The sequence below is a fragment of the Moschus berezovskii genome, chromosome 19 (genome assembly GCF_049115385.1).
Source record: "Moschus berezovskii isolate FMDL1 chromosome 19, NW_MosBer_1.0, whole genome shotgun sequence".
NCBI lineage: Eukaryota > Metazoa > Chordata > Mammalia > Artiodactyla > Moschidae > Moschus > Moschus berezovskii.
In genome coordinates this window covers 13,431,732-13,575,910 of record NC_142478.1, presented here as the reverse complement: position 1 = coordinate 13,575,910, position 144,179 = coordinate 13,431,732, and the positions used below count along the sequence as shown (strand labels likewise).

Genomic DNA, 144,179 nt, shown 5'->3' with positions numbered 1-144,179 from the left:
CTACATTGTGTCCGTGATAAACTCCAGGGTATCCTGTCAACCTAATTTCTGTAACAACACGGCCTCTATGAGATGTTTCTGGGAAGAATGAAATCCTGAGAAATCAGCTTCAGTCCCTTTCCACTCCCTTCTGCCTCCCTACAGACACACCTTGCTCAGGCACCGCCAAGGCTTCACTCCTGAAGCCATCTGTACAGTACCAGAGGCTTTGACTCATGAGGGAGTTTCCTACCCAGTGTTCAAACGCTCCCTGGTCCTCAGGAAAAGCTTTCCTCTAGCTGATAGGGGAAAGAGCCAGGAATAAGGCCTGTTTTCTGATCCTACCTCTGTCCCTAACCACCTCCTTGGTCTTCATTAAATCTCTATTTCTGTGGGTTTACCTCTGTGTGCATGTTCACATTTACTTCATGGAGATGTTTCAAGACAAAAGAATTTATCTGCTCAAGAGGGAGGGGATATGTGTATATGTAAGGCTGATTCACTTTGCTGTACAGCAGAAACTAACACAACATTGCAAAGCAATCATACTCTAATTTTAAAAAATTTATCTGGGCATGAAAATACTTAAAACTAAACCAAATTGATTTAATACTGAAAATTCCTGAGAGTTGAGAGTCACTCGTGGGGATGTAAAAGTCATCTCACTGCTGTATTACATATCTAGATTACAGCCTCACATTACAGATGAGGCTCACCATCTACATTACAGATACACCCAGTCTCTTCTTGAGCAGAATCACTTTCACAGCTACAGGCATGCTGGCAGTGTGGCATGGTTTTCTTTTGGTAAATTTCCTCTGGCTCTCCAAGTGAGTCTGTTGAGTCCATCCATCAAAAAACTCTACATCCTCTGCCATAGATGGTAGACATATCACCCAAGATGACCAATCCAAAAAAATATATCTTCCTCACTGCTGAACAGCCCAAGAACGGTTCACCCGAGTCCTTTCTGATAGATTGACATGAATGTCTCTGTTGCACTTTGATTCCAGGCTGTAAAAATGCATGTGGCCACTGGGGATGTGTTGCCATAGAGAGAGCCTAAGAATAAAACAGAGTAGTGAAAAGTAATACTTATCACTGAGAGACATGCAAGACAGACAAACAGAGATTGTGACGGGAACAGCAACAGATAGCGCTGATGAGTTGGTTTGAACCCCTGGATTCAGCTATGTCTGAAACCAGATCTACCACTTGAAGTTCCCAGTTAAATAAACCAAAAATGCCCCCTTGTATATTTGGCTTGTACGGAATTGTGTCTCACTTGCAATATATTAATTCAGTCCTAACATACATTACAATGTCATTGATACCAAAGTCTCCTTCTAAGTCCTTTTCATTTGTTTTTAACTGTTGAGAAAGTAGAAAAGTATAAAATAGTAACTTTTCTCTTACAAAATGAGACTCATTATGTTTCATAGACTAGCAGTTCTAAAGCTGAACAGAAAAATTTTAGTAGTATGGTTGGGAAGTTAAAATAATAAGCTAAAAATGCCCAGATGTTGTTAGCTTCAGAAATAGTGAATAATTTTACACATAAATTAAATGTGCATATTAAAACCTCATTTAATCTAGAAAAGTGTGTGTGTGTGTGTGTTGTGTGTGTGAACGTGCTAAGTCGCTTCGGTCGTGTCTGACTCTTTGTAAATCTATTGACTGTAAACTGGCAGGCTCCTTTGTCCATGGGATTCTCCAGGCAAGGATACTGGAGTGGGTCGCCATGCCCTCCTCCAGGGGATCTTCCTGACCCAGGGATCAAACCCACGTCTCTTATGTCTCCTACACTAGCAGGTGTGTTCTTTACTACGAGCTTCATGTGGGAAGCCCATGTATGTGTCTATGTACCTATGAATGACTTCCAGAACCCCGCCCCTAAATGCAAGACTCATTTGTCCCTTTGCCAGCTGGATATCTCCTCTATGATGTCACTAGGCATCCAATGTCAAAAAAACAATTCTGGATCCCTCTGCAAAATCCGATCCTGTTCAGAGCTTTCTTTTTCAATAGAAATCTTCAGTTAACCTAAAGGCTAAGGTACAATCTTCAAGTTATTCTTGATTCCATTCCTTCTTTCACCTCACATCTAGTCAACCAACAAATTGTTGTTTCTGCTTGAAAACGTATCATGAATCCAACTACTATCTCCACCACTATGAGCGTGGCCCAACCCACACCATCTCTGCTGTGGGTCACTGCCACAGTCTTTTAACTGGGATTTCTGCCTTCACTCACAACCCTTTCAAGCTGCTTGCTCATACAGTAGCCAGAGGTATAATTTTTAAAATATAAATCTTATCATGTCACACCTGTTTAGAATCCCCCCCATAGCTTCCCATTACACTCAGAAGAAAAGCCCAAGTATTTATCATCATCTGCATGATGCTTTGGCCCACTGCAGCCTATGATGTCATCTTTATAACTGCTTACCTCATTCTTTCTGCTCGAGTAGCAATCACTACAATACAGCCAGCATGCACTCACTGTAGTGCCTTTGCACTTCCTATTTCTTCTGTCTAGAATGCTCTATCCCTCAGCTATCCTCACAGCTTGTTTCCTCTCTTCATTCAGGTCTTTACTCAAATGCCACCTCAACCAAGGAAACTTCTTGGCAGCCTGAGCAAATGCACTTCTTCTTTCAGAAGGAGCATTAAATTCCCCGACCTCCACCATAAGAGTGGGCTGAATGAATGACTTGTTCCTGAAGAACAGAGTATGGAAAGTGAAAAAATAATAATTTCACTGTGGAAAAACCTGGCAATCACCACCAGAACACAAAGATCAAGGTTAATATCCCAGCGCTAAGTCATGCTGACGGGCATGTGCCTCCTGATAGGATGTGATGAAAAAGGCACTTGGCCTCCGTGGTATTCTTCCCAAACACCCACCTTCCCAATCAAACCATGAGAAAACATCAGACAAACCCAAAGTGAGAGATATTCCACAAAATATCTGACCAGTACTCTTGAAAATGTCATGGTCATGAAAAAAGTAAAACTGAAAAACTGCTACAAATTACAGGCGACTAAAGATACATGAAGATTAAATGCAATGTGATACCCTGGACTGGATCCTAGAACAGAAAGAGGACATTTGTGGAAAAACTAGTGAAATCTAAATAAAGTCTGAAGTTTAGTTGACAGTAATGTACTAGTGTTAGTTTCTTAGTTGTTATACATGGACCACAATGAGGCGAAATGTTACATGGGAGACACGGGAACTTTCTGTACCACCTTTCCAACTTTTCTGTAAATGCAAAATTGTTCCAAAATAAACATCTATTTTCCTCTAAATGGACAAGGGGAATGAATAGGCAAATCATTAAAGAAATACATATGATCAGAAATCTATGGGGACTTCCCTGGTGGTCCAGGGCTTAAGACTTCTTTCAGTGTAGGTAGTACTGGTTCGATCCCTGGTTGGGGAGTTAAGACCTCACGTGGCTCCTAGCAAAAAAACCAAGACATGAAGCAGAAGCAACATTGTAACAAATTCAACAAAGACTTTTAAAATGGTCCACATTAAAAAAATATATTTTTTTAAAAACTATGAAAATTATGTACCAAAAATTACAGATAATCAAAAACATTTAAATGATAATAATGAGTTTTCACCCATCAGAATGATGATGATTTTCAAAAAGGATAATACCTAAAGTTCCTTAAAAGTGAGTGGATTATGAGTGACTTATTTTTCCCTCTACATAGTTTTTGCATTTTCTGATTTTCTGAAATGAAAATGTATAATTCTGATTATGGGAAGCATACAAATCTTTTTAAAGAAAAAATTCAATACCAAAAACGTAATTTGCCAACAGAATCTAACGTCTTTATCAAATACATACCCCAATTCATTTCCCAAGGAAAAAAGCAAGTACTCAATATAATAAATTATATTTATTGAACACTTACAATGTGCCAGACACTATGAAAAACAGTACATAGGCATGGGATCATTTGATTCTGCTGCTGCTGCTGCTACGTGGCTTCAGTCATGTCTGAATCTGTGCGACTCCACAGACGGCAGCCCACCAGGCTCCTCCGTCCATGGGATTCTCCAGGCAAGAGTACTGGAGTGGGTTGCCATTGCCTTCTGATGACAGTTCTATAAAGTAGGTACTCTTCTGATCATCGACATTTCAAGGAAGAGAAGCCTAAGCTTGCTAGATTATTAACTACAATGATGGCTGTTCCACTAACTATGCCTCCCTGTGTCTATGCCCTGGCACGGTCCCTCCCAAAGTGACTCTGGGTTTGGCCATCTCACTTGTTTAAGCCAACAAGATATAAAGCACACACTGCAAATAGAGAATCTCCCCCTTTCTGCTTTTGAAATCTTGCCTCAATGTTAAAAAAAAATTCTCAGCCACTGAAGATCCAAGGTCAGCCAACAACCACCACCAACCACCAGACATGGGAGAGAAGCCAGCTGAGACCATCCAGCTTCTGGTGAGCGCTCACGTGATTTTAGCCACGTTAAGGGACCCCAGGTGAGAGAAGCTGAAGATCCACCCAGCTGAGCCCAGAACACACTCATTCATGAGCAAATAAAATGCTTGTTTCAAACCACCAAGTTTGGGGATAGTTTGTTCTGCAGAAATAGATAACTAGTCACCTCATGAGAATTTGTTCTTTCTAGTTTATACCTGAAGAATCTAAGACTTAGTAATTTGTCTAGTATGTGGCAGAGCCAGGCTTCACAGAGACATAGTAATTCATTTTTTTTGTTTGTTTTTCGGCCACACCATGCAGCACCCAAGATATTAGTACCTCAACCAGGTATCGAATCCATATCCCCCGCATTGGAAAGGCAGAATCTAACCACTGGACTGCCAGAGAAGTCAGGGACATGCTGCTGCTAAGTCACTTCAGTTGTGTCCGACTCTGTGTGACCCCATAGACGGAAGCCCAACAGGCTCCCCTGTCCCTGGGATTCTCCATGCAAGAACACTGGAGTGGGTTGCCATTTCCTTCTCCAATGTGTGAAAGTGAAGTCGCTCAGTCGTGTCCGACCCTTAGCGACCCCACGGACTGCAGCCTACCAGGCTCCTCCATCCACGGGATTTTCTAGGCAAGAGTACTGGAGTGGCTTGCCATTGCCTTCTCCATATATCAACTATACTTCATTTAAAAAAAGAATATATGGTACAAACTAAAACAATCAAAGTAATTCATCAGTTACATTAATTAACTAATCTTTTTTCACCAAATGGGCATCTTTTAAATGTCAGTTCTAAGCGCATGCTAGGGTTCTGGATGGTATCTTCAGCTGCTGTCACTGGGAACATTAATTCCAGAACCTTTCTAGAATTAAATTTAGCAATATGTATCAAGAAATAATTCATATCACATCAAACAGTAGCAATGAAGTGCTACTTAAAAGGCAAAAAAATTGAATAGAACCTAAGTCTGAAGATAAGAGAATGGCTCAAAAGGTAACGCAACGTTCACCTAATAGGAAAGAATATAGCCATTAAAAATCTTGTTTTCAGAAAATATTTTATAACATTCATTATCCCATATTGCTTTACTTATCATATTAAAGAGTAGAATATTGGTAAATATCAATATAATTCACATGGAAGTGAATATGTGTATATGCATGTGGAAATGCCCTCCCAAAAAGACCTTTGAAATTAAATACACAAAATTTAAAGCATTATGTGTGATAGATAACTTCAATTTTCTGCTGCAGAGCTGTCAAGCACCCATGATAAGCCCACATTGAAAGCAGTGGATACTAAGAGGCACAGAGGTTACTTACATTCAAGGTCAGGCTCTCTGGGCCAGTTCTGGGTCTGGGCAGCCACTGCACATTTGAATCCTGGCACATGGAAGACCACCACAGGGGCAAGGGCTGGGAGAAACTTTGCGCGCTGAGTAGAGCCACGGTACAGTTAGAGAACCTACATCACTAAAATTCTCAAGAAAGGGAACTCACAAAGCTGCAGGTATTTCAGGGGAGTCAGATATACACTGATCCCCAGTCAGAGCACAGAGGGATCTTCTCAAGCTGCTTTGGCTTGTAAGTCATTTTGGAATTGCACCTGTTAAAGAATAGCACCCATAGCACCTACCACTGATATGTGGACCAGTTCACCCCAAATCATAACATGACACCTTGAATGTAGCCACAGTAATCAGAATCTTCCATTGTGAGTACTGCTAACTTGTCAAGCCGCCTCGTAGGAGGAGCAGAGGAGACCTCAGATCCTTCCTCAAAGACGGAGAGCTACCTCTGAGTCAGTGTTCTCATCTCATCCATACAGAGAAATGAACAAGCCAGGATTCAAACTGTCAGACTGCAAAGCCCAGGATAAATTTTAACCTGGGCTTCCAGCCTTCTCCCCAGCTGCTCCCTATTAAGATCATGGAAGGAAAGCACTGTACTAATACCTGCATACAGTGTGTGCTTAACCTAACAGAGTGGATGAACTCATGGGTCTGATGGCAATTCCCAAGTTTGATCCAAATTAACTAAACCTTGACTTGTAGTCCAAACTATTATTTGTTCATTTTTAGCCCCACTTCATTACCAAAACATAGCTTACAAAAATGCATAAAGTGTAGCCCAATAAAATGAATTCGAAGTAGATGAGAAAGAAAAGTGAACGCGGATAGGGGCACAAAAAGTGCCAAGATCAATGCTAAGACAAAATCACAGAACACAATGTCCTTCTGTATACTTGAGTATTCATTCTTTTGTAAACTTACATGGCACTTTAGAGTTCTGCCAATAAAACTCCAAGTCACATGATTTACCACCTAGTTACATCCTAAAAAGACATGTCAGCATTGGTATAAGTTGCTTTACATGAACACTCATCACAGGTCAGAAAAGTTTAGTAGTTCAGAACTGCTTTTAGAAACTAAGACATTACCATGGATTGTGGATCAAAAGACAGTGAGGGACTCAAAACATCCGTGTTCCGACTTCTCTATCATACAGGCTGTGGTTACCAGTGCCTAGAGGGGATAAAGATTTCATTTTAAATTGGGTAAATGCTAAATTCATCACCTACAGCCTCTATTATATGCTACAACTTTCATTCCCCAAAATAATGATAGATCTGTGCTATCTAGAACAATGATAGAACAGTATACAGCAGTCATAAACATAGAGCATTCAACATTCATGGTGTTTAGTGCTATGAGGATATTAATAATATCTTGAAAAGTGACTTAATTGATAGGAAACAGAAAAAAAATGCAGATGCTCACTTGTACTTTGAAGAGTTATCAGTGAACTACAGTGCATATCACAGAGCACAAGTAGGTACTTACTTGGAAGCAAAGATTTTGCACTTTAAGATAAAGTCCTAAGATTCAAACATGGCACCCTCTTACGCCAAGAGAGCAAGAAAAAAGGTTTACAGCAGATGTGTTGCTGTTGCTGTTTAGTCGCTCAGTTGTGTCAGATTCTTTGTGAGCTCATGGACTATATATAGCCCACCAGGCTCCTCTGTCCATGGGCTTTCCCCCACAAGAATACTGGACTGGATTGCCTTTGCCTCCTCCAGGGGGTCTTCCCAACCCGGGGATCAAATGTGCACTTCCTGCATTGGCAGGTGGATCCTTTACCGCTGAGCCACCTGGGAAGTCTGAAGGGATGTGTGAAGAGCTAGAAAAACATTACTCTGGGGTGTGTCTGTGAGCACTTTTTCCAGAAGTGATTATCATCTGAATCAGTAAAACTGAGTGATGATCACGTCTCACCCCTGCAGGTGGCCATTGCCCAATCTGTTGAGCACCTGGATAGAACAGAAAGGTGGAGGAAAGAAAAACTTGCTCTGCTTACGCCAAGACATTCATCTTCTCCTGCCCTCAAACATCAGTCTCCAGATTCCTGAGGCTTTGGTCCCAGACTGGATTCCAACATTGGCTTTCCTGGTTCTCCAGCTTGCAGACAGCAGATCATGAGACAGCCTCCATAACTGCCTGGGCCAGTTCCTACAAGAATCTTCTCTTATCTCTCTCCAGCTCGCTCGCTTATCTGTATTTCTCTCCCTTATTTCTATCTCAAGCTCTTAACTCCAATCTCTGTCTCTCTGTATCTCCATCTCTAATCTCTACTTCTTGTTGTTGCTATTCAGTTGCTAAGTCTTGTTCAGCTCTTTGTGACCCCGTGGACTGCAGCACGCCAGGCCTCCCTGTCCTTCACCATCTCCCAGAGTTTGCTCAAACTCATGTCCATCGAGTCGGTGATGCCATCCAACCATCTCATCCTCTGTTGCCCCCTTCTCCTCCTGCCCTCAATCTTTCCCAGCGTCAGGGTCTTTTCCTCTTTGCATCAGGTGACCAAAGTATTGGAGCTTCAGCATCAGTCCTTCCAATGAGTATTCCCGGTTGATCTCCTTTAGGATGGACTGGTTGGATCTCCCTGCAGTCCAAGGGACTCTCAAGAGTCTTCTCCAGCAGCACAGTTCAAAAGCATCAGTTCTTCGCTGCTGAGCCTTCTTTATGGTCCAACTCTCACCTCCGTACGTGACCACTGGAGAAACCACAGCCTTGACTCTCTCTTCCTCCAACTCGCTCTATCTCTGGGAGTCTCTATGTCTACTCTGACCTCACTCTGTATATCCGTATCTCCTATTGGTTCTATTTCTCTGGAGAGCCCTAACTGAAACACTTGAGTAAAAACAAACTGGATCCTGTATGCATAACGGACTCACTTTGCTGTACAGCAGAAACTAACACGTTATAAATCAACTATACTGCAATGAAAAATTTAAGTAAAAAAAAAAAAACTGGATTTCACAGATTTATCAGATGCTGTTCCCCAGTTATAATCCTCAAATTTGGCTCACGTAAAAATTTCCAATTCCTACTCAAAAAAAAAAACAAACCCATACTAGAAATTGATACTTGGAAACAGTTGGATCTGTACTATGCAATATGGTAAATTCGAGTCTTGTGTGACTATTTCAAGCGTATATGAATTTAGATGAAATAAAATTTAAAATTTAGTTCCTCAGCCACATTAGCCACATGTTCAAGTGCTTAACAGCCACATGTGTCTAGTGGCCACCATATTGGACAGCATGGAAGTATATTTCCACTACCACAGGAAGTTCTATGGAGCAGTGAGATGGTTCAGTTACCAAGCATGAATTTAAAGAATAAATTATCAAGTTTACTCCACTTCAAAACAAATAAAAAAGTGAAATCTTACACTGTCATCTGTAAAATTCCAGCCACCTTTGCTCAGGGGGAAAAAAATAAGCATGGGTCAGGACAACATGAAAGCCATTAATAAAAGCAGCTTACATTCCTTCTTCCCAGCAGAGAGCAGTACAGCTCAGCCTCAAATAGAACGTGACATTAATGGGCTAAAAGGGAGAGATAGGTAACAGAGAGCAACTGAAGCTAAACAGAACATGCCCCAGACTCTGCATGCTTCATTCCAAAGTCATTCTTAACTGTTATCAGTCTATCTCGTGACCTGATGAGGAAACTAATACCAGTGAGAAAGTGGCTAGGTAATGGGGAGCATCATCCTATGTCCGACTCTCTCTGGAATACTCAACTCTTATACAAGCAACAACAGCCAAAAAAAGAAAAAAGAACGTATTAGTCAGGGTTCTCTGGAAAAACAGAACCCACAGGAAACAGATAGGCAGACAGATATAAAGGTAAAAAGATAGATATAGACAGAATTACACATAATTCTAATTTTATATTATAATTTATTGTTAGAGAGAGAGGATTTCTTTCACAGAGTAGGGGCATGGGATTGTGAGGACTGGCACATCTGAATCCACAAGGCAGGCCCACAGACTGGAACCCCAGGGAAAGCTGATATTTACTTTTGAGTTGGCAGACAGTCTGAAGGCCAAATTCCTTCTTCTTTGTCAGGCCTCAGGCTTCTCATGTAAGACCTTCAACTTATTGGATGAGGCTTGCCCACATAGAGGAAATATCTACCTGACTCAAAGGCTACTGATTTAAATGTCACATCTGAAAAATACCTTCACAGAAATATCTAGACTGGTGCTTAACCCAACAGCTGGGCCTCACAGCCTAGCTAAGTTAACAAAGAAAATTAACCATTACAGGAGCAGAGGAGATAAAATCTTCGACTCCAGGCACCTAGTATTTGAAGGCTACCTACCAAGAGCCCCTGGTGGCTCAGCTGGTGAAGATTCTACCTTCAGTATTGGAGACTTGGGTTGGGAAGATCCCCTGGAGAAGGGAACAGCTACCCACTCCAGTTTTCTGGCCTGGAGAATTCCATGGAGTGTGTATAGTCCATGGGGTTGCAAAGAGTGGGACATGACTGAGTAACTTTCACTTCACTTTCTACCCAGATCCTTTCCTTGCTTCTTTCCTCCAACTCAACAGCCACATCAGTGAAAACTATAATGATACTGATGTTGTAATAAAGGCAGACTGAGCTGTGGGAACCACCTGTCACCAGTCCCACTGAAGTTTGCTGACAAAGTCACCATGAGCTTTCAGAATGGGACACCTGATGTCAACCCTGAAATTGTTCCAGGACAAGGGAAGAGTGGAAAGCGTTGGCATTTCTCTTCTCCCCAAACTCTCCCTTGCCAAGGGCCACCTAAGATACTGAAAATTGAACTGCATGTCACTTACTATATGATCACTTGGGAAATTTGGAAAATAAATGAGATGTTTGTCAACCACACTGAGTATTTCAAAAAACAAGCATGGCTCAAAGGGAAAAGGGGCTTTCATTAAAAGAGCCTTTCTAACCTGCTAAACACAACTTGAATTTTTCCTTGGATTTGGTAGGTGGAGAAGAAAATTTGCTCATCTTCTAGGAAAAGAAAAAAAAATATTCTTTCAGACCATGGACTTCATGGTCTATGAAAGTTATACTCCCACTAGAAAGTTCCTTCTGTGTTTCATTATTCCTAATTTTATATTCAGAACTGATGAATATATAGCCTGCAGTAGTGTTCTCTGAGTGAGGAGAAATCAAGTTATAAATCTATAGAAAGCCTTCCTCCTCACAATGATATTAAATATTGAGGGAGCAGGTTTATGGATTGATTTCTTTTAGCACTTATTTCAAAGTCTAACCATAAATTTTGCCAATCACAGGTACTAATATCCAACTATCCAACTTGGAATCCAACTACAGCTCTCTGCCATTGCCTTGGCATAATCCTTGGGGTGTTTTTTTCCTAAGCATTTTGGTCAGAGATTGAGCCCCCATTGGAATATCACAAGTCACATTATCTGCAGCTGCTTATTCCACAAGACACCACTAAAATCCATGATTAGCAGTTTCTCTCAGTTGTTGCTGAGAAAAGATTAGCAAAAACACAATTATTTAAATCCATAAAAGTATCGATTTATTTCCACTCCACGCAGACTTTGAAAGATTCCATGGACCAAATGCCACCATAATTGGGTTTCATAGGAAGTATAGGATTCTATATGATTAAAGGGACTTGGTTTCCACAGTCAACGTAAATTCAAGGAACCAGCAACTTCATTCACATGGGATGAAAACTTAGAGTGAGAATATGTCCCTTCTACAACTTGGCCTTCTACCCACCTTTCTACACTCTAGACTTACCTCTTGCTACCCTTACCTACCCTGTCTTAAATCCACCTTCTCAAATTCATCCTTCCCTTTGAATTAATCCAATCTATTCCCATTTATTAGACTCATCAAAAGTCTCATTTGGAAAAACTTAGAAAAACAGTATCAGTTCAGTTCAGTCGCTCAGTCGTGTCCGACTCTTTGGGACCCCATGAATCACAGCACGCCAGGCCTCCCTGTCCATCACCAACTCCCGGAGTTCACTCAAACTCATGTCCATCGAGTCAGTGATGCCATCCAGCCATCTCATTCTCTGTCGTCCCCTTCTCCTCCCGCCATCAGAGTCTTTTCCAGTGAGTCAACTTACTCCTTGGAAGGAAAGTTATGACCAGCCTAGATAGCATATTAAAAAGCAGAGACATTACTTTGCCAACAAGGTCCGTCTAGTCAAGGCTATGGTTTTTCCCGTGGTCATGTATGGATGTGAGAGTTGGACTGTGAAGAAAGCTGATTGCCGAAGAATTGATGCTTTTGAACTGTGGTGCTGGAGAAGACTCTTGAGAGTCCCTTGGACTGCAAGGAGATCCAACCAGTCCATTCTAGAGGAGATCAATCCTGGGTGTTCATTGGAAGGACTGATGCTAAAGCTGAAACTCCAATACTTTGACCACCTCATGCGACGAGTTGACTCACTGGAAAAGACTCTGATGCTGGGAGCAATTGGGGGTAGGAGGAGACAGGGACGACAGAGAATGAGGTGGCTGGATGGCATCACCGACTCGATGGACATGAGTTTGAGTGAACTCTGGGAGTTGGTGATGGACAGGGAGGCCTGGCGCGCTGTGGTTCATGGGGTCGCTAAGAGTCGGACACGACTGAGCGACTGAACTGAACTGAACTCTTCACATGAGGTGGCCAAAGTATTGGAGTTTCGGCTTTAGCACCAGTCCTTCCAATGAACACCCAGGATTCATCTACTCTAGAATGGACTGGTTGGATCTCCTTGCAGTCCAAGGGACTCTCAAGAGTCTTCTCCAGCACTACAGTTTCAAAAGCATCAATTCTTGGGTGATCAGCTTATAGATGATCCTATTTGCAAAGCAGAAATAGACAAAGATGTGGAGAACAAATATATGGATACCAAGGGGAGGGGAGAAGGAGGGTAGGAATTGGGAGGTTAGGATTGACACATATACACTATTAACACTATGTATAAAATAGGGGCTTCCCCAATGGCTCAGTGGGTACAGAATCCACCTGCAATGCAGGAAACACGGGAGATGCAAATTTGATCCCTGGGTTAGAAAGGTCATCTAGAGGAGGAAATGGCAACCTGCTCCAGGATTCTTGCCTGAGAAACCTCATGGACAGAGGAGCCTGGCAGGTTAGAGACCAAAGAGTTGCAAAGAGTCGGAAACAACTGAGCAACTAAGCACACACATAAAACAGACAACTAATGAGAACCTAAGATACAGCACAAGGAACTTGGCTGAATGCTCTGTGGTGACCTGAATGAGGAGGAGGTCCAAAAGGGAGGGGATATATGTGCGGCTGGTTCATTTTGCTGTACAGTAGAATCTAACACAACATCATAAAGCAAAGTTAGTTTTTTTTTAAATCCCATCTGCTAGGTATTTACCATTCAAATCTCACATCTTTCATAAGCCTTCTAGTTCACTTTTCTAAGCACTAAGAATTTAACCTCTTCGCCTCCATACCCTCAGAATGCACTGCCTCCACCAGAAGCCTTTAAACAACTCAGACTGGGGTTCCTCATGTATCGTTCTCATTATTTGTGAGCTCTGATTCAAAAATTTACTATGTATCAATTTTCCAGCATTTAACACAACCATCAGTTCAGTTCAGTTCAGTCGCTCAGTCGTGTCCGACTCTCCGCGACCCCATGAATCACAGCACACCAGGCCTCCCTGTCCATCACCAACTCCCAGAGTTCACTCAAACTCATGTCCACAGAGTCGGTGATGCCATCCAGCCATCTCATTCTCTGTCGTCCCCTTCTCCTCCCGCCCCCAACCTTTCCCAGCATCAGGCCCAAATAAATGGTGTGTTTATTTAAACAGAATGGGAGAGAAAGGAATGGAAGTAGTCCTAAGGGATAGCTTTGCAGGACCAGGTTAAGCTGCCAAAACAGCTTTTCTGAAGGTCCAGGAATTCTGTAAGATAATACAATGTCTTTAGGCCATGGGACCCTAAAACAGGGAACAAGATGTCCTTAGAGAAACTGACACAGAGAAGTAGAAAAGGACAGAGATTCCAGTAAAGGGGGTACTTGGCAAAAATAAAGGTGTACTCACTCTTCCAGAATTGCCTTAAATTCCTTCTTCTTCAAGAAGAATCTCCCAACTCTGCCACTGAACCTTCCCCCGTCAAGGTGAACTATGGCTCCCTGCCGCCACCCCAACAGCACAGACCACAGCAACAGAGTAAGTGCATTGGAAGCTCCTCCACACACACTTCCACCTTCCATCCTCTTGTGCCTTGTGAGGTCAGTTTTCCTCATTTGATAGATGAAGAAGGAGAATCACAGATTCAGTCATTTTCCTTAGGTCCCATAAGCAGTTTATGGCAGAGCTGGGACTGTCAGCCAGGTCTTTTTTAACTCTGTTTGAGAGCAGGAGTTGCCGTCTACCCTCCCACTTTGTAGGAGTAAGATTTCCAAGCCTTGACTACAGCTGAACCTCTGGGGGGTGCAGAGCGGAGAGTAGCAAGCAGTTCCAGCTGTGGAAGCAGGGGGCTCAGGCAAGGCAAGGCAAGGTGAGGAGGAAAGAGGGTGAGCCCTGAGGCTGCAGTTTATTGTATGCAGGAAGTTCAGAAGCAGAACCTTCTTCTAGCAGCATAAACTTTGTTCTATTCAGTTATGATAAACCCTTCCAAGAGAAGCAGTAATTCAAGTCAAGTTCAAGGAAAGGACTCTATTCCTGCTGGAAGGCTGGGATGAGAGTGCACTTGTGACCCACTCGGGTCGTAGGTCCAGTTAGGGTGGAAAGGATGAGAAAGGAAAAGTCAGGATCCTTTGAGCTCTGAAAATATGCAAACTTGAGACATCCGATCTTCAGAGACAGTGTAAATACCTCCTTGACTAAAGTCCGTGACATTCAGCCACAGGCTGAAGTAGCCACTTCTCATGGACAAGAGTTGCTGACAAGGATGCCGAATTCAATGTTGTGACATTTTATGGCAATTAACCCAACACCCATGGTTATATATTAATGATAGGCTGGACAGAAAAGATGGTCCACAACTCAGGGCAAGTTTCTTCAAGAAAACTTTTTGACTCTTTGACATTTGGTACAAAGCCAACATTAACATATTAAGTCAACATTGAACTAATGCAAAAGATACATCTAGTACTAAGAGAGGAAAAAAGCAAACCAAGATGATGGAAAGAGATGATTGAAAATGGAGACAGAAAATAAGCATACCTCTATAAATATGAACATCTACTCATCATAAAAAGATTTCACATTTTAACATAGGTTGTATGAGTACTAATTTATAAATTTAAGTATTGTTCCATCTTGCTTCAAGATGGAAAAATTGCAAAAAGAATTTGAAATTATAAAAGTGTATGTGCATATACACACACATATACATACATATATAGCTATACACACACACATATACATAAATACATACCTATACACACACACACATATATACACACACACATATACGTAAATACATACCTATATACACACACATATATACATATACAGACACACACACACATATATATATATATATATATATATATATATACACACAACCACATGTTACATGGCTTCCCTTGTAGCTCAGATTAGGTAAAGAATCTGCCTGCAGTGCAGGAGACCTGGATTCGATCCCTGGGTTGGGAAGATCCCCTGGAGAAGGAAACAGCAACCCACTCCAGTACCCTTGCCTGGAAAATCTCATGGACAGAGGAGCCTGGTGGGCTGCAGTCCATGGGATCACAAAGAGTCGGGCACGACTGAGCGACTAACACTTACTTACTTACACGCATATATACTTTCCTTTAAGATCCTGGCAAAGACTCAGAAATCTTAAGCAGGTTGTGAACTTTGGGTTCACTAGGCTAAACAGAATAATAATTTAGCTGCTGCTGCTGCTGCTGCTAAGTCACTTCAGTCGTGTCCGACTTTGTGTGGCCCCGCAGATGGAAGCCCAGCAGGCTTCCCCGTCCCTGGGATTCTCCAGGCAAGAACACTGGAGTGGGTTGCCATTTCCTTCTCCAATGTGTGAAAGTGAAAAGTAAAAGCAAAGTCGGACTTTGTTTTGTCAGTCTTGTCCGACCCTTAGCGACCCCACGGACTGCAGCCTACCAGGCTGTCCATCCATGGGATTTTCTAGGCAAGAGTACTGGAGTGGCTTGCCATTGCCTTCTCCGAATAATTTAGCTAAAGGAACAAATTTTAAATGTCCATCAACAAAGGAACAGATCAAGATGATGTGGTACATATATACAACAGAAGATTACTCGGCCATAAAAAGGAACGAAGTTGGGCCATTTGAAGAGCTATGGATGGATCCAGAGCCTGTCGTACAGAATGAAGTGAGTCATAAAAAGAGAAACAAATATTGTATATTAACTCATATATGTGGAATCTAGAAAAATGGTATAGATGATCTTACTTGCAAAGCAGAATAGAGACACATATGTAGAGATCAAACATATGGATACCAAAGGGGATAGAAAGGGGGGTGGGTTGGATGAATTGGGAGACTGGGATTGACATATATACACTACTTATACTATGTATAAAATAGAAACTTACACAACACTGTAGAGCAACTATACTCCAATAAAAATTAACTGTAAACAATAAATAAATTTTGAGAGGAATGAACGACTGTGCTGATCAGGGAATTTTCCCCTGGCTGGTCCACAAAGCTATAGGGGAAGACTGAAAGCGGGAGCTGTCCTCACTGCCCCCCACACCCACAGCTCCCAGGTGCCAGCCACCAGGAAGTGATGCAGGAAAGAGAAAGACTCAGTAGAGGGGTCTCTGGAGAGCTGGAAGCCATGAGTAATTCAAAGAACCAAACAGAAAAACCACTTCCTCCTTTCCTGATCTAGAGGAAGAAATGTAAGACTTGGTTACAGCATTGCTGTTGAATATGTGCGCATGTATGTCCTAATGCAAACTTAAATCAAGTTCTAAATGACTATCAAAGAAGCAGAACTTAGAAGCCTAGTTTTGACTCTGAGGAAAAATCCAAAAGAACTGTATTTTATCTGAAGAAGTAAATCCATTATTATTTATGTATTATGATTTCTTGCCTAATTAAGAGAGGACAGGGGGATTTGATATAACTTTTTGCTAAAGTCAGGCATAAATACTGTTTGAATAGAAATTAAAACCAGAAAAGGAGTAAGAAACAAATATCCTAACCACAAAGGATAATACGGTTACTGTGACTGAACTCCACGCCTGGCCCCAAGCTTCTTGGCAGTCAAGACCAAAAGGAAAACACAGTGAGTTATACAGTGCCAATGAAGGAAAGCATACAAATGCTTCAAGGGAGAAAACCTTTGTTTCTGGTAATAAATTTTCCAAAAAGCATTCATCACTAGATTAAACAATAATTGATAACAGTTGAGGTCTTGCGGAAGGAGCTTGCATTTGTATTTCTGAAAGACAGCTATTTTTTATTGTGGCATAAATGTATAATTCATCTCTTACTTATGAGAGTTTAATATGTCTGTGACTGATGCTACAATTAATTGTATAACTATACAAAAATGTCTAAGATCATGGGCAATATGTGAAAAGGCTCTTAGTTTTTTTAATAAGCAAACTTTACCATTTCAATCAAAGCCAAAAGCCAGTCCATGGTGGCACCCAGTAGAATTGGTTTCAATCTTCAAATCTACTAAGACATACAAGGCACCATCTCTAGCTTCATAAGTGAGTGAGCATTCTAGTCCCAATGGGATTTTTAAATAGCTTGGATATTTTACTATGGTCCAAAGTTTTTTTGAGTACAGTGGGTTTGTTCTCATTTTGATATCAGACGTGGCAGAATGGTTTTCTGCTTCTGCCTTGGAATGATGAAGACAAGGGTCTGCCTCAAAGCATAACACTGACACGTGAAAAAGGGTTATAAAAAAGATTAATAAGTGAAAAATAAAGTTTCAAAACAAGAGACAAAACAGGAAGTTCACATATCAAAGGAAAGAATGTCAGCTATGAAAGATGAAAGGAACATTTGCAGGTGGATTTTCAAGGTAAATTTTAGAAAGGATTGAAAGTCGCTGAAAACCTGCTTTAAAAGCAGAACTCATGACCTAATAGGAAGAAAAACTTACAAAGACTGTAGACATTTTGGAGATCCAAGGGGTTACTTAAGCATCTGAGGGGCCTTATTCTAGAATATATATCAAGTATAAGAACAGAAATAATCACATGCACATGGGGATTTAAAGCCTGTGACTATTGCTCGCAGAGTTGAACAAAGTGGAAAGAAGAGGGTAGACAGGATAGGAGACTCGGTACAGAAATAAGAAGAGAGAAAGACGACCTCCAGAGCAGCAGCATAGAAGGGCCGGTAGAAAGAGGCCGGACTGGGAGCTGGACGCACTTGGATGAGACCTCTCTTTTACAACTCACTGTCCTGTCATATGAGTCCCGTTACAAACCTTCTCCAAGCATCTCATTCTTCATTCATAAAAATAAAGATAAGGACAGAGTTATCAGGCAAGGTAAGTGGCATCATACAAAAAATACCGAGCACAGTGCCCTCCACAAAGACCACTGAGGCATTTACAGGGACTGGGGGTGGGGGCGAGAGAAAGAGTGAGAGGTAAAAAGGGAAGGATGGGGGAGAGAGAAGGGAAGGATGGGGGAGAGAGAAGGGAAGGATGGGGGAGAGAGAAGGGGAGGATGGGGGAGAGAGAAGGGAAGGATGGGGGAGAGAGAAGGGAAGGATGGGGGAGAGAGAAGGGGAGGATGGGGGAGAGAGAAGGGGAAGATGGGGGAGAGAGAAGGGAAGGATGGGGGAGAGAGAAGGGAAGGATGGGGGAGAGAGAAGGGGAGGATGGGGGAGAGAGAAGGGAAGGATGGGGGAGAGAGAAGGGGAGGATGGGGGGAGAGAAGGGGAGGATGGGGGAGAGAGAAGGGGAGGATGGGGGAGAGAGAAGGGGAGGATGGGGGAGAGAGAAGGGAAGGATGGGGGAGAGAGAAGGGGAGGATGGGGGAGAGAGAAGGAGAGGATGGGGAGAGAGAAGGGGAGGATGGGGGAGAGAGAAGGGGAGGATGGGGGAGGAGGATGGGGGAAAGAGAAGGGGAGGATAAGAGAGAAAGTAGGGAGGGAAGGGAGCAGGGGACAGGAAGGAGACCCGGAGGAAGAAACGAAGGATGGAAGGCAGGGAGGGAAGGAGGAAAGAGACAGAGGGAGGGAGGGAGAGAGAGAGAAAGAAAGGCGAGGGAAGAAGAAGAAGGAAGCCAAGAAAGAGAAGAATCTCTACTAAGGGAGCCTGGAAAGAAATACAGACAGCCAAGTAAAATAGAGAAGAAAGCCCATGCCGTTATACACTACTGGACAGAGTATATTGGAGCAGCTATGCCTCGGAGACCATGGTCCATGGGGTCGCATAGAGTCGGACACGACTGAAGTGACTGACCAAGCAAGGTGCCTCAGAGATGACTGAATTCAACTCCACTCTTATAGAGAGTTAAGTCATGTCCGACTCTTTGTGATCAAGTGGACTACACAGTCCATGGAATTCTCCAGCCAGAATACTAGAGTGGGAAACCATTCCCTTCACCAGGGGATCTTCCCAACCCAGGGATCGAACTCAGGTCTCCCACATGGCAAGCAGATTCTTTACCAGCTGAGCCACCACGGAAGCCTACAGATAGTTAAACTCATGCCCAAAGTGGTTCTATCTCAAGATCTCACTGTGAGTTTGCAATATATCTCTTCTCCGGGGGAAAAAAAATCTATTATACTCATTTTAGAAAATTAATGTCAGGCAAGGTTGGGTGATGATTTACAATCATAAACAGGGGATGAGCATAGCCCTGGCTGACCTACATTTCCAAAATCTATTGCCTGAATTTTTTTTACTTGCTTTTGGCCTAGTCACTTGAAGACATTCTCCTAAATTTACTGAACAGTGTCTCAGATTCTATTTAAGTATAAATCTAAAGAACCTATTGAACATTTTACTCATAAGACTGCCAAGACTGAGCATGTTGCTCTTTGGAGTAAATAATTATTACCTCTTTGTTACTGTAACCACTGTCTCTGAAGACAATTTAGCCCAGACATGTCAATTAATACCAGAATCATTAGTTCTTGGCAGCCAGTGCCCCTTGATACCTTCCCCCTTATTCGAGCCAAATCCGAGCAGCTATAATAACAGAGATCCTTTTCAGTGCCCTGTTCCCTAGGTTGTTATTTTTAAATTGTAGCTAGAAAGTGTATTTCTGAAAGAATTTTTAAAAAAGCCTTTTGTTTTGAGAAAAATTATATATTCCAGCTAATGAAGCCTATTGTTGAATACTTGTAGGGAATATAGGAACATGTTGCAGTTCTTTCTTTCATTGTTTCAAAGTCCAAACTAAAAAGTCACTAAAAAAATACTAATTGGAATGGGATTTTGGTTTATGTTTATTTTTGACATCAGCATATGCCCCAAGATCTACTCATGTTGAGTTCGTCTTAGGAAAATGGCAGAGGGACTTGGTTCTACCTTTTAATCAGATTTCACTTGATGACCGCTATCAATCTGCTTTCAGTGATCAGACATTAGCTACATTTTTAGACTCTTACATCTTTACAGAAAAGCATCCAGCAGATACCCTCATTTCCCAAAGAAGCTTAGCATCTAAAAGGGGAGATAATACTTAAAAAGTTTAAAAGATGATCCCACAAGCTGATAAACATATTAAAATTTTTATTGAATTCTAAAAACAAAGGTAATTATCAACACAAGAAAAGACATCATTCTGTCAGTTACTAAATGTGTGTGTGCATGCTCAGTCACTTCAATCATGTCTGACTCTTTGTGACCCCATGGACTGAAGTACACAAGGCTTCTCTGTCCATAGGATTTCCCAGGCAAGAAGTCTGGAACAGGTTGCCATCTCCTCCTCCAGAGGGTCTTCCCAACCCAGGGATCAAACCCGTGTCTCCTGAAGTTCCTGCATTGGCAGATGGATTATTTACCACTGAGCCACTTGGGAAGCCCAATTAATAAATGAGTAATTATTAAATGCATAATTTAGTCAATAAATGCTGAGTTGAGAGGGGTAAGATGCTCAAAGAAGACCTACTTTCTCATCATGTCATCATTATCAAAATCACCATCATCACCATGTATCGAACATGAAAATTGCTTATCATGTGCCACTGGCTAGTTTAAGTACTTTATGCACACTACTGCATTTAATTTTTACAACAACTTATGAGATCAGTGATATCGTCATGTACAGATGAAGAAAGTGAAGCTCAGAAAGGTTAAGTGACTTGTCCAAGACCACACAATGAGTAAGTACCAGAGCTGAGACTTGAATCCACACATTCTGGCTTCACAGTGTAAACCCAAAGGAAGTAAGGTTTGATCTCAGTCTTGAAGGACTGATAAGATTTCACTAAATGAGGAGAAGACTGAAGGGGGAAAGTTGTGCAAAATCAAAAAGGTGAGAAAACTCAGTCTGCCCAAGTGGAGAAATATGATTGGAGAGTTGTTGTTAACAACAACAAAACAACTGAGACTTCTGAGCAAGAAACAGAAAAACCAAAATGACATTTTAGGAAGATGACTCTGACAATAATGTGCTAGATGGATTCAAACAGCTAAAGGACTAGTTGACAGACCTTCATTATAAGTCAGGTTTGCAGGTATAAAGACTGGGACAAGCAGTAATGGGAAGAAAGAAATGAATGAGAAACGTTACAACAAGAAGTGTCAGATCTTAGTCCCTGAATGAGCCTAAGTAGTCAGAGAAAATAGAGACCCACAGATGGCTCTGAATTCAACCTGGACAAACAGGAATATGGTGTCATACTGACAAATTGGAGAGCTGATTTTACAAAGACAAGGATGGACTACATTGATAATTTCCCTGAAGTCTCTGGTTTTCCTACACAACTTATTTCTTCGTTGCATTACTTCTGTCTCTGACACGCCATGTTTCTATTTCCCAAGGCTTAGTCTTTGATCCTCTTGTCTTCTTTCCCATCCTTTACCCTACATTCTCACGATCACTCGGATAGAAGTGTGATAGAAGATCACCATGCTCACGATCACTCTGAAGGTTTGGATAGGTTTTCATAGGGACAGTGGTGATAAAAAGGATTGCCTAAAATATTTTGCTCCTCCTTTGCGTGAAGATGGTCTGAAAGTCTGGCATACCCTGTAGCCTGTACACTTCATGATAGCATCCTTGCTGAAATCTCTAATTGTACCCAGCTTTGAATTCAGAGGATTTGGGCTGGCTGAATGATGCCTCTAGAATATTGTCATGTTTGCCTTAATGATATTTCCAAACAAGCTGTGATCAGAATGCCTAAAAGTGCACAAAGATTTGAGATCTGTGTACCCTTGTGTGCCTGCTTGCTAGTAAATGTTGCACGTGTGTTCAGATGTGTTCTGAAACTTGCTTTCACTGTAACCTGGCAGTAAGGCGGTGAAGGAATGGCAAAACCTTTCTGGCCTCTCTTGATGACTGCACCCAAAGGAACAGAATAATCATACACAAACAATTAGTCTGGGCTAGTTCATATTCTGTGGGTTTAAGAGAGAACAAGGGAAAATAGAAATTGGAGACAGTAAGTACAGACAATTCTTTCAAGACATTTTGTAAATGAAACAGAGATTTAGGACCATGATGTGGTCAGGCTTGTGGAGGGTGGGGGCAGGGTAGTGAAGTCAAGAAGGATTATTGCATTCTTTCTGAGTAGTCAATAAAGTAATCCTCCTTTCTAACTTCTTAAAAAAATATTTTCCCAATACACGAAAAGTATCACAAAGAAAAATAATTGAGAGCTTGTGATGCTCAAAGGTGTTCTAAGTTAATTCACATCTTAATAATTATCGTCTATATTTGAATGGGCACATATGTGATCTATTTATTATCCCAACAAGTTTGGCAAATTAAGTAGTTTATTTAGACCAATAAAATCAGTTTTTAAGCTTTTAACATTTTAACCACTGAGAAAGAGGACAGTCTTGGGCTTTCCAGAAGGCATCTGTTATTCTGTTCCATTTCTGTGGAATGCCATTCCCCTTCAACCACCACAAACAAACTTTCAACAGTATTTGTTCTTTGGAGCATTTTGTTTCCATAACTTCAGGTCACAGGAAGGTTGGACAGAAGAGAGGGACTTCTTGTTAAAGAATCCTTCTCTTTTTCCAAAGGCTTAACCCTGATCCATTAGAATGCTTAATTTTCTTCTACAATAAATATACCCCAAGGTTATTTTCCTTGGTGAATTAGCTGGGCACAAATGAATCTTGAATTTTCATGGCCTGACTTCAAATTTTTTTTCTTTTACAATTCTCTGCCTGGCAGAATTCTCAGATTGAAGACTGACTCACACAGATGGCCAGATTGGGCATTCTGATTGAAAGAATGGGTCTCTTCAGCTGATGCTAGTTATTATAAGGAACTAACCAAGGAAAGGTGAGTCCTAAATATCTATTCTAGAGAAAAGACTTAGCCAGCCAAAATAAATTAAGTACATTTAGACAAGGCACATTCTAAACATTTCTAACCCACTATCCAGATGTTTCTATGAAAACATCTCCAAATTGGTTCCTTTTGGGAAGCATAATTTTGAAACACTGATGAAAACAAATGTCCATTTTTCAACAGATCTAATGAACTTTTCAACTTTATTAAACAGAGAACTTATTATCCTGCATTTTTCTTCCTATACAAAAGGTCTCATTTTCATAATTAAAAAATAATAAATACTTGAGTTCAAGTTGTCCTCCTCTTGAAGGAAGTCATAAATTCTATCAATCTTAAAAATCCATCTTTGAAGAGAGATCATTGGTAAGGTATGAGCACATTAATAACTGACACATTTAGTTAGCTTTGATTTCTTAAAGGAACTTCACGTTCATTCTCTCTCAGCCTCGCAATATAATAGAGATGGGCAGGCATTATCATTGCCATTTTGCAAATGGGTAAACTGAGGTTCAGAAATTTAAGGGACTTACTCGAGGTCCCAAAGCTTGGAATGCTAAAGGCAAAACACAATTATATGACTTCAAACTCCAACCCCACAGCTTTTCATGACATCACTTATGTCTTGTTTGAGTATCTGAGAAGACAGTGAATCTACCAGTACAGTTCCTATTTCCAACAGGTTTCATAACAACCATTTCTCAGCTGATTTAATGACTGAATTCTATATGGGCCTTTCTGAATAGATTACTATAAAGATCATAGCTCTTAGTTTAAAAAAATTTCAGCCACAAAACTTGTAATGCTCAAATAAGTTGATGGATCAAACATAATAAGGAGTCTAAAGATTCAGAAGTGATTAAAATAAATATTTCTAGTTAATACTGCATTCATACTATAATGTTAAAACTCTAATATTTTTTAAAACTCTAATATTAACTCCTCAACAGTTAGAGAGGGAAAAGGGAAAAGTGTATGTTTAAAAAGAGACTGAACAAGGTCTAATAAAGTCATAAACAATTGCTATACAGAGCTCACAAAGTTTTCAGTTCAAGGTGGCAGAAGAAACACATATGTTTACTTTTTATTCCTTCCCAAAATCCATTTGAAAATAAGAAGCTTTTTTTTTTTTTAAAGAATAAACCCCTAACAGCAATGGAAACAAGAAATAATATAATCAGTAGACCAGCAACTTTGAGGAAATAAAAAGCAGATGAGATCAGACTGATGGAAAATCCAAACCAGAGATAACTGCAACACACAGTAGGTGTGGGAAAAACAGCCGTGAAAGAGATATTCATCTCTAAGGACTTGTCACAGAGAAACTGCAAGTTCTGAATCCACAAATGAGAGGGGCAGAGTGATGAGGAGATTATCAAGATAAGCAATCAAAGAAACATAGGTGAGCCAGGGGTGGCCCTGAATCTCCCTATCTATGGAAATTTTCTGGACGGGTAATAGCTTCCAGAGGACCTGACTGAGAAGGGCTCCTAGCATAGGGCATAAAATGGAAGCATAGCCAGGGCTGGGTTGCCATTCCCTTCCCCAGCATATCTTCCTGATCCAGGGATCGAACCTGGGTCCCTGAATTGCAGGCAGAGTCTTTATAGCCTGAGCCACCAGGGAAGCCCAGAGCTAACTCCAGACACCCACAAATGAAAGGAAGCAACTTCCACACCCAAACATTTCTTGCACTGGAAATCCTGGGGTCTCAGCCTGAACAGCTGTTCCCAGTATGTAGTCTAGAAGAAAGTATGTCTGCTTACACAGAAATTTTAAAATTCTCAATGAAATGCTATGCTCCTAGAAAACATAAACATATACAGTTCCAGAAGAAATTGTAAACCCAAACTAGATAACAATTTGGGGGCAAATTAAGTACATATGTGTGATCCCAAAAGGGTACTGGGTCCAGACCATTTTATGGGTGAATTTGTAACCAAAAAAAAAAAATCAATAAATTCTATTTTATTTAAATTTTCCCTTGACATTTAAAAAGAGAATAACCTCTTAACTCATTCTCTAAGGCTGGCACAAATATACTAAATGGTACTAGCTGGGTTCTCTGGGCCATACCTATCTTGCCAATGATCATACTTAGCATTTTTTAATGCTGAATATACATGTTATAGGAGAAGGAAATGGCAACCTACTCCAGCACCCTTGTCTGGAAAATCCCATGGACGGCGGAGCCTGGTAGGTTACAGTCCATGGCATCGCAGAGTCGGACATGACTGAGCAACTGCTGCTGCTGCTAAGTCACTTCAGTCGTGTCCGACTCTGTGCAACCCCATAGACAGCAGCCCACCAGGCTCCACCGTCCCTGGGATTCTCCAGTCAAGAACAATGGAGTGGGTTGCCATTTCCTTCTCCAATGCATGAAAGTGAAAAGCGAAAGTGAAGTCACTCAGTCGTGTCCGACTCTTCGCGACCCCTTGGACCACAGCCCACCAGGCTCCTCCATCCATGGGATTTTCCAGGCAAGAGTACTGGAGTGGGTTGCCATTGCCTTCTCCGGACTGAGCAACTGAGCACACATATTAAGAGACCCAACGTCCATTCTCCTATTAGCACACTCTGCACTTCTCTTTGTGAACCTCATCTACTCCACTCAAACTTTTTAGACAAATTAGCTCCTCTAGGCATCCGAGTTTATAGTTCCTACCATAAACTAATTTCACATGTGAATGTATAATTTTAAATTCTTTCTAAAATATTAGCAAATTAAGACTATCTTAATTCTTTTACTAGAGTAAAAAGAATAGAGCCTTATAACTAACTACAGCTTTACAGGGCCTCGTTTATCATTGGAAACTTAATTCACAGAACTCACTATGTTAACATAATAAAGAACCATTTGATGCACGGACACACACGCACACACACTTGAACACTTTATGTCCATTCCTGAGTTTTTCATAATTCTTAGTAAGTTAAGAATAGAAGGAAACTATTTGAAAACCATTAAACTGATAGAATGTATCTGAAACAGGGAGCAAACAACCTTCTTAAGGGTAAAAGATAAGAAAGAATTAAGAAAAAGACAAATCACCACTATTACTCAAACTTATCTTGAAGTTACTAGACAGGAAAGGAAATGAAGCATAAATATTAGAAAGAAAATAGACAAGCTTATGAATAGTTATAGTTCAAGATAATCAATTGAAAATTACTGGAACTAACAGAGAGTTTCCTGAAGGATCAAGATGTAAGATACATCAAATAATTACATTACCATAAAGCAACAATACCATTAAATGAAATTTAAAAATCATATTTATAATAATTTAAATATTCATATATTTAAGAAAAACCAAAAGGTGTAAGAAAATGTTTAAATATTTCTGAGAGGGGAGGAACAAGATGGCGGAGGAATAGGACGGCGAGACCACTCTCTCCTCCACAAATTCATCAAAAGAACATTTGAACGCGGAGTAAAGTCCACAAAACAACTTCTGAATGCTGGCAGAGGACGTCAGGCACCCAGAAAAGCAGCCCATTGTCTTCGAAAGGAGGTAGGAAAAAACATAAAAGATAAAAAGCGAGACAAAAGAAGTAAGGACGGAGCTCCGTCCCGGGAAGGGAGGCTTTAAAAAGAGAGAAGTTTCCAAACACCAGGAAACACTCTCACTGGCGAATCTGTGGCGAGCCTTGGAATCTCAGAGGGCCACATAACCCTCTTTTTTTTTTAAGATTTTTTTAAAACCCACAGACTACCCGCCAAACGGTAACTCCCAGCGGAGACGCAGCGCAGACGCCTGCATACGCCATTAGCAAGCGGGGGCTGGGCAGGGAGGAGCCGGCTGAACTGCTTAGAGAGAGGACTGGGCTTGAATGCCGCGAGAACAATTTGAGAGAACTGGGGAGAGCAAAGCAGACTGTGGGATAGCTTCCCCACGAAAAGGCGGAAAGCTCTAACCTAAAACTCGGCCAGCCCCACTCACAGAATAAAGGACTGAGCAGAGTGAGCCGGCTGCGGTCGGCCCATCCCCCATCCCCCGCTGAGACAGGCAGGGAGCGCAGCCAGAGCCGGAGCGGGCAACTGCGGCCCCAGAAAGGCATCTGATACAAACTGCACACAGGCTTGTTGCTAATCAGGACTTCTTGGGCTCGGGCCAGTCGATATCCCCCTGAGAAGGTGCGCCGGTTGTACACCCAGAAAACTGAGTGGCGGGGACTGGGGAGGCGATAAGTCGCAGAGACAGCGCTCGCCAAACACCTGGTCCCCTGAACTTCTCAGACCAGGGAAGGCACAAAACACAGGCCCAACCAAGTCTGCGCCTTTGTGGAGTACCTGAGAACCTGAACTTGAGCCGCTCAGACCTGGGAAGTGCATACAACCCGGCGCCGGCCTCGGACAGTTCCCGGCAGAGCAACCTAGAGCCTGTGCAGTGTAGACTGGGACAGCATACGTGCTGTGAGTGGGAGCAAACCCAGTGTGGCCGAGACACTGCGAGCACTCCCCACAGACGCCAGAGATATTCGTCTGCAGCGTTCCTCCCTTCCCAGAACATGACTGAACAACTGAGCCTTAAAAAGTGTCCACCCACCCCCAAGTATCAGGGAGGAAATTAGACACTGAAGAGACCAGCAAACAGAAGCTAAAACAGAGGGAACCACCTTGGAAATGACAGATAGAGACGTCTAGAGGCTACTCCAAGAATAAGACCAAAAACCAGAGGCAAGAGGCTTAAGCCCGAATCCTGAGAACACCAGAGAACTCCTGACTCCAGGGAACATTAATCAATAGGAGCTCATCATACGTCTCCACACCTACACTAAAACCAAGCACCACCCAAGGGTCAACAAGTTCAGAGCAAGACATACCACGCAAATTCTCCAGTAACACAGGAAACTAGCCCTGAGCTTCAATATACAGGCTGCCCAAAGTCACTCCAAACCCACTGACATCTCATAACTCATTACTGTACACTTCATTGCACTCCAGAGAGAACAAATCCAGCTCCACCCACCAGAACACCGACACAAGCTTCCGTAACCAGGGAACCTTGACAAGTCACCTGTCCAACCCCACACACAACGAGGAAACTACATAATAAAGAGAACTCCACAAACGGCCAGAAGAGGGAAAGGCCACCCCAAGCAAAGCATTATAAGCAAGATGAAGAGGCAGAGAAATATTCAGCAAGTAAAGGAACAAGATAAATGCCCATCAACACAAACAAAAGAGGAAGATATAGGGAATCTACCTGATAAAGAATTTCGAATTTTGATGGTGAAAATGATTCAAAATCTTGAAAGCAAAATGGAGTTACAGACAAATAACCTGGAGAAAAAGATTGAGAAGATGGAAGAAAGGTTTAATAAGGACTTAGAGGAAATAAAAAAGAGTCAATATACAATGAATAATGCAATAGATGACATCAGAAACACTCTGGAAGGAACAAACAGTAGAATAACAGAGGCAGAAGACAGAATAAGCGAGTTAGAAGATAGAATTGTAGAAATAAATGAAACAGAGAGGAAAAAAGAAAAACAAATTAAAAGAAATGAGAACAATATTAGAGACCTCTGGGACAATGTTAAACGCTCCAACATTCGAATCATAGGAATCCCAGAAGAAGAAGACAAAAAGAAAGACCATGAAAGAATACTTGAGGAGATAATAGTTGAAAACTTCCCTAAAATAGGGAAAGAAATAATCACCCAAGTCCAAGAAACCCAGAGAGTCCCCAACAGGATAAACCCAAGGCGAAATACTCCAAGACACATATTAATCAAATTAACAAAGATCAAACACAAAGAACAAATATTAAAAGCAGCAAGGGAAAAACAGCAAATAACACACAAGGGGATTCCCATAAGGATAACAGCTGATCTTTCAACAGAAACTCTTAAGGCCAGGAGGGAATGGCAAGACATACTTAAAGTGATGAAAGAAAATAACCTACAGCCCAGACTACTGTACCCAGCAAGGATCTCATTCAAATATGAAGGAGAAATCAAAAGCTTTACAGACAGGCAAAAGCTGAGAGAATTCAGCATTACCAAACCAGCTCTCCAAAAAATGCTAAAGGATCTTTTCTAGACAGGAAACACAGAAAGGGTGTATAAACTCGAACCCAAAGCAATAAAGAAAATGGCTACAGGATCGTACTTATCAATAATTACCTTAAACATAAATGGGTTGAATGCTCCAACCAAAAGACAAAGGCTGGCTGAATGGATACAAAAACAAGACCCCCATATATGTTGTCTGCAAGAGACCCACCTCAAAACGAGGGACACACACAGACTGAAAGTGAAGGGCTGGAAAAAGATATTCCATGCAAATAGAGACCAAAAGAAAGCAGGAGTAGCAATACTCATATCAGATAAAATAGACTTTAAAACAACGCTGTGAAAAGAGACAAAGAAGGAAACTACATAATGATCAAAGGATCAATCCAAGATGAAGATATAACAATTATAAATATTTATGCACCCAACATAGGAGCACCGCAATATGTAAGACAATTACTAACAAGTATGAAAGGGGAAATTAACAATAATGCAATAATAGTGGGAGATTTTAACACCCCACTTACATCTATGGATAGATCAACTAAACAGAAAATTAACAAGGAAACACAAACTTTAAATGATACAATAGACCAGTTAGACCTAATAGATATCTATAGGACATTTCACCCCAAAACAATGAATTTCACCTTTTTCTCAAGCGCACACGGAACATTTTCCAGGATAGATCACATCCTGGGCCATAAATCTAGCCTTGGTAAATTCAAAAAAGTTGAAATCATTCCATGCATCTTTTCTGACCACAATGCAGTAAGATTAGATCTCAATTACAAGAGAAAAACTATTAAAAATGCCAACATATGGAGGCTGAACAACACGCTGCTGAATAATAAACAAATCATAGAAGAAATCAAAAGAGAAATCAAAATATGCATAGAAATGAATGAAAATGAAAACACAACAACCCAAAACCTCTGGGACACTGTAAAAGCAGTGCTAAGGGGGAAGTTCATAGCAATACAGGCACACATCAAGAAACAAGAAAAAAGTCAACTAAATAACCTAACTCTACATCTAAAGCAACTAGAAAAGGAAGAAATGAAGAACCCCAGGGTCAGTAGAAGGAAAGAAATTGTAAAAATTAGGGCAGAGATAAATGCAAAAGAAACAAAAGAGACCATAGCAAAAATCAACAAAGCCAAAAGCTGGTTCTTTGAGAAGGTAAATAAAATTGACAAACCGCTAGCCAGACTTATCAAGAAACAAAGGTAGAAGAACCAAATCAATAAAATTAGAAATGAAAATGGAGAGATCACAACCGACAACACAGAAATACAAAGGATTATTAGAGAATACTATCAGCAATTATATGGCAATAAAATGAATAACCTGGAAGAAATGGAAAAATTCCTAGAAAAGTACAACTTTCCAAAACTGAACCAGGAAGAAATAGAAAATCTGAACAGACCCATCACAAGCATGGAACTAGAGGCTGTAATCAGAAATCTTCCAGCAAACAAAAGCCCAGGTCCAGACGGCTTCACAGCTGAATTCTACCAAAAATTTAGAAAAGAGCTAACACCTATTCTACTCAAACTCTTCCAGAAAACTGCTGAGGAAGGGAAACTTCCAAACTCATTCTATGAGGCCACCATCACCCTAATCCCAAAACCTGGTAAAGACCCCCACAAAAAATGAAAACTACAGGCCAATATCACTGATGAACATAGATGCAAAAATCCTTAACAAAATTCTAGCAATCAGAATCCAACAACATATTAAGAAGATCATACATCATGACCAAGTGGGCTTTATCCCAGGAATGCAAGGATTCTTCAATATCCACAAATCAATCAACGTAATACACCACATTAACAAACTGAAAAATAAAAATCATATGATTATCTCAAAAGATGCAGAGAAAGCCTTCGACAAAATTCAACATCCATTTATGATAAAAACCCTCCAGAAAGTGGGAATAGAAGGGACATACCTCAACATAATAAAAGCTATATATGACAAACCCACAGCAAACATTATCCTCAATGGTGAAAAACTGAAAGCATTTCCCCTAAAGTCAGGAACAAGACAAGGGTGCCCACTCTCACCACTACTATTCAACATAGTTCTGGAAGTTTTGGCCACAGCAATCAGAGCAGAAAAAGACATAAAAGGAATACAAATTGGAAAAGAAGAAGTAAAACTTTCACTGTTCGCTGATGACATGATCCTCTACACAGAAAACCCTAGAGACTCTACCAGAAAACTACAAGAGCTAATCAATGATTACAGTAACGTTGCAGGATATAAAATCAATACACAGAAATCCCTTGCATTCCTATACACTAATAATGAGAAAATAGAAAGAGAAATTAAGGAAACTATTCCATTCACTGTTGCAACAAAAAGAATTAAATACTTAGGAATATATCTACCACAGGAAACAAAAGACTTGTACATAGAAAACTATAAAACACTACTGAAAGCAATCAAAGAGGACACTAATAGATGGAGAAATATACCATGCTCATGGATTGGAAGAATAAATATTATAAAAATGAGTATTCTACCCAAAGTAATTTATACATTCAATGCAATCCCTATCAAGCTACCAACGATATTTTCACAGAACTAGAACAAATAATCTCACAATTTGTATGGAAATACAAAAAACCTCGAATAGCCAAAGCAATCTTGAGGAAGAACAATGGAACTGGGGGAATTAACCTGCCAGACTTCAGGCCCTACTACAAAGCCACAGTCATCAAGACAGTATGGTACTGGCATAAAGACAGAAATATAGATCAATGGAACAAAATAGAAAGCCCAGAGATAAATCCACGCACCTATGGACACCTCATCTTTGACAAAGGAGGCAAGAATATAAAATGGAGAAAAGACAGTCTCTTTAACAAGTGGTGCTGGGAAAACTGGTCAGCCACTTGTAAAAGAATGAAACTAGAACACTTCCTAACACCATACACCAAAATAAACTCAAAATGAATTAGAGAGCTAAATGTAAGACCAGAAACTATAAAACTCCTAGAGGAGAACATAGGCAAAACACTCTCCGACATAAATCACAGCAGGATCCTCCATGACCCACCTCCCAGAATATTGGAAATAAAAGCAAAAATAAACAAATGGAACCTAATTAAAATCAAAAGCTTCTGCACAGCAAAGGAAACTATAAGCAAGGTGAAAAGACAGCCTTCAGAATGGGAGAAAATAATAGCAAATGAAGCAACTGATAAAGGATTAATCTCCAAAATATACAAGCAACTCCTGCAGCTCAATTCCAGAAAAATAAATGACCCAATCAAAAAATGGGCCAAAGAACTAAACAGACATTTCTCCAAAGAAGACATACAGATGGCTAACAAACACATGGAAAGATGCTCAACATCCCTCATAATCAGAGAGATGCAAATCAAAACCACAATGAGATACCATTTCACACCTGTCAGAATGGCTGCTACCCAAAAGTCTACATGCAATAAATGCTTGATGATGTGGAGAGAAAGGAACCCTCTTACACTGTTGGTGGAAATGCAAACTAGTACAGCCACTATGGAGAACAGTGTGGAGATTCCTCAAAAAACTGGAAATAGAACTGCCATATGATCCAGCAATCGCACTCCTGGGCATACACACCGAGGAAACCAGAATTGAAAGAGACACATGTACTCCAATGTTCATTGCAGCACTGTTTATAATAGCCAGGACATGGAAGCAACCTAGATGTCCATCTGCAGACGAATGGATAAGAGAGCTTTGGTATATATACACAATGGAGTATTATTCAGCCATTAAAAAGAATACATTTGAATCAGTTCTAATGAGGTGGATGAAACTGGAGCCTATTATACAGAGTGAAGTAAGCCAGAAAGAAAAACACCAATACAGCATACTAATGCATATATATGGAATTTAGGAAGATGCAAATGATAACCCTGTATACGAGACAGCAAAAGAGACACAGATGTATGGATCAGTCTTTGGGACTCTGTGGGAGAGGGTGAGGGTGGGATGATTTGGGAGAATGGCATTGAAACACGTATGTTGTCATATGTGAAACGAATCACTAGTTCAGGGTCAATGCATGTTATAGGATGCTCGGGGCTGGCATGCGGGGATGACCCAGAGGGAGGATAAACGGAGGAGGGAGGTGGGAGGGGGGTTCAGGAGGGGGAACTTATGTAAACCCGGGGCGAATTCATGTCAATGTATGGCAAAACCAACCAATATAATATTGTAAAATTAAAAAAAAATAAATAAATAAATAAAAATAAAAACAAATAAAATAAATAATAAAAAAAAATAAAATAAATAAATATTTCTGAGAAACTTTTTCAAAAGTCTGAATAAATATCAAAATGCATAAAAAACATCATTATTCTTTTAACATAGGACTATCCTATTGGTAAATGTATCGATTTTTGCCAAATCAATAGCTACAAATTCCATGTGACTCTGATAAAAATCCAAACTATTTTTAATGGAAATTGAAGGGCTGATTTTAAAGTTTATTTGTAAATGTGACCAGAAAAAGAGCTTAACATTGAAAAGAACAATTAAGACATTTTTCCCCAGCAAATAATAAAATGAACTATAAAATCATATGAACTAAAACAGAATTCATAATAAAAATATGTGGAGATGACACAGTAGTAAAGAAGCCTGCCAATGCAGGAGACCCAGCTTCAATCCCTGGGTCGGGAAGATCCCCTGGAGGAGGGAATGGCAACCCACTCTAGTTATTCTTGTCTGGAGAATCCCATGGACAGAGGGGCCTGGCGGGCTACAGTCCACAAGGTCGCAGAGTCCAACACAACTGAGCACATCATAGATACACACACACACAGACACACACATGAATCTCCAGAATATATCCAATATCCACAATAGTGAAGAAGACATACGAAACAAGGAAATAAATGAATCTTACTGAGCTCTGCCCTCTCAGTGCAGCAGGATCAGCCAGAGAAAAGTCTATGAGACTGTGCAGTTGATAAACACTTTAAATGCAGTATGAAATGGCTGTAAAGACAAAATGCCAATAACCTGTCAGTGATATTATATATAAATGTAACAGTGATAATCTGGTTAAGGGTGAGCATTTTATTTATTTTTAATCATGGGTCACAGTTGGCTTTTTCTTCAGAAATACATGAATTATGACCCAGTAGCCAAAGAAAACATATGTACTTGGAAATATGTGGACCAAGATTTCTCAGCTGACATTATGGAAATCTGCTGCATCTAATCCTTGGTTGTGGGCATGTCCCTGTGCATTTTAGGATGTTTAGCAGCATCCCTGGCTTCTACCTAGGCCAGAAAAAAATTTTTTATAAATAAATCTGAGCAACTTTCTCCCTTATTCTAAATTCCCTAATGACTTCCCATTCAGTTCAGCTGCTCAGTCATGTCCAACTCTTTGTGACCCCATGAACTGCAGCACGCCAGGTCTTCCTGTCCGTCACCAATTCCCGGGGTTCACCCAAACTAATGTCCATTGAGTAGGTGATGCCATCCAGCCATCTCATCATCTGTTGTCCGCTTCTCCTCCTGCCCTCAATCTTTCCCAACATCAGGGTCTTTTCAAATGAGTCAACTCTTCACATGAGGTGGCCAAAGTACTGGAGTTTCAGCTTCAACATCAGTCCTTCCAATGAACACCCAGGACTGATCTCCTTTAGGACGGACTGGTTGGATCTCCTTGCAGTCCAAGGGACTCAAGAGTCTTCTCCAACACCACAGTTCAAAAGCATCAATTCTTCCATACTCAGCTTTCTTCACAGTCCAACTCTCACATCCATACATGACCACTGGAAAAACCATAGCCTTGGCTAGACGGACCTTTCTTGGCAAAGTAATGTCTCTGCTTTTTAATATGCTATCTAGGCTGGTCATAACTTTCCTACCAAGGAGTAAGCGTCTTTTCATTTCATGGCTGCAATCACTATCTGCAGTGATTTTTAAGCCCCCCAAAAATAAAGTCTGACACTGTTTCCACTGCTTTCCCATCTATTTCCCATGAAGTGATGGGACTGGATGCCATGATCTTAGTTTTCTGAATGTTGAGCTTCAAGCCAACCTTTTCACTCTCTTCACCTTCATTAAGAGGCTCTTTAGTTCCTCTTCACTTTCTGCCATTACGGTGGTGTCATCTGCATATCTGAGGTTATTGATATTTGTCCCGGCAATCTTGATTCCAGCTTGTGCTTCTTCCAGCCCAGCGTTCCTCATGATGTACTCTGCATATAAGTTAAATAAGCAGGGTGACAATATACAGCCTTGACGTACTCCTTTTCCTATTTGGAACCAGTCTGTTGTTCCATGTCCAGTTCTAACTGTTGCTTCCTGACCTGCATACAGGTTTCTCAAGAGGCAGGTCAGGTGGTCTGGTATTCCCATCTCTTTCAGAATTTCCACAGTTTATTGTGATCCACACAGTCAAAGGTTTTGGCATAGTCAATAAAGCAGAAATAGATGTTTTTCTGGAACTCTCTTGCTTTTTCACTGACTTCCTACAGTAAATTCCAAGTTCTCCTCTTCTCCGTAGCTGCCGGAAGAATACACCACACAGGTCTCCAACCCTAGATGCCCACAGAACCCTGCTCCCCACTCACCCACCTTCACATTGGTGAAAACTAAAAGGTCTGCAGACACTGCCCAATGTCCCCTTGGGGGTAAAATTACCTCCAGTTGAGGACCACTATTGTGAACAATTGAAATCAAGTCTCTACCTCCTCAGGGTCTGAAGAACACCACCACCACCCCCCCCCCCCGTGGGTTTGGCGTCATCTCATGAGTATTGTTAACACTCATCTCTGACCATCCCTTTATATTGCCTGGACTTGTGACACTGCACCCTCATGGGTTACTCTCCCAAAGTCCAGGATCAGAAACAACAGCTTCATCCCTTCTCTTTTCCTCAAACCTCCATCAGTTCATTCTCCATCCTCGCATTCAACTAATGGCTTTACTTCCCATTTTACTGAGAAAATAGAGGCAATTTTAAAATACCTTTCTCATCTTTCTATTACAAATTCTACCAGCATTCATGTGGCTGTACCGCTATACTCAACCTTTCCTCTTATTAGAGTGGGTGATCCCTCCCTGCTCCTGCTGCCGCTGCTGCTAAGTCACTTCAGTCGTGTCCGACTCTGTGTGACCCCATAGACAGAAGCCCACCAGGCTCCCCCATCCCTGGGATTCTCCAGGCAAGAACACTGGAGTGGGTTTCCATTTCCTTCTCCAATAAGTGAAAAGTGAAAGTGAAGTTGCTCAGTCATTTCCTACCTTTAGTGACCCCACGGACTGCAGCCTACCAGGCTTCTCCATCCATGGGATTTTCTAGGCAAAAGTACTGGAGTGGCTTGCCATTGCCTTCTCCGCTCCCTGCTCCTAGCTACGCTCATATAATGAGAGGTAGCACACACATTCGGAGAAGGCAATGGCAAGCCACTCCAGTACTATTGCCTAGAAAATCCCATGGATGGAGGAGCCTGGTAGGCTGCAGTCCGTGGGGTCGCTAAGGGTTGGACACGACTGAGCGACTTCACTTTCACTTTTCACTTTCCACTTTCACACATTGGAGAAGGAAATGGCAACCCACTCCAGTGTTCTTGCCTGGAGAATCCCAGGGACGGGGGAGCCTGGTGGGCTTCCATCTATGGGGTCACACAGAGTCGGACACGACTGAAGTGACTTAGCAGCAGCAGCAGCACACACATTAATTTTATAGCCATTAATAATTCATATTTGCCACCATCCAAAGTATATGCAATACTAAAATCAAGATACTACCTTATTCCAGTTGTAGAACTATTGTGATAATGCTCCATTTTTTATATCTGATTTTATAGCCTGGTAACATTATCTGCTGCTGCTGCTGCTGCTAAGTCACTTCAGTCGTGTCCGACTCTGTGTGATCCCATAGACGGAAGCCCACCAGGCTCCCCCTTCCCTGGGATTCTCCAGGCAAGAACACTGGAGTGGGTTGCCATTTCCTTCTCCAATGTGTGAAAGTGAAAAGTGAAAGTAAAGTCGCTCAGTCGTGTCTGACCCTAAGCGACCCCACGGACTGCAGCTCACCAGGCTCCTCCATCCATGGGATTTTCTAGGCAAGAGTACTGGAGTGGCTTGCCATTGCCTTCTCCAACATTATCTATAAATATCAATAAAGTGTGAGGAAACTTGATATCTGATAGCTATTGACAAAGTGTTTGGAGGTCCAGCATCTTTCAAAGAATGGATGACTCCATCCATCTGGTATCAAGTAATCACATTTATAACTTTGAATAAACTGAGGATGTTGAAGAGAGTAAAGGTGAAAGTCATTGGGTGTTATTTTTAAGAACAATTCAGTGAGAAAAAATATGAAAGCATTTTGTCAGGTTTTTTACTGAGAACCTACTATACTGCTTTTAGACTAGCTCTGAGGTAAGTGGAGGTCTTTACTAAGGTAAATAACCTCAAAGGTTAACTTTTTCTATTTGGGGGGAACAGGATATCCTTACAATGATTCACCTTATGATGCAGTTTCCTGAGAAACTCTGGTAAGAAAATAAGATTTCCCTATTCCTGCCCCACTTTTCTTATAGGAATGCTATGAGGCTTCCAAAATGTTGGCTATACATGCAATTTGAAAAAGTTAAGTGAATTAAATGCAACCTATTACCGCCTTCAAAAAATTTCACTCCCAACCCTGGAAATATTCCATCCTAAGGTAGGCAGAATGATTGCTCTACATTGCTCTATAAGCTCCTTTCGGCTTATAAAATTTGCAGAACCAGGGACTATTATATTATTTTCCATTATAAAGCCTAAATAAGAGGGGGAAGGAATATAAGCATTTAAGTAATCTAGAAGACAGAGGAAATGGACACATTCTAACTCCTGGAGTGATGAGTTTAAGCGAACTCAGCTGGCCACGTCCGGAAAGAGCTCACAGGTGAGATGAGTCAGAGCTTGTGATGAAAGAATGAGTGTGTTTCTGAAAAGGACATGGGAGGGTGCTCTGGTCATGGTGGGTGGCAACTGCCAAGGCTAGACATCAGGACAGGGCGGAACTGGAGAGCCTTGCTGGAGAGCTGTCAAATATATTTGTCCAACTATATTCAGAGAACATGTAGGCTCTAAAGTTAGTGCCTATGGAGTAATGTATTAAGTGAAATAAGTCAAAGACAAATATCATGATATCACTTATATGTGAATTTTTAAAATGATACAAATGAACTTATTTATGGAAAAAAATAGACTCACAGACACAGAAAACAAACTTACGGTTACCAAAGGGGACACAGGGGGCAAGCGGGGAAAATGCATTAGGACTTAGGGATTGACCTGCTGCTGCTGCTGCTAAGTCGCGACAGTCGTGTCCAACTCTGTGCGACCCCATAGACAGCAGCCCACCAGGCTCCCCATCCCTGGGATTCTCCAGGCAAGAACATGGAATGGGTTGCCATTTCCCTCTCCAATGCATGAAAGTGAAAAGTGAAAGTGAAGTCGCTCAGTCGTGTCCGACTCTTAGCGACCCCACGGACTGCAGCCTACCAGGCTCCCCTGTCCATGGGATTTTCCAGGCAAGAGTACTGGAGTGGGGTGCCATTGCCTTCTCTGAAGTTAGTTCCTCCCAGGTATCAAAAAAAAAAAACTTTTTTTAATGTTTTGGGGAAATATTACCATGTCCCAAAAATGATAAAAAGAACATCTCCAATGATACAGTAGGCAATGGCTCAACATAAAAGAGCTTAAAATGCTCTTTTCTTTAATGTCTAAAATGTAATATCCTGGAGCCATGATTTATTTTTATTTCATATGGACAGAAATCACAAAACGAGAGCATGAATAAAGTCTCTCTGTAGTGACTAACAGCAACATAGCACCGCTAAAATGGTGACTAATGACATCACCACATCCTCGAGACTCGGCTAATACCAGCATTTCCTAACATTACTAAACCACAGAACACTTTGTCAATGATAAAATGGTGATGAAACACCAACCTAGAAGACAGTCTGCACACTTGACCAAAAGGAGACAGCAAAAAATAAGTGCTTCAGGAAGATCTCAAAATTGAAGTCATACATTTGAGAAGAAACATTTAATAAAATCACAAACGAATTCAACACAGACAGATTCTTATGGGACTTCCCTGGTGGTCTTGTGGTTGAGACTGTGCCTTCCATTGCAGGGGGTGTGGGTTTGATCCCTGGTCGGGGACCAAGATCCCACATGCCTCAGGGCAAAAAGAAACCCAAAAACATAAAACAGACGCAATACTGTAACAAATTCAATGAAGATTTTTAAAATGGTCCACATCAAAAAATCTTTAAAAGAAGAAAAAGTTCTCATGCTGGCGCTGCTGCTGCTAAGTCGCATCAGTCATGTCCGACTCTGTGTGACCCCATACACGGCAGCCCAACAGGCTCCTCTGTCCTTGGGATTCTCCAGGCAAGAATACTGGAGTGCGTTGCCATTGCCTTCTCCAAAAGTTCTTATAGTTGAGAAATAATCCAATATTTAGACATGAAGCTTATAATGTCTGTGATTTACTTTAAAATCTTTCCACAGAAGCACATACACTTGTGAAGCACATAAAGCGAAGGGCAGTACCTGAAGCAGCAAGTAGGAGCAGACCCTGGAGTGCGGGGTTCCATGCTGCCATTTTAGACGCAGAGTGCAAGTATTAGATGCAGTCATGGCAAATATCATATATTAATGCATATATATGGAATCTAGAAAGAGAGTACTGATGATCCCACTTGCCGGGCAGCAAAGGAAACACGTCTTGGACACAGTGGGGGAAGGAAAGGGTGGGATGATATGAGAGCATAGCACTGAAACATAATTACCATATGTAAATTAAGTAGCCAGTGGGAGTTTGCTGTACCATGCAGGGAACCAAATTCAGTGTTCTGTGACAACCTAGAGGGGTAGGATGGGGAGGGAAGAGTGTGGGGGTTCAAGAGGGAGGGGACATATGCATACCTGTGGCTGAATCATGTTGCTGTATGGCAGAAACCACCACAATATTGTAAAGTAATTATCCTCTAATTTAAAAATTATATATATAAAGTTGTAGTCATAGGGGAATTGTGTCCCCTCTAAAATGCCTATGTTAAACGCCTAACCCCAATAACTGCATTCAGAGACAGGGCTTTTAAAGTGCTAATTAAGGCAAAATGAAATCATACGGTGGGCCCTAAACAAATAGAATTAGTGTCCTTGTAGAACGTTAAGACAAACATGAACTCACATACGCAAAGACCATAAGAAGACACAGCAAGAAGGCTGCCATCTACAAGGCAGAGAGAGAGGAAATCTCAGAGCAAACCAAATCTACTAACACCTTGATCTCAGACTTACAGCTCCCAGAACTGTGAGAAATCGATTTCTGTTGCTGAAGTCACTCAGTCTGCAGTATTTTGTTACAGCACCCCTAGCAAACGAATACAAGTGTCTGCCCCAAAAATATTCAAATCCAAGAGCTGTCATCAAATGTCCTTGAGATGCTGTCTAATCCACCCATCCTCCTTTAGGCAAAGCCACCTCTAAGTCTTCCATTTGAGGGATAAAAAGTGCCTGGGAAGGAGACTTCATTCATGAAAGATGGCTGCGCTGTTGGTAATGGCACATTGAGAAAATTCTGAAATCTATATTTTAAGCTCTTTACAGCACAAAACCCATTATCAGTTTTGGACATCTAAGTTGTAGTCCTAAAGCCTTGGTTGACAAATTAATATGAAATACACTGAAAAGCTATGTTACACAACTCGGCATTAAACATTACTTAAAATCATCAATAAATATACATGAAAAGCCAGAAGTCTTGATTTTTTTTTCTTGTATTTTTTGCTTCATTCTTTACATTTAAATTCTTGATTCATGTTGTATTTATTTAACAAACAAAACAGAGGTAAAGCCCATTCCTAATGTCATTCCTCAGATAGTCTTTTTCCCACTGACCAATGATTTGTAACAGTCTATTGGTACCACTGAGACTTCTGCAATCAGACTGCTTGGCTTCAGCACTTACCACTGATGGCTTTAGGTAACACTGTAAGATCAAGTTAGTAGTCGCACCTACAGAGAGCCAGAAAAAAAATCTGAGAAAGGGCTCCAGTAGTTGACATGTGAGCCCTCAACAGACGTGAGCCACTATGATCATATTAAGCACTTACACATGCACAGAAGCTTATTTCTGGATTCTGTTCACTGGTAACTCTCCCACATCTAGTGATCCAGCCATCAAGACTCCATAACCCAACTCCCTGCCCCACCTAAAAGCTCCTCTTCCCTCATTTTGAAACCAAGGAGGACATGTGGGGCTGCTGGGCACAAAGGGTCTTTCTGTGACCCTCGTTTCTTTTTCAGACACACCGTGCAGCTTACAGGATCTTAGTTCCCCAACCAGGAGTTGAACCCAGGCCCTGCAGTGAAAGCACCAAGTCCTAACCACTGGTCCGCCAGAGAATTCCCTCCAATTTCTTGATTATAGGAAATAGGCGTCCTCCAGCCTCCATGACCTTCCCTGAGTTCCAGTGAGCAGGTTCAAACAGATGCTAATCAGGGAAGGGAGGAGATGAGGGGAGGAGGGAGGAACAATCAAGAAACAACGGCGCAGGACTTCCTCGGTGGCTCAGTGGATTCAGGTAAAGAATCCACCTGCCAATGCAGAGGACAGGGGTTCCATCCCTGCTCCGGGCAGATTCCACATTCCTCGGAGCAACTAAGTTCCCACACTGCGACGACTGAGCCCGCACTAGAGGCCACGCTCTGCAACAAGAGAACCCACTGCAATGAAACGCCTGAGCGCCACAGCTAGAGACCGCCCGAGTGTGGCAGCAAACCCGGGGCAGCCAAGAATAAAGAAAGAAACCACAGATCAGGCTTGGGGCAAGGCCCTGGTTCCCCCTCAAAGGATACGCAGAACTCTACCTTCCAGCTGTTTTGCAGACACTGAAACCCCCACCAGGTGGGAGAAGTTAACTAAGTGCCGCCTACAAGCTCAGAGACCCCAGACGAGTTGAAACCAGAGGCTGATGATGCCGACTCCCATTTACCGACCACCAACCAATCAGAAGAAGGTCCAGGAGCTGGTCTCAATTACGCCTTCTTTGATCCATTACAAAAAAGGCTCCTCACTACCCCTTCCAGGCCGGGACCCACAGTCTTGACAGTGTTAACCCGCTGTGGCTCATTTTGTCTGGCAAAGCAAAAAAAAAAAAAAAAAAGCTATTCTTTTCTACTTCACTCAAAACTCTGTCTCTGAGGTTTCATTCTGTGTCAGGGTACAGAAGTCAGATTCAGCATCCATTTCATCAAAAAATGTCTATCTCAACTGCTTTTCTAATTGTAATTAGAGCCTGAAAGTGCGAACCTTGGTGAGGTCTGGGTGGAAATAAGCCCCTGCTTCACAAGATAGCAAGAATCAAAACCCAATCAAGGAACCAAACACAGGTAGGGGAAGGAGCCGGGTTGGGGGCAGCAGACGGTGAGCAATTTCCCCTACCTCCTTTTCTGGAAGGTCTGAGCCCTCACCATATAACCAAGGTTCTCAAAAATCAGTACCTGTCTTCCTACTCTAGTTTGCAACTAGCGGCAGTCTTTGTACCCCGGTGGGCCCTAAACTTTGAGGTCACAAGTTTGAAGATTTGGAGCCACCGGTGTGGGGAAGGATTTCTACCTGGGCCCAGGTCCTGACCTGGCCGTTTCCCCCTTGGCTGATGGTGGGCAGGAGACTTCTGGACCTCTGAAATGTGCAGGATTCAGCACAGGGCAGGCAAGACAGGACCGCCAACAGAGCCCTCAGAGGTGGCAGGGAGGGTTAGAACCTTAGGACAGGGAAGAAACCCTGAGACCTTGTCTAGGGGTGGAGCCAAGGGAGAGCCGCTTCCTGCTCAACTGCGCAGGCGTGACTCTGGTGCCTGGAGGCCCGAGCGGTCCCTGGGCGGTGTGTGCTCTTCCAAGCATCCCTGTTGTGCCCCCAGTACCCCCATACTTCAGTGATCGCTTCTCCTGCCCTAACCTGCTCACTTCCTGCGCATGGGTGTTAAGTCGCTTCAGTCGTGTCCAACCCTTTGTAACCTTATGGACTGTAGCCCTCCAGGCTCCCCTGTCCATGAGTTTCCCCAGGCAAGAATACTGGAGTGGGCAGCCATTTCCTTTCCCAGGAGACCTTCCCGACCCAGGAATCAAACCTGGGTCTTTTCCATCTCCTGCACTGGCAGGCCGGTTCTTTACCACCAGCGCCACTTGGGAAGACCACTCGCCTCCTACCTCTCTCCAGGATTGTGTCTTTCCTTTTTTTACATTTTTAAATTTTATATTGGGGCGTCATTGATTTATGGGCTTCCCTGGTAGCTCAGTTGAAAAGAATCTACCTGAGATGCAGAAGACACGAATTTGATCCCTGGATCAGGAAGATCCCCTGGAGGAAGAAATGGCAACCCACTCCAGCATTCTTGCCTGGGAAATCCCATGGACAGAGGAGCCTGACAGGTTAAAGTTCATGGGGTCACAAAAGAATCCGACACTACTTGGCCACTATCCAACCACAACATAACTGATTTACTATATTGGGTTAGTTTCAGGTGTACAGTAAAGTGATTGTTAAACAAATACATACATCTATTCATTTTTAAATTCTTTTCCCACTTAGGTTTTTATAAAATATTCAGTTGGGTTCCCTGAACTACACAAGAAGGCCTTGTGATGATCTGTTTTATATATACTAGTATGTACATGTTCATGCTAAATTTCTAATTTATCTCTCCCCACAGCATTTTCCCTTTGGTAACCATGAATTTGTTTTCTTAGTCTGTGTTCTGTTGTGTGGATAAGTTCATGTGTATGCTTTTTTTTAGATTCCACACACATGCTGTCTTTCTCTGCCTGACTTCACTTAGTATGATAATCTCTAAGTCCATCCGTGTTGCTGCAAATGGCACAATTTCATTCGTTTTAATGGCTAATGTTCCATTGTGTGTGTGTGTGTATCATACATACATAATACATATAAATACACACTACATCTTCTTCATCCATTCATCTATTGATGGACGTTTAGGTTGCTTTAACTCAGCATTCAGATAAAGCCATGGAAAACATCTTCACTTTTTCAAAATGTAAATTAGAAATTAGGAAAAGGCTTTGCTTCAAGGCTTTACTTTACATGCAGACTTCCTTGTCACTTGTTCCCCTCCATATAAAAATAGAAATAGAACTATTTCCCAATAAAATTATTTTCCAGAAGTTACCAAGCAGTCTTGGAAAAAAAGCCTAAATTACCACATGCTAATTGTAGATGGTATTGATTTTTCTTCCACCTATAACAAAAATAAACAACAAAGAGTTATACTCGCTACTTAGCAATGTTTCTGCGTGTCTTTCTGCACTGTTTCTAATTACTAAGCTATTTTGAATGTGTGTAAAGCGGAAAAGTTTCCCTAAAGGCTCAACTTGGCAGCCTTAGAACAATATCCCCCTTATTGCCCATCTCCGTGACCCGTCTCCACTCTTCATTCCCTTTGACCTCTCTTGACCACTCGTTCATTCCTGAAACTCTCTTCTTTCTCCATGCCACCAACAGTGCCCTTCTCTGGTTCTTCCTCGGGTATTCTCTCCATTTGACAAGCTTCTTACTGAATGCTTGGTATGAAGCTCATCCTTGTTTCTTTGCCCTTTCCTTTTACACATTCTCCACATGAAATGCATCCAACTCTTGGCTTCAGTTGCTGATTACTATAGTTTTATTTCAAACCTGAAGCTCTCATATGCCCTTGGATTCAAGCTGTTTCAAAACTGAATTTCTCTTCTTCCCACATAAACACCACTTGGCCCCTTCCCTTTCCAGGCACCCTAATGGATTCACTGTCCATCTTTTTCACCTGGTCACTTTGCTTACATGTATTCCAGAGCTCCTTTAAAGTGATCACAGCAGAGTTCAGTGGTTGTGATAGAGGCTATTGGATTCACAGAGACAAAACTATTTACTAGACCTCACTTTACAGAGAAATGTTTCCCAGCCCCTTATCTAAGGATATCTAAGACCCAGATAGGTCTACCCTAACACTTACTGGGTTGTTTTTAAGCTGATTGCATAACTTTTCTCCATTAGACTCAAGGCTTCTTTAGGATAGGGTCCTATCTTATTTGCTGTTACTTTTTCAAATCTCTGTTCCTAGCTGAACCTCATACAGTTTGTGCTCAATAAATAGTGATGAACAGTTCTGAAGTCCCTCCAGGAAATTTTAGGGTCATTTTTTAGACTTTTCTCACTTCATGCCATAGATCCTATCTGCACTCCCTCATCAAAAAAAAAAAAAAAAAAAAATTCTGGGTTGCATTAGCTGGTTTGCACAAATGAATAGTATAATTTCCTTTCTCTTTTTTCATGTCATTGTCTAGTTTTCTTCAATACTGATTCTAGGGCTTGTGTCACTTGCTTTGGCCGATAGGATAGTAACAAATACGAAGTTCTTGAAAAGTACTTGTTCATTGGGGCTTGCCCTGCCTCGCTGCCCTGGGAACCCTGATACCACTAGATGAATGGGCCAGGAAAGCCAGTTGGATGATGAAAGACACATGACCCTGATAACTAACCCCTTACTCCAGCCAAGAGCCAAATATGTGAGCAAGGCCATCTAATGCTAGCTAATGGCAGATATGTGAGCACACTCTAATGCATGAAGGAGCCTAGGCAAGACCAACAAAAAGAACCACCCAGATGACCTAGCCCACATTTCTGATGTGCAAAATCTTGAGTTAGGAGACCACTGTTGCTTTCAGCCAATATGTCTTTGGTGGGGGTAGGGGGAAGGATTTGTTTATACAGCATAAGCAGCGTAAGCTAGCGGCTACACCAGTCTTCTTCGGTTTAAATGTCTCCAGGACTTTCGCCTTAAACATTACCTCCAAACCACCAAAGCAGTGTCCATTACCACTTTATTCTCTACCTCCAAGCTTCATACTAAGATACACCAACCTAACCTGTCTTCTTGCCCCTAGTTACTATTAAGACATGTAAAACACTTTTGCCAAATTAATCTTCCTGAAACTTTTCTTTCACATATCCTGATCAATGATAAATAAGGACATCTTTTTCCTAAACACAAGGTCCATTTTATCTCCTGAATATCTATTTTTATATTCAAAATATCCATTTTGATCCTAAAGCCAAGGAGCTTATATGATAAGCTCCATGCAAAAGGAATTGTAGAATTATAAAGCATAAAAAAGCCTAAAGTTAATATGATTTTACAACTTCCCGTTACATATGAGGAAACTGTCTATCCTATGACTATCTCACCATTGTTTTTGTAAGCATATAGCTTGTCTAGTTTCGCAGGTTCACAGCATGAGAGAAATTTTGTCTCAGGGTGAATCATACCTTGAGTCTACTTGTATCTAATCTAGATAATGTTTCAGTTCAGTTCAGTCACTCAGTCGTATCCAACTCTGTGCGACCCCATGAATCACAGCACACCAGGCCTCCCTGTCCATCACCAACTCCCAGAGTTCACTCAAACTCATGTCCATCGAGTTGCTGATGCCATCCATCCATCTCATTCTCTGTCATCCGCTTCTCCTCCCGCCCCCAATCCCTCCCAGCATCAGAGTCTTTTCCAGTGAGTCAACTCGTTGCATGAGGTGACCAAAGTATTGGAGTTTCAGCTCTAGCATCAGTCCTTCCGATGAACACCTACGATTGATCTCCTTTAGAATGGACTGGTTGAATCTCCTTGCAATCCAAGGGACTCTCAACAGTCTTCTCCAACACCACAGTTCAAAAGCATCAATTCTTCGGCAATCAGCTTTCTTCACAGTCCAACTCTCACATCCATACATGACCACTGGAAAAACCATAGCCTTGACTAGATGGACCTTGGTTGGCAAAGTGTTTAAGTGAAACTTTTGGACCTTAGACTTAAGAATTGATGCTGGAATCAGTTAAGATTTGGGAGCTGTTGGACCATAATGAATATATTTTGGGAGTTTTTGTTAATTTGTCTATTTATTCATTGGCCATACTGTGTGGCTTGTGGGATCTTAATTTCCCAACCAGGAATTGAACCTGGGCCCTTGGCAGTGAGAGCTCAGAGTCCTAACCACTGGACCACCAGGGAAGACCAATGAATGTATTTTGCGTGTGAGAAGGACATGAATTTTGCTGTGGAGTGATATGAACTGAATGTCTGTATCCTCCCCTCCATTCATATGTTAAAGACTTAGCCTCCAATGTGAGATGGGGCTTTGAGAGGTAATTCAGATTAGATGAGGTCATGAGAGTTGTGCCCTGAGGACAGGATTCAGTTCAGTTCAGTCCCTCAGTCCTGTCTGACTCTTTGCAACCCCATGGACTGCAACATGCCAGGCTTCCCTGTCCATCACCGATTCCCAGAGCTTACTCAAACTCATGTCCATTGAGTAGGTGATGCCATCCAACCATCTCATCCTCTATCGTCCCTTTTTCCTCCCACCTTCAATCTTTGCCAGCATCATAGTCTTTTCCAATGAGTCAGTTCTTCACATCAGGTGGCCAAAATATTGGAGTTTCAGCATCAGTCCTTCCAATAAATATTCAGGACTGATTTCCTTTAGGATTGACTGGTTGGATCACCTTGAAGTCCAAGGGACTCTCAAGAGTCTTCTCCAACACCACAGCTCAAAAGCATCAATTCTTCGGCATTCAGCTTTCTTTATAGTCCAACTCTCACATCCATACGTGACCACGGGAAAACCCATAGTTTTGACTAGACGGACCTTTGTTGGCAAAGTAATGTCTCTGCTTTTTAATGTGCTGTCTAGGTGGGTCATAGCTTTTCTATGGGATTAGTGCCCTCATAAGAAGACACCATAGTACTCTATCCATCATCTGTCATCTCATTCTTTCTCTCTGCCGTGAGCCAGGAAGAGAGGACTCTTACCACCCCCTGAGCGTAATAGTCCCTGATTTTGGAATTTCAGGCCTCCAAAACAACAAAATTTCTGTTGTTTTAGCCATCCAGTTTGTGTATTCCTTTGTGGCAGCCCCAGCTGACAATATCAGCATACACGAGGCACTAGTCAGGACACCTACCAATCTTTTCTGTCCAAGTCTACCATGTTTCCCCGATACATCTAAATAACACTTAAAACCTAATTGCCTTTCCCTCTCCTGATGTGAAGTTACTCCATATGAGACCTGCTGTTGCTTTGTATGGCCAGACCATTCAAGATGGTTGTTCTCTTGCTCTCCGCACGTTCCCTGCTTGCCCACAACCTACTCATGGAAGCGACCTTCTCACTTAATCGAGAGTCCAATCAGCAAATATTTGCCCCCTGCCTTCGTTGATGAGTTTTCTAATCTTTAGATCAGAACAGCTCCCCTACGACAGTTTATCAAATGGAAGACCTCTGCCCTTTAAAGGTACATAGATCAAGGGGCTAAGAGGGCTGTAACCCTCTGCTGGTTTCCTTGGCAACTGATGAGTCAGTTCCCCCCATAACTGGTAGTCTTCCTATTTGCCTCAGGGGTGAAGACGGCTGCTGTGTCCTGCAGGCTGTCTGCTGTCCACAGTGGGCTATCACTCCAGGACACTTTCGCTTCAGACGTATAAGAGCTCCCATCTAATAAAGCCCCAATGTCTGTCGCTGACTCTAGGCTCTTTCTTCAGTCTTAAGGCTGGGCAATACAGGGCCTGCAGGTCTGTGGGGATGCAGCCCAACACACCTCCTTTCACTAAATCTCCTTCATTCACAATCAGGCTTTTTGTTTGTCTTCTTTGATTACAAGTGCAACTCATAGTTCTCAAGCCCATTTCAGCCTAAGGATCATTCAAGAGCCAGAGACACAATGATGTCATGAGAGGACCCATCTTGGCCTGTCCTCACTAACAAACTCTGGAACACTTAGGCCTCTCCATCTTTTTTATTTTTAGTTTCTTTTGGCCACACCACACAGCATGTGGGATCTAAGTCCCCCAACCAGGGATCGAACCCTTAATCTCTGTCGTGGACCACCAGGGAAGTCCCAAGCCACTTGCATCTTGTTAAGGATTCCTGCTGCAGTGTTGACATCAGCTCTGCTGTGGATAACTATTCTCCTCCTGACCAACTCAAGGCAGCAGAGTGCCTGCCAGCTTTTACCCTGTGGCTCCTCAGATGCCTCTGGTCTCCCTGGCCTTAGTGCCTCTACTGTAACACCTTCCTGAAGTCACCAGGTCATCACACGATGCTGCTTATTCTGCTCTACCAGTCACTGCACAGACAAACCAGGAAGGAAACCATGAAAGTGAAAAAAGCTATCATTTATTGCCATTACTCCTGTTATGTGCCAAGGCTTCAGGTATTAATACTTTCTTCTTTTTTTTTTTTTTCTTAACTCTTATCTTTTTCATTTCTTCTTTGGTAGTTAAAAGTGAATTCTATCTCTCCTAAGAGAATCTTGAAAAGATAAGACAATTCTTCTATATGCCCCTCAAATAATACCACTGAACGAATTAAAATTTCTTAATAACATCTAATACCTTGTTGTCGTTCAGTCGCTAAGTTGTATCTGACTCTTTGCAGATCCCATGGGTTGCAGCACGCCAGGCCTCCCTGTCCTTCACCATCTCCTGGAGTTTGCCCAGGTGCATCTCCATTGAGTCAGTGATGCCATCCAACCATCTCATCTTCTTTCACCCTCTTCTGCTCCTGCCCTCAATCTTTCCCAGCAGCAGGGTCTTTTCCCATGAGTAGGCTCCTCACATCAGATGGCCAATATATTGGAGCTTCAGCTCTTCCCTGTTAGCTCAGAGAGTAAAGAATCTAATGCCTAGTCCAAATCTAAATTTTCCTAGTTCTCAAAAAAATGTCCTTTATAATTGGTTTATGAAAACCAGGATCTTCTTGAAAGCAAATTGGACTTACAGATAAATAATCTGGAGACAAGGATTGAGAAGATGCAAGAAAGGTTTAATAAGGATCTAGAAGAACTAAAAAAGAGTCAATATACAATGAATAATGCAATAGATGAGATCAAAAACACTCTGGAGGGAACCAACAGTAGAATAACAGAGGCAGAAGATAGAATAAGTGAGTTAGAAGATAGAATGGTAGTAATAAATGAAGCAGAGAGGAAAAAAGAAAAACGAATTAAAAGAAATGAGGACAAGCTCAGAGACCTCTGGGACGATTTTAAATGCCCCAACATCCGAATCATAGGAGTCCCAGAAGAAGAAGACAAGAAAAAAGACCATGAGAAAATACTTGAGGAGATAATAATTGAAAATTTCCCTAAAATGGGGAAGGAAATAATCACCCAAGTCCAAGAATCCCAGAGAGTCCCAAACAGGATAAACCCAAGGCGAAAAACCCCAAGACACATATTAATCAAATTAACAAAGATCAAACACAAAGAACAAATATTAAAAGCAGCAAGGGAAAAGCAACAAATAACACACAAGGGGATCCCCATAAGGATAACAGCTGACCTTTCAATAGAAACCCTTCAGGCCAGGAGGGAATGGCAGGGCATACTTAAAGTGATGAAAGAAAATAACCTACAGCCCAGATTACTGTACCCAGCAAGGATCTCATTCAAATATGAAGGAGAAATCAAAAGCTTTACAGACAGGCAAAAGCTGAGAGAATTCAGCATCTCCAAACCAGCTCTCCAACAAATGCTAAAGGACATTCTCTAGACAGGAAACACAGAATGAGTGTATAAACTTGAACCCAAAACAATAAAGAAAATGGCAACAGGATCACACTTATCAATAATCACCTTAAATGTAAATGGGTTGAATGCCCCAACCAAAAGACAAAGGCTGGCTGAATGGATACAAAAATAAGACCCCCATATATGTTGTCTACAGGAGACCCACCTCAAAACAAGGGACACATACAGACTGAAAGTGAAGGGCTGGAAAAAGATATTCCATGCGAATAGAGACCAAAAGAAAGCAGGAGTAGCAATACTCATATCAGATAAAATAGACTTTAAGACAAAGGCTGTGAAAAGAGACAACGAAGGACACTACATAATGATCAAAGGCTCAATCCCAGAAGAAGATATAACAATTATAAATATATATGCACCCAACATAGGAGCACCACAATATGTAAGACTAATGCTAACAAGTATGAAGGGGGAAATCAACAATAACACAATAATAGTGGGAGACTTTAACACCCCACTCACACCTATGGATAGATCAACTAAGCAGAAAATTAACAAGGAAACACAAAAGTTAAACGATACAATAGACCAGTTAGACCTAATAGATATCTATAGGACATTTCACCCCGAAACAATGAATTTCACCTTCTTCTCAAGCGCACACGGAACCTTCTCCAGGACAGATCACATCCTGGGCCATAAATCTAGCCTTGGTAAATTCAAAAAAATTGAAATCATTCCAAGCATCTTTTCTGACCACAATGCAGTAAGACTAGATCTCAATTACAGGAGAAAAACTATTAAAAATGCCAACATATGGAGGCTGAACAACATGCTGCTGAACAAATCATAGAAGAAATCAAAAAAGAAATCAAAATATGCATAGAAGTGAATGAAAATGAAAACACAACAACCCAAAATCTGTGGGACACTGTAAAAGCAGTGCTAAGGGGAAGGTTCATAGCAATACAGGCATACCTCAAGAAACAAGAAAAAAGCCAACTAAATAACCTAACTCTACAACTAAAGCAACTAGAAAAGGAAGAAATGAAGAACCCTAGGGTCAGTAGACGGAGAAGGCAATGGCAAACCACTCCAGTACTCTTGCCTAGAAAATCCCATGGATGGAGGAGCCTGGTGGGCTGCAGTCCGTGGGGTCGCTAAGAGTCGGACACGACTGAGCAACTTTACTTTCACTTTTCACTTTCACACATTGGAGAAGGAAATGGCAACCCACTCCAGTGTTCTTGCCTGGAGAATCCCAGGGACGGGGGAGCCTGGTGGGCTTCCGTCAATGGGGTCACACAGAGTCGGACACGACTGAAGTGACTTAGCAGCAGCAGCAGCAGCAACAGCAGCAGCAGGGTCAGTAGAAGGAAATAGATCTTAAAAATTAGGGCAGAAATAAATACAAAAGAAACAAAAGAGACCATAGCTAAAATCAACAAAGCCAAAAGCTGGTTCTTTGAGAGGGTAAATAAAATTGACAAACCACTAGCCAGAATCATCAAGAAACAAAGGGAGAAAAACCAAATCAATAAAATTAGAAATGAAAAGGGAGAGATCACAACAGACAACACAGAAATACAAAGAATCATAAGAGACTATTATCAGCAATTATTTGCCAATAAAATGGACAACTTGCAAGAAATGGACAAATTCTTAGAAAAGTATAACTGTCCAAAACTGAACCAGGAAGATATAGAAAATCTTAACAGACCCATCACAAGCATGGAAATTGAAACTGTAATCAGAAATCTTCCAGCAAACAAAAGCCCAGGTCCAGATGGCTTCACAGCTGAATTCTACCAAAAATTTAGAGAAGAACTAACACCTATCCTACTCAAAGTCTTCCAGAAAATTGCAGAGGAAGGTAAACTTCCTAACTCATTCTATGAGGCCACCATCACCCTAATATCAAAACCTGACAAAGATGCCACAAAAAAAGAGAACTAGAGGCCAATATCACTGATGAACATAGATGCAAAAATCCTTAACAAAATTCTAGCAATCAGAATCCAACAACACATTAAAAAGATCTTACATTATGACCAAGTGGGCTTTATCCCAGGGATGCAAGGATTCTTCAATATCCGCAAATCAATCAATGTAATACAGCACATTAACAAATTGAAAAATAAAACCATATGATTATTTCAATAGATGCAGAGAAAGCCTTTGACAAAATTCAACATTCATTTATGATAAAAACCCTCCAGAAGGCGGGAATAGAAGGAACATTCCTCAACGTAATAAAAGCTATATATGACAAACCCACAGCAAACATTATCCTCAATGGTGAAAAATTGAAAGCATTTCTCCTAAAGTCAGGAACAAGACAAGGGTGCCCACTCTCACCACTACTATTCAACATAGTTTTGGAAGTTTTGGCCACAGCAATCAGAGCAGAAAAAGAAATAAAAGGAATCCAAATTGGAAAAGAAGAAGTAAAACTCTCACTGTTTGCAGATGACATGATCCTCTACACAGAAAACCCTAAAGACTCTACCAGAAAATTACTAGAGCTAATCAGTGAATATAGTAAAGTTGCAGGATATAAAATCAACACACAGAAATCCCTTGCATTCCTATACACTAATAATGAGAAAATAGAAAGAGAAATTAAGGAAACAATTCCATTCACCGTTGCAACAAAAAGAATAAAATACTTAGGAATATATCTACCTAAAGAAACAAAAGACCTATATATAGAAAACTATAAAACATTGGTGAAAGAAATCAGAGAGGACACTAATAGGTGGAGAAATATACCATGTTCATGGATTGGTAGAATAAATATTGTGAAAATGAATATATTACCCAAAGTAATTTATAAGTTCAATGCAATCCCTATCATGCTACCAACAGTGTTTTTCACAGAGCTAGAACAAATAATTTCACAATTTGTATGGAAATACAAAAAACCTCACATAGCCAAAGCAATCTTGAGAAAGAAGAATGGAACTGGGAGAATCAACCTGCCTGACTTCAGGCTCTACTACAAAGCCACAGTCATCAAGACAGTATGGTACTGGCATAAAGACAGAAATATAGATCAGTGGAACAAAATAGAAAGCCCAGAGATAAATCCATGCACCTATGGACACCTAATCTTTGACAAGGGAGGCAAGAATGTTCAATGGAGAAAAGACAATCTCTTTAACAAGTGGTGCTGGGAAAACTGGTCAGCCACTTGTAAAAGAATGAAACTAGAACACTCCCTAACACCATATACAAAAATAAACTCAAAATGTATTAAAAATCTAAATGTAAGACCAGAAACTATAAAACTCCTAGAGGAGAACATAGGCAAAACACTCTCCGACATGAATCATAGCAGGATCCTCCGTGACCCACCTCCCAGAATATTGGAAATAAAAGCAAAAATAAACAAATGGGACCTAATTAAAATTAAAAACTTCTGCACAGCAAAGGAAACTATAAGCAAGGTGAAAAGACAGCCTGCAGAATGGGAGAAAATAATAGCAAATGAAGCAACTGATAAAGGATTAATCTCAAAAATATACAAGCAACTCCTGCAGCTCAATTCCAGAAAAATAAATGACCCAATCAAAAAATGGGCCAAAGAACTAAACAGACATTTCTCCAAAGAAGATATACAGATGGCTAACAAACACATGAAAAGATGCTCAACATCACTCATAATCAGAGAAATGCAAATTAAAACCACAATGAGGTACCATTTCACGCCAGTCAGAATGGCTGCTATCCAAAAGTCTACATGCAATAAATGCTGGAGAGGGTGTGGAGAGAAGGGAACCCTCTTACACTGTTGGGGGAAATGCAAACTAGTACAGCCACTATGGAGAACAGTGTGGAGATTCCTTTAAAAAATGGAAATAGAACTGCCATATGATCCAGCAATCGCACTCCTGGGCATACACACCAAGGAAACCAGAATTGAAAGAGACACATGTACTCCAGTGTTCATCGCAGCACTGTTTATAATAGCCAGGACATGGAAGCAACCTAGATGTCCATCTGCAGGCGAATGGATAAGAAAGCTGTGGTACATTTACACAATGGAGTATTACTCAGCAATTAAAAAGAATACATTTGAGTTGGTTCTAATGAGGTGGATGAAACTGGAGCCTATTATACAGAGTGAAGTAAGCCAGAAATAAAAACACCAATACAGTATATTAACACATATATATGGAATATAGCAAGAGGATAACGATAACCCTGTATACGAGACAACAGCAGAGACACAGATGTGTGGAGCTAGTCTTTTGGACTCTGTGGGAGAGGGCGAGGGTGGGATGATTCGGGAGAATGGATTGATACATGTATATTATCATATGTGAAACAAATCTGACGTGGTTGGGGGCTCCCCAGCTCAACACTCTGCGGATTTGAGGCCGTTCCTTCTGGAAGTGTATAAATTAGCCTGGGATAGAAACTGCATGATGAATTTACTAATTAAGAAATGAGAAACCAGAACTATAAAGGTGGCATAGAAATACAAGAAACTATTCTTAAGTAATCTTTTAAAACTTTGAACAGAGTTACAGATTTTACCATTTGTGATAAACTGGTATATATAATTTAACCAGAACCAAAAGAAAATTAATATTGTGTGAATTCTGAAGCACTTTCAACATGTTGTAGGAATAATGTGGACTTTCCTGAGTTTTACACATTCATAAGTGAATGGTCTGCATCTCGTGCCTTTGTTGGTTTTCTGCGAGCTGTAGTTTCTGGGAACTGAGCAGCTCTCATTCCTGTAACTCTTGTAATCCAGTCATTTGTGTGCCTCCTTCATGAGGATCCAGTGCGGCTGTGGTGCTGTTATCCCTCTGATAGGAACTCTAACTCAGTGTAAAGCCCCAAAGTTCTGCTATTTGTTTTTATTTTATATTGTACTATTTGGCCACCTCATGCGACGAGTTGACTCACTGGAAAAGACTCTGATGCTGGGAAAGGTTGGGGGCGGGAGGAGAAGGGGACGACGGAGAATGAGATGGCTGGATGGCATCACCGACTCTTTGGACATGAGTTTGAGTGTACTCCGGGAGTTGGTGATGGAAAGGGAGGCCTGGCGTGCTGTGATTCATGGGGTCGCGGAGAGTCGGACACGACTGAGCGACTGAACTGAACTGAACTGATATTTCATTTACAGTGTTGTGTTTGTTTCAGGTGTATAGCAAAGTGATACAGTCATATATATATATATATATAGATATATATATATATGTGAATTAACAAAAGCAGTTCCCGTCTTTTGATGGGGTGCTCATGTTTTATAACATAAAAGGCATTATTTTGAGAGAGGGATAACTTAGGTATGGCATTGGGTTTTTTTTCTTTTTGCAGCCTGAGGCAGTTGTGAAATAATGTAGCTTTTTCATTTGGTGAAATTTTAACTGTTAATGTTTTTGGCATTGTGCTTTGTACCATTTATTAAATAAAATTAAAAAAAATAAAATAAAACCAGGATCTAATCCAGGACAATGTAACTCCTTTAAGTTTCTAATCTAGAAAAAAAAATCCCTTTTTTAATTGATTAATTCATTGAAGAGACAGGGTTAGTTGTCCTGTAAAATGTCATAGTTTCTGGATTTATCTATCTGCTTCTCCATGGTATTTGTTTAACTTGTGTGTTCATCTTCCATATTTCCTGGGAACAAGAATAGCTAAAGTTTTGATTCAGGTTAAACACTTTGGGCCAGATGGAATATGTCATAAGAGGACACCTAATATCTGCTCAGCCAATCATGAGTGATGCTTGATTTTTCAGCCCTCCAATGAGGCCACCAGCAGTTGACAAAACACCTGGACTACATTCTACCTTCAGTATATTTTGATGAGATATCCTGCAGTCTTGACCACCAGGTGCAAAACACTGTTGCAGTGAGAAAACACTTTAGAGGGACTTTCCTGGTAATCTAATGGTTAAGAATCTGCCCTCCAAAGCAGGGGACAATCCCTAGTCAGGAACTAAGATCCCACATACTGCAGGGCGACTAAGCCTGAGCACTGCGGGAACCAAGATCTCACATACTGCCAGGCGACTAAGCCTGAGCACTGCGGGAACTAAGATCCCACATACTGCAGGGCGACTAAGCCTGAGCACTGCAACGCGTGAGCCCGCAACTCCTGAGCCCCCAAATGCAACAACTAGGAGCCCACAAGCTTCAACTAAGACCCAATGCGGAAAATTAAACCAATCAATTATTTATTTATTTGAAAAGCAACAGTTTAGAATACTTCCTTTTGTGAATTTAGATTAAAAATGGACCTTCAACTCCCAGGCTTGCTTTTTCGCCTCCAGACCAGTGATACTCACTGCCAACAGCAAGCCTCAGCTCTGATAATGCTTAGTGTTGCTGTAACAGGTTCAGGATCCCAATCTCTCAGTCTCTCTTCTCACAACCAGCTGTCCAGCCTTTATCTCTGTGGTTCTTCCCTGAACCCTTCGTGTTTTATTGCCCCCAGGGAGCCCTAAAGTGAACACAACATTCCTAGCAAACACTGCGAGATTCAGACCCTTTATTGCAGTTCAGATTTGAGGAGTTAAGGAATTAGCAAATGTGAAATAGATCTGCACATTTCAATCAAGGAACTTAAATAAAATTCATAAGAACATTTACCCCAAGGACACATGAAAAGTTGCTTTTTAAGTGCTAGGAGATCAATGATAATATGACGCTGAGAAAAACCATTGTAACTGCCAATACAGTAATTCTCCACTTAATGAGCAGCTTGAACCAGAAGTCAAGTGCGCCTGAGAAAGACTCCGTGCAACCTAGAAGATCTGCATATTGCATCCAATCCACCTTCCAGGGAAAACAAACAACCTTTGGGAGCTGAGTTGAAAAACTTGGTCAAAAATATAAATTATATGTTTGTTAAAACCAACCAATATAATATTGTAAAAGAAATGAAAATTTTAAAAAAAAGTACTAAGCAGAGAATACAGAAGTGGGGCAAGTATTTCAAGTCTTGGCTATGGGGAGAGGGTAGGTAATTTAAATAGCTGGTTTAAAATTGACTGAAGCCATTTTCCCAAAGTAAAGCAGAGAGGATGAGAAAATAAATCTCCAAAAACTAAGGAAGGTTTGGATTGTTCTCACCTAGAATGAGGCAACTCCAGTGTCTTACAAAGGCAGATCTATGCTGGTGATCCACATAAACATATTTGTTTGTATCTGAAGATCTTTCTCAGACAGACAGAAAGCTCTTTAATGAACTTATAGAGCAGGTCAAAAAATAATATTATAGGCAGGAAGATTTCATCTTAATGTCAGGAAGAACTTTTTTATTGTGGTAAAATATACGTAAAATCAATTTATCATTTTAACAATTTGTAAGTGTACAGTTGTGGCATTAAGTGCAAGCATCACCACTATCCACCTCCAGAGCATTTTCATCATCCTATACTGAAACTCTGGAGCCCATTAAATAATGAACCCTCCTTCCCAGAGTCTCTCTTAACCACCATTCTACTGTCTCCATGATATCAACTACCATTCCAACTACCTCGTATAACTACCACTTAAATGAGGTGTAATACCTCTCCTTTTGCATTTGGCATATTTCACTTAGCATAATGTCTTCAAGTTTCATCTATGTTGTAACATGTATCAGGATTGTATTCCTTTATAAGCCTGAATAATACTTAATTTACATATATATACTACTATTTGTCCATTCATCCATAGACGGACATTTGAATTGTTTCCATGGCTATTGTAAATTCCTGCTTTCAACTGGTTTGGGTATATATCCCAAAATGGAATTACAGTAATTTTATGTTTAAGTTTTTGAGGAACTGCTAAACTGTTTTCTACAACTGCTGTACTATTTACATTCCCACCAGCAATACACGGGTTCCGATTTTTCCACATTATTACCAACACTTGTTTTCCAGTCTTTGATAATACCTATCCTAATGAGTGTAAAGAAACAACTTTGAATAATTAGACCTGTACCACAGCAGGATGAGCTGTCCCGAAAGGTAGGGACTGACGGATGTGCTCTACCAGAGACTGAGCAGACTGACATGTTCAGCTGTGCAGGTCATGCACTATCCAAGGGCATCTGGTCACCGGATAAATAAAGGCTGAAAATCAACATGTTTCACATGCCACGGTTTGAACCCTGGATTAGGACATTTTCCTCCCTGAAAATATTGTCAGCTTGCTAAGCCATGTGCCTACAGCGGCACCTTTTTAAATACAAACAAAGGCACTTATAAAAGCTATTAATTATTCTGACTGACTGACTCTTCATCATGAGGAAGCTGTACATAGAACAGATTATTGCACAGGCTAATACCCAGACTGGATGACTATTAAGGCCCTTTCCAATGGTGGTATTCTGTGGATCTCTTTGACAGTATTACAAAATGAACCTTGATTCCTTTGACACACCTTGCCTTGACAGGTGAAGTCACTAACCCCTTGCCTTGAATCTGGGATGGGTGACTGCTTCACTAATAGGAGTAACTGGAATAAGAATAGGCATTCTGCAGGAGTAACACTGTATCAGTTTCTAAGCCCAGACTTTAAGAAACTGGCAGCTACCATTTCCTGTCTCTTGGGACACGCCTTCTTGGAACCCAGCCACCACTCTGTGAGGAAACATAAACCACTTTGTAGGGAGATACACATGGAGAAAACCCAACACTCATTACCAAGAAAGCAAACTATCTCGGAAGTGGAGCCTCCAGCCCCAATAAAGAGGATGATCTGTCCCAGCCAAACCCTGCCCAAATTGCAGATTGATGAGTAAGGTATGTTGTTTTAAACCACTACCATTTTAGGGTGATTTTTCTTTAGCTGCAGCTGATAATCAGAACAGTCTGGAATATAATGTGACCCGTGCTCCAAACTCACATTTCCACAACATGCCTCACACGAACAGTGCACTGAAGGATTCCCAGGTGAGGTCTTCCCTAAGGAGCCCTTGATTAATTTTTTTCCATAGAATGTTTTATTTTGATTATTTACTTGATGTTAAATAATCAGATTATTAAATATTCTCTCATATTGTTATTTTTATCAAGGTGTACTTGCTTTACAATATTACAAAAGTTACAAGTATATAACAGTGATTCACAATTTTTATAGATTATACTCCATTTAAAGTTATTATATTACCTACATTCCCTGTGCTATGTATCTTTGTAGATTATTTTATACATAGCAATTTATACTTCTTAATCCTCAACTCCTATCTTATCTCTCCCCTCTCTCTCCCCACTGGTAACCACTAATTCATTTTCTATATCTTGTGGTTTCTTTTTGTTATATTTATTGTTGTTTAGTCACTCAGTCATGTCTGACTCTTTGTGACACCATGGATTATAGCCCACCAGGCTCCTCTGTCCACAGAATTTTCCAGGCAAGATTACTGGGGTGGGTTGTCATTTCCTTCTAATATTTATTAGTTTTATTTTTTTAGATCCCACATATAAGTGATTACATACAGTACTTGTCTTTCTCTGCCTTATTTCACTAAACATAATATCCTTTGAATCCATCCATGTTGCAAATGGCAAATTTTTGGAGTTTTTTATGGCTCAGTAGTATTCCATAATATATAGATGTACTTTTTAAAAAAGCAGAGACATTACTTTGCCAACGAAGGTCCATCTAGTCAAAGCTATGGTTTTTCCAGTAGTCATGTATGAATGTGAGAGATGGAACATAAAGAAGGCTGAGCACTGAAGAACTGATGCTTTTGAACTGTGGTATTGGAGAAGACTCTTCAGAGTCCCTTGGCCTGTGAGGAGATCAGACCAGTCAATCCTAAAGGAAATCAGTCCTGAATAATCATTAGAAGGACTGACGTTGAAGCTGAAGCTCCAATACTTTGGTCACCTGATGTGAAGAGCTGACTCATTAGAAAAAAACCCTGATGCCAGGAAAGACTGAAGTCAGGAGGAGAAGGGGATGAATGAGGACGAGATGGTTGGATGGCATCACCGACTCGATGGACATGAGTTTGAGCAAACTCTGGGAGGTGGTAAAGGACAGGGGAGCCTGGTGTGCTGCAGTGCATGGGGTCACAAAGAGTTGGACATGACTGAGTGACTGAACAACAATTTCTTTATCCATTCATCTACTGATGCACACTTGGGTTGCTTCCAAATTTTTGGTGATTGTAAATAATGCACTGGGGTGCATGTATCTTTTTTAATTAGTGTTTTCCGTTTTCTTCAAAGATATACCTACGAGTGGAATTGCTGGATCACATGGTAGCTCTATTTTTAGTTTTTCAAGAAATCTCCCTGCAGGGTTCCACAGCGGCTGCACCAATTTACACACCCATCAAGAGCGTATAAGGGTTTCCTTTTCAAGGAGTTTTGATTTTTTTCCCTCATCTGCCTCATCTCCTCTCCCATATTCCCATTTAAAATAAAACTGTTGAAACCCACCTTCAGCAGCATCTGCACCCTCCCTGATTGGATTTCTCCAGGAATCATAGGTTTCTCAGAGCCACACACTGGACGCTTCCACAGTCTCTTCAGGAGCTCCTATTTTACCCTGAGCCAGTAGTATATAGCCTTCAAGGGACAAAATAGACACAAAACGGCAGCTGCTGTGCACATTGGCTCTCTGTTGCTGCTGTTCAGTTGCAAAGTTCTGTTGGACTCTTTGCCACCCCATGGACTGCAGCACACCAGGCTTCCCTGTCCTACACTCTCTTGGAGTTTGCTCAAATTTATGTCCACGGAATGGGTGATGCAACCTAACCATCTCATCTTCTGCCGCCCCCTTCTCCTTTTGCCTTCAATCTTGCCCAGCACTTTAACTTTCAACAAGCGGGAGCTTGGAAGCCAAGCAAAGGGGCAGGGAACGCAGAGCATAAACCGCTGGTTCCGGACCCTGACTCTCTGCAGTTGCTCCATGCAGCTCAAACTGCCTGCACTCACTGGGGAGGGAAAGGTTTCTCAGCAAGCCCTTCCTTAATTCTGGGTCTCGTTTGTTAAACTACCCTCCTCCCTGACGACCGCCCCCTCACCACCACCACTTTCATTTCAGGAAGGAAATAGTTAAAAAGACTCCTGCCCTTCAGGGCCTGGGAGGGGGCGGCCGCCTATTGCTTTATAGTGGCTGCAGCCCTGGAGGGCTGGAAGGCTGGGACTTTCTCGCCGCCCTAGAGTGGAGTAGATCTGGGAGCTTTGAGAGAAGGGGAGGACAGACGCGAGGCGCGTCCCTTCGGAGTTTTCTTTTTCTTGAGAACCCGCACGCGCGCGCACAGCCAGCCCTTTGGTCTGGCGATCGCGGACCAGAGGTGGAGAAGCTCCATCCCCGCGGTGGCTGAAGCCTGGCGGCTCGGGGAGGACCTCCCCAGAGAAGCCGTGCCCAGGAAGTTTTCCGAAGCGGAGGCAACGGTACAGCCGGGGCCGCCGCCGCGCCGGATCCCGGGACACTCGCCATTCACCCTCGCCGGCTCGGCTTCTACTCGCCCGGGCGCCGCACGCGGACCGGGCAGCCGTCTGCGCCCGCGGAGCTCCACGGTCGGTGCAACTCTTTCCTCTCGGGGTCTCGAGTCGGGTGGGGGAGACGCTGGTGGGCCCCTGGGTGGGGAGGACAGGCGACCTCCGAGCGATGTCGCCCGGCGCCGGCACCTCTGCCCCGGGGCTGGCATCACCTGCCCGCGGGGGTGCGTGGCTGCGCGGGCGACTTCCTGGGCGGCTGCGCTCCCGGGCAAGTTTGGGGTTTGGGAAACTGATCCGAAGCCCCTCCGCCTTCCCGGGCGGGCGGCGGAGTTTTCATCCAAAGAAAATCTGGATCTCCCTTCTCCAGGCGTGCGAGAACTTTGTGGACCATCACGCCGGTGTCGCTGGCTCCAAAGCCCCCTTGTGAAGTTTGCCCCGCTGCTGGCTCACGCCCGGGACGTGCCAAGGGTAGCCAAGGGCACCGGGTGTGAGGGGCAGATGTGTTTGGAAAAGATGTTTTTGGAGAACCCCCAGGGCAGCTACTTTGGAAGCCTGCCTGTGGAGGTCTGGGCGTTTTGGTCTGTGCCCTCCTTTAAAGGACACTTGTTGCCTTCACGTGCGGAAAACAAGGGCCGTTCCCAGATAATCGACCTCTGTTTCCGCCGTCCTAATGGCGTTCCCGGTACTTGGCGGCACAGGGGGTGGGCTCGGAGGCATATTAAAGACAGCCGTTGTCAGTCAGGAGAGTTACTAATTTCTTAGTGAGCAAAACCCACCAAAGTGGGGGGCGAAAACTTATTTAAAAGTTCCTAGTTGTTTTTTTTTTCTCTTGTAGATTATTTATGGCTCCCTCGCCCCCACCCTCCGTTTTGTGTTAACTAATTGAGAAATACCTTGGCAATCATTTCATGTAAATTACCTGCTCTAAACTCACGCCACCTGGGTAAGGTTGGAATTTCCAAATCACTAATTTGCTGAACTTTGATCCTCAGAGTCCCCAGATGTGAAAAGGTTTAAGCATCAGGATCGAGTCCTCTTGCCTCATACTAGCTTTTGAACTCCAGGAAATCCTTAGACCCCAAATATGAAGAACACTGAATCTGTAAACCAGGTCCTTCAGGTCTGAACCTGAGAGGCTTCACCAGAGCTATGAGTGATGATGACTGATGATCTGAAGTCAGCGTGACTTAGATCCATGGAGATGAGCTAAGACTCATCCTCGGAGGAATATGTAGTTCAGAGGGTTTCTTTCCCTTTGGTTTTGCGTCTTTCATCCAATGATGATATGGCAGACACATGCCTTTCCCAAATGTACCTTAGTTCTGCAGTTCCATATGTGTACAGACAGGGCTGAGCGAGATGACTTCAGAAATGGTGGTGTCACCGTTGGAGGAGGGAGGCAAGTGGTTCTTATGGTAGGCAGCTCACACTTTGATAAGAACCCCCGGCTTTGATAAGACTCCTCAACTCCTGCGGTCATCAGCTCACCAAGTGAACCAAAGTGCTGATGTTCAAACACTAGTGCTACTTTTGTGAGCCACCTAGCCAGGCCCGCTCGCAAAATATCCTCCTAGCAGACTATGATGGGCAGAGAGCCATTCCATTTCTGAGAAAGGCCTTCTGTCTCTTACTTTGAAGAAAACTCCTTAATAAGGTTCATTCCCATTGGGAAACTGGAAGGCATTAGTCATTAAATAGCATAAGATATTGAAGAATTTCCTTTTTTTCCATCTCTGATCTGAAGAGGAGAGTGACAACATGCTTTATTCTTGGAGCGGTGTGGAGCCCTGATCACCACTGTGTAACTGAAATAGCGGCGTTTCATAGGTCTATCAATATTTTGGCAGATACTCCAAACTGTAAGAAGCAAGGAAAAAAAAAAAGCTGCTTATTATTTGACTTAGTCAAAAAGTTCGTTTGGGCTTTTCCATCAGCTGGTACAAAAAACCCGAATGGACTTTTTGGGCAACCCAATACTTACAATTGTCTAGGCAGAACCATATACCCAGTATGCCCGTAGCTTAGAAAAACTGATATTTTAATCATTTAATCAGACTGAATCAAGTCCTATGATTAATTAGAGTGAAGGGTTATACCTGTCCTACCACTTCGTGGTCACAAAAAGGTAACTTCTTCAAGGCTGTTTCCTCATGATAGTCTCCCTGCCTACCTAGAGTTGTGAAGCTCAAGTCAGGTAACAAATAGGTGTATAATAGATTACCACAGTACGTAAACTTTTTTTGGCCTCGTGGCATAGTTTCCTGACCAGGGATGGAACCCATGCTCCCTGCAGTGAAAGCACAGGGTCTTAACCACTGGACCACCAGGGAAGTCCCAAATGTTATTATTAATTCAGGTTCCTGGGGAAAAAAAATCTCTGGGGGAGGCAAAAGTATACAGTATTGCACCTTACATTTACTTTAGACCTTCTGTAACCTTGAATAAATCTTATTTCTTCATATATTGACTAAGCCCTTAGCTTTATTAATAACCAAGATAACTGTCAAACTCCTAAAAATGGCTGATATCAACCACGGATAGACTCAAAAGGACACAATTCTTAAAACTTAAACTGTGACCTGGATGTGTTCATCATATGTACACACTACATCATGAATGAAAGATTCACAAAAACTCACAGAAAAGATCAAAATGGGAAGAGCCATTTTTATATATGTTTGTTGTATAATCACCAACCTCCCTCATTTTCCCAGCATCTAGACTTCCTGAACAAGAAGGACCACTTGCTCTCTGCAAGTGACTAAAACAAAACAATGAAATGGTCTTTTGAAATCATATCTAAGCACCCTGCAATGTCTGTTGCTTCTTCAGAATGCTGGAAACATTGTTGAACATTTTAAGTGCTAAGTGAGTGTACAGCCTAGCAGTTAGCTCAGACTCAAAGTCAGACTCACCTGCCTTGGTGTCATAGAAGGGCCACATCAGCTATGGCCTTGGTGAGCTACTTGACCTTTCTGAGCCTGTTTCCCTGTGTTTATAATGGAAACAGATACATGGTTCTCATGGTCATTGGATGGATGAGATGACATCGCACGTGTGAAGTGCTCAACGTGGTGAATGGCTGGTCAGAATCAATGTAGCTATAAAGGATGTTCCCTGGTGGCTCAGAGGTTAAAGCGTCTGCCCCCAATGCAGGAGACCCGGGTTCAATCCCTGGGTCGGGAAGATCCCCTGGAGAAGGAAATGGTAACCCACTCTAGTATTCTTGCCTGGAGAATCCCATGGACGGAGAAGCCTGGTAGGCTACAGTCCACGGGGTCGCAAAGAGTCGGACACGACTGAGCAACGGAACAGAACGGAAAGAATATAAACGGATATTTGGAAAATCAAATAGTACACCTGGTCTGAGAAAGTCCATTACTAATAGTTCTACTCATTGATAAATATCCTTATAGTAATTTCTGACAAATGGAAGAGCAAAAATCCTCCTGTCGGAGGGTGTAGATTGGACTTCCCTGAAGGTTAAGACCTGTGGTTAAGACTTCCTGTGGTTAAGACTCCACGCTTCCACCCGGGGCAAATTCATGTCAATGTATGGCAAAACCAACCAATATAATATTGTAAAATAATTTGCCTCCAATAAAAAATAAATTAATTAAAAAATTTTAAAAAATAAATTTAAAAAATTGACCTGAACAAAACTAAAAACAAGTTAAAAAAAAAAGACTCCACGCTTCCAAAGCAGCGTGGAGTATTCAATCCCTGGTCAGGGAACTAGGATCCCACATGCCATGAAATGCCTACCCCCTAAAAAAGATGTAGATTGTACACATTATTTATCCAGGTTTTTAATAAAATATCCTGTCTTTATCAACTATCTTATTTTTAATTGACTAAGATTGTTAAATGTATTGACGATTTAATCACAGTTCTGATTTTCAGTGAACATCTCATAATACCTAATAGGCACCTGAGCTGCATTTTATTTCTGGGTTCATCATTTACCACATGGTAAACAGCACACATGTTGAAATACTAGATTGTTAATTATAGAATTTGGTGATTTTATGCCTTACTACTATATGACTTTCACTCAGTATGTAATGTCTTTTCCATTAGTAAATAAAATATTGTTATCTCAACAGTTGAAGATTTTCTGTAATTCAGGCTATCAGCCTAAGTGTAAGGGAGAAAAGAAAGTAACTTCTTCTGTACTACTTAAAGGGAAAACTGTCAAGTCCTCATTCATATTATAATCTAGATGTATATGTGTGCATGCGTGTTCAGTCACTTCAGTCGTGTCTGACTCTCTGCGACCCCATGGACGGTAGCCCACCAGGCTCCTGTCCATGGGACTTCCCAGGCAAGAATACTGGAGTGGGTTGCCGTGCCTCCTCCAGGGGATCTTCCCCACCCAGCGATGGAACCTGAGGCTTCTCCTGCATCTTCTGTATTGCAGGCGGAGTCTTTACCACTGAGCCACCCAGGAAGCCCCAGATGTAGGTATAGCAGTGGAGAAAGGCAAGAGAGGCAGAGATACAGAGATATAACCTGCCCTTATAGAGAGCTTTGATCTTGTCTGCCTTTGTTCTGCCATGGGGTAACCTAACACAGATGTCATCTCATCCACTTACCAAATAAATCCTGCTTTTTCATTGAAGCAGTAAATTATGATTGACTGCAGTCTTACTGGCAGCTGGATTTGTAACCAAAATCATTTTCCCTCTTTTCTTTTTCCAGGTGGAGAAAGAAAAAAAAAAAAAAAGAGGGTGTCAAATCAACAGATTAAGTGACATTTCCTGAAATTTGCATCAAGATGGAAACCTTTTGGCTCAGGGTGTCCTTCTGGGTGGCGCTGGTTGGAGGTGTCATCGGTGATAACCCTGAAAGCTACAGCACAAACCTAAGCATCCATGTGGACAGTGTCACCACTTTCCGTGGGACAGAACTCAGCTTCGTGGTTACCACACATCAACCCACGAATTTGGCCCTCCCCAGCAATGGCTCAATGCACAACTATTGCCCACAACAGACTAAGATTACTTCAGCTTTCAAATACATTAACACTGTGATATCGTGTACTATTTTCATCGTGGGAATGGTGGGGAATGCAACCCTGCTCAGGATCATTTACCAGAACAAGTGCATGAGGAATGGCCCCAACGCGCTGATAGCCAGCCTTGCCCTTGGAGACCTTATCTATGTGGTCATTGATCTCCCTATCAATGTATTTAAGGTAGGAAATCACCACGCGTGCGTTTGCAGGTTGGCATGCATGCTCTGGTTCCACAGCCGAGAGGAGTGCCTCAGACCTTTCTGTCCTTTGGAGTTTCAGTCCGTGTTTTTACTGAGAGCCATTTCTGCTGTCTTAAAACTGGGTGACATTTATAATTTTTATTATTTCTTCAGTGGGACACTGATTTTCTGACTTATTTATTAACAAAAGAGTATCTCAGGGATGACTCTTCAAACAGTTGTGGTCTTCCATGAATGGGGTTCTCATGCCAGTCCTAAGCTGGCTGAGTGGATGGGCAATATGGGAAAAGATCAGTGGATTTTTTTGAGATTCCATTTCTGGGGTGAGACCTACTGAGCCCAACAAGTATTTAAAATAAATATATCTTCAGTTTTAGTTACCTTCTCAGTGTGATGCTGTCTGGGAGCCAGATATCCACAGTTTGACATGAAATGAGAGGGCTTGTTTTATTTTGACTGGCTGATTGAAGTCAAAGGTCATGCTGGCTTCTGCAGTTATCGGGGTGACTTAGAGATAACAGGATGCATGTGATGGCAACCCAGTGGTGACCACGTTGAGCAGCGTTGCTAAAACCATTTCAAACGGGCCTTGGTTTACTGCTGCATCCTTCCGTGTTTCAGCTTACGTTTATGGAGAACCCACTGTGTGCCTGCATGTGTGCACTGCCCAGAGCTAGGCAGTGGGACCCAAGTCAGTGCCTGGGTGGGAGAAAATGATAACTCACCCATTGTTGGTGTGATCGCCTTGCTCTCGGGACTAGTTAGTACCAAAACAACTACAGCCAAAAGCAATTAGTCATTCCACATTGGGTTAGTGGTTGTGAGGGGGAAACTGCTGCAAGAATTCAAATGAGCTGAAATTCAAATGAAATTTCATGATCTTTGCCAGATGTTTTGGAATGTCTTTATTCCTAGCCCAGGGAAAGCACGTTCCTCAGCCTTCTTTTTCTTTTTTTTTCTTCTATGTATTATCTGTAGAAACAAAACTATTCTGAGCAAGAATACTCTGAAATATGACTGGAAGTGGAAAGTTTTGTCAGTTGCAGACATGCTTAGTTTTACGAGAAACAATAGGCTCTGGGTTTTAAGTAGATCGACTCCAACCGTGGTGACATGACACTCGCCTGCTAGAAAAAGCAGTGGTCTGACAACAAAGATGAAAACACTGATGAAAACTTTGAACATTACAAGCAAATAAATCCTCTCACAATGATTCCAATACACTGTTTGCCAAATTGGGAGAATAAGACACCAAAAGGTTAAAAATCACATACTGTCTCTTTCCACAGAAGGGCATGAGCACATGTGTTTTCTATTTGAACGTAAAGCAGAATTTCAGAACCAAATTAGGAGGCAAAATTGTAAATAGGAGGCAAATGTGTAAATAATTTAAAATATTTAGCACATGCTACAGAACTTTTTTTTTCTTTTCAAAAGTTTTTTATTTTCTCTTTGTGAAATATTACATGTACTCAACATAGCTTCCTTAAGACATCTCTTTATTAAGAGATTAAAAAATGTTGACTTATTCACAATCATGGTGTGGAATATTAAATAAACATTGATTATTCATATTTATACAGCTAGTTAACCAACCCATTATGGCTTGGGAAACATCAGAACTGTCTCTGAATTAATAATCCCTATCTGACCAGGTGCAGAAGCAGGTTTTTGGCACATCAGTATCTGCTGAGGAGACATCTCTTTGAGGTGCTACCTGTCATTCACCTGGCTAAACTTCATTTCTATTCCATAATAACATTTTAAGTCAGATCACATGGGATGTCTCCAAATTTGGTGAAAATTCAAATAAAGCTTTGTTTTACATTCATATAGCAATGCGTGAAAACTAGCACTTCCTTATTTGACCTTATAAGTCTCCCATCTTGGGAGTCCAATACTTCATACTGCCGTTTTCAACAATGTGGACAGTTTGATGTGTTTCTTTGTTGTGGGAGTGCTTTTGTATAATTCCTGTTTTTCTAAAACTTATGTAATGAGTCATTTAACCAATGGTTATTTTAGAAAGTAAACCTTTGGGGTTAAAAAAAAAAGAATTACTCTTTAGTCATTTTAGTCTTCTTTCAGGGGAAAAGAGAAAAGCACTGGAGTGAGCATAAAAGTCTCACAATATTCACGAGCTATTTCTACTTCCTCCTGGCAGTCCTCTTGTCTAGATTGGGAAACTGTAAGATGTTACTGTTTCTCTGACTTCTGCCTGAGAGTCAGAGAATTCCTTCTAAGCAAGCTGCCTCCTGCTGTAAGAGTCTGATGCCTTGAAATCTCACACATCATACCTATGGATTCCTCTGACCATGTCAAGCTGTATTTCAGGGCAAAATAGTAGCCATCCAATCTCACTGTACCATTATGTTTAGGTACCAATGAAAAGTGCATAGACTTGAAGAACATTCTATTAAAGGGATGCATGAAGCTTCTTTATCTCCCCTACTATTAGAATTAGGTTGAAAGAAGAATGGTTGAAAGGACGTGCCACATTCTTCAAAGAAAGATACGTTTTCAGATCACACAGGTCATTGTGTTTAACAGTTCCATCAGTTGCTTTTTTTAGACTCAGTTCTAAGGTGTCTCCAGAGGGCGAACATTGCATTGAGTGGGGTTAGAATCAGAATAAGTGAAAGCAGTGTACAGGTGGCAAGCTAGACTTGCTGATGAGACTGTTACAATAAAAAGGAGAGTGCCTGACAAAGTGTTCTTTCTATTCACATTTTGTAATCTCTCTTTCACTTTGAAAGAGGTTGCACTGAAATTGTTTCATGCGTTGATGTGCTGGAAACCCAGCAGAAGAGCAGGGCAGCCAGTCTCAGACGACTAGGCTGTTTCTGTTCGGTCATCATCCCATGCAGCTAGTGTTGGGTGGCTTGGGATGCTCTGTGGGCATGGAAGAGGCGTTCACTACACATCTGAAGTTCCAGGTTTCCTTGTTAATGTCTGTCGTGTCAGGATTTCCTCCTCCAGGCTGTAATGGACGTTGCTTGCACTTATCACGTGCTTCTCTGCTCGGACGCCCCCAAGAGCTCCTGCTTCTTCCTAACACGCATGTGCAGCTCTCGTCCAAATGGCAGCACTACCCCTAAGTAACGTTCTCTGCCCTGAGGCTGGATATAATCACCGAATTGCCTCTGCTGAAGCATGTACAAATCCTGAATTTAAAAATGAATTAGGTCTTAAGTTATATACACTGCACAGAGAAGAAATAACCCAAAAGTGAAGAGAAATTCCTCTAGCCTTGTTTACACTTGTGCGAGCGCGCACACACACACACACACACACACACACATACATACACATTACCTGACAATAAAAATCAGACAGTCTGAGACAATATAAAGTAGAAGGAACCAAAGGACGCAAATAAATGCCAATTATCTTGTTGACTGTCAAATGGCAATGTTGAAATGCTATTATTTATCAAGGGATTACTCTAATTTTGAATTATACAAAAACAAAACATATCGTTAGATTCATGAGAAGATTAACAAAAATAGGAGAGAGGAGAGAAAAGGAGTTAGTAGACCCTTTCAAGTAGTCACACTTATAACCAAACTGATGATGGATTCAGTCTGTCAAGAATTACACTATTTGATATCCTGAACTTTCAAGGAAGGCAAAAACTTAGCAAAATAGATCAATCTGTATATAAAATATTTACATTCACTGCAATGATAAAACAAAGCATCGTATCTGTGTTTCAAGTCCAAAAATACCCCCTAATGACTCAATGACAATATAGAATTATAGAATTTAATAATTATAAATTTTTTTAATGACTCATTTATGCCAACTTTAGGGAGATAGGTTTTAAACTTGAATAGAGTGGAAACCCTAAAAGTGATGTTGGTGCATGGGTGGGCCAAAGCTTGGTATCATGTGCTTTCAGTTCAGTTCAGTCCCTCAGTTGTGTCCGACTCTTTGTGACACCACGGACTGCAGCACGCCAGGCTGCCCTGTCCATCACCAACTCCTGGAGCTTACTCAAACTCATGTCCATCCAGTCGGTGATGCCATGTGCTTTCAGGATGACAGTAACTCAGATGTACACACAGATATGCCCATAAGCCATTGCAGCTCATCCTCTTAAGTAGAAACAGGAGTGTGGGGAGATATATGTAGTAAGGGAGCAGAATGGAGAGGATGAGAATGGCAGCCGTGGGAAGAGGGAGCAATTGAGCCCAGTGACTTGGCATGGAAATGTCATCACGGGGGAGCCGAAACCAGTGACGTCATACACAATACTGTAGGTGAAGAACGGCTCCACTGGCGTGTAGGGTAAAGCAGATCTCTGAGAACAAGCTAAGCAGCCAGTGACACATCCAGTAATTAGTTGTTGACTAATTGACTCCATTCCAAGCAACCACCTCTTCCTGAGGACAACAGTGAAAAATAAATACAATTTCTGTATGAAATTATCAAGGATATTTTGCAATGAAAAGCCAAGATTCCCAATATGTTTCTCTGGCAGAGGATCTGAGCAATGTGGAAACCAGAGACATTCACACAAAGCCAGTTTATCTCCATATTCACACAGACTTTGACATCTTGTGCAACTGGAATCCATCTTGTTTGGGCAGCCATACAAAAGTTGTTTCCGGACACATCAAATCACCAGGGCAATATCTGTATTGGAAACAAATTGCCACAGCATAAAAAGCATATGCCTCAAACATAGAACCTGTTCAATAAGTGCTTTTTAATATGATTTAACAAAATCATATCAAAACGATGTGATTAAAATTAACTTCTTTTTTTCCCACTGAAGTAGAGTTGATTTACAAGGTTGTGTTAATTTCTGCTACACAGCAAAGTGATTCAGTCATACAGTCATATTCTTTCCCATGATGGTTTTCACAGGATATTGAATACAGTTCCCTGTGCTATACAGTGGGACCTTGTTGTTTATACATCCTATAGATAATAGTTTGCATCTCCTAATCCCAAACTCCCAATCCTTTCTCTCCCACCCTACCTCCCCTTGGCAACCGCAAGTCTGTCCTCTGTGTCTGTGGGTCTCTTTCTGTTTCATAGATAAGTAAAAAATATAGGAACACTTCACAGATTTGCATGTCATCCTTGCCCAGGGGCCATGCTAATATCTGTATCCTTCCAGTTTTAGTATATGTGCTGCTGAAATGGGCACTAAAGCATACTTCTAATCTGATTTCTCTGAGATCTTCAAATTAAAATATTGATGACGATAAGGACGATGATACTGATCTGTCAGAGGGAGTCTTCATTTACAAACAAGGCGCAGGGTATTCTCTGTGGTCTGCACATACTACTCCCCCAAGCTGATCAGATTACCCACCCCTGCATATATAATCATGATGTTTGCCTTTTACTCATCATCAAGCAAATAAAAACAGGCCTTTCTCATATATTCCAGTAATAGCACTATAACCATAAAATTAGGTATTCCCTAAAATTTCAGAAAGAAAACGTCCCTTCACTGAGCTTTCTGTCTCCTTCCTGGTACCCCATACCCCAGCTCATCGTGTGCTGTTAGGTGTCTCTGCCTCGGCCTCATCTCTTCGTGCTTCTCATCTACTCCTGTTTGTCCAGCTAACCAAGAGTAGCAAGACGATCCTTCTGCCTGAAATATCCGCCCTCATGCCTCCTCTGGTTTCTTCCACTGTATTCTTCAGATCTCAGCTGCAGCAGCTCTTTGTCTGGGAAGCATGCCTGGCCTAGACTGGGTCAGGGCCTTCCTCCTGGGCTCCCATGACTCTCTCTTAACCCTGAAAGAGCATGAGACACACACCCTATTGTCCCTGGCAATTCCCTTGCCTGTCTGCCCCTCCTAGACTGCAGGTCCCCTGAGGCCCGCTGCCATCATTCTCATTTATCACGGTTTCTCCACATCCAACAAACACTGTGCCCAGTTTCAAAACTACTTGATGAATGAGCAAAATAAGAAAAATGTACTGTATTTGTCTCTATAAGAATGTTTTTCCCCCATGCAATTCCAGATCTAAAGACAGGCTTGCTTTTTTAATTTATTGAATCTTTACTATTCTCCTGCAAACCAGGGACAGCTCAAAGTCCAGAAATCTACGAGAGAAATATATGCAACATCACAGGATTGTTTTCCCTTTGTCTTTAGAGGTCAAGAGTTCTTTTTCTATGGTTCTGGCATTATATTGTTTAATTTCCTCTCTCTTGAGTAGTGTAACCAATTAAAGAATCTCGTTTCAAGATTTCTGTGCAATACACAGTCCTTCAGCATAGTTGTAATTGTGGTTTCGACTGAAATATTCAACCTACAAGTGATTTGGAATATCAAAATGAACATTCATATCACGAAAGATTTTATTTGCTCTTTAGAGAACAGGAAACAGATTGATTTTCTGGCATGGCTGAGACACAGGAAGATTGTAAAAGTTCATTATGCTAACTAGCTGACCTAAGGATATATGTACATATTAAATGACAGAGTGATAAATTTATTACCCAATTTGCTGTTTATTATAAGGAAGTTGCTGTCTGAAAAGGCTTCAGAACCCTCTCCAACTCTACCTCCCCTTCTGACTTTTCGTTTCCTGTGTCTGGGAATCTCATTGCTTTCTCTCATGGTCCTGTTAAGTAATTATTCTCATGTAAGGTTACTCAGCTAACCCTCAGCATTTGGCTCACAGCACAGTTATTCCCGCTTCGGTGATGGGGGATGGAAACCGTGCATCACAGCAGGATTGTTCCCAGGGCTGAGAGACGCTTTCAGTCCCCTTCTCACTGGGAAGGTGTTGGGATGTAGAGAACATTGTGACTGATACTTCTCCATCAAACTGGACAGATCATGGAAGAGGTTGCTGTATTCTAAACTGAAATCGTGATGCATAAATGCTTTACTTTTGAGAAAAGAATTTTCTCATACACACTGTGTGTTGCAGTAATTCCATCATTCTGTGCAGTAAAAGCAGATGTCCTGGCTCTTGTATTCTGAAATATTTCTACAGTGTCTTTGTCCCATGAGTTGCTAGCATGGGAGTTTTATTTCTTTATTATCATACAAAATTTACACAGTTCGTATATAGAGTATATGAACTAAAATGAAAGAGGATGGGGTATGAAGTTTCTGTCTCTGAAGTTGATTTGAAGGCTAGAGTGGTTAAATAAGGAATGTTCTAAGAAACTCCATCAAAATAAATTTGATACACAGCCAGAAATTCTACAACTGTTTCTGGATCTACCATCTAATCTCTCGGGAGCTAGAATTATTGCTTTCTACAGCTACCATTTTATTTTTAACTAGGTCTAGTTTTTCTTGGAAAAACTTTCCTACATTATAAAGGTAACAGTTGATATTAAACTGTAATAGAAGTGAACATAAGTCTCATTCAGTGTTACTTTTTGATAGCCTTATTTTCAAATTTGAACATCAAAAATTTTGCAAAACCACATTGCTCTAAAATGTTTATTTAAATTTGAGAGGTTTGAAGTCTTCATGTTCCTGAACTCAAGAAGCAAAAATCAAGTGTGCCTTAGATTTAGTATTATTTTTGTGAATGTGCAAATTTAAATTTCTCCACCTCATGCGACGAGTTGACTCACTGGAAAGACTCTGATGCTGGGAAAGGTTGGGGGCGGGAGGAGAAGGGGACGACCGAGAATGAGATGGCTGGATGGCATCACCGACTCTGTGGACATGAGTTTGAGTGAGCTCCAGGAGTTGGTGATGGACAGGGAGGCCTGGCGTGCTGTGATTCATGGGGTCACGGAGAGTCGGACACGACTGAGCGACTGAACTGAACTGAACTGAAACTTTAGAGAATTTAGAATTTAAACTTCTCTAAAAGTGTCATCAGCATCATTTGCCGTCATGTCTTACTTGGCAATTAGGATAGACAACAGAAGCTGCTCAAATTATGCTTCTCATAACACTTAAACATGGGAGTCCTATAATTTTAGATAGAGTTTTATACTAGAAAGTAATGGAAGTGGGCAACTGTTGGCCATTTGGTTTCTCAGTTACATCAGCTCTCTCTTGTCTAAATATTCTTTATTCATTCATAAATATTTATTGAGCTCCTCCTATATGTCAGTTATTGGGGAAATAGCAGTGAACAAAAACAATCCTTGTCCTCAAGGATTTACATTCTAGTAGAAGAACAAGACAACGATCAAGTTAAGGATGTGAAAGAGCAGCTAAGGAGAAAAGCAAAACAGGGAAGAGGAATAAACGAAGGGGGAGGAGTGGGTAAAGAAGAACTCAATAGAAGGCGATGTTGAGTAAAAACTAAAAGGAGCAAACCACACTACTGTCTATGAGCAGCCAGCCAGTGGAAATGGCAAGTGCAAAGGCCCTGGGGCAAGAATGTGCCCAGAGGGTCAATGGAGCAGCAAGGAAGCCACGGTGGTTGACTGGAAGGGAGAGAGTAGTAACACATGATGTCACGGAAATACTGGGGTAGGGCGGGCAGTGCCGGAAGCAGACAACATAGGGCCTAGCCATAGGTGACCATTTAATTTATTGTCCAAACCAAGATGCTTTGGGAGTGAAAGGAGACACTATCAATAATTGCATCTGGACAATAGGCATAAACCAAGACTGTCCTGGGGAAAGTAGGAAGTCTAGTCACCCTACCTACACACCTTTATAAAACCTTTAGCCTCTTTCTGCAAGTCAGATAGGAAACTCTTAGGAGGTTATGAACAGATGCGTGACATGATCTATTTTACATTTTAACAAGAACTTGCTGGCTACTGGGTTGAGAAGCATTTCCTAAATCGATGAAGGAAAAATATACACTGAAAATACATTTTGTGTACCAGTTTATAGGGCTTCCCTGGTGGCTCAGTCAGCAAAGAAGCTGCCTGCAATGCCAGAGAGGTGGCTTTGACCCCTGGGGTCGGGGAAGATCCCCAGGAGAAGAAAATGGCAACCTGCTCCAGTATTCTTGTCTGAAAAACCCCGTGGACAGAGGAGTCTGGTAGGTCACAGTCCACGGTTCACAGAGTTGGACACGACTGAGCAACTAAACCAGCACCACCATACCAATTTATAACGGGAGAATACTGCCCCCTAAAACTTAATTAGTGCTTTCTCTGTACCAAGCTAACTCATTGGATCCTCACAGCAAACTTATTGCACTGCTACTGCCTGAAAATGAAGAAACTGAGGCACAGTGTTTAAAGAATGTGCTCAAGGTCACACAGTCAGCAAGTGGCAGAGCCAGGGTCAGGATCCAGTCTGATCCCAGAGGCCATGCTCTTAGCTAAGCCGCCACACTGCTTCTCTTCCATGTGCCTCATAAGGCAAACTTGATAGTCATCCAGATGTCAGCCCTAGTACAGAAATAAATTTTCAAAGACTGTGTTCAAAAATAGTCATCCCCGTTTCTTTCCTGCATTAAATCCAATATTTCTTTAGTTGTTTATTTAGGACAGAAGTCACACACTACAAAGGAAGGATGTATATGAAACAGAGATTGCTCTCCAGAATAGCATTTGTGTTGTAAGTCTTGCAGATTGCATTGGAACATCTGGGAAACAGATTTTTGTATTCTATACTCATTGTCATGTTGGTGAGATCAACTGACAGAAGGAGGCCAGAAAATAAAAATAAATAAACTGTTAAAAAAAAAAAAAAGGTTAAGTCTTTTGATGATCTGATTGCTTAGACATATATATCTGCTCAGAGGAACGTTTTTGCCAAACTGATGCCTCATCCAATTATTACAGGAAAGGCAATTTTTAGGCATGAGACAGAAACATGAGTGTCTATGGCTATCCCACAGTTCCAGGTGGGATAGGAACACCTGATTTTATTGATAAAACTAAATGTTGCATTTCTAGACCTTCCTCCCCAGGAGTTTACCAAATGCATAGGAATTAAATGAGGAATATGAAAGAACAATGAATGACATTTGGGGATATGTCTAAAATTATATTTAAAAAGAAGCTAGAAATAAAATGCCTAGGAATAAACTTAACCAAGGGGGTAAAAGACCTATATTCTGAAAACTATAAAACACTGATGAAGGAAATTGAAGACGATAAAAAGAAATGTAAAGATACTTCAATCTCTTGAATTGGAAGAATTAATATTGTTAAAACGGCCATATTGCACAAAACAATCTCCAGATTTAGTGTAATTCTTATCAAAATACCCATGACATTTTTCACTGAACTGAACAAATAATTCTAAAATTTATATGGAACAACAAAAGACCCAAATTTCCAAAGCCATCTTAGAAAAAAGAGCAAAACTGGAAGTATCACCCTTTCTGACTGCAGACTATACTATCAGTTTAGTTCAGTTGCTCATTCGTGTCTGACTCTTTGCCACCCAATGGACTGCAGCACACCAGGCCTCCCTGTCCATCACCAACTCCCGGAGTTTACTCAAACTCATGTCCATCGAGTCAGTGATGCCATCCAACCATCTCATCCTCTGTCATCCCCTTCTCCTCCTGCCTTCAATCCCTCCCAGCATCAGGGTCTTTTCCAATGAGTCAGCTCTTCGTATCAGGTGGCCAAAGTATTGGAGTTTCAGCTTCAACATCAGTCCTTCCAATGAACACCCAGGACTGATCTCCTTCAGGATGGACTGGTTGGATCTCCTTGCAGTCCAAGGGACTCTCAAGAGTCTTCTTGAACTCCACCACAGTTCAAAAGCATCAATTTTTCAGCACTCAGCTTTCTTTATAGTCCAACTCTCACATCCATGCATGACACCTAGAAAAACCATAGCTTTAACTAGATGGACCTTTGTTAACAAAGTAATATCTCTGCTTTTTAATATGCTCTCTAGATTGGTCACAGCTTTTCTTCCAAGGAGCAAGTGTCTTTTAATTTCACGGCTGTAGTCACCATCTGCAATGATTTTGGAGCCCAAAAAAATAGTCTGTCACTGTTTCCACTGTTTCCCATCTATTTGCCTTGAAGGAATGGTACCAGATGCCATGATCTTAGTTTTCTGAATGTTGAGTTTTAGGCCAACATTTTCACTCTCCTCTTTAAGTTTCATCAAGGGGCTCTTTAGTTCTTTGCTTTCTGCCATAAGGGTGGTGTCATCTGCATATCTGAGGTTATTGATATTTCTCCCGGCAATCTTGATTCCAGCTTGTGCTTCCTCCAGCCCAGCGTTTCTCATGATGTACTCTGCATATATAAGTTAAATAAGCAGGGTGACAATATACAGTCTTGACGTACACCTTTCCCAATTTGGAACCAGTCTGTTGTTCCATGTCCACTTCTAACATTTGCTTCCTCACCTGCATACAGATTTCTTAAGAGGCAGGTCAGGTGGTCTGATATTCCCATCTCTTGAAGAATCTTCCACAGTTTATTGTGATCCACACAGTCAAAGGCTTAGGCATAGTCAATAAAGCAGACGTAGATGTTTTTCTGGAACTCTCTTGCTTTTTTCCATGATCCAGCAGATGTTGGCAGTTTTGGTTCTTCTGCCTTTTCTAAATCCAGCTTGAACATCTAGAAGTTCACAGTTCACATACTGTTGAAGCCTGGCGTGGAGAATTTTGAGCATTACTTGGAGAATTTTAAGCATTTAAATGCAGAGTTCCAAAGAATAGCAAGGAGAGATAGGCTTCCTCAGTGATCAATGCAAAGAAATAGAGGAAAACAATAGAATGGGAAAGATTAGGGATCTCTTCAAGAAAATTAGAGATACCAAGGGAACATTTCATGCAAAAATGGGCACAATAAAGGGCAGAAATGGTAGGGATCTAACAGAAGCAGAAGATATTAAGAGGTGGCAAGAATACACAGAAGAACTATACAAAAACGATTTTCACAACCCAGATAATCATGATGGTGTGATCCTGAAATGTGAAGTCAAGTGGGCCTTAGGAAGCATCACTACAAACAAAGCTAGTGGAGGTGATGGAATTCCAGTTGAGCTGTTTCAAATTCTGAAAGATGATACTGTAAAAGTGCTGCACTCAATATGTCAGCAAATTTGGAAAACTCAGCAGTGGCCACAGGACAGGAAAAGATCAGTTTCTTTCCAATCCCAAAGGAAGGCAATGCCAAAGAATGCTCAAACTACCACACAGACTATATATAAACCTACAGGAAACAAAACATATGGTCCTGGCGGAAAAGCAACCACATCATTGACAATGGAACAGAATAGACATACGAGAAATAAACTCATGCACCTATGTCAATTAATCTGCAACAAAGAAGGCAAGAATATACAGTGGAGAAAAGACACTCTGTTCAATAAGTAGTGCTGAGAACTGGATGGCTACGTTTCCTTATACCATATACAAAACAGAAAAAATCACTCAAAATGGATTTAAGACCTAAATGTAAGACCGGAAACCATAAAGTTACCAGAAGAGAGCATAAAAGACTCCTTAACAAAAATCATAGCAATATGTTTTTGGATCTGTCTCATAAGGCAAAAGAAATAAAAACAAAGATGAATATATGAAACCTAAATAAATTTAAAAGCTTTTGTTAGCAGAGGAAACCATCCATAAACCAAAAAGACAACCTGCAAAGTAGGACACAATGATGGAAATGATGTGACTAATGGCTTAATATTCAAAACAAACAGTTTGTAGAATCAATATCAAAGAATTAAACAACCCAATCAAAAAATGGCCAAAAACCTGAATATGCATTTTTCCAAAGACGACATGCATATGGCTAACAGGCACATAAAACAATAACTTGACTAATTACTAGAGAACTGCAAATCAAAATAATAATGAGATATCACCCCACACCTGTCAGAATAGCTATCATCAAAAAGTCAACAAATAACATATGTTGCAAGGATATGGAAGAAAGGGAACGCTTGTACACTGTTGGTGGGGATGTGAGTTGGTATAGCCGCTGTGGAAAGGGGTGTGAAAGTGCCTCAGAAAACTGCAAATAGAAATATCAAATGATGCATTCTTGGGTATGTATCTAGGAAAAAATGAAAATACTAATTTGAGTTTTATGTCACAAAAATCAATTCTATAGAATATCTGCCTTAAAAAGAACATGTGAACTTTTAACTTAGTTTCAAAAACAAAAATGTCTAGAATACTCCAGAATCTGTCTTTTGTGTCATGTATATCACAAATGCTGTGTGTCTCTGCTTATTTCCTTTGTTTCCACAAATTTGATGTTCTTATAAAAGCTAAACCTATGAAAATTAAGGTAGTGTTATATCATTTAAGTTGGAGAAGGAAATGACAACCCACTCCAGTGTTCTTGCCTGGAGAATCCCAGGGACGGGGGAGCCTGGTGGGCTGCCGTCTATATATATATAGATAGATAGATAGATATAGATATAAAGACAACATTTATATACAAATGTATATAATTTATATACAAATATATATAATGCTTAAACATCAACGTATATATCTGTACACTAAATATGCTTTAAATATAAATCTTGAACATAATCCTTTTATATGTTGATCAGAATTTTAGAGAGTCACCAGGCCTTGCACAGGCAGAATTTCCTAGGCAGAATTCTTCTCTAAACACTTTAAAGACTTGTGTGGTTTATGTCTGAACTTTGTTCATTATGATTCTTCTTGGCATTTCAGGCAAATCCACTATCTGCCTTCATATTGGATAATCCCCAAATCAATTCACACATTTACTAAGTGTCTACAGAAAGCATAGAGAAATCTGGGACAGACATGCCTTTGAGTGGCTGGCATTCCATGTTGAGTTCCATCAAGTTAGCCTGACTGCCAGGGGAATTTTATATTCCACTATTTTTTTAAAATTTGGAGGATCACTGAACACAATTTTACTGGGAGAAAAAATTACATTTTTTAATGTAAAACACCTATTAACATTTTCTTTAAAGACAGAGAAACTGTCATTTCTCCTTCTCCTAAAGTAATATATACAGCTATCCCAAAATTAATCAAATTACTCCCCAGAGACACAAAGATAAAATTAGGTTTCAGCCTTTTCCATTAATGCTACAGTTAATGGTCATTTATTTTAAAACTTTACAACACCCCATGAAACACAGATTAAAAAGCACTGATTTCAGACAGTAAATGTTATGAGAGTTTAAGTTGGATTGATGAAATTTTCCAGACAACCTCTCTGAGGTTATTTTTGTTAAATGACATATTTGGGGTATGCCAGTTGCTTGGTAAAACTTGGAGGTTTAGTTGTATTCGGGTTACTATATTCTAAGACAAGATTGGTAAGAGAGGGTTGTTACAGAAATTTACCAAATCGTAGCATATGAAGACAGATCTATTAATGAAAGGAAATCTTCCTAATATCAACACCCAGATTTGCATTGCAACATCCCTAGAGAGAAATTTTATTTCTCAAAACCACTGACTAGATTTTAAATGGAACACAGCAGTGGTCTTACAAGGCACTTAATACATCCTCCCAAGAAGGTATTCAGAACTGCGTGAACACTGGGTTTTGCAGTCTTAGGATCATGCCTTTAACTTTAAAGGTAGATGATTAGTTGAGACTTTTCCTGCTTTTTGTTCTGAGGAAATAGTTAGCCTCACCGTAATATTTTTATTGGTTTTATGGAGTAAACTTAAAATTGCCTCCAGCTCCTGGATTACCATAACGGAGGGAAGTGAATCCACAGGGAGTCTGGAGGCAGAAAGGTGATATTCCAGGGCCTAACTTGCAGGCAGTGAGTGCTCACCACTTCAGCTTAATCCTGTCTGATTCTCTGACCCAGGGATGGGCAAACTGCAGCCATGAACCAAATCTGGCCTATTTTTCTAAATGAAATTTATTGGAACACAGCCATACCCATTGCTTACATAAATGGTTCCGACAGATACCAGAGGACCTGCAAAGCCTAAAATATTTACTATCTAACCATTTACAGAAAAAGTTTATCAACCCCTGCAGCATCTCACCAACTGCCCTGGCCCTGCCTTTCATCTCTGTCTCTCATCCTCCCCCATTTTGTCCCATAGCAGGTCAGAGCTCAAGATCTGAACCTCAAAATACGAGGAAGCCTTCATAACCTTCGCTATTCCTAAGTGACCGATGCCCACAGCCACCAAAATAGTAGATGGCATGATCCCAAGAGATCAAAGTATGTTTCTTTTTTAAAATAGTTTTGTGACTGATCTGAAATAAATCACTGATCTTTCAAATCACTATCTTTTTTCAAGATTTTTTTCCTTGATATGGACCACTTTCAAAGTCTTCATTGAATTTGTTGCAGTATTGCTTCTGTTTTCGTTTTTTGACCACAAAACACGTGGGATTTTAGCTTTCCAGCCAGGGATTGAACCCACACCCCTTGCATTAGAAGGCGAAATCTTAACCACTGGACAACCAGGGAAGTCCCTTCAAGTCATCATCTTTGTACGAAGAAATAAAGATGGGCCATCTCATGGAATCCCATTAAGGACAGTGACACATAGTCAGCCTGTTTCTGAGGTGACTGCTCACAAAAATGAGTCGAACAGCCTAGGGCTATTACCTTCCCTCTGTCTTCCCCATTTATGTTAGCAAACTTCCAAACTTCATTTCCTGGAAGGTCTTAGCAACTGGGTATCCATCAAACCTGTTGGACAAAACTGTATATGTTTTCTGACCAAAATTGAAGAAGTTTTTAATTCTTGGTCACAGACGTAGAGACATTCATTCCGTTGTCTTTCAAGCAATCAGTAACAGCTCTGAACCATGGGGCTTAATCTTCAAGCAGTAATTCATGTTGCAGTTAAAAGAGAAAAAGAACAAAACAAAGACAAAATTTCCGTTTATTTCAGGGAAATTTCACACAGAAGAAAAAAAGAGAGGTACTCTCCAGAGATCTTAAAGATAAAAACTTTACATACTTGAAGTTATTTGATCTGAAAAATCACTGCATTTTATATTTCTTTGATAGACCAATTAAACTTTATGGTCATAATTAAACATAGATGAATTCTTATCTCTGGGCTATAAAATTCAAGGAATATTTATTTGGTAATGGGCAGAACTATTCCAGTAGAACTATTCCAAACCCTAAAATATGATGCCATCAAGGTGTTGCATTTAATATGTCAGCAAATATGGAAGACCCAGCGGCCACAGGACTGGAAGAGGTCAACATCTGAATTCCCAAGAAGCATAGCACTAACGAATGTGCTAACCATCAGACAATTTGCACTCCCATGCTAGTAAGGTCATGCTTAAAGTCTTGCATGCTAGGCTTCAGCATTATGAGACCCAAAAACTTCCAGATGTCCAGGCTGGGTTTAGAAAGAAAGAGAAACCAGAGATCAAATTGCCAACAGTCCCTGGATCATAGAGAAAGCAAGGGAATTGCAGAGAAACATCTCTACCTCTGTTTCATCAACTATGCCAAAGCCTTTGACTGTGTGGATCATAATAAACTGGGGAACTGAAGCTCTTATAGAAATGGGAATACCAGACCATCTTACCTGTCTCCTGAGAAACCTGTATGCAGGTCAAGAAGCAACAGTTAGAACCCTGTTTGAAACAATTGATTGGTTCGAGATTGACAAAGGAGTATGACAGGGCTGTCTGCTGTCACACTGTTTCCTTAATCTACCCACTGAGCACATCATGAGAAATGCCAGGCTGGATGAGTTACAAGCTGGAATCAAGATAGGCGGGAGAAACATCAACAACCTCAGATATGCAGATGATACCACTTAAATGGTAGAAAGCCATCAAGAGGAACTAAAGAGCCTCTTGATGAGGGTGAAGGAGGAGAATGAAAGAGCCGGCTTAAAAGTAAATATTAAAAAAACTAAGATTATGGCATGTGGCCCCACTACTTCTTGGCAAATAGAGGGAAAAGGTGGAAGTAGTGACAGATTGCCTCTTCTTGGGCTTTAAAATCACCACAGATGGTGACTGCAGCCATGAGATCAGAAGACGTTTGCTTCTTGGCAGAAAAGCTATGACAAACCTAGACAATGTGTTGAAAAGCAGAGACATTACTCCTCCAACAAAAGTTCATATAGTCAAGTCTATGGTCTCCCCAGTGGTCACATACAGTTTTGAGAACTGGACTGTAAGGAAGGCAGAGTGCTGAAGAATTGATGCTTTCAAAGTGTGGTGCTAGAGAAGACTCCTGAGAGTTTCTTGGACTGCAAGGAAGTCAAACCAGTCAATCTTAAGGGAAATCAGCTTTGAACACATATTGGAAGGACTGATGCTGAAGCTGAAACTCCAGTGTTTTGGTCATCTGATGCGAATAGCTGACTCATTGGAAAAGTCTCTGATGGTGGGAAAGATTTGAGGGCAGAAGAAGAAGGCATCACAGGATGAAATGGCTGGATGGCATCACTGATGCAATGAACATGAACTTGGGCAAACTTCAGGAGACGGTGAGGGACAGGGAGGCCTGGCGTGCTGCAGTCCATGGGGTCACAGAGAGGCTGGGTGACTAAACAACAGCAACAATGGACAGAAAGGCCTTGTCACAGACAAGGGGAAGGTGGGGAAACATATAAGACCTACTCCGTGGTCCTTCTTTAAAACTGTGTATGTATGTATGTGATTTTGTGTCACAGGTATTATCTGTATACAACAACCTTTAAAAATTATTAGGGAAGGAAGGGGGAGCTACAGGGGATGGGAGGAAGAAGACAGAGTTGGGTGATGGAGATTCATCCTGAGACCCCACTGTTAGCCACTGTGTAATTCAGCAGTCACACTGAAGACTTTCGGATATGTTTAAGAAAGGGGGGAAGTGAAGGAAGGAAGAAGGAAGAGATGGAGGGAGCCTCGACTCTCAGGATGTGAGGAGTCAACGTTTGTAGTTCCAACTATGTGAACCCGAACTTGGAGCTATTTATAATTTTACAGACACTAATCCAAATTGGCCCTGCTTGCAGGCGATAGAATATAGGCAATCATCTCAGCTGATGGGCCCAATTCTACCTCTACTGTGGTTTTGAAATTTTTTACTTGTTTGCAGTAACTGTGATGAACTCTGATGAAGTGATAAATATTTACTTTGTGGAAATGGCCCAGAAGAAAAACCTGGTACTAGAATTCAACATGTCTAATAAAGTGTTATTTCTTAACTAGAAACTGGAGAGAAGCAAGTGCTTTAGGACTTAACATCCGTCATTGGGGCTTCCCGGGTGGCTGAGTGGGTAAAGAATCTGCCTGCAATGCAGGAGACTCGGGAGAAATGAGAATCAAACGGGGGAACAGTTGGCAAGGAAGATCCCCTACAACCCACTCCAGTATTCTCACCTGAAAAAAATCCCATGGACAGAGGAGCCTTGTGGGCTACAATCCACGAGGTCACAAAGTGTCGGACCCAACTGAGCGACTAAGCACGCACAGCAAAGAGTTCTTACACTTGACACCAAAATCACAATCTAGAAAACAGATAAATAAGACCCCAAAAATATAAAACGTTTACTCAGCAAAAGACCTTCTTCAGTTCAGTTCAGTTCAGTCTCTCAGTCATGTCTGACTCCTTGCGACCCCATGAATCTCAGCACACCAGGCCTCCCTGTCCATCACCAACTCTGGAGTTCACCCAAACTCACGTGCATCGAGTCAGTGATGCCATCCAGCCATCTCATCCTCTGTCGTCCCCTTCTCCTCCTGCCCTCAATCCCTCCCAGCATCAGGGTCTTTTCCAGTGAGTCAACTCTTCACATGAGGTGGCCAAAGTATTGCAGTTTCAGCCTTAGCATCAGTCCTTCCAGCATCAAGGTCTTTTCCAGTGAGTCAACAGGGAAGGGGGAGCCTGGTGGGGTTCCGCCTATGGGGTCACACAGAGTCAGACATGACTGAAGTGACTTAGCAGCAGCAGCAGCAGCAGCAACTCTTCACATGAGGTGGCCAAAGTATTGGAGTTTCAGCCTCAGCATCAGTCCTTCCAATGAACATCCAGGACTGGTCTCCTTTAGGATGGACTGGTTGGATCTCCTTGCAGTCCAAGGGACTCTCAAGAGTCTTCTCCAATACCACAGTTCAAAAGCATCAATTCTTCGGCAATCAGCTTTCTTCACAGTCCAACTCTCACATCCATACATGACCACTGGAAAAACCATAGCCTTGACTAGACGGACCTTGGTTGGCAAAGTAATGTCTCTGCTTTTTAATATGCTATCTAGGTTGGTCATAACTTTCCTTCCAAGGAGTAAGCGTCTTTTAATTTCATGGCTGCAGTCACCATCTGCAGTGATTTTGGAGCCCAAAAAAATAAAGTCTGACATTGTTTCCACTGTTTCCCCATCTATTTCCCATGAAGTGATGGGACCAGATGCCATGATCTTAGTTTTCTGAATGTTGAGCTTTAAGCCAACTTTTTCACTCTCCTCTTTCACTTTCATCAAGAGACTTTTGAGTTCCTCTTCACTGTCTGCCATAAGGGTGGTGTCATCTGCATATCTGAGGTTATTGATATTTCTCCAGGCAATCTTGATTCCAGCTTGTGCTTCTTCCAGCCCAGCGTTCCTCATGATGTACTCTGCATATAAGTTAAATAAGCAGGGTGACAATGTACAGCCTTGACGTACTCCTTTTCCTATTTGGAACCAGTCTGTTGTTCCATGTCCAGTTCTAACTGTTACTTCCTGACCTGCATGCAAAGATGGGCTTGATAAAGGACAGAAATGGTATGGACCTAATAAAAGCAGAAGATATTAAGAAGAGGTGGCAAATACGCAGAAGAACTGTACAAAAAATATCTTCACGACCCAGATAATCACGATGGTGTGATCACTCACCTAGAGCCAGACATCCTGGAATGTGAAGTCAAGTGGGCCTTAGAAAGCATCACTATGAACAAAGCTAGTGGAAGTGATAGAATTCCAGTTGAGCTATTTCAAATCCTGAAAGATGATGCTGCGGAAGTGCTTCACTCAAATTGCCAGCAAATTTGGAAAACTCAGCAGTGGCCACAGGACTGGAAAAGGTCAGTTTTCTTTCCAATCCCAAAGAACAGATATACCAAAGAATGCTCAAACTACCGCACAATTGCACTCATCTCATACGCTAGTAAAGTCATGCTCAAAATTCTCCCAGCCAGGCTTCAGCAATCCGTGAACCGTGAACTTCCAGATGTTCAAGCTGGTTTTAGAAAAGGCAGAGGAACCAGAGATCAAATTGCCAGCCTCCACTGGATCATCGAAAAGACCTTCTTAACAGGATGGAAAAACAAACTACAGATTGGGAGAAAATATTTTCAATCAGCATGTCTAATCAAAGAAGTAGTTTCTAGAATTTATTAACAACTGTCTAAATTCAGCAACAACAACAAAAAACCTTCAAACAGGGACTTGCCTGGTGATCCAGTGGTTAAGAATCTACCTTCCAATGCAGGGGACAAGGTTTCAATCCCTGGTCAGGGAACTAAGATCCCACAGGCAGCAGATAAACTAAGCCCATAAGCCACAATTACTGAGCCTGTGCACCACAACTAGACAAAACCCATGGACCACAAGTAAGACCCAGCATAGCAAAATAAATGAATAATTTTTAAAGATTAATATTTTTAAAAAATCTAGGCAGAAAATGGGCCAAAAAAAAAAAAAAAGAACAGAAATTTTACTGAAGAGGATATGAAGATGGTCAATAAAGACATGAAAAGATGTTCAGCATTATTAGCCATTAGGGAACTGCAAACTTGAAACCACAGTGAGATATCACTACACACCTAACAGAATGCATAAAATGAAAACCGTTAATAGTAGCAAAGATGAGGAAAAATTGGATCATTCCTACCTTGTTGGTAAGAATGAGAAATTGTAGAAGCACTCTAGAAGAGAGTTTGAAAGTTTGTTATAAGACTGAACATGCAATTACCATAAGACTCAGCAATTGCTCTCTTGGGCATTTACCCCAAAGAAATGAAAATTATGTTCATGCAAAAACTTGTTCAGGCATGTTCATGGTAGCTTTATTTGCAATAGCCTGAACCCCAAAACAACCCAAATGTTTTTCAATGGGTAAGTGATTAAGCAAACTATGGTACATCCATTCCATAGAGTACGACTCAGGGATTAAAAAAAGATCAAGCTATTGATACACAAAGCAACTTGAATAAATCTCAAGGGAATCATGCTAAGTGAGGAAAAAAAGCCAGCCTCAAAATATTGCATACTATGATTCCATTTAATTCCATTCATCTTGAACTGACAGAGTTTTTGAGATGGAGAGCAGATTAATGGTTGCCAGGGATGAGGGAGTTCAAGAGAGAGGGCAAAGGAGTGTGATTTTTATAATCACACTTACGAGGTCATTATCAGGGATCCTTGTGGTCATGAATTTGTTCCATATCTTGACTGGAGGTCAATACACAAAACTATACCTGTGATAAAATTGCATAAATACCAACAAATAAGTAACAATGGAGACATCTGAATATCACTGGGTCACATCAATGTCAAAAAATGGTTGTACCCGTTTACATCCCCACCAGCATTATGTGAGGGTTCCAGTTTCTCCACATCCTCACCAACATTTATTATTGTCGGTCTTTCTTACTATAGCCATTCTAATCATGTGTAGTGGTATCTCACTGTGGCTTTAATGTACATTTACTTTAATGATGAATGATGTTGAGCATTTTTTATTTACATGTACCTAGGAGAAGGCAACGGAGAAGGCAATGGCAAGCCACTCCAGTACTCTTGCCTAGAAAATCGCATGGACAGAGGAGCCTGGTAGGCTGCAGTCCATGGGGTCGCTACAAGTCAGACATGACTGAGTGACATCACTTTCACTTTTCACTTTCACACATTGGAGAAGGAAATGGCAATCCACTCCAGTGTTCTTGCCTGGAGAATCCCAGGGACGGGGGAGCCTGGTCGGCTGCCATCTATGGGGTCGCACAGAGTCGACACGACTGAAGCGACTTAGCAGCAGCAGGAGGAGGCAATGGCAAGCCACTCCAGTACTATTGCCTAGAAAATCCCATGGATGGAGGAGCCTGGTAGGCTGCAGTCCATGGGGTCGCTAAGGGTCAGACACAACTGAGCTACTTCACTTTCACTTTTCACTTTCACACATTGGAGAAGGAAATGGCAACCCACTCCAGTGTTCTTGCCTGGAGAATTCCAGGAATGGGGGAGCCTGGTGGGCTTCCGTCTATGGGGTCACACAGAGTCGGACACGAATGAAGTGACTTAGCAGCAGCAGCAGCTATTTGTATTTCTACTTTGGTGAAATGTCTATTTAGACCTTTTCAGTTCAGTTCAGTTCAGTTCAGTCGCTCAGTCGTGTCCGACTCTCTGCGACCCCATGAATCACAGCACGCCAGGCCTCCCTGTCCATCACCAACTCCCGGAGTTCACTCAAACTCATGTCCACAGAGTCGGTAATGCCATCTAGCCATCTCATTCTCTGTCGTCCCCTTCTCCTCCCACCCCCAACCTTTCCCAGCATCAGAGTCTTTTCCAGTGAGTCAACTCGTCGCATGAGGTGGCCAAAGTATTGCAGTTTCAGCTTTAGCATCAGTCCTTCCAATGAACACCCAGGATTGATTGCCTTTAGAATGGACTGGGTGGATCTCCTTGCAGTCCAAGGGACTCTCAAGAGTCTTCTCCTACACCACAGTTCAGAAGCATCAATTCTTCGGCAGTCAGCTTTCTTCACAGTCCAACTCTCACATCCATACATGACCACGGGAAAAACCATAGCCTTGACTAGACGGACCTTGGTTGGTAAAGTAATTCTCTGCTTTTTAATATACTGTCTAGGTTGGTCATAACTTTCCTTCCAAGGAGTAGGCATCTTTTAATTTCATGGCTGCAATCAGCATCCACAGTGATTTTGGAGCCCAAAAAAATAAAGTCTGACACTGTTTCCACTGTTTCCCCCTCTATTTCCCATGAATTGATGGAACCAGATGCCATGATCTTCGTTTTCTGAATGTTGAGCTTCAAGCCAACCTTTTCACTCTCCTCTTTCACTTTCATCATGAGGCTTTTGAGTTCCTCTCCACTTTCTGCCATAAGGGTAGTGTCATCTGCATATCTGAGGTTATTGATATTTCTCCCAGCAATCTTGATTCCAGCTTGTGCTTCTTCCAGCCCAGCGTTCCTCATGATGGACTCTGCATATAAGTTAAATAAGCAAGGTGACAATATACAGCCTTGACGTACTCCTTTTCCTATTTGGAACCAGTCTGTTGTTCCATGTACAGTTCTGACTGTTGCTTCCTGACCTGCATACAGGTTTCGCAAGAGGCAGGTCAGGTGGTCTGGTATTCCCATCTCTTTCAGAATGTTCCAGAGTTTATTGTGATCCACACAGTCAAAGGCTTTGGCATAGTCAATGAAGCAGAAATAGATGTTTTTCTGGAACTCTCTTGCTTTCTCCATGATCCAGCGGATGTTGGCAATTTGATCTCTGGTGCCTCTGCCTTTTCTAAAACCTGCTTGAACATCTGGGAGTTCACGGTTCACATATTGCTGAAGCCTGGCTTGGAGAATTTTGAGCATAACTTTACTAGCGTATGAGATGAGTGCAATTGTGCGGTAGTTTGAGCATTCTTTGGCATTGCCTTTCTTTGGGATTGGGATGAAGACTGACCTTTTCCAGTCCTGTGGCCACTGCTGAGTTTTCCAAATTTGCTGACATATTGAGTGCAGCACTTTCACAGCATCATCTTTCAAGATTTGAAATAGCTCAACTGGAATTCTATCACTTCCACTAGCTTTGTTCGTAGTGATGCTTTCTAAGGCCCACTTGACTTCACATTCCAAGATGTCTGGCTCTAGGTCAGTGATCACATTATCGTTAGACCTTTTACTCATTTTAATTATGATATTTTTAATTGTAGGAGTTCTTTATTTTTTTTAACTGTAAGAGTTTTCATGTTATTGTTGTTTTGCTTCTTTTTTAATAGAGTGAAGTTGATTTATCACACACATGTCTGACAATGGACAAAATGTTGTTTATATGAAACATCATAGATTAAAAATATATAGTATTTAATTTTAATAGATAATATTTATCCTGGACAGAAGTCCTTCATCATATATATGATTTGCAAATATTTTCCCACTCTGTGCCTTTTCTTTTTATTTTATAAATGTAGCTTATGAAGAGAAAATTTTTTAAATTTTTATTAAATCCAATTTATCAAATGATTCCTTTGTGGATCACATATCTATGAAATCTTTGCCTCAGCCCAGATCACAAAAATATCTTTTAATTTTTTCCTGAAAATATTACAATTTTAGCCCTTAATTTAGATCTGTAATCACAATTAATGTTTCTGTAGTATATAAGGTAAGCATCTAAGTTCATTTTTTTGCATAGGCATATCCAGTTGTTCCAATGCCATTTGCCAACAAGACTGTCCTTTCCTTACTGAATTACCTTGCCACCTTTGTTAAAATTCAATTGATAATAAACATAAGGGTTTATTTGTCTTTTCTTTCTTAGTCTAGTGACCTGTGTGTCTACTGTCGTGCCATCCTGTCTAGATTACTGTAGTTTATAGTAAGTTTTTAAACAGGTACTATAAGTCCTACTTTGTTCTTTCTTTTTCTCCAAAAAAAATTTTGGCTATTTTAGGTCCTTTACATTTCTATACAATTTTAAGATCAACTTGCTAATTTCTTTGAATTTACATAGGGATTGTATTGACTCTTTGGATGAATTTAGAGAGTATTGCCATCTTAACAATGCTGATCCTTCCAATCCATAAACATTTATTTAGATCTTTGATTTGTCTAGTATTTGGCAACTTTCAGCATACATGTCTTATACTTCTTTAGTTAAATTTATTCCTTATATTCTAAGTATTTTATTCTTTTTTGATGCAATTTTGAATGGAATTGTCTCAGTTTCATTTTTGTATTTTTCATTTCTAGAAAAATAAATTGGTTGTATATATAAATGCAACAAATATTTGTCTGTTGCTGTTGTGGCCTAGGACCTTGCTGGAGTCTTCACCATGACTCTCGCAGCATCAGCTTTTTTCCCTGCTGGTGTGTGATGGGTAAGAATGCAACTAGTGTGGGAACAGTTTGGTGCCACTGCTTGATACATGCTAAGGCACCAACAGTTTTACCCACTGTCACTTTTGCACCAAGTCAAACAGTGGAAAAGGCAGTCGTCTCAGTGTTTTCCTAATCTTGCAAATGCTATGGAAGGTTCGCCTGAACCTTGAAAGGGAATCTCCAGGACTCCAAGGACAGCGCTTAGAGAACCACTGATCTAGATGATCTCTAAGCACCTGTCCAAGTCTAAAATGCTATCGTTTTTCAGATCTAAGATAAATATCATTTACCAAACTTGCAATAACATTTGCTTCAGTGACTGATTTTCATGAGTCAATATCCTTAGACAATTGCTGCATGTAGAAAAATGTGCCAAGTCTTTTGAGAGGGATTAAAAGGAAATAGAACTTTGGCCCTAAATCTCAAAGAAATAGCACAAGCCTCCCTCAGTACTCAAATGTCTATGAAAGGAAACCCAGCGTCACTGTAGGCTAATTACATTAGACCCTGAATTTGTATGTTTTCTGTTCTAGGTAGCACTAAAAATAAACAAAATGCTTATAGTGGAAATATAGCGTGTGTCAAATATCAAGACTGAGAAGTAAAACTAGGTTAAACTTTATTATTCTTGACTCATACAGTTTAGTGTTGTCTCATTTCCAAATGTCTGGAAAAAAGCCAAAGCAGGATCAAACTAATTTTCAAGGTTTTTTTAAATCCTTAATTTTACACTATGATTTATAACAAGCCCTTGACTAGAAGCTTAAAATATCCATTACCTACTATTTTTTCCTGCATTTTACAGTATGGTGCCTATTATATTCACTGGGTAAATTTTCCATGTATTTTAACTTTTCCCTGGAGAGGAATAAGATACTTTTTATATATAGTCAAGGTAAATAAATAGTCTCAGGGCCTCATCTATGGGATTCCATAATATCTGACATCCTTCATCTTTTGGGGTGGAAAAAGGATAAAAAAAAAAAAAAGCAAAAAGAACTATAGAAAAAGGCAAAAAGGACTAAAAAGAAAAAGGTAAAAAGGACTAAAATACTCATGGTTGGGAAGAATAAAAGAGAAATTGGGAAAACAAAATTAGCCATATAAAATTAAGGGAGAGAATTTCCTAGTGGTCCAGAAGTTAAGAATCCATGTTTCCACTGCAAGGAGCGCAGGCTTGACCCCTGGTTGGAGGACTAGATCCCACATCCTGCATGGTGCAGCCATAAGTAAATAAATATATATATAAAATAAATAAAGTGAAGGGAGGGATTGAGGTTAGACTAGGTTAGGGATAAATGGAGCTGATAATAGTTTCAGAGAAACCAGTTACAGATTGGAGCTGTGATCTTTAAAAAAAAAAATCATGCAAACTAAGAGCTGGCAGAGAATTTAGAGATAAGAAGTACTCAGCCAGAACAAGATTATATGGCAGAGGAGGAAGCCACAGCCCAGAGATTTTCGACAGGGCTAGAGCTGGAAGCCAGAATTTCTCCTTCCGTGCAGCCTGGTCCATCTTTCCCTCTTCTAATACTTTGGTGGGTGAAGATGCACATCATTCTTAAGGGAAGCATGACAGTTGCATGACTGGTAACTCAGGCATCTTGAGCATGTCTTCCTAATCCACTTTACGCCTCAGCTATTGCAAATTGTGAAGTCTTATTTCCCAGTGCATTTCTGCTATTCAGTATTCAAAATCACCTCAACCTTGTTTACTGTAATACATCACCTTTAGCATCAACCATATTCTTTGTTCTCCACAAGACACATATAGTATCATTTTCTTCACACCACATACCATATCTTAGTTGGGACATCATTTCCATCGACACAGGATAATTGTGAACACGTGACATACTTTACAATGAAGAACTAACCCCAGTTCTTAAGATTTTACATGTTACATCATTCAATATGCTGCATGCTCTAAAATATGCCTTTGATTCTTGCTTTTTCCTGCTTACTACCACCTTCCTGATAAGTTTTTTGGGACTGCTACCTAAATCTACATGTAGAAATCTCTGCCAGTTATTTCATTTTGGTTTCTTCTGCTTCATTTTCATCTTCATGTTTCTTTTAAGTAAGTACCAGCATGTCCTACCACAAAGAGTGCTTAAGATAAACAATAACATTTTTTCAATAAGTTTGCAGTCGTACTGTGTGTCCAGGTCAGAGCACTTATTTTCTGTAATTAACTATAATTCTATAATTTCTATAATTATATTTTCTCCATTCAGGAAAAGTCGGCTTCATTCTTTCCAACGTAAAGCTTCTCTCCATTATGAATTAAATCGTTAAGTACTGACAGTAAACTGTACAATTTTGATATTGAGTACTTCTCACTTTTCTTTTTTAGAGAAGTTTAATTCTTCTCCATCCAGTGATCCTTTGGTTTTGGGAAAGTGGAAGTCTGAAGTCTATTGATTCTAGATGGGCATCCTTACAGCAGAGTTATCAAAGAGAGATGTTTTTTCATCCCGTGCCTCTGAGAATGAAACTCTTGAGTGACTGAGATTCTTGGAGATACTAAGCCCATATCTTGGGTGAACCATCTTTCCTCTAATGAAATAACCTTCCTGGTTTTGGAATTTGGTTTTAAAAATCTTTTTTCCTCTTTTTTATTCTCTCCTTCACCTGGTTATTAACATCTATGTATTTCAGATTCTGAAAAGTGAAGACCTCAGCCAAAACCAACACACTGAATATTGAATAGTTAAATAGATGGATAGCAGGTAGTAGCAACAACTTCAGATTTCTGATCTAAGTGCAGAGTAGCTGGAGCAGTTCCTCAAAATCCAGTTTACAGGCATTCCCAGTTACAATCTCCGATGAGTCAGGCCCTGTTGTAAGGGGCTCTGCCTGGGTTCATTTCCTACCCACATCAATCATAGATGGCGCAGATTCTCTTTCATCTCTGGTTTTCACTGAGAAACACTTCTATCTCATGAGTCACGTAGGTCCAAGGCCTTCATCTGCTCAGCTCCTACAGGATGCTGCTTGCAGCTTCCTTAGGGACCATCACATCTGCTCATGTTCTGGGCAGACAACTGGTCAGTGGGGCCCTTTGTGCCCGTGGTGCCTGCCACCACCCTGCACCTGGTAACCGGGATGACCCTCCTTCACACTCTCACTGGAAAAAGCAGACGCAAAGCAGAGGTTGATAAAGATAGGCTGTGCAAATAGCTCCCATTGCCAGATACTTACTTCTGCTAAGCACTTTCTCTGAATGGTCTCTTCTGTCACCCACGGTAAACTGGCAAGGTAGCTGCCATCACCGTCTCCATTTTCTAGAGGAGGAAACTGAGAAGCAGTGAGGTTAACCAGCACGCCAGGGTCATGTGATCTGGAATATAGAGGAACTGGGATTTGGTCCAACCCAGGAAGTTGAGCTTCAGGGCCCACACCGTTTATAGTGCTAAGTCGCTTGCTCCCATTCAAAGGAGTGCTTCTCCATTCCCCCTTACCCCCCACCCCCAGCCCTCATCACAGAGCACCCAGCACCAGACTTGGGAACATTTATGGAGTTTCTGCTCTGCATCTGTCATGCTCTCCAAATTCTAGGGCTGGCCAGGAGGTATGAGAACCCTGTCAAAGGAAAAATCATAGGAGTAGGGCAGAAGCCATTGGTTTTGCTTTGATTTGATTTCATTTGACTTCTGTGAAAATTCTGCCTCAATCCTGAAGCAATTAAAGCCTCAGGGAAGAGCAAAATTCATTCTCAGTCATGCAAAGAGATTTATTTTATTACAACCAATTTGAGATTTGCAACAGCCCAAAAACATGTTCTCATGAAAGGCCTCGGCATCCCAGGCTTTATTACCATGCCAGTCTGTGGTGTCAGAAGATATAGAACATCTTTACTGCTGGTTCGATGATGTACCAACTTCTAGAACACCTCCCAATAGCTTCTTAGCCTTTTGGCTAAGATCAAGTGTAGAACACCTCCCAGCCCCGCTCCCAGAAAGGAAAAACCTCAGAATCCTACTTTTTAAAGACTATACCTGGTTCACCATGTCCAACTTCAAGTGACCTGCGTAATCCATGCTGAGGGGAAGAAAACACTTTATTTACTTTGAGTTTTCCAGCTACTACAAACTGTACTCATAAATCCCTCATTCCTCCCTAGGATGGGTGGAGTGGGATGAAGGGAAGGAGGAGAAGCTGTCAGCCTCACTGGATGGACTGGAAGGGAAATTAGCACAAAGAAAAAGGCACCCCTGGTTTTACTTATCCCATTAATAAGATGTCACGACAATAACAAATATAATGTCCAAATAGTGGCATTAACATCTGGAATGGATTTTAAAAGGGGGGATAAATTCCTTTTCATTATCCTTTTCTTCATGGTCATGAATAATGGGTATGTTTCGGTTTATAATTACAAACTATAGCAGTTCAGAATAACTAACATCTGTGCAGCGTACATTCAGTATGTGAAGTTCCGGCCCTCCGGATGGTTCTGATGGCAGCCAAAGCTTGAGAGCAAGTACACTAAAGCAGTGAGTCTCAACCTTGGCTCTACAGTGGAACCACCTGGAAGCTTTAAAAACTCCTGGACATGGAGGAGAGAAAGCAGCGTGTAAGATGGAAGAGCAGGAGGTCACTGAGGGTTGGCGCAAGGGTTGGGGTGACCCACCAAGGACCCAGAGTCGTGAGTCAGACAGTGCCACTTGGCCACTCGGGGTAAAGCCAGTGCCAGCAATAACAGTTTACCATGTTCATTAATTCATTATTTGGGGATGTCAAAACACAAATGAGAACTCCTGACCACCCACGCTCAAGTGCATGTCTTCATCACGTAAAAGCAAGTTCCATTTGAAAAACAAAAGGAAAACTGCTGGCCTTGTGTCCCAACTCAAGAGACTATGGGGCTTCCCTGGTGGCTCACTGGTAAAGAATTCACCTGCAATGCAGGAGACGTGAGTTCAATCCCTAGGTGGGGAAGATCCCCTGGAGAAAGGGCTCAGCAACCCACTCCAGTATTCTTGCCTAGAGAATCCCATGGACAAGAAGACTGATGGGTTACGGCCCATGGGGTCGCAAAGAGTGGTACACGACTGAAGTGACTGAACACGCCAGAGATTCTGATTTCATTGGCCTAGGACAGGATTTTCAACCTAAGCACTATAGACATTTTGGGCTAGATAATTGTTCATTGGAGTGCCTGGCCTGTGCATTGGATGTTTAGTGGTATCCTTGGCCTCTGCCCCCCAGATGTTAATAGCCTCCCAACAAGCCGTAAAAACCAAAAATGTCATAAGATGTTGCCCAAAGTCCCCTGAAGGACAAGATTACCCCAGGATGAAGAGCAGTTGTCCAAGGGCATAGCCTGGACCCTGGGATTTTTAAAAGCTCCTTCAGTCATTCTGATGTACAGCCAAGACTAAGAACCATTCATCAGGAGGGTTCATATTAATAAGTAGCTTTGTATGTGCAATGATGAATAATAGAACAATAAAACTGTGTGTAAAGTAAAAGTAAATCAACTTGTGTGGAAGACTCAGGCAGTCTGCCCATAAGTAAAGGACAAGAGCTTTAGGGCATAAATTTCACAGCAAGCATTTGGCACCTTACATTTTTGCTTACTTTCTGGTTGTCAGGTATGTTCCAGAAAACTGACATAAACAGGTACCCTGCTGCTGCTGCTGCTAAGTCACTTCAGTCGTGTTCGACTCTGTGTGACCCCATAGACGGAAGCCCACCAGGCTCCCCCGTCCCTGATTTTCTCCAGGCAAGAACACTGGAGTGGGTTGCCATTTCCTTCTCCAATGTGTGAAAGTGGAAAGTGAAAAGTGAAAGTGAAGTCACTCAGTCGTGTCCGACCCTTAGCGACCCCACGGACTGCAGCCTACCAGGCTCCTCCGTCCATGGGATTTTCTAGGCAAGAGTACTGGAGTGGCTTGCCATTGCCTTCTCCGAAACAGGTACCCTGCATTTATCTAAAAGGCCACAATCGCATACTAAATATAGTAGTAGATGGACAGCCTGCTTTGGGACCTACTCATTCTAAAAACAGGGTGCTTATCAGTGGCTCATGTGGTTCAAGTAGTTAGGTAAATCTGTGTCAACAGGTTAAAAAAATGCAGCCTGTCAATTGCTTTTTTGATGTATTTCTAATGCAGGCATTGTATTTCAAGTGGGTATACCTTATAGAAGATATTGAGTATTTATAGGGCACTTGTAAAGGGAAAAAATTACTTCTCTGGAAATAGAGGAAAATAGAAAAAAATCTATTGCATTTATTTTAAAAACTTTTTATCAATGTCATGATAGTTTTAGGTGGACAGCAAAGGGACTTTGGATCCTTTACGTGAATATACATGTAACCATTCTCCTCCAGACTCCCCTCCCATCCAGGCTGCCACATAACGTTGAGCAGAGTTCCCTGCGCTATATAGTAGGTCCTTGCTGGTTATCCATTTTAAATATAGCAGTGTGTACATGTCGATCCCAAACTCCCTAACTGTCCCTTCCCCCATCCTTCCTCTATGGTCGTTTTCCAGTTCTGTGAGTCTCTGTTTTGTAAATAAATTCGTTTGTATCGTTTCTTTTTAGATTTGGCAAGTACGGGATGTCCTATTCAGTGCTTCCCCATCTCACTATTTTCACTCGATACGACAGTCTCTAGTTCCATCCATGTTGTGCAACCTGTCAATTTCATAATGTTGATTTTGACACCATCCAAATCAGCCACACAAGGACAGAACTTCTACACTAATTGTGCTGTTTAGCAGTACTTTAATTTTCAGGTGGAGATCAGGACTTTAACTACTCTTTGACTAAAGAAAATTCCCCTGTACTAGAACCACAGCAGGAGTCCTAAAACGAAATCCATACTCAGCAGGTTGCCCTCTGCTGCCTCAGTGGCCCTGGACTGTTCCTCTGCGGTCCACTTGAGTGCTCGATTGGACCACAGGACAGGCGTCATCTCAGGCGTCATCTCAGGCGCTGCTCTGTGCCTCTCATCCAGCTAGACAGTCTCAGCACCAAGGGGGGGTGCCCACGCAGTATCTGGCAGCTCCTCTCCGCTGTGGACTTTTCAACAGAGCTCTAATCTCCCACCTCCTCCAGCAACTAGTTGAAACGGTGCATTGTTTCCACATAAAGAGTGGAAATACTACTTCCAGATACTGTTAAACAACTTTTAAATAGTAAACTATAAGATGATTGTATTTTCTGAGGCAAATTGGTACTATCAGATTTCAAAATGTGAAAGTATTTTCCCGAATTAGTAAATTGAAATCATTCATTGGTTCAACACCTACAGAGTACTAGGTACCATGTGATGCTCTTGGAAGTTATAAATATGAGGGTTACATAAAAGCCCAGACCCTTTTATGGCAAAAATAAGCTATGACTGCTCCAAGGTGCCAGATTAACCCTTGAACCAATCAGACTTGTTAGTGTGTCAGACTGGTTTGGTTTCTCTTTCATTAAATTGTTAATAACATGTTAACGGTAATGAAATCAACGAGTTCTTTTACCATGGTCTGTTTATGCTAAGCAGTACTTTATCTTTTCCTAGTCTAGTCTAAATTGTTTTCCTCAAAGTGCTTTTAAAAATCAAAACCTTTTAATTAGGTAATAGAACCAGTTCTCAGAAATCTGCTCTGGGAAAAAAAGATCATAAAAGACTGCTGAAAGGTATTATTTCCATATGCTCTCACTTTTTTTAAATGGCATATGCTTTTATGTACAGAGGGAGTTTTCTGGAAGAAAACACACTTTATAATTAACTGTGATTGCCTTTGGGCAGGGAATTTAGAGTTCTTGAATAGAAGGGCGACTTCCTTTTCATTATATAAGTTTTTATACAGCTTAACTTTTGCAATTTTAAATACTGTATTTTCCATTTTATATGCTAGTAAATAACAGAACGTGTGCATTTCCAGTAGCCTTTCTTAAGCTCCAAAATGACTCCTCTAAATAAAAGAAAAATAGGTGGGCTACACTCTATGTCTCTTTGCCTTCCTTTTGTATATGTTTTCTTGCTAAGGCAGAGTGGTCTGAAAGGAGTCTTTGAGTATAAAATTACTCCAACGTTGGTTCCATGAAAGAGGTTAACAGGCAGATCCCACTTGAGATTGAGTAGGTAAGGTCACGGCAACCCACTCTAGTATTCTTGCCTGGAGAATCCCATGGACAGAGGAACCTGGTGGACTACAATCCATAGGGTTGCAAAGAGTCGGACACAACTGAAGCAACTCAGCACAGCACAGTACAGTTAAGCAAGGCCTGCTTAAGAAAGCTGCTTTAACCAGAAAGAGAAGTTGCCTGCAGGCAGGGACCTAATTTCCCTGTGGGAATGCAGGTTCAATCCCTGGGTCAAGAAGATCCCCTGAAGAAGTAAATGGCAACCCACTCCAGTATTCTTGCCTAGAGAATCCCATGGATGGAGGAGCCTGGCGGGCTACAGTCCATGGGGTCACAGAAGAGTCGGACACAACTTAACGACTAAACAATAACAGTTCCATGGTGTTGGAGAAGACTCGTGAGAGTCCCTTGGACTGCAAGGAGATCCAACCAGTCCATCCTAAAGGAGATCAGTCCTGGGTGTTCATTGGAAGGACTGATGCTGAAGCTGAAACTCCAACACTTTGGCCATGAGGTGGCCATGTAACCCTTTTATGTAACCCTCATATTTATAAGAGTTGATTCACTGGAAAAGACTCTGATGCTGGGAAGGATTGGGGGTGGGAGGAGAAGGGGACGACAGAGAATGAGATAGCTGGATGGCATCACCGACTCGATGGACATGAGTTTGAGTGAACTCCGGGAGTCGGTGATGGACAGGGAGGCCTGGCGTGCTGCGATTCATGGGGTCGCAAAGAGTCAGACACGACTAAGCAACTGAACTGAGCTGCAGTCTTTCTCTTGAGCTCCTCTTTTACCCCGACCCTAATTAAGAGTCTGAGCATTGTTGTTGTCTCGTGTTCTGCTCAGTCGTGTCCGACTCTTCGCAGCCCCATGGACTGCATCCCTCCAGGCTCTTCAGCCCATAGAATTTACCAGCAAGAGTACTGGAGTGGGTAGCCATTCCCTTCTCCTGCGGAATCTTCCCAACCCAGGGATCAAACGCAACTCTCCTATGTCTCTTGCATTGGCAGGCAGATTCTTTACCGTCAGCCCCACCTGGGAAGCCCAGAATCTTTTCCGGTTGAGATTGGAAGAGCCTGAAACCATGCGCTGTGGGGTTTTCCAGATCATTTTCCTTAGCGCTTGTTACTTAGACTTTCACAGGATTTCAGAGTCTCCCTTGTTAAAGCCAGAAACATCCTTTTCTCTTGTTGTTGGATGTATGAATTGGAAATTTTGTTCACATGGATTTCAGGATCCTCTGTCTCCAGGAATGAACCAACCATCCAACCATAACAGTTCAACTGTTTCCAACTTTATCCTATAACAATTCCTACATGTTTAAATTACATCTGTCTAGTCTTTGGTGGAGAATTACTGTTGTGGAACAAAATACTAAACTCTCATTCTATAAAAAGTAACTTTCAGGTCTTCTTTTTAGGGGGTGATTCATCCCAGAAATAATGTTTTGTGTCTTTACTTGTATCAGGCATTAATAACTAGCAATCAGCAATGGTATAATTATATTTTAGCTTCATAAGGACTGAAAGTGTTTAGGGAAGTGTTTCTGTGAAGAGTTCACTGGTTGTCCTTGGACAAGAGTTTATATGGAAATTCTAAGAAGACACCAAGCAAAACCAGTAAGAATGAGAGGGAAAAGATACCTGAGACAGGACAGGATTGAAGGAAAAGGCCTTTCAGAAAATAATACAAAAAAGGGAGGGGGAATATGTTTAAAAGTCATACAGGGTCTTAGCCATAAAAAATATAACTATAGAGAGCCCTATGTTATTAAATTTTCAAAATGCATACGTTCTGATTTTGTATTTCTGGAGTAACAGTTTCCCAGCCTCTTTCCACAGACTCATATTAATGACCACACCAGCCATGAAATTAACCCTCAATATTTAAGACATGGTAGAACAACATCGGAAGGTCAACTTAGAGTTAGTATGGCAATGGGTGCTTTGAAAAACAGGAAAGTGTTGTCAAATTAGCATGGTATTATTTCCTATTGAGTAGAGTAAGTTTAAGTTCTGAGTCACTAATCAAACTTTAGAAAGGAAATCAATGCCATTTTTACTCTTGAAAAGGCATCATATACTCAGTTGGGACTTCCTCCCTCCATTTACATATCTGCGCTGTTATTTAAGCCCATGCTTCTAGTCCAATACCTAAGTAGATGAATATCAGCAATTCAGAGGACTTGTGTTCTTGCTACTTATCACAGCCACTCGAGGGTCATCACCCTCTCCTTAGAATTCCCAAAACTTCAAATTGTCAATATGGAAGAATTCCTGCAAATGCTACAAACAGGTCACAGTAACCACATTTTCCTGTGTGATAAAGAGAAATCTGAGCCTAAACAAAGATAGGTCACTGATGTCATACCTGCTAAAGCAAAGCAGCCTGTTAAGTACAGAGGAAAGGGTGAGTTTCAAGTGATTTTAGGAATCCCAGGGATGGGGGAGCCTGGTGGGCTTCCATCTATGGGGTCACACAGAGTCGGACACGACTGAAGTGACTTAGCAGCGGCAGCAGCAGCAGCTGGCAAAGCCAGTATATCCTAAACGACTTCATTTTCCCAGTATTCTCCATAACATCTTATTCAGAGCTTTGGCTGCTTGTCAGGAGTGAATATACTCTCCCAATGCCACTGGTTGAAAATGACTCATTTAACTCATGACTTTGTAAGAACTGATCAAAGATGACTTCCTGCTTCTTGGATAAACTGTCATCCAAACCCCCAACATTTGCTCCTCTGAAAAGTGGGCCACGTGACCACTTCCTATAAGATCAAAGATTTATCTCTTGTTATTATATTTATCATTCTCCACATATTTCAGGGTTAGAAAAACTTGCTGAAGCATTAAAATATGAAAAGATAATGACGATAATAATCTCCTGCTATCACTCCAACTGAAAAGCATCATTAATGATAAAATTTAGAAGTTCAGAAGTGTGATTAGAAATGTGTGTCCAAATGTCCCATGCTGGCTCTGCCATTTATCTTACACTCTCTTTTCTTTTTTCAGCTGCTGGCTGGGCGCTGGCCTTTTGAACAAAATGACTTTGGCGTTTTCCTCTGCAAGTTGTTCCCCTTTTTGCAGAAGTCCTCAGTGGGGATCACCGTCCTTAATCTCTGCGCATTAAGCGTTGACAGGTAATGTGGCTCTTTCTCCTCACTCTTTTGTTGGGTGTAGAAAAGTATTTTTCTCAGAAAGAAGAGAACTCAAGGAATTTTGAGAGCGGATGCCCAGGACAGTGGTTCATTGGTTCCCAGGAATTAAACTATTATCAATCTTGCTGTACTGTTCAGAATTACTTTCCACAGTTGCTGATTACTAGTCATCTTTGGTTTAGGCAAACTTGCACCTAGAGCATTTCGCCAACTATATCCATTTGACATCCTTATGGCAATGAGCTATCAGGGAAGCCCAAGGAATATGTTAGATGGAATGAACTTTGGAAAAGGGAATTCTAGAACATCCAAACTCTATATTTTCAGTGGTAGATTTCTCACTGGAAAAAAAGAAGATATGGCTCAATTATATTTCTAAAGCTTGATTCCTTGAACTGAGTAATGAGTACTCAGAATTATATTCTATTCTATGCTTGAAAGGCTTCCTAAAAAGAGGACAATAAAAGTGCCCTTTCATCCAGCTCTGAAAAACCCATCAAGTGTCTCAAAGTCTTTCCAGAATTCTTCTCAAACATGGATGTCAAGACTTCTTTAAAGAGATCTTTCTAAATTCCATGAATTTCTAGAAGGTATTTTATATACCTTCTAATTTTCATAGTGGGAATTATAAAAAAATGAAATTAGGAACTCTGAGGTGCTCTTTTGTATTGAATACAGTTCTTTGAGGGCTTACCAGATAGCTCTAGTGGTAAAGAACCCGCCTGCCAATGCAGGAGACATAAAAGATGCAGGTTCAATCCCTGGAGCAGGAAGATCCCCTGGAGGAGGAAATGGCAACCCACTCCAATATTCTTGCCTGAAGAATCCCATAGACAGAGGAGCCTGGCAAGCTATGGTCCATAGGGTCACAAAGAGTTGGACGCGACTGAAGCAACTTAGCATGCATGCATAATCCTTAGCAAATGCTGTTTAATGGCCTATTTAAATGGTTTACCTACAATTTAGAAGAGGTCTTCATTTTTCCTTTCACACTAACAATCACTTTATAGAGCACCCAAGTCCCATCAACTAGAAATAAAAGGCCTGCTTTCTTAAAGAACAATGTGTTTACAGATATTCTGTTATTTATCATTTACAATTAATTTTCAAGACCAAACTTTTATTGTTAAACCATAAAGATACTCATTCCATTGGTAGCAGAAAATTATAATGATATCCTTGTTATAAATGTATGGTTATAATAATTGTGAAACACTAAACAAAATGCTTAGTGGTATTATTAAAAATAAATTTATTGCTGAAATCAAAACAAAGAAAATTTCATTAACATTTAAATTGCAGTAAGATATTGACAAAAATGATAAACAGCAATGGTAGATACAAAGATCATAAATAAAATCATGAATAATTAGGATTCACAGTGATTCTCAGGAAAACCTGAGGTCTATGTAGGTTTCTTCTGCATCACATCAGATGTTAAAGGCTGCTATGTACAGATAATTACATAAGTAGCCACTCTATCACTTCCACTTAATGAATAATTGTTACTTGTGACCATGTCTGAAAATATGAGCAAATAATCTGGATTTTATTCACTAATGAATTCTCACTCTGCTGTTCCCACTCCTAGCACCCCAATAACATCCTTTTTAGATAATATAATACTTATGATATATAAAATAATCATGACAATTTTTTAAAAAATTGTTTCCTATATGCAAATTCTTCCTAAATGATATTCTTAAGGGTTATAAAGCTACAATTTTGAAAGTGTGGTATATACCCATAAATACGTTGACAAATCAATGGGAGAAACAGAAACAGGTTTCAAAGTGTACAAGAAAATAATATAGGCTGAAGTCACTTTGATGGAAATGGGAAAAGTGAAGATTCATCCATAAATAGTGCTATGTACCATCTGGGGAAAAAACATGTTAAAGGCTTATCTTGTGCTACATATCAATAATATTAGTTACAATTATTCAGTTCAGTTCAGCCGCTCAGTCGTGTCCAACTCTTTGTGACCCCATGGACTGCAGCACGCCAGGCCTCCCTGTCCATCACCAACTCCCGGAGTTTACTCAAACTCGTGTCCATTGAGTCAGTGACGTCATCCAACCAATTCATCTTCTGTCGTCCCCTTCTCCTCCTGCCCTCAATCTTTCCCAGCATCAGGGTCTTTTCAAATGAGTCAGCTCTTTGCATGAGGTGACCAAAGTATTGGAGTTTCAGCTTCAACATCAGTCCTTTCAATGAACACCCAGGACTGATCTCCTTTAGAATGGACTGGTTGGATCTCCTTGCAGTCTAAGGGACTCTCAAGAGTCTTCTCCAACACCACAGTTCAAAAGCATCAATTCTTTGGCGCTCAGCACTTTTTATAGTCCAAATCTCACATCCATACATGACTACTGGAAAAACCATAGCCTTGACTAGACGGACCTTTGTTGGCAAAGTAATGTCTCTGCTTTTTAATAGGCTATCTAGATTGGTCATAACTTTTCTTCCAAGGAGTAAGTGTCTTTCTATTTCATGGCTGCAATCACCATCTTCAGTGATTTTGGAGCCCCAAAAAATAAAGTCTGCCACTGTTTCCACTGTTTCCCCATCTATTTGCCATGAAGTGATGGGACCGTATGCCATGATCTTGTTTTCTGAATGTTGAGCTTCAAGCCAACTTTTTCACTCTCCTCCTTCACTTTCATCAAGAGGCTCTTTAGTTCTTCTTCATTTTCTGCTGTAAGGGTGGTGTCATCTGCATATCTGAGGTTATTGATATTTCTCCAGGCAATCTTGATTCCAGCTTGTGCTTCCTCCAGTCCAGCATTTCTCATGGTGTACTCTGTATATAAGTTAAATAAGCAGGGTGACAATATACAGCCTTGACGTACTCCTTTTCCTATTTGGAACCAGTCTGTTGTTACCGTTATCACCATTTATTAAGTATTAGTATGAACCAGGCTAATCCTATAACGCCTGTGATGGTGCTATAGTTATCCCATTTTACAGGTGAGGAAGCTGAAGTTGAAATAGCTTAATCAAGGTCACTCAGCTACAAAGTTTTGGAGCCAGTCATCAAATAAAAGTAGTGTGTGTTCTTAAACACTATGCTTAAGCATGCAGGAACTCAAACCATCAGGCAGTAGAAGAAAGTAAACCAGTGTCTTTTTGGTCTCTAGAAAAGGAAGACTTTTTAAACCTAAAAAGGATGGTATAAAATCTGAGTAAAACTATAAATGCATTTTAGGACATAAAATTTTAAAAGAAGATCAAACATTCATAAAATTAAAAACCAAATAAAGCAATAATTTGGGGAATATATTTGCAGCAAAACTGCATGTTAATATTCTTGGTATTTAAAGAATCCATACAATTAGTAGTTAAATCTTAATACTTTCATATTAAAAGGCATGAGTATAAAAATCACCAAAGAAAAAATTAAAATGACTAACATGAATAATGTCCATGTAATCAGAGAAATTCTCATTAAAAAGCATACTTCTCTGGTAACGATAGAAACTTGAACAGCCCCTCCAGAAAGTAAAGTCCTACAAGTGCTTTTGCCTTCTTTTTAAAATTTATGTATTTATTGACTGTGCTAGGTCTTTGCTGCTGTGTGCAGACTTCTCTTATTGCTGAGCACAGGCTCTAGGGCACTCAGACTTCAGTAGTTGCAATTCCCAGGCTCTAGAGCACAGGCTCAGTAGTTGTGGCTCAAAGGCTAAGTTGCTCCGGCGTCTTTCCAGACCAGGGATGAAACCTGTGTCTCCTACAGTGGCAAATGGATTCTCATCCATTGACCCATTAAGGAAACCTTGCTCTTGCCTTCTGAGCCAATAATTACAATTTTTAGAATAAATCCGATGGAAATGATCCAAAATTTGAACAAAGAAATTAGGTACATAAACAAAATAATTTACAGAAGATGTTGAAAGCAACATTTTAGGGAAAAGGATAGGGATGCTAAATGCAATTTAAATGTGTAGGTTTATGAATATAAAATTCCTTGAAAGTAATATGATCAATATTATTAGTAGTTATGTCAAGGGATAGAATAATGTGTTTTCATCATATTATTAGTAGTTGTTTTATTAATACAAGCAGAAAAAAGTTCTGAAAGTTTATTTAGTTTTATTATCTGTGACCAGTTTTCCTTATTTACTTCATGCTATTCTTTACATTTTTTTCATTTGCCCAGCTCATTCCTATGACTTTTATTTTATATTAACACTAATTTCCTATGACTCTAGCTCTAAAACACAAATGTATATAGACCTTGTGTGGAGAAATACATGTACATACTCAGCTCAGAGGTATTTCCACGCCTACACTTGCCTTTACAAAAGCACCATCAAATTTGGGGAAATAGCATTTTATTTAAAAAATTACTTATTATTTAGAAAATTTCCCAAAGTTTAGGTAAAAACTAGGATGATAACAAGTTTTAGGAAAGAACCACTCAGTGTGCTAAGAAAACTGCACCTCTGGGCAAACATCTAACCAAATCCAGAAAAGAACAGCCTACGTCCAAGAATGAGAAACAGGAGAAAGAAGACAAGGAAGATGCTTGGCTCCTATAAATAAAACCTTTTTTAAGGCAGCTGGGCATAATCCTCTGAGAAGAGAGGCATTGAGGAAAAGAGAGACCAAGGAAAGGGAAGAATTTGCTTGGTTTGATAAGAAACATAGGCAACTTTTCTTCTCTACAGTATATTTTCATATTACAGAATTTACAATATGTTCTGTAAATAGTGTTATGTGCTATAGTTTAGTGGTCCCTTTTGCAGTTCATATGAATCTTAATATAGAAAATATAAATTTTTTTTCTTGGGACTTCCTTGGCAGTTGGGTTCAATTCCTGGTTAGGGAACTAAGATCCCACATGCTATGAGTCACAGCCAAAAAAAAAAAAGAAAAGTATAAAAAAATAGTTTTTTTCTTGATTGAAAAATATTTTAGGACACTTATTCCTCAGTGATATACTATATCATGAATTATCCCTAGATTGAGAAGCGTAAGTCATCATTTAGTTCAACAGAGCAACTGGAGAGAACAGTATGAGGTACAGACAAGAAGAATCAGGCCTGGCTGCTGTTCTTGAGAGTTTCAAGGTTGTGAAGATATGGACATGGGAACCAGGGAGAATGAAATGCACAAGGGAGATATTCATGCAATGGGATTCCCAAAAGTCCTAAGTCATCAAAAACTTCCAATTCCTTCTTTATTTCATCTTGTTCTGCCCCCTCTCAGGGGACAATATTGCTTCAGTATCCCCAGTATAAACCCTACCTGTAAAAGAGAAAAATACCCTACCTTTAGATAGGAGGAAGAAGGGAGCTGGGAGGAGGAAATGGAAGGATTGGGTCATAGACTCCTCGTTCCGGTGTAGTTTCACCTCACCCACAGCCTTTCCTCCCCTATCTCATGCAGGGATAAAAATTAACTCAATGGTTCAATCACAAGTTATCAGTTATGTATCAAATAAAATGTCCTTGGTTTGAAAAAAGAAAGAAAAAAGAATGCCAAGCATCTCTTTCATTAAGACTTGCTCTCGGTTGCTTGTTTGTTTTTTATTTTATTTGTTTTACTTTGTCAGATCTTATTTGCAACATGGGGATCTTCAGTTTCAGCTTGGGAACACTTGACTGTGGCATGTGGGATGCAACTCCCTGGCCAGGGGTCCAACGGGGACCCCCGCACTGGGGGCGTGGTGTCTTAGCCCCTGGACCACCAGGGAAGTCCCTAGTCTCAGTTTTAGATCAAGGAGATGAACCATTTTAAAATTCCACTTTCTTAAAAATCTGCCTTAATCCAGGTTTTTCCCTGGTAGTCAATTCACCATCCTGTGTTCCCTCGGTCCTTTCTTTATAAAACTGTTGCATTTCACTTGGTACTGACTCAACTTTGAGATCTGTATGGAAGGAATCTTTTTTGACATTTCTATTTCAAAAGCTTTCACACTGTCAAATGAATCATTCACACTTAATTCCTGAAGATTAGATACCATTTGCTTGGCGTCTTGATTTGGTTACATTATATTCTACTAAAAGTAAGAAAATTTCTTTCTTTAAAAAAAAAAAAGCAAGGAGTAAAAAGAGGGAAATTGGATTCTGTTATGAAACAATTTGCAGCTTGGGAATCTATGCTTTCCTTTTATGAGCTGAATCAAATTATGGCCCAGGAAGAGTCTGTGATTTTTTTTTTTTTCATATGTTGCTTTTGAGGGAAAATAATGGGAGTAACTGGGCTCAGTAGTAAAGAATCCACCTGATAAAGGAGGAGATGCGAGTTTGATCCCTGGGTCAGGAAGATCCCCTGGAGAAGGAAACGGCAATCCATACCAGCATACTTGACAGGATAATCCTACGAACAGAGGAGCCTGGCGAGCTGCAGTCCATGGAGTTGCAAGGAGTTGGACACAACTTATCAACTAAACAACAATTCTTCCGAGCTCTATATGATTTATTACTTCATTGATTGCTTAGTGAATACTAATACTGTAGGATCAAAAAAAGAAAAGGCCTACCTTTCTCGGTCTAGGTGTTTGGTTTGGGGGGTTTTCTTTTTTAAAAAACTTATTTATTTATTTGGCTGCCCAGGTCTTAGTTGCTGCATGTGGGATGGATGAGGGATCAAAACCAGGCCCCCTGCATTGGGAGTACAGAGTCTCAGCTACTGGACCACCAGGGAAGCCCCCTCCCTACAGGTTTTTTTTAATCTAAATAACGTAAACAAAACAGAGAAAGCTCATCACTTATATCAGCCATTACCAATAATTTGAATAAGTATTGTTACATTCTTTAAGTGGCATCGTTCTATGTTACTTTGTTTGGTGGGGGGGTAGGGGGGGCAGGGGTTGAAAAGAGGAATTCAATGCTATTCTTTGTAAGGTTAACAGTCGTGTTTAAAGTGGGAAATGATGGGGGTCAGACCAGTAAAGAGGTCTGGTTACGGCTCCAAATTGTGGTTAAAAGCTGCCTGGGAAAGGAAGCCGTAAAAAGATAAAACTCCTTTAACAACTACTCCAGATGATGTGTAATTAGATACCTGGGAAAGTTGCAAGGATCCATTAATAAGGCAACTTTGATTGCTCTGCGTCAGTTCCTCATTCCTCCTTCCGAGTAGGTACTCAGTGGTTTCTGTGATAGTCTCAAAGACTGACCATGACTCAAGGAGCATGGAAGTGGTTTTCTAAAACACTTCATTTTCACTTACACTTGGGTTCTCTTTTTTTCTCCTGTGTTTTGATTTTTCTTTCACCCTGCATGTAATGGGTTTCCCTGGTGGCTCCTGGGAAGTCGTAAAGACTCCACCTACCAATGCAGGAGATGTAGGTTTGATTCTTGGGTCAAGAATATCTCCTGGAGAAGGAAATGGCAACCCGCTCTAGTATTCTTGCCTGGGAAATCCCATGGATGGAGGAACCTGGCCGGCTACAGTTCATGGGGTTGCAAAGAGTTGAACACAACTTAGGGACTAAATGACTAAACCATAAAAACTGTGTGTAGTGCAACTCAGGATCTCATTTTGGAGTCTGTTCCCCACTGCAGAGTTTTTCACTCTTAATTCTATTGTCAAGATCAGGTGACTGGTAAATCTTGCTGCCTCATTTTTCTGTGGTAAGAAACGACCCCCAAACTGAGTGGTTTAGAACAATCGTCGTTTTCTTACAGTCTGACCATGTTGTGGGGCAGAAGTTGGGGCAGTTCTTCTACTCCTTGTTACTCTGATTGGGGTCTCATGGTGGATTTCAGGTGGCTCCTGAGCTTGTTTCATGGTTCCAAGACTCACATGACTGGCCCTTTGATAGGAACAACTAGACATGTGAGCGCAGCGGAGCACGTCTCCCTCTCCAGCAGCCCAGGGCTGCTCAGCACTGCTCCAGCCGGCTCGGAGCTCCAGGGTGGAACCTGGTGCTCCGTGGCGAGGACAGGTGTGAAACTGGTAAAGCATGATTCCAGCTGTGTTCAACTGGTCATAGCAGCCACAGGCCAGCCCAGATGACACACCCACCCAAAGAAGTGTCCAAATATCTGCAGCTAGATTCCACGTGTATTCATTAATATACAATATTTGTTTTTTTCTTTCTGACTCGCTTCACCCTGTACAACACAGATGAGCCTGTTTGCAAAGCAGAGATAAGAGACACAGAAGCAGAGAACAAATGTATGGACACCAAGGGGGAGTAGGTGGAGGGATGGGACGACCTGGGAGATTGGGATTGACGTTACACACTATTGACATTGTGTATAAAATACATAACTAGTGAGAACGTACTGTGTAGCACAGGGAGCTCAACTCAGTGCTCTGTGATGATCTAAATGGGAAGGAAATTCAAAAAAGAGGGGATATATGTATGCATATAGCTAATTCACTTTGCTGTACAATAGAAACTAACAAAACATTGTAAAGGAATTCTACTCCAATAAAAACTGAATAATATATGTATACATATCTGCAACTGTCTTTTTGTTTTTTTAATTTTATTAATTTATTTTTTCTTTTTGTTGTTAAAGTATAGTTGATTTATAATATTGTGTTAGTTTCTGGTGTATAGCAAGATAATTCAGTTTTACATATATAAACATTATTCTTTTTCAGATTTTTTCCAGTATATGTTATTATATGATACTGAATATAGTTCCCTGTGCTATACAGTAGTTCCCTCATTGTGGATCTAGTTTATATATAGCAGTGTATATCTGCCAATCCCAAACTCCTAAATTATCACTTCCCCCACTTCCCCTTTGATAACCATAAATTTGTTTTCTATGTCTATGAGTCTGCTTCTGTCTTATAAATAAACTCATTTGTATCATTATCTTTAGATTCAATATGTAAATGACATCATACAATATTTATCTTTCTCTGACTTCCCTGAGTGTGATAATCTCTAGGTCCATCCATGTTGCTTCAAATGGCATTATTTCCTTCTTCTGCAACTGTCTTTTAATCCATCTCACCTGGCTTCTCTTTAACATCCTTTCTGCTGCTGCATTGCCCCCAAACTTCTGCCTGGCAATTAGTTTGCCAATCACGTAGGAGACACAAATCGTAAAAAAATGTTACGAATGGTCATATTTGTTGCTAATTAATGACGTACATAAAGATATAAGTGCTATTTTGTCTTATGAAAGTGACAAAATTGAAGAAAAATAAATTCTAATGAAGGCAAGCATTGGCAGGCACTTAGTAGAAACATTTTTTAAACGTACTTAAGCTATTTTTTCATTCCTTTGATTCATTTTTTAAACGTACTTAAGCTATTTTTTCATTCCTTTGATTCAGTAACCTCAGTTAAGATTATTAACCCAGGAAAATCACTCAAAAAACCAAACCTAGTTATAGACATGTTTTTTACAGCCTTGTAACACTAGAAATAATGTAACCATGGAGGAAGATTTAGGTAAATTTTATCAATATCTTGTTATACTGTGTAGCCATGAAATTAATAAATGCCATGCCTATGTAGAAACATTAAAAAGTGAATACAAAATTGTAGCAAAATTGACAAGATTATGATATATATTCAAATCATACTTATGAGAATAGAAATGGGCAATGAATAAGGAGAAATGAAAATAGATTTTGCTGAAGTGATCCTTTGAATTTAAATTTTCTTTTACATTGTTCACTGAATGATATTTACTTTTATTTGAATGAGTTTCCCAGATCATAAAGATTCAAAAACATGTATTAAATGACTCTAGCCTTGAAAACATGTATAATAACTGCTTATAGACATATACAGTAGCACACATATTTTGCATAAATAAAGCATGTAATTTATTCTTTTATTTTGCATGCCACATGACAGGGTTCAAGGTGGTGTCATGGGAAAAGACTGCCCTGGAACTTGGCAGACCAGAGCCCTAGGCCAGGCGGCCCACACTCACTGGCGACCAGGCAGATGACTTGCTTACACACCCAGACACAAAGAAAGAAAGGTCAGAACAGGTTCCCAACCAGATCACAAAGGGAGAAAGATCCGCCCAGAATTCCCTCTTGGTTTTAAATTATTTCATTTTAGGATTCTAAAAGTATTAGCTCTCTGTTCCCCAATTCAAGTCTGGCTTGAAAAATAAGAACACGTTGGAATTGTAGACTGGCTTTGCCCAGTAAAGCCAAATGCATGGTAAGGAAACAAATAAACAAACAAAGATGCTTAATTCAACAGATATTTATTCGGCATCTACTGATGTAGGTCTTGTGACCAACACACAAGATGTCTGCCCTATGGAGATTATATTCTAAAGGAAGAGGTAGACAGAGAGGGTAAGCGAAATAAATAAGTAAAATATTGGGTGCTGGCAAAAGTGTTTGTTTGGGTTTTTCCATAACATCTTATAGAAAAACCTGAACAAACTTTTTGGACAACCCAGTATTTGATTGGTCCCCTAGTAATAAGTGCTATGGAGAAAAATCATCAGGCTGAGTGGGATAGGGTGGGTCTGGAAGGGAAGCTGGCAGTTCTAATAGGGTGTTGAGGGAAAGCCTCTGTGAGAAGACACCATTGTGAAAAGACCAGAAGGAAGTGAAGAGGCAGGTCTAAGGACACCTGCAGGCATTCCTGTTGCGTCGGGAACCCACTGGAGGATTTGAGCAGAAGGGTGGCATGATAGGCTTACAGTTTAACAGGTTCCTCTGGCTCCTGTATTCAGGGCAGACCACAGGAGGGTACAGGGGACACAGGGAGATCAGTTACGAAGTTGTTACAATCATCTCAGTGAATAGCAACTGGCATAATGGTGAGAAATGGTTACTTCTGAATATATTTTGAAGGACAAGATTGCAAGGTTTGCTAGAGAACTAAATGTTGGGGGTGGGATGAATTGGGAGTTTGGGACTGACATTTATACACTATTGATACTATGTGTAAAATAGATAACTAATGAGATAAAATAGATAACTTTTGGCAGAAAGTGAAGAAGGACTAAAGAGCCTCTTGATGAAAATGAAAGAGGAGAGTGAAAAAGTTGGCTTAAAGCTCAACATTCAGAAAACTAAGATCTGGTCCCATCACTTCACGGCAAATAGATGGGGAAACGGTGGAAACAGTGGCAGACTTTATTTTTTGGACTCCAAAATCCCTGCAGATGGTGACTGCAGCCATGAAATTAAAAGACGCTTACTCCTTGGAAGGAAAGTTATGACCAACCTAGAGAGCCTATTAAAAAGCAGAGACATTACTTTGCCAACAAAGGTCCGTCTAGTCAAGGCTATGGTTTTTCCAGTAGTCATGTACGGATGTGAGATTTGGACTATAAAAAAAGCTGAGCACCAAAGAATTGATGCTTTTGAACTGTGGTGTTGGAGAAGACTCTTGAGAGTCCCTTGGACTACAAGGAGATCCAACCAATCCATCCTAAAGGAGATCAGTCCTGGGTGTTCATTGGAAGGACTGATGTTGAAGCTGAAACTCCAATACTTTGGTCACCTCATGCGAAGAGCTGACTCATTTGAAAAGACCCTGATGCTGGGAAAGATTGAGGGCAGAAGGAGAAGGGGACAACAGAGGATGAGATGGTTGGATGGCATCACTGACTCAATGGACATGGATCTGAGTAGACTCCAGGGTCTTTTCCAATGAGTCAGTTCTTTGCATCAGGTGGCCCAAGTATTGGAGTTTCAGCTTCATCATCAGTCCTTCCAATGAATATTCAGAACTGATTTCCTTTAGAATTGACTTGTTTGATCTTCTTGCAGTCCAAGGGACTCTCAAGAGTCTTCTCCAATACCACAGCTCAAAAGCATCAATTCTTCAGCACTCAGCTTTCTTTATAGTCCATACATGACCACTGGAAAAGCCATAGCTTTGACTGGATGGACCTTTGTTGGCAAAGTAATGTCTCTGCTTTTTAATATGATATCTAGGTTGGTCATAGCTTTTCTTCCAAAGAGCAGGTATCTTTTAATTTCATGCCTGCAGTCACCATTTGCAGTGATTTTGAGCCCAAGAAAATAAAATCTGTCACTGTTCCTAGCAAGCAACTATACTCCAATAAAAGTTAATTTTAAAACAAAACTGGATATGCAGTGGAAGAGAAAAAGAGGAGTGAAGGTTAAGTTCAAGGTTTGGGGGTCTGAGATGGTAAAAACTGGAGAGAGGGCAAGAAAAGGGGCAAGGAAGAAAGCCAGGAGCCTGGTCTGGACGAGCTTCACTGCCTATTAGATATCCGAGTGGAGATCCCAAGCAGGTAGGTGGATATACAAGTCTAAAGTTAGAGGTGCAGTTCTAAGCTGGAGTTATAAAACTGAGAATTAATTATCAGCATATAGATAGTTTGATTGATACTAAAGCCATGAGAATAGATGAGATTACTAGGAGAGACAAGGTAGATAGAGAAGAGGCCCAAGGGCTATAGAGAAATCCAGTACTAAGAATTTGAAGCATGGGCACGGTCCAGGCAAGGAGATGAGATGAAGTGACCAATCCTATCAGCAGGAGGAAAACCAGCAGAAGATGATCTAAACCAAGTGAAGAACACATTTCAAACAGGAGGAATTATTTCCAGAATATTATGTTTGCAGTTGGCTCCACACTTGCAGATTTTCAATGACATTGTCATATATCATACATATACACACCAACTAGATTGAAGGCCGTTTATAATCACACCTAATAAGAACATATTATGTGTTGTTTTTCTCTCCAGAAAGAAATCATTTTTGGAACATCCAGTATTTCTTATTCTCCACCTATTTCTATTCTCCAGGTATTTCTCTACCTTTGTCATCACAAATGATTATCAGTAATTGCTTTTGTTTTCTCATGAAACAAGATCAGTGTGATTAAAAATGGAAAACATTCTAATTCTTAGTCCTGAGGGTTAAGGAAGGAGCAGACTGATTATGAATCATTTGCTCAACTAGATATGAAAAATTACTTCTACTTATTTTTAAATGTTGAATTTACATTGGATTATAGATATGTAATATTCTGGGAACTCATTGGCATGTTACAAAATGAAGCTGCTCTATGAATATATTCATCATTAGAATATGTAGACCACATTTTCTTACTAAACCACCTTCTATCTCCAATCCTGCTGAAAAAATCTGGCTTTCTGACTTTCTTAAAAGATAAAGTGTTTTATTTACATCACCTTTCCTGATAAGAAAAAAGGAGAAGAAATAGATAAAATGTATCAGCAGCCTCAAGATATAGACATCCCGTCTCCATTCCTTTTAGCTTTTACTGGACATCAGCCTGCCAGTCTAATAAGGCAGCAAAGTCAACAGAAGTAGAAAGGAAAATATATTGCAGTCTTTATTTCACTGGTAATAACCATAAATTTTAAAATGCAATGTTGGCTATATCGTAAAAGGATTTGCTTGGTCTGTTTGCATAGCTGTATTTTATCCCACTCTGGACTAGTCTGGACTTTTTCAGAGATTCTCACTGTACACCAATCTTATTTACCCTAAAAACCTTTTGCAAAACATTTCTCCAGCAAATTGAGCTATATATATGCTACATGGCATCATTGTGTGTACCAAACTATAGGTTCTAATCTACAGTGAAGAACAAGGTAGCATAATTCCTAGGAGTTGTGTTTTCACACATTTACTTTTTAGATGTACTGAGACAGAACACTAACTGTAAGTGATCAAGGGCTCATTTCAGTGGCAATGGGTATTTTGTATCTTGCCTTGGTGTTGCTGACTAATCGTTCCCGTTAAGCTGTCTGGCCTGCAAACCCCCGTGCACCTGTCTCCAAGGCCTTGATCTGTTTTACGGCCTTCTTCTGGCACTATCTAATGAAAGCTATAAAAAGAAAATGTTTCCTTTCCATTACAACAGCAGCAAAAATTTCGAGAATGAAGCCACAAAAATACTGTACCACATCCCAGGTCCTTTCTTAACTGTAAATCTGAAAGCAGTGAGCACCAGACCATCACATCAGGTCAAAGAGCACAGAGTTTCTGAAATCAAACTTTCTTTAGACTTAACATTTAAATGTGATTATTATCATAAAATATTAAGGTAAGAAGTAAGGCAAACACAATTTCTTAATGCCGGTTGATGTTTTGACTGGCAAAATTGTTCAGTTACGTTTATATCTTGTGCTTCTGTATGAACAACTCTTTTTATATTAAATTATAAACCCTAAAGAGTAGGAAGCAAGGTGTATTTAGTTCAGATTACATAGTCTGGCACCAGGCCACATGGGAGAGCTGTAGTTATTCTTTTACACTTTTAAGTATTATGATTTTGTTGTTGTTCAGTTGCTCAACCATGTCCAACTCTTTGAAACTCCATGGACTGTAGCATGCCAGGCTTCCCTGTCCTTCACTATCTTCCAGAGTTTGCTCAAACTCATGTCCATCGAGTGAGTGGTGCCATCCAACCATCTCATCCTCTGTCATCCCCTTCTCCTGCCCTCAATCTTTCCCAGCATCAGGGTCTTTTCTAATGAATCAGTTCTTCGCATCAAGTGGACAAAGTATTGGAGCTTCAGTTTCGGTATCAGTCCTTCTAATGAAAATCAGGATTGTTTTCCTTTAGGACTGACTGGTTGGATCTCCCTGCAGTCCAAGGGACTCTCAAGAGTCTTCTCCAGCATCACTGTTCAAAAACATCAATTCTTTGGTGCTCAGTCCACTTTATGGTTCAACTCTCACATCTATACATGACTACTGGAAAAAGATAGCTTTCACTATATGGACCTTTGTCAGCAAAGTAATGTCTCTGATTTTTAATACGCTGTCTTGGTTTGTCATAGCTTTTCATCCTAGGAGCAAGCATCTTTTAATTTCGTGGCTGTAGTCACCATCTGCAGTGATTTTGGAGCCCAAGAAAATAAAGTCTGTCACTTTTTCTCTGGTTTTCCCATCTATTTGCCATGAAGTGATGGGACCAGATGCCATGATCTTAGTTTTTTGAATGCAGCTTTTTCACTCTCCTCTTTCACCTTCGTCAAGAGGCTCTTTAGTTCTCTTTGCTTTCTGCCATAAGGGTGGTGTCATCTGGATAGTTGAGGTTATTGATATTTCTCCCAGCAATCTTGATTCCAGCTTGTATTTTATTCAGCCCAGCATTTCGCATGATATACTCTGCACAGAAGTTAAATAAGCGGGGTGACAATATAGAGCCTTGATGTACTCCTTTCCCAATTTTGAACCAGTTCCAAAGAATAGCAAGGAGAGATAAAGTCTTCCTAAGTGGACAATGTGAAGAAATAGAGGAAAACAGTAGAATGGGAAAGACTAGAGATCTCTTCAAGAAAATTACAGATACCAAGGGAACATTTCATGCAAAGATGGGCACAATAAAAGAAATGGTATGGACCTAACAGAAGCAGAAAATGTTAAGAAGAGGTGACAAGAATACACAGAAGAGCTGTACTAAAAAGGTCTTAATGACCTAGATAGCCATGATGGTGTGATCACCCACCTGGAGCCAGACATCTTGGAGTGCAAAGTCAAGTGGGCCTTAGGAAGCATCACCACGAGCAAAGCTATTGGAGGTGATGGAATTCCAACTGAGATATTTCAAATCCTGAAAGATGATGCTGTTAAAGTGCTGCACTCAGTATGCCACCAAATTTGGAAAACTCATCAGTGGCCACAGGACTGGAAAACGTTCGTTTTCATTCCAATCCCAAAGAATGTTCAAACTACCGCACAAATGCACTCATTTCACATGTTAGCAAAGTAATGCTCAAAATTCTCCAAGCCAGGCTTCAACAGTACATGAATTAAGAACTTCCAGGTGTTCAAACTGGATTTAGAAAAGGCAGAGGAACCAGAGATCAAATTGCCAACATCCATTGTCTCATTGAAAAAACAAGAGAATTCCAGAAAAACATCTGCTTCATTGACTACACTAAAGTGTAATGATTAAAAATATTTATTTCCTAAAATGGCCACCCATTGTAGCCATAATTTGAGGGTTGAACAAGGGAGAAAACAATGGAATATCTATGGTCATGATTCACTTAAAGATATCTAGATCCACTTCATATATAATATTCCAAGGTTTTTTTAATATAGAAACAGAAATAAGATATTACCATAATAAATACTAGCAGTTTTCACTACCCAATTTTTCCCACAGCTTAAAAAACATGGCAACCTGTCTTAGTGGCCACATCCTAAACTCTCACAAGATCTCACTAAACCCCAAATGAAGATCTCAGACTCAAGCCTGCCACCCAGTTGAACCCCAAACGGGTTGAACTTTTAATGGCCCCAACTGTTTTTCACACACAGAAAATTCCTAAAAAGCCATGGTTGGTCAGTGGCCAATGGAAGGCTTTTCCAGCATTTATTTATAGAATTTTTATTGAGTTGAAATAACAAAATTTCTTAACAACTTGGTTCCATCACTCTCCTCTTTTTTTTTTTTTTTTGCTTTTTCCCCAGGTACAGAGCAGTTGCCTCCTGGAGTCGTGTTCAGGGAATTGGGATTCCCTTGGTCACAGCCATTGAGATTGTCTCCATCTGGATCCTTTCATTTATCTTGGCCATCCCTGAAGCCATCGGCTTTGTCATGGTACCTTTTGAATACAAGGGTGCCCAGCACAGAACCTGTATGCTCAATGCCACGTCAAAATTCATGGAGGTATGAATAGTCTAAAGGAAATTAATTAGGGAGTGGGAGAGGTCTTCATTTAGTATCACCACGACTTACTTTGTTGTGTGCTTAGTCGCTCAGTCATGTTGACTCTTTGCAAGTCCACGTGGACTGTAGCCCGCCAGGCTCCTCCGTCCATGGGATTTTCCAAGCAAGAATACTGGAGTGGGTAGCCATTCCCTTCCCCATGGAATCTTCCCAACCCAGGGATCGAACCCAGGTCTCCTGCATTGCAGGTGGAATTTATACTGTCTGAGCCACCAAGGAAGCCTGGTTTACTCTGTTAGTTCAGTCAAATACAGTAAGTCACCTACAAATGAGCCCTCAAGTTGTGAACTTTCAGAGATGTGAACATGAACCTGTATGTCGGTTATCATACTGTACTACTGTGCTTCTTCAAGATACTACACTGTAAGATTAAAAATATTTTCTTTATATTTTGTTTTTTATATATCATTTGTTGTCTTTATGTATTATTTGTGTGAAAAGTACAATAAACCTGTCACAGTACAGTACTATATAACTTATTATGTTAGTTCGGTACCTAGGCTGACTTCGTTGGGCTTATGAACAAACTGGATTTATGAACACTCTTGCAGAACATAATTCATTCATATGTAGGAGACTTACTGTATTATTCAGTTGCATGAAAAGTAGATGGTAAGCCAGTGCTTAGCTTCTTGACTAGAACAACTACTCTGTTTTCTCTTTTGTAACTGTAGACACAACTGTTGCTCTGTGCCAAGCAACTCAGAATTCTGAAACAAACTAAGAGATTGATGTGTATACATGTAGTGCTATTTGTTTTGAGAATAAGGAATACAGCACAACAATTTCCCTCTGACAGATACACTGATACTAATTTGATGCTACTTTGGGAAATGCATGTTTCCCATATGTTTTTTAAAGATAGATGTACTAATTAAAAGTAGGAAGTCATTCTCATGTGTGCTTATCTTAGTACAGATTCTAATATGATATATGATATAATATAAATTTTCAGAACTTTTTCAAAAGCATTTTAGTGTACCTGACCACATTAATTTTTATGAACAGCTTAATTACATAGCCTAGCAATGGCAACCCACTCCAGTAGTCTTGCCTGGAGAACCCCAGGGACAGAGGAGCCTGGTGGGCTGCCATCTATGGGGTTGCACTTTCACTTTTCACTTTCACACATTGGAGAAGGAAATGGCAACCCACTCCAGTGTTCTTGCCTGGAGAATCCCAGGGACGGGGGAGCCTGGTGGGCTTCCGTCTATGGGGTCACACAGAGTCGGACACCACTGAAGTGACTTAGCAGCAGCAGCAGCAGCATGTAAGAAAGCATTTCAAATGCATATTTCCTCTGCAAAACTAGTCCCATGTAGACCAAGGAGAAAAACCAAGAGTAACTATTTCGATTTCTCTTAAATCAGCATAATTCAGTGCTTCGATGTAAGTTTCACAAAGTCTGGTTCCACTTTTAATCATTTACAGACAACTTACGGTATGTTTTCTACCTAGGAAAATTCACAAAAATTAGTGGTCTTATGGTTGACCAGTTACCCTGCTTGGAAGTTCTTGTTTTAAAATTAAAAGTGTTCATGAACAGAGCCAAATTTGCAACCTTAAAAATTAAAGTTTTCTGCTGATCTAATGACATTTTTTACTAAGTCAACATCCACAGTGAAAAACGAAGTAGTAGGAAGTGCTCAGAATTTCTATTCAGTTCAGTCGCTCAGTCATGTCTGACTTTTTGCAACCCCATGGACTGCAGCACTCCAGGCTTCCCTGTCCATCACCACCTCTCAGAGCTTGCTCAAACTCATGTCCATCAAGTCAGTGATGCTATCCAACCGTCTCATCCTTTGTCATCCCCTTCTCCTCCTGCCTTCTCTTCCTCCTGATGCCTTGCAGCATCAGGGTCTTTTCCAATGAGTCAGTTCTTCACATCAGTGGGCCAAAGTATTGGAGTTTCAGCTTCAGCATCAATCCTTCCAATGAATATTCAGGACTAATGTCCTTTAGGATGGACTGGTTGGATCTCCTTGCAGTCCAAGGGACTCTCAAGACTCTTCTCCAATACCACAGTTCAAAAGCATCAATTCTCTGGTGCTCAACTTTCTTTATAGTCCAACTCTCACATCCATACATGACTACTGGAAAAACCATAGCTTTGACTAGACGGACCTTTGTTGGCAAAGTAATGTCTGCTTTTTAATGTGCTGTCTAGGTTGGTCATAGCTTTTCTTCCAAGGAGCAAGCATCTTTTAATTTTTAATTTCATGGCTGCAGTCACCATCTGCAGTGATTTTGGAGCCCCCAAAATAAAATTTTTTATTTCCATTTATTTCCACTATTTCCATTGTTTCCCTATCTATATGCCATGAAGTGATGGGATCAGATGTCATGATCTTAGTTTTCTGAATGTTGAGTTTGAAGCCAACTTTTTCACTTTTCTCTTTCACTTTCAACAAGGGCTCTTTAATTTTTCACTTTCTGCCATAGGGGTGGTATCATCTACTGTTTGAGGTTATTGCTATTTCTCCTGTTAATCTTGATTCCAGCTTGTGCTTCATCCAGCCCAGCATTTCACATGATGTATTTGGTGATGGACAGGGAGGCCTGGCGTGCTGTGATTCATGGGGTTGCGGAGAGTCGGACACAACTGAGCGACTGAACTGAACTGAACTCTACATATAAGTCAAATAAGCAGAGTCACAATATACATCTCTGACGTACTCCTTTCCCAATTTGGAACCAGTCTATTGTCCCATGTCCAGTTCTAACTGTTGCTTTTGACCTGCATACAGATTTCTCAGGAGGCAGGTCCGGTGGTCTGGTATTCCCGTCTCTTGAAGAATTTTCCACAGTTTGTTGTGATCCACACAGTCAAAGGCTTTGGAGTAGATAATAAAGCAGAAATAGATGTTTTTCTGGAACTCTGTTGCTTTCTCGATAATCTGACTGATGTTAGCAATTTGATCTTTGGTTCTGCTGCCTTTTCTAAATCCAGCTTGAACATCAGGAAGTTCACAGTTCACATACTGTTGAAGCCTGGCTTTTACAATTTTGAGCATTACTTCGCTAGTGTGTGAGATGAGTGCAGTTGTGCAGTAGTTTGAACATTCTTCGTCTTTGCCTTTCTTTGGATTGGAATGAAAACACCTTTTCCAGTTTCATGGCCACTATTGAGTTTTCCAAATTTGCTGGCATATTGAGTGCAGCACTTTAACAGCATCATCTTTTAGGATTTGAAATAGCTCAACTGGAATTCTATCACCTCCACTAGCTTTATGTGTAGTGATGCTTCCTAAGGCCCACTTGACTTCACATTCCAGGATGTCTGGCTCTAGTCCAGTGATCACACCATCATAGTTATCTGGGTCATGAAGATCTTTTTTGTATAGTTCTGTGTATTCTCAGAATTTGGGCAGTGTGAATGAACGATCTGGATACCTCTGACTAAAACATTAGAGAAGAGGCTCAGTGTAATAAGGAACTTACTGATGGATCTTTTTGGAATAAAGGAAATGAGTTTCTTCACAAGAAAGCATCTCCTTGTTAGCAATGAAGCTAAGAGTGGCTGCCCTTCAGGCCGAGGCAGGGATGCCCAGAGGGTTGCATAAAGAGTACCGAGTTTGAACTGATAATTTTTGGTCACACCCCTCAGCATGCAGGATCTTACATGCATGCATACTAAGTTGCTTCAGTCACTTCCAACTCTTTGTGAGCCCATGGACTTGAAGCCTGCCATGTTCCTTTGTCCTTGGGATTCTCCAGGCAAGAATACTGGAGCAGGTTGCCAGTTCCTCCCCCAGGGGATCTTCCCAACTAAGGGATCGAGCCCACGTCTCTTACAGCTACTGCATTGGCAGGCGGGTTCTTTACCCCCAGCGCCACCTGGCTTCCCTGATGGCTCAGCCTGCAGGATCTTAGTTCCCTGATTACAGATCCAACCAGCACCCCTCTGCATTGGAAGCACCAAGTTTTAACCACCGGACTGCCAGGGAAGTCCCATGAACTGATGATTTTGTGGATTTCTTTTCAAGTCTAAGGTTTTAGGCTTCTCTTTCCCCCGGTCTCTTTTGCTAATTTGATTCCCCTTCTTTTTCCAGTCTTTCCTCCTCAGCTTTGCTGTAACCTAGACTGGAAGGAGGGGCTTCCCAGGTGGTGTTAGTGGTAAAGAACCCATCTGCCAATGCAGGAGACATAAGAGACGCCGGTTCGATCCCTGGGTGGGAAAGATGCCCTGGAGGGGGCACGGCAACCCACTCCAGTACTCTTGCCTGGAGAATCCCCGTGGACAGAGGAGCCTGGCAGGCTGCAGTCCATGGGGTCACAGAGTCGTCCACGACTGAAATGACCGAGGACTCACATTGACAGGAGGGAGGCCCCTCTGTACCCTTGTTGATGACATCAGTTCAAAAGAAATGTGTGATCCGTTCTGGACTGGCCTCTGCCACGGAAGGGCAGGGAACTCCATCCAGTCTTCTCCAGCAAGAGCCAACTCCCAGGCCCCCCAGAGCTGCTTCTGGGCAGTCACACCCCTACCCTCAGTGCACCCAGAAGGAGGGGGCACAAAGGAAGGGGCTTCTTCAAGGAGTGTGTGCGTTGTGCTTAAATGAAGAGTTCTTCTGATATTTTTGTTTGTGTTTTAAGTTCAGTACTAGGATCTTTCTACAGTGGTTTGTGAATAGGAAAATATTTGTATAAACAGATTTCAATAAGCCAGCTCCTTTGAGATTCTGCACTTAACCTGAGGCTATAATTCAGTGGTCTGTGAACTGGAAGGAAAAGGAAATTACATGTTTATTTTCACTAACTTCTAACTGAAATTTATCATTTCCTTCTAATTAATGTGGATGTAGGCAACAAATCACAGTAGTGTTTGACAGTACCGTGTTGTTTTTTTTCACTAAATGGAAATAACAGACATTTTCATACCGTATAACATATAATCTGGAAATGTCATTTACATTCATCACTGGTTCCACATTCTGAGAGAACTCATTAGATCTGTCATTTAAGTTGTTAATAAGCCCATATATTGTGATATTAGAATTTTCTTTTTCATATTTTTGTTAGCTATGTTTTGATGTAATTTGTTTCCATTGTATTGGTATATATTTTATTTCACGCATTTAAAAGTATTATTCTCAACAAACTTACAGTTGTCAGGCCAGAAGAATATGGCAAAGAGATAGGGAATTTGGGATCGATATGCACACTGCTATATTTAAAATGGATGACAAACAAGGACCTACTGTATAGCACATGGAACTCTGTTCAAGTTATGTGGCAGCCTGGATGGGAGGGAAGTTTGGGGGAAAATGAATACATGTATAAACATGGCTGAGTCCCTTTGCTGTTCACCTGAAACTATCACAAAATTGTTAATCAGCTATACTCCAATATAAAATAAAAAGCTTTTTTTAAGTATTATTCTCAGAAAGAATTATAGTCTTCACCAGAAATCCAAAGGGGTCCCTGACATAAAAATAGTTATGAACCCCTGCCCAGAACTTTTTTTCCTCAGGAACCATTTATAGCATATTTTAATAGACATGTTATAAATGCAGCCTACTGGGCCTCTTTCTATATTCAGAAACTCTCCAGTTTTTCACAGAGCAGTGTGATTATTTTTTACTGTGGGAACTGAGATATTGCAGGAGGCTGCATTATCCTTAGTAAATAAACTATCTGGAGAAACAGCATTAGGAAAGGAAAAGCGTTCTTCCCAAGTTGGTGATTAATTTAGTGGGAGGGAGAATTTAGCTATAATTTTCTAATTTCCATTTTTATTGGGTATTACATTTTCTCCTTTAAAAAGACATAAAACTGAGTAATCCTGGTATTTACAAATCCTGTCCACAGGGAGATCAGGTTCAACATGCCTTCAGATAAGCTACTCTGCCTCAATAGTTTCCAGGTGGTGAGTATTAAGAGCGAGAGGAAGGACATGGTTATTGATGGCTCACACTGGCTGGCTGAGGTCACATAGCAGACATACCAGACAAAGGGTTAACTCCCAGTAACCACAGCGCCACAGATAAGCCATTCATAACCTTCGCTCTTTCCAAACAAGACAGGCACATTAAGTACACTTTCACCACAACAGTCAGAAGTAAACCAGGCACTAGCAGGATGTTGAGAATCACCAATAGAGATGCAGATTCTGTATGTCTCAAAAGCATGTTTTATGAGGTTTGAAAGGGAATTCTTTTTAATGATGAGGGTTCTTCCACTGTGTAATTCAAACCAACTTCAGTTTATTAAAAATATTAATAATTGTTAATAATTATTAAAATTAATTTGGATAATTTTAAACATTTTATTGTAGTTGATTTACAGTGTTGTGTTCATTTCTGCTATATAGCAAAGTTATTCTGTTATATATTTTCTTTCTCACGTTCGTTTCCATTATGACTTATGAAAGGATATTGAATACAGTTCCCTGTGCTATACAGTAGGACCTTGTTGTTTATCCATCCTGTAGATAATAGTTTGCAGCTGTTAATCCAAAACTTCCAATCCATCCCTCTCCCACCCGACCTCCCACTCGGCAACCACAAGTCTGTTCTCTATGTCTGCACATCTGTTTCTGTTTCATGGATAAGCTCATTTGTGCTATATTTTAGATTCCACACATAAGTGATATCATAGGTGATTTGTCTTTCTCTGTCTAAATTACCTCACTTGGTATGATAATCTCTAGGTACATCTTGTAGCTGCAAATGGCATTATTTCATTCTTTTTATGGCTGAGTAATATTCCATTGTATATGTATATATATGATATACATATATGTTGTGTGTATATATTTATGGTGTATATCGTATATGTATATGGTGTGTGTATATATATATGTACACCACATTCGTCTGTCAATAAACATTTAGGCTGCTGTTCTGTCGTGGCTATTGTGAATAGTATTGTCAGAATAATATTAATGCAATTTCTGTGTATGCTGTTATAAAAAGCAACACACAGTACCCAACACACAGCTAAACCAGAAACTACATGTTTGGGGTTTTCAGTTTAGTTGAGTTTTCAGCACAACCTCCAAGCCCATTACCGCCAGCAGAGAGCAAGAATATACAAACACAGCTGTAAGCATGAAGACGCTGAAGCCACCAGAGGCACTGCGCAGCAAACTTTCCTTATAATGCTCTCCCTCCTCTCCTCTTTCCAGTTCTATCAAGATGTTAAGGACTGGTGGCTCTTCGGGTTCTACTTCTGCATGCCCCTGGTGTGCACTGCGATCTTCTACACCCTCATGACTTGTGAGATGTTAAACCGAAGGAACGGCAGCCTGAGAATTGCCCTCAGTGAGCATCTGAAACAGGTAAACCTGATGAGGTCATGACAGTCTAGCCAAGACTGGTTTGCCCTTGACAATGAAAGGACCACAGATACTGTGTTTTGCAGATTTAGCCTGATTTCCTAAAAATTAAAATACTGTCTTACTTGTCTGGATGCCTTGTTTTCTTTAGAGTATTGAGCATTTCTCCAGTGAAGTCAGGACCCGACCTGTGAAACAGGTGGCCCTGGGGGCAGGGCCCAAATAGGGAGGGACTATTCGTTAATTTCGCCAAGAGTATCTATCAAACGTGTGTTTGTGGTTAGTAGTACATTGAACTGGGCTTGGAATTGTGCCAGGACTATAAAAACAAAAAGAAGCACATGACTTTCTCCCCAGCAGGGTTTGCAGTCTTGTTGTGGAAATAAAACACAAACATGAGATGATTGAAAAGCAGAATCACGAGGTGTGGTAAAAAGTAGCTTGTGCTATAGAAAGCCAAGGAGGATATGAGATAAAGTCATGAAGAAACTGTTCATGCATGAGGAGGATTGAACTGTTCCTGGTGGATAAACAGGTTCTGTGAGGAAGAAGACAGCGGGCACTTCAGTGGATGGAGGGGGGTCTAGCTGAAACACACATGGGGTTTCCATGCATTTGAGGAGAAGGAAAGGAGACAGACCTCATTAGAGCAACATCTAAGGTATGACTCATGGAAAGAAATGGGACTGGGTACATAAGAAGTCACATTTTGGAAAGCCTATAGTCCTAGAAGGAATCTGAACCTGTCAGTAGGTCTGTTTCTCCCAGGCAGCAAACAGGACAGATAAAGCGGGGAAGCTTCTGTTTGCTGACTCTGTGACACTGGGCAATTGCTTTAGCTCTCTGAACTTCTAGTTTTTTGAAAAATGTATAAAATAATATCTGCCCTTTTAAATATTAATTTATTTGACTGTGAGATGTAGTTTCCTGACCAGGAATCGAACCCAGGCCCCCTGTATTGTGAGTGCAGAGTCTTAGCCACTGGGTCACCAGGGAGATCCCACCTGCAATTTTCTGTACAAATACTAACTCAATTTTGAGTCTTAAAAATTTTTAATGAAATGTATATAATAGTACATCAAAGGGATTATGTAATGCATGTACGGTGTCTAATAGAATCCAGCTGATACCAAGTAGTCAGATACTGTTGATTATATTAATTCAAAGGGTAAAACTGGGACTGTGGGTAACTGTTCAGTTTCAACAGACAAGTAAGTAAAGACAACCAGCCACACCAAAAGTCAATGTGAGTTGTTGATGGAGCTTGGGTAACTGCCCTGAGTGATTGCCATACACAAGCATCAGTCTTCATCGGCAACTCATTTTGACCAGAGTACTGATTTTTTTGAGCCTCAATTCATTATCTTAAGCTGGCCATAATAATATATGAATCAGTATTATTATTGAGAATCGAAGGAATTAACATGCATTCACATACTTCATAAAAATCTAACATGTTATACAAATGGTAGCTATTATCCTTTATTAAAATTTAACAGGAAAATTATCTTGAGAAACTTTAGCATGACATCATCCAGGCATGAAAGTTTGGAGTACTCCAGATGTGAAACATTAAGCTGTTATTACCTTTCATTCCTGCAATAGAGGTAACTAATTAGAATAGATTTGTGAAAATCAGTGTTTTTAAATGTCAATTTTTCCATTAGCACCACAATTGAGCCTATTCAAGCTATGAGTGACACCTGCTCTAAAAATAATTAAATAGGGATTGGGAGCAATAAGATACTGCTGCTTCACATTTTCATAGCATTTTTTAAGTTCCCAAAGAGCATTTCCATGTGATTTTGGTATTTGATTCCTCCAAACATGCTATGAGATAAGCTGCTGCTGCTGCTGCTGCTGCTGCTAAGTCACTTCAGTCGTGTCTGACTCTGTGTGACCCCATAGATGGAAGCCCACCAGGCTCCCCTGTCCCTGGGATTCTCCAGGCAAGAACACTGGAGTGGGTTGCCATTTCCTTCTCCAATGTGTGAAAGTGAAAAGTAAAAGTGAAGTCGCTCAGTCGTGTCTGACCCTTAGCAACCCCATGGACTGCAGCCTACCAGGCTCCTCCGTCCATGGGATTTTCTAGGCAAGAGTACTGGAGTGGCTTGCCATTGCCTTCTCCGTGAAATAAGCTAGACAGCATATACCCTTATTATACAGGTGTTTAAGAGACTAGCACAACCAAATGGACATCAGAATCCAAAACTTGGTCCCCACGCAGTAGACATTCCCTTGCGTCCCACTCAAAGATCGAGCAGGTTCTGACTGCAGGAGAGCAAGCCTAGCTGGGAGGCCTTTGGGGGTGGAGGGTTGCAGGGGAGCTAGCTTAGAGTGAAAACCCTACCACCCCATCCAAGTCAAACATGGCTCTTGATCCTGCTTCTGGTATGTTTTCCTAGAATTTCTCTTCACTATACTGACAACACCTTTATCAGTTAGGGGTTGTGTTTGGATGCTGGTAGCAGAAAATCTTCCCAGGTGGCTCAGTGGTAAAGAATCTGCCTGCCAGCAAAGGAGACGTGGGTTCGATCCCTGGGTCAGGAGGATCCTTTGGAGGAGGAAACGGCAACTCTCTCCAGTATTCTTGCCTGGAGAATCCGATGGACAGAGGAGCCTGGCAGGCTACAGTTTATGGGGTGGCAAAGAGTCAGACACAACTGAGCGACTGAGCACAAGTGTGAACAGAAAACCCAAAATAACAGGGAGTAGGCCAAGTAGGGGCTTATCTGTCTCCCGTAGCAGAAAGCTCAGATGTCATCGGCTCAGTGGTCAAGGGACTCAGAAGCCAGGATTCTGCTGCTGTGCTCGCCTTTCCTTTATTATTGCAAGATGGCAGCTACAGCTCTGCCCTTAGACCTCCTTTCCAGGCAGCCAGAAGGGGAAGAATACAGATCACATTACCGTGTGTGCACCAGAGGAGTAGCCCCCACGTTTAAGTAGCTTTTCCAGAAACCCCACATGTCTGTGGCCATACCACTCTGAACACGCCTGATCTCATCAGAAACCCCACACAACAGCTTCTACCTAGTGTAATTGGTAAGATCTCTGTAGATGAGGAAGCCAGGCTCCTCTGCTGCTGTGACAAAATCAAGGATCTGACTGATAGTAAGGAAAACTCAGAAGGATGGATATTGATTAACCAAATAGCTGACTGTCATGTGGCAAAGTATTAATATTAGCTTTTAAAAAGTTATCCTCTTGCAGACTTTCCTGGAGGTCGAGTGGTTAAGATGCCACACTTCCGTGGCACGGGGCACAGGTTCAATCCCTGCTGAGGGAACTAAGATCCCACATGCCATGTGGCATAGCCTAAATAAATGAATAAGTTTACCCACTTTGAGGATGTGCTCCAAAGAGACAGCCTCTCCCCTGTTACACTCCTTTCTACACTGTCTTTCTGTGTACACAGAATGGCCCTTTAAAATGATCCCCCATTCCTGTGGATTAATAAATAAAGGAATCCTACATTGTCCTCAATCATCATTCAGTTTATACATTCTCATAACTCAAAGATTAAAGAAATCCCAGTTCTTGGGGCTAAAGTCACAATTTGTGACAACTGCCCTGAGATCTTTTTAAATAGCTCTATCAATCACGTGGGTTTATTACAGGCTTCCCCTACTTAATGCTGTATGCTTTGCATTGAACCAGCCTTACCCTTCCAAACCCTGTTTTCAATCAGTTTTATTTTGACATTAAGTGATCCCGGTTACAGACAAGTTGTATTTTATGTTCCCAGTTGGGCTTCCTAATGCCATGCCCTGTGATACTCAAATACAGGGCACCCAAATGACTGGCTGCAGATAATTCCTAACCTATGGTTTTACTGATCCTGTGCAGACCCCAAAGCATGTAAACCTGCCATTGGAGTCAGGCCAGAGTCAACATGTCCCCGTTTTTCCAATTGTCTGTGCTGATAATCCTTTATCCTCAGGTGGCTCTAAGTGGTCAAGAACCCGCCTGCAAATGTAGGCAACAAGAGATGCAGGTTTGATCCCTGGGTCAAGAAGACCCCCTGGAGAAGGAAATGGCAACCCACTCCAGTATCCTTGCCTGGAGAATCCCATGGACAGAGGTGCCTGGTGGGCTGTGGTCCATAAGGTTGCAGAGTCGGCCAGGACTGAAATGACTTAGCACGCACGCACTCAATATGTGCAAACAATGTATCTTTGGAAGCTACCTGTCATTAATGAAAGAATTTTAAAAGCCAAAAAAATCCAAATGCCAGCTTTCTCCAAGATCAAGAAATGGAGAAAACATGCTGTTCTTCCTTTTCCTTTTCTGTTTCCTACTCCTATTTTGTTTTCCAAACATCTTTGTAGACTTGTTCATTGTTTTTGGGGGGTGCCAATGGCAACCCACTCCAGTACTCTTGCCTGGAAAATTCCATGGACTGAGGAGCCTGGTAGGCTACAGTCCATGGGGTTGCAAAGAGTCGGACATGACTGAGTGGCTTCACTTTCACTTTCACATGCCACACAGCTTACAGCATCTTAGTTCCCTAACCAGGGGAACTGGTTTCAGGCTAGATTGAACCCATACCCTCAGCAATGAAAGCCAAGAATCCTAACCACTGGACCACCAGGGTTCCTAGATTTGTCCCATTTTGTTATTATGGTAGGGTCAGTCACCTTGACTACCATGCTATCGTTAATCCAGGTGAATTACCTGCTATGGAGACTTTTAACTAACCTTCCCCCAGTATGTTCGACAGACAGACATACAAACCCAGTCAGAGTGTTGGCTCAACCCCAGCCCTTCCCCCGCTCTGCCCACCATCGAACCTTTGACCTGGCCCTAATAACCAGCCTGAGGCTACCATGCTTCCTGGCAGCTGCCCCAAAAGAATCACTAACAACTCCTTGCTTAAGACAATTGGACTCCAAACCTTATCTATTTTTTTATTTGGCCGCACCATGCTGCATGTGGGATCTTAGTTCCCCGACCAGGGATCGAACTCATGCTTCCTGGAGCAGAAGCTCAGAGTCCTAACCACTGGACCAAGGGAGTTTCCTGGACTCCAAATCTTGAAGAGGTAGAGGGTGGTGAGGTGGTCTGCTCTGGCTCTTCTTCGAGTACTCTGTCCCAATCTACTTTTTTTTTTAATTGGAGTATAATTGCTTTACAGTGTCATGTTGAAACTGACACGACATTGCACTACTTCCTTTTGTGTATCTCTTTTCTCTAGTAGAAAAACACTGAACTTACTGTATTTTTTTCTCTCACTTTTCCTTAGCGTCGAGAAGTGGCAAAAACAGTTTTCTGCTTGGTTGTAATTTTTGCTCTCTGCTGGTTCCCTCTTCATTTAAGCCGCATTTTGAAGAAAACCGTGTATGATGAAATGGACACGAACCGATGCGAATTACTTAGGTACGATCCTATGTACTCAGAAGGAAATTGGAGTTTCTCTGATCTCACATTTCTAAGACTTTTACAAAACCACCTGCTGTAGCCCTGTAAATTAAATCTTCTAAGTTGATTGTTTTTCTTTAGCTGTCACAGCCCATAACCAACCTCAAAATTTTGTGTAAGCCCTATCAATAATTTTGCTGCTCTCCTCCTGGGTTAAGCAAGTGGTGGGTATATCTGCACTTGACCTGCAGAACTGAAATTGCCATTTAAACAAGGGCTTAAAAATAATTTTGACTGCCACCTCTGAGAAATGTCTCCTGGGCAAGAAAAAAAGCCTTATTCTAGAGACAAATGCTGCTGCTGCTGCTGCTACTGCTGCTGCTAAGTCGCTTCAGTCATGTCCAAGATAAATGCTAGTTAGGTTTTAAAACATGATGTTCTAATTTATCTCTTCTGTTTCCTTTTGCTCAAGTTTCTTGCTGCTCATGGATTACATCGGTATTAACTTGGCGACCATGAATTCATGTATCAACCCAATAGCTCTATATTTTGTGAGCAAGAAATTTAAAAATTGTTTCCAGGTAAGTATTTCTTTTAGCAAGAAGGTCTTTTTCGTAATAATTATTGGCATTAATGATTGATTATATGTGGTGATTGTTGCAACCACTCAGTTGTGTCCAGTGCTTTTGTGACCCCATGGACTGTAGCCTGCCAGGCTCCTCTGTCCGTGGGATTTTTCCAGGCAAGAATGCCGGAATGGGTTACCATTTCCTACTCCAGGGGAACTTCCCAACCTAGGGATCGAAACTGCATCTCCTAAATTGGCAGGTGGATTCTTTTCTTTTTTATTGGAGGACCATCGCTTTACAATACTGTGCTGGTTTCCGCCATACCTCTGCCGCAGGTGTCCGTATGTCCCCGCCCTCCTGAACCCCCTCCACCTCCCTCCCCACCCCATCTCTCTAGGTTGGCACAGAGCACTGGGCTGAGCTCCCTGTGTCACACAGCAAATTCCTACCTGGCAGCCAGATTCTTCACTGCTGAGCCGCCTATACGCGATAGTATATAATAACAAAGTCAATTGTTTCCATTTAATTAGAGTTTTTTTTCCTCTTCTGTCTTGTCTTTATTTTTATTTCTAATAGAGTATAATTGCTTCAGAATGCTTTATTAGTTTCTACTGTCCGGCAACGTGAATCAGCCATATATATACATATATCCCCTTTTATATATATATATATATATATCCTTCCCATTTAGGCCACCACAGGGCACTGAGTAGAGTTCCCATAGACTCATTAGTTCTCTATTTTATACATGGTATCGGCCGTGCATGTATGCCAATCCCAATCTCCCAGTTCATCCTACCACCTCCCTGTGCCCCTGCATCCTTACGTTTGTTCTCTACATCTGTGTCTCTATTTCTGCTTTGTAAGCAAGTATTTTTTAAGAACAGCCAACTGTGTATATTAGATATCCAACAGGCATGGCTCATTCCAGTTGTAAATAGCACTTTCATCAGCTGAACTTTTCAGACGAGAAGTGAAAATTACATTTTGTTACCCAGAAAGGGCATCAAATTGTCAGCATAACAGAAAAGCAATATATATTCAAACAACATACTCAAAAGTTAAAATAAAAAGAACTAATTTAGTAACATGCCAATTTAGTATCTTGCTTTGAAAAGAAATATTCCAATTTGAGCTCCAAGGCCAACAGAATAGATTAAATTTATTCATGCCTTACATAGCCTTAGACTTTTAACCAGTCTCAACAAAACATAAACTCATTGTTAAGAAAGCTTTTGCTAAATGCTACTTAATAGTATACTTCATAATAGTCTTTTCAAGAAAAGTAAATGTTTATAGCTCTGGAAATCTGAGCTAATGTAATTTAATTCAAAATCAGTTTCCTTCCGTTCTTCAGACCTCCTTGTAGCTAAGCCAACACGTGTTCTCGGGAAGTTCCAAGCACTTCTCACTGAGGTATTATTTTTCCAGTTCCTAGAATGATTTTAGTATAGAATTAGTCCTAATTGGAATCCGCTAACTTTGGCCAGGATGTTGAACTTCATTTTATGGTACATATTAGGAAGAGTAGCATAGAGTTCAGGGGTGCAGGATCTGGAAGTGAACAGTTTTGATTTACATCCCAGCTCTGCATTAGCTGACTATCTAAAACCAAGTCCAAATGGGGCCACTCCTGCTTCCTCAGTTTGCCTGTCAGCAGATCAGATGCTGTATCTGTATCAGATACTGTATCTATCTCATAAGGTGGAATAAGTGGATTCAGTGCCTGAGACAATAGAAAGTACTCGGTATGAGTTTATCAGTATTAGGGATAGAAGAGAGGAAAAACACAAGTGACTACCTTCGTGACTTCTGCAGTCTAAAAGGAGATAGACAGATATTAACCAGAGAAGCATAGGAATCAATAAAACCTGGTGTGGAAGTTCTTACTGCCACACTTTGGCTGTCTTTGGGGTCATGTTTACAAGTCATGAAATGCCCTAAAAAAGATTCTGCCCTAAGAAAGACGACTAAAATGCAGGTCATAATATGATCCAGCAATCGCACTTCTGGGCATACACACCGAGGAAACCAGAATTGAAAGAGACACATGTACTCCAATGTTCATCGCAGCACTGTTTATAATAGCCAGGACATGGAAGCAACCTAGATGTCCATCTGCAGACGAATGGATAAGAAAGCTTTGGTACATATACACAATGGAGTATTACTCAGCCATTAAAAAGAATGCATTTGAATCAGTTCTAATGAGATGGATGAAACTGGAGCCTATTATACAGAGTGAAGTAAGACAGAAAGAAACGCACCAATACAGTATACTAACACATATATATGGAATTTAGAAAGATGGAAATATAACCCTGTATACGAGACAGCAAAAGAGACACAGTTGTATCGAACAGTCTTTGGGACTTTGTGGGAGAGGGTGAGGGTGGGATGATTTGAGAGAATGACATTGAAACATGTATGTTGTCATGTGTGAAGCGAATCAGCAGTTTAGGGTCAATGCATGTTACAGGATACTCGGGGCTGGTGTGCGGGGATGACCCAGAGGGAGGATAAAGGGAGGAGGGAGGTGAGAGGGGGGTTCAGGAGGGGGAACTCATGTACACCTGGGGCGAATTCATGTCAATGTATGGCAAAACCAACCAATATAATATTGTAAAATAAAATAAAATAAATTTAAAAAAAGAAAAAAGAATAATCTTGAGGACATTATGCTAGGTAAAATAAGGAAGTCCCAAAAGTACAAATACTGCATGATCCTTCTTATAGAGGTACCTGAGATAGTCCAATTCATAAAGATAGAAAGTAGGGGCTTCCCAGGTAGCTCACTGGTAAAGAATCCACCTGCCAATGCAGGAAAGTAGGATAGTGTTTGCTATAGGTTGGGTAAAGGGAAAAATTGGGGAGTTATTCTTTGGTATAGGGTTTCAGTTTTACAAGATGCAAAGAATTTTGTGGATAGATGGAAGTGATGGTGGCACAAACAATGTATTCAACACAACTGTATACTTAAAAAGATTAAAATGGTAAATTTGATTTTATATGTAAAAAAAATAAAAATAAAATAAAATGCAGGTCATAACAAATACATTTATGTAATCTGAAGTAAAATCAATTGCTAACTAGTTTACATATTTTACATATAAATTAAAATTATATGTTACATATAAAATTAGTTTACATATACCCCCAGAGGGTAAGGGGGAAAAAATCCAGGTGCAAACTCTCAGAAATTAAACACAATTTTGACTGATATTCATAAAAAGGCAGCATACCCAGGGGAAAGAGTCCAAGAGAGAGAGTCCTGGGTTCTGAGTTCAATTCTGCCTCTTCTCTAAGCCTCCCTGTTCTCATTCAGGAGGAAAATAGCACCTACCCTCTAGGGCTGTTCCAGAGCCTCAGATGAGGTGCCCAATGAAGAGAGGCACGCAGATGGTGCAGTGAAGACACACCAGGCCCTTCCCAATCCTTCCCACCCACGCCCACCCCAAGTCATAGAACAGTCTCCCCCCACCAACACTGCCTTCCTTTCGTCTTTGACTTGGTGAATCAATTAAAACAAGAAACAGGATCTGTTGCTTTGCACTAGAATAAACCACTTAACTTCTCCCTAGAGGTTACAAACTCCCTACTCCAGATTACAGGCAAGGCCCACACTCTCCCCTCAAATGCCTATGGATGTTCACCCCTTGTTGGTGAGCCTCTGTGTTCTGCTGAGAACAGGCTGGTGGCCTCCTCTTAATCTGAGTCTGTTCCTTCTCCCAGTCTTGCCTCTGCTGCTGCTGTTACCAGTCCAAGAGCCTGATGACCTCAGTGCCCATGAATGGCACAAGCATCCAGTGGAAGAACCATGAACAAAACAATCATAACACAGAGAGGAGCAGCCACAAGGACAGCATCAATTAAACTGAAGGGACAGTTATCAGTGTACTTCAAGCCCTACTGGAGGAAAAAAGCCAACACAGCAGCCGTGTCTCCAGGAATCTGTTCCATCCTTCTCTCACGACTCAGCCCCACCCCCTGGAAAAATGTTTTCCAAAATGTTGAAGGGTTGACTGGTTTATACCCACAAATTAACGAATCTTACTTCTTTGATTTATCTGATTTACATATTCTGCATGTTTTATTCAGCCCTAAAAAATGGTGGGAGTTGGCACGGGGAAAGGAGATTGTTTTGTTCAGTTAAACCAGAAGGATATTTACTACCTTTGCATGAAAATAGATTTTTTCGACCACATACTTTCATGGTGGTTCTGTAGAATGTTCAGTAAGAGCAGTCACCGTGAAAAAGTTATAGAGATTATAACAAGATTTTCTTTTTTTTTTTTAAATAATTTTGTTTTTTTGGCCAAACACAGTAAGGGTTAAAGGCTCCTTTATTTGAAATGTCACTCAATTCAATGCCAGTATTTTTTAACTGCGTAGTAGCCTACAGATGATGATATGAGCTCATTTACACCTATTTTGCCCTGCAAAAACAAATAAAACGGAATTCAGGTGAGAAATTAGGTTAGTGTTTCTCATGTCACTGGCTTATTTTTTAAAACATAAATTCTCAAGCTTCAGGAGTTTACAGGACTTTAAAGCACAGACTGATATCCATATATGGCAGTTTAATAGCTGCTATGCAAACTTTTTAAGAACCTATATTTTCTTTTTTAATGGGGTTTCATTTTAGGAGATCTTGTGCCTATTCTTCTGTTAAATTGAAAAATAATGCTTGAATCAAACAGTTCTATTTTTCACAAACCTAGTTTTTTAATGGAAGCATTTTATGTTAAATCAAAATACCATTTACTAAAATTTAAATGTATGTATCATTTAACTATGCCCAAGACTTTCGGTGAAATGCACAGAAGTCCAGAACAAAGCAAGAAAGAAAGGATTGCGTATTTTTAGAAGATTTGGAAATTCTCATTGAGGTTTATTTTTGGTAATAGTAACATGTATCTGTGTGTGTGCAAATATACATGTATGTATCATGTATATATACATGCATATACATATATTCATGTATGTATATATTCCTTCGCTTGCTCTTAAAATGTTAACTGGCAGTGAGACTTTTTTTGGTCATTCCTTTTCCACATAGGAATATGGAAAACAATTTCAAAGTGGCCAGCTGAGTTTATTGTGTCAATGAAATATAATTACTCCCAGAGGCCACCATGAACTTAAGGTTCTTCACGTCCCTGGGTTTTCAGTATGAACCTAAATGCCTTCCCTGCCCACACTTCTCACATGGTCACCATTTCAAAAGGCCCACAGTGACTTCTGCTGGGCACTTCCCACGATGTTTACAGACTGTGAGTGCAGAAGCAAATCTTTTACTGTGTATATATAAATACATGTGTATATAAACAACCGTAAATTTCTTTTAGCCAGTTTTTCTACGCTCGCCTCTGTGGAATGTATCCGTGTGTGTGGTACATGCATGTGGTCAGATGGTATGTATGGATTTCATGTAACCTAATGTTAATGCCTTGCAGTTGTGCCAAAGCACACACTCCAAATGGAACCTAGGTGGCTGTCCCTCACAACAATCAACCTGTCAGTTTTAATCTATGTTCATAAATCTCATGACCATGTTACCATTACAAATGGAATGTGAGAGGCCTCATGAAAAAGGATGAGCCGTGGGTTGACAATGGATTTTGGTTTTTTGGTTGGTTGGTTAGTTGAAAAAAAGCAGTATTTGGGGTTGTATTTTTTCCTGTGCTGGAGCAAAATTCATTAAAGTCTGAAGTATTATATTGTCCCAGTCCTCAACATGGCGATCAGACTGACAAGCGGGCAAATGCTTCTGTCAGATTTCACCAGAAAAATGTCTGATGATAAATCAGCTCAGCTGATTCCCTGGGCTGCATTTAGAACAGCCATGTATAAAATGATATCAGGTGTCAGCCAGCCAATTGTAGGGCCCCTTTGTGTGTCTGCAGTCAAATCCCACTAGTCCACTGGAGCGTTACATGCAGTGATAGAGCCCTATAATATAAACCATAGGTTCACACCGTTTTGTTTAGACAGTGGTCTTTTTCTTTAAGATGCTTTGTCTCTTGCATATCAAAAATGCATTTTACAAGTTCAGAAAGTCATAGATTTCTGAATAACCACACGGGCTTCCTTGTGCATTTTGTTTATGGTCACAGTAAGTGACTGTGGTTGATAAGTAGGAATATTTTCAGTTTCTACGTTTATCACATCTTTCCAAGTAAATCTGTAGAAATGAGCCAGAAGCCACAGCCCTGCACTGGCAGTGGCCCATAAATACAAAATAAAAGTTTACAGAAGCCTTGTGAGTGTCTCTTCATTTGTATTAATACATAGTTCTATCTAGGAAATGTTTGCTACACAGTGGTTGCAAACCTCTCGGTTTTCAAACAAATAATTCCTAACTGTACTGGATTCTCAACCAGCTTTGTTATATTGAACACTTAACGCTCCCATTCAATCCTGCCTTTCCTGTAAATTTTACTGAGCATCTACTATGCACCTGGAGTTCTTCTAGCGACTGAGGGTATAGCAGGGAACAAAACAGGCCAAGTGCCTGCTTTCATGGAGCTTGCATCCTAGAAGAAGCTAGAAAATAAAAAACTATCATCAATTAACAATATGTCAAGTGGATACTTGGACTCACGTATATATAACTGGTTATTGGACATTTTCAACTAGGGAGCTAGTCAGTGGAGCTTCCCAGGTGGCACTCGTGGTAAGGAACCCATCTGCCAATGCAAGAGATGCAGGTTCGATACCCAGCTCAGGAAGATCCCCTGGAGGAGGGCATGGCAACCCACTCTAGTGTTCTTGCCTGGAGAATCCCACGGGCGGGGGAACGTGGCAGGCTACAGTCCGTAGAGTCACAAAGAGTTGGACACGACTGAAGCAACTTAACACGCATGCACACACAGCTAGTTAATAGATATACTACATCTAAAACTAAGCTTCTGATGGCTTTCTAACCTATGCTGCCATATCATTCCTCTGCTCATGTATTACTCAAAATTATCCAGAGAAACAGAACCAATAGGATAGATAAATGATAAAGAGAAGATTCTGTGGCTGCTGAAATATGTATGCTATGCTGTGCTGTCTCCAAGCTGGAGAAACAGGAAATTCAAAGGCATAATTCAGCCCAAATCCTAAGGCCTGAAGAACACAGGAGCTGATGGTAGAACCCCCAGTCTGAGGCCAAAAACCTGAGAACCATGGACGGCTCGCCTAAGTCCCAGCTTCCAGAAGCCGGAGATCCAGAATCACCAGTGTCATGAGCAGAAGGTGGATGTCCCACCCCAAGGAGAGACAGAGGGAATTCATTCTGCATCCTCCTTATCGTTCCTTCAAGGTGCTCTGCTGATTCGTGATGCCTGTCCCCGCTGGTGAGAACAGATCTGCTCTGGTCAGTCTCCTGACTCAGGCACTCATCTCTTCCAGAAACACTCTAACAGATGCACCCAGAGATCATATCTTCCTAGCTATCTTGTTGTCCCTTAGCCCAGCCAAGTAACACCGAAGATGCACCATCACAGCTCAAAGAGCCCCATCCTTTGAGTTGTCACGACAGAGTCATGTTCCACTTCTTTCTCTCAGCACTTATACCCAACCCCATCCTCAGATTATCTCCAGAATCTGACTCTCCTCTCTCTCCACCTCCCTTTTCTGAGCCACCACTATCTCCTGATCTCTTGCCAGGATAACTGCAATTGGATCCCAAATGCCTACTTTTTTCCAGCCTTGGAAACATCATACTCTAACAGGAGCCTATGTCTCAACCCCTGTAGTGGTCTAAAGGTGCTGACGTTTCCAAGGTAGGCTAACCAGCAATGGGGAGTTTTCCAATAACAGCTAAAGTAAGAAAAAGCCCACTAGCGCAAGCCTGGAAGCTTGTGAGCTGAGGAGGTGCTAGCCACCGCTGGTGTGGGCGTTCTGAAGAAGGTTAGTCTAGACTATAACAAAGATGAAAAAGAGCATTTTAAGCCCTGGCTCTGGTTTTCCCTGATGCTTTCCCACAGCTTGAGCAAGCAAACTAACATATTTACCTTTGTCCCTCACTATTTACATTTAGTTTTCTCTTGCTTACAATACACATATTCTAAGAACATCTCAGCTGATTTATCTTTTCTTACTGCTGTTTTTAAATTAAGAGACCATGTGTTTTAGAGTAGCTTTAGTTTTACCCCAAAAAAATTGATTGGCAAATCCAGAGAGCTCCCTGTGCTCTCTTCTCCCAGATTGCTCATACGCAGCTCCCCGCTATTATCTGGGGTATCTATAATGAACCAATGCTGAAATTTTGTTAACTGAAGCCCATAGTTTACATTAGGGTTCGCTCTTTTGTGTTGTACATTCAATGGGTTTTGACAAATGGAGGGTCACAGTTATCTACCACTGTGGTATCATTCAAAATAGCTTCACTGTCCTAAAGCCCCTCTGTGCTCCACCTTTCCTCCCCGCCTCCTCTCCATCTTGATTTAGCTTTTCACTCAACACAGATGTAGCAAGCACCCACCATATTACCTTGTGCTAGTTGCCAGGAATGTGAGGTCAGGTGTACAAATAAATACACGCACTGAAGTGCTTCGTGGAGACTCAGTAGCTGTCAGCATCAAGGACAGTAATGGCACAAAGGCAAAAGCAGTCAAAATTCTTGAAACTTCAGCTGGTGACATCAGTGAACACAGTGTGAGGGCTCTTCTATAATTCTTCTTTTTACAACTTAAAAAAAAAAATTTACTATCCACATGGCTCGCAGAATCTTTTTTCCCCGACAAGGGATTAAACCTGGGCCCCAGCAGTGAAAGCACTAGTCCTAACCACTGTAATGCTAGGAAATTCCCCAAAATCCTTATTTTGGTGAGTATAACCGTGTCGCTGCTACAGAATTACATAACACTAAGCAATATAGCATTGTCTCTACATCAGAAGATTTTTAAACATCTGTAAAGGGAATTCCATGGTGGTCCAGTGCTTAGAGCTCCACACTTTCACTGCCAAGGACCCAAGGGCCTAGGTTCCATTCCCTGGTCAGAGAACTAAGACCTGGCAAGTGGCATAGCCCCCCCCAAAAAAAGAAGGAAAAATAATAAATATCTGCAAATGTACGTTATTCTCCATCCAAAAATAAATCTACCCAGGATAATTTAAGTTATTATAGGAGCAAAACAAATTGGAGATTAAGTCCAGGAACTAGCCAAGAAAAATGTGACTCTTTCATTATTACCTCTATTGTTATTTTTAATGGCATTGTCAGTCCATGAGAGTGTATTAAACACTATGTATGTGCAGAGTGAGGAAAATGCACTGTCAGTCTTCCAAAACCTGTCCAGGCCTGAAATTCTGATTCCTGTGTTTGAAACATAACCTAGCAGCGTACTGAATTTACTGATTTTTCTCCATACTCCAAACAAGCAGAGTTAAGTCAAGGCACAAGTCTACCATATTCAGTTGAACGTTTCTAAAATTCCAATGTAGTCTTCACACTGAAAAACCTCCAGGGTTTTTAACACTCCTTCACTAGAGAAGCTACTGTCACTCTCTTCCATAAGTAGTCACAAAAACAGACTAGAACCTATATTTGGTCAGCACTGATATGCCTACTGTTTTGTTTCTAAAACCGAAAGGAGACAAACCACGGTCCTTAGAACCAGGGAATGATGAAGTACTGGAAGTTGTAACTGCAAAGTCAGCTTTCCCTATGAAGCATGCTAGCAAAGGTCACTTGATTTGATAAAGTCAGGAATCCTAATATCTTACAGTTTCCCAAGCCTTTAGCACCGACATTATTCAGTTGACTTTCTATTTCTTCCTGGGAGGTAATAAATTAGGAACAGCAACACCAACCTAGATAGAATCAGAGGAGTCATGGAATCTTCCTAAGGGGACAAAGAGAATCCCACAGATTTTTCCTTTTTGGTCCTCATTCATAGTCCCCTTACCTAATTTATGTACATGGAAATGATCACCTTTTACTTGAATTTGATTCCGTGACGGCAGAGGCAAGTGTGTACTTGGTGTCATGTGACAGATTTGTCCCAGATGGGAGAGGGTAAGAGATGCTGCCCAGACCACACAGGACCACATGATCGGCCAATCCACAGGCCCCAGGCATAGCCTGCCTCCCTCCATCGACACCTGTTTTTACAGAATAAGACATTTCTTCATGAACTATACCTATTTTTCTCAGACTGTAACAAGTCTGGCTAACTACAGTTAAATTCTTGTATTTTTAAAATATCCTGAAATGAGAAAATCTGCTAAACGTGATCAAGGAAGGGGAACACATGTACTTTTTTGCTCTTCAGGGCAAACATTCATGCATAATGAACATTTGATCTTCCAGGTCCAGGCTTTTGTCTACGTTATGCAACCCAATGGGGTTCGGCCTGGATCACTTGATCTCAACCAAGACCATGATGGGAGGGGTAGAAGTCTGTGGACCAGCTTAGGCCAAGATGGGCCAACTCCTGGAACTGGAGGTGGGGAGTGGGGGGTGTTAGGAGTAACGTCTCAAAGGGAAACCCACATTGCCTTAGAAAGGGAGAGAATAGCTGAGCCACTTCTCTACTCCATCTTTAAGGAGATTTCTCCATCTATAAGGATATATCCCACTCCTCCTATTTTCTGCTGCTTTTTCACATTTTTCCCTCAGTTAATTCCTCAATTTTATTATTTTCTTTAAAAGTAACTTTTTCTCTTCAAATTATAAAAAATAAAATAGCTATGGGATATATTTAAAGCCAATGCAAACCAAACAATGATGAATGAATGCATCATGTATGCAAAGAGAGGAAATTCCTCTACCTGGGACATTTTATATATACATAATATATAATATGTATGCAATATAATATA

At 40.9% G+C, this 144,179-nt stretch overlaps 1 protein-coding gene and 1 non-coding gene across 2 annotated transcripts; one reads left to right on the top strand and one right to left on the bottom strand.

Annotated features, from left to right (window-relative positions):
- The first annotated feature begins 61,394 nt into the window (after window positions 1-61,394).
- Window positions 61,395-139,626, top strand: EDNRA (endothelin receptor type A). Its single transcript, XM_055404553.2, has 8 exons — window positions 61,395-62,302; window positions 66,926-67,421; window positions 103,425-103,552; window positions 119,900-120,098; window positions 127,288-127,440; window positions 132,680-132,813; window positions 133,268-133,376; window positions 137,097-139,626. The coding sequence occupies exons 2-8, from the start codon at window positions 67,002-67,004 to the stop codon at window positions 137,235-137,237; spliced, it is 1,284 nt and encodes a 427-aa protein (XP_055260528.1). The 5' UTR covers window positions 61,395-62,302; window positions 66,926-67,001; the 3' UTR covers window positions 137,238-139,626.
- Window positions 72,496-72,599, bottom strand: LOC129542942 (U6 spliceosomal RNA). The gene has a single exon (XR_008683196.1). It is a non-coding gene; the product is annotated as a U6 spliceosomal RNA (small nuclear RNA).
- Window positions 139,627-144,179: the final 4,553 nt, after the last annotated feature.

What these genes read in the sequence shown, in the direction of transcription:
- EDNRA (XM_055404553.2), top strand. Translation starts at nt 67,002, where the DNA reads ATGGAAACCTTTTGGCTCAGGGTGTCCTTCTGGGTGGCGCTGGTTGGA. An exon ending in TGCGCATTAAGCGTTGACAG is followed by an intron (nt 103,553 to 119,899) that starts GTAATGTGGCTC and finishes CTTTTTCCCCAG; the next exon opens with GTACAGAGCAGTTGCCTCCT. An exon ending in AACCGATGCGAATTACTTAG is followed by an intron (nt 132,814 to 133,267) that starts GTACGATCCTAT and finishes CTTTTGCTCAAG; the next exon opens with TTTCTTGCTGCTCATGGATT.